Source organism: Lampetra planeri, chromosome 30 (assembly GCF_965212315.1).
Source record: "Lampetra planeri chromosome 30, kcLamPlan1.2.h2, whole genome shotgun sequence".
Classification (NCBI taxonomy): Eukaryota; Metazoa; Chordata; class Hyperoartia; order Petromyzontiformes; family Petromyzontidae; genus Lampetra; species Lampetra planeri.
The window spans coordinates 12,572,685-12,716,863 of NC_136136.1; the positions used below are offsets into that span (position 1 = coordinate 12,572,685).

The 144,179-nt window shown below is 49.0% G+C and overlaps 1 protein-coding gene across 2 annotated transcripts; it reads right to left on the bottom strand.

Moving 5' to 3' along the window:
- Positions 1–3,221: 3,221 nt before the first annotated feature.
- INO80 (INO80 complex ATPase subunit) lies at positions 3,222–99,731 on the bottom strand. 2 transcript variants are annotated; one of them, XM_078608826.1, is made up of 38 exons: positions 99,408–99,731; positions 95,766–95,829; positions 83,724–83,907; positions 79,637–79,758; positions 77,521–77,682; positions 76,949–77,016; positions 75,617–75,760; positions 74,207–74,327; positions 73,020–73,225; positions 72,703–72,756; positions 71,617–71,820; positions 70,124–70,313; positions 68,063–68,130; positions 66,849–67,058; positions 64,631–64,711; positions 60,795–60,890; positions 55,150–55,209; positions 53,232–53,374; positions 52,971–53,055; positions 52,577–52,694; positions 51,938–52,023; positions 49,990–50,154; positions 49,239–49,372; positions 47,127–47,194; positions 43,822–43,915; positions 42,642–42,807; positions 38,847–38,987; positions 30,810–31,026; positions 17,801–17,928; positions 14,928–15,022; positions 14,675–14,747; positions 12,043–12,201; positions 10,948–11,050; positions 10,477–10,571; positions 9,223–9,369; positions 8,168–8,309; positions 5,647–5,913; positions 3,222–4,403 (listed from the first exon to the last, which is right to left on the bottom strand). In XM_078608826.1, the coding sequence occupies exons 3-38, from the start codon at positions 83,873–83,875 to the stop codon at positions 4,165–4,167; spliced, it is 4,803 nt and encodes a 1,600-aa protein (XP_078464952.1). In that variant the 5' UTR covers positions 83,876–83,907; positions 95,766–95,829; positions 99,408–99,731; the 3' UTR covers positions 3,222–4,164. The 2 variants fall into 2 exon arrangements, with proteins under 2 accessions (XP_078464952.1, XP_078464951.1); XM_078608825.1 differs by lacking the exon at positions 95,766–95,829.
- Positions 99,732–144,179: the final 44,448 nt, after the last annotated feature.

A 144,179-nucleotide genomic window follows, 5' to 3' on the forward strand; every position in this document is an offset into this window, starting at 1 on the left:
CACCCCGCTAAGTCGCAGGTGGCTGTGAACCGGCGACGGAATGGCGCCAAATCAAACCCTGCAGCGGTGAACTCCTTAACGCAGGGAAGGGTCTTTTTCAAAGCTGGCACCTCCGCATGTTGTTTTGGCGGGAGGTTCGTCGAGCGAAGCACGCCGTCCCGCGATGGTCGATGTTGTGTCATCTGCGCGTGCGGGCTGCAAAATCGTTGTTTCCTGTGCGTCCGCTGAAATAGTAGGCACGCGCACGCGGGCTGAGCAGCCGGGGATTCCCCCGCATCCGCTAAAATGGCGGCCGCGAGCGCGGGCTGCGTGATCGTGGTTTCCCACGTGCAGGAAATGGCGGCCTCGTGGTCGTCTCCCCGCAGCGGCGGCCCGCCGTCCCTCTACAGCGGCTCCTCCAGCCCCATTTCGGCTGCTAATACGGTGGCCGTTAACAAGTCCACGAGGCGGGCGCTCCGCGATCGACGCATTTTCATGGGCTTTGGCGGCGCGGCGAGGTCGGGCTCCTCTCGCTGTTCCGCCAACTGGGCTCCCACGTACACCATCTCCGAGATTACAACACCCGGGGCTGTCTGGAGAATCAACCCCTCTTCGTCCTCGTCATCCGAAGATGTCTTGGTAAACTGTCTTTTTCTCGTGAATATTTCACAATACTAGGTTACCACTAAATTTCACACTTTCTGACACCAGATGTAGTGGGTTATAAATAGGCGCACACCGAGTCTTGGAGGCAACACGTTTATTTACTAACACAACTCGAACCAGTTGACATAACAGATAACTGCGCAATGCTCCGAAGTTAACTATGTACATTTTGGGTTAACTATGTACATTTCGGGTTAACTACATAGGGTGGTGGCCACCGCTCCTAACCACTGGAACGGGATCACTATATGGTGGGACCAGGACAGCTAACACGCTGCCTGGTCCTCGTGCGCAGAGACTGAAGAATGAATTGAAGGCGGCTGTATTCCCGGTTCGAACAGCCCAGCTCCCTCTTGGGACCGGGCTCCGCCCCTGGCCACGCCCCCTTCTAGATCCTTTGTGGAGGCTCAGTCCCTACCACGTGGCCCTCTCACCCCCTTCTGGGGGTCCCCGTGCCCCCTCGTCTGGTCACATGCTCTCGCGGGTTCACGCAGGCTGTCATGTCCTGACCCGACCTCCGTGATACCCGGACCCTGCCCTCTAGTGAGCCCCGTAATGCAGTACACACACTGGTGCCATAAAACGGCACCCCGCATACAGTACCACTCTTCCCTCCGTACTGTCGCTACACTGTAGTGATACCATTTATGTCGCTACACTTGTAACACTCTCACCCCGGCGTGCACACCCCTCCCAGCACTTTAACAATAGCACACAGGAAGCTCCTCAACCTCAACAGGGCTCATTAGCGTGTCCCATCTGCAGGCCTTTCGCTCTCCCTGGGGGCTGCTCATTTATATAAACACGGCCAGGAAACTGCCCTGCTGCACTCACCCATAAAGCTCCCCACAGATATATTGCACACGTCAAGGTTCTGCGGGTTTTGGAAGGAGACGGGAGACAGCCGATGACGTAGGTTGTTGAACATTTCTCGTCACTACGTCTGGGTGACACGTCTCAACCAGTGGCTCACTACTCCACCAGTCCTCAGTGACAGTGGTGTGTCTGTAAACGGTGTTACTCTGGTCACGAGCGGAAATGAGGTTTACAAACGGATACATTCGTACACGGCCTTGGTGTCAATCCACTGTCCGGTGAGGCCCTCCCCACGCCATGCGGTGTAATATTTGACCATACTTCACCACACTAGTATGGATCCAGGCTACTAGTTTGGAATTGTGGCCTCTGATTGTTTCAATTGGACACTGCAGCTAGAACAAGCACGAGTGCAGTGCTCTTGTTGAGCGGGTAAAAGTTTGTTTTGTGTTACTGGTAAGAGCAAGGAAATTAACCGATGAACAGTTTGCCACACGTATGGAAATGTATCGAGCAATGATCGTCAAGTGTTTAGCTTCTCAACTGAGAAACCAAGACAGCTGCCACAGCTGTCTAGGTTATATTCCATCTTCTGGAGTGGCAGTTGAACCAACGGCGTTAATTTGTCAAATCTACTGCAATCGGTTTACCAGTTCACGCCTCTTGGACAAATAACCAGTTAGCGCTTGACAACCCTACTCGAGTTTTGTCTGCATCCCATTACTCAAAACGCCCTGGGTGGTCAGCTGTGATCCATTACAATACAATAATCAGATAATTATATGTACAAGAAAGCATTGTGTAAGCAAGATTTTAAAAACAATCATTGATTGCCGATTTAAAAAATTTGGTCTATGCTACCAACACACAATGGCCTACTTTTGTAAATGCAGTCAGGTTCTTGAGTGTTCACTTAGCAGAAGTAGTGGTTAGTGGAAATTAGTGGTTGGCAGCAGGAAGAAAATCAACTCGTGGCATCTAGCCACAAGTGGTATCCTAAATCAACCGGTTACCAGAGAAGAGTATTTATAAACATCTATTGTCTGCTGGCCCACAGCTTTCCTTGCAGAGCCAACACATTTCACTGGACACGGTGTGGTCCGGCAATCTTGGGCCTGAACAAACGAAGCAATTGGGGGAATCACCCCCGCAGTGGTTGACTGAATAACAGGCCTTTTTTTCTGCGCAGTTTCACTTCAAGGAATTGATCAGGGGGGACACTGCCCCCATGCCTGCGTTCCGCACGGCGGGAGCGAGCGCAAGGGGCCCCCCCACAGGGGACTCTGAAAGGGGAAGGGGTAGAGCCACAGGTGCGGAGAGTCTCGCTTCACGGACGCGGCTTCCACTCGCGGGAGGGATCCTGCAATGGGCCGAGCATTCCACAGTCATTGTTGTCTATCGAGGCTGGGCATATCTTGCGGGGGCTCTCAAGGTCAATCAACATCAATATGAGCAAGTCAATAACAGTGTTACAGGTCGACTACGGTGATGTACAAGCAGGGAGTGATGTGCCTGTGCAGTGGGTTGTGACTCAGATCAACAGGTGGCTAAGCACACTGCTTGATCGATGACAAAAGCCATGAAGAACAGCTTCACTATGTAGAATGTGGGTAGGGTGGCTTTGTAGGCAGTTGGTTCCAAGATCATGTGACCAAGCACAATGTCTCCTGCGTGTCATCGCCCGACCTAACTGGAGCATCGTAGACGCACCGTCCGAAGTGGCACGTTATTGTGGACAAGTCAGGCACAAAGACTACGAATAATATTAGAGATTTATTTCATACTTTATAAGCAACAGTGGCTCACTGGCAAAGCTTTTTATACAATTGTCCCATTGTTACAAATTGCATTTATATTATATGTAATTACAGCTAAAAAAATAAAGCCCTTCAAAATGTGGGCCTTTCATCAACCCTGTGTCTGCGAGAACGTTATTTTAATAAAGCCTTTTTGCTTTGACGTCCAAGCATGATCCGCGTGTAACTCCGTGTAACGCACACGGACCTTCCCAGCGGCAGACCCAGCACAGAGCCGAGCCGGGGCCGTGTGCAGCGCGCCCCTCTTCCCCGACATCACCAAGCGCGAGTGCACGCACACCAAAACACATGCACACTACTGTGTGTTAACGAAACGGAGCAGCCATAATCAAACCAACGGGTTGTATCTATTTAAAAAGGAACGTACGTGTTGGTCAGTTTGTGTATTGTCAGTTTCTTACAGGAACGTGGGGACTGTCACATTGCCCAACGACCAAACTTGCAGGATGTGTGGGCCGTGCGGTTTGCCACCCAAGATCAAGCAGCCGAGCTTTTGCAAGTGGTGGGGGAAGCAGCGGAGGGGGTCCCCGTTGCACTAGGGTGGGCTTTGGTGCTCACGTGCCACCTTCCCGTCGTCTGGGTGTGAGAGGTGGTCAGCCCCTCTGCGTCGTTACGCACGGGGCCCCCTCTTGCAGTTGTTGCAGAGGGCAGGAGTAAAGTTTGTCGGTCACTTGCCGAACAACGGGATGAGTAGAAGGCGGCGCGTTACCTCTCCCGCTCCAGCCAGCGTACCCCCCCCGCCCCCCCAAAGCTGGGCCAGGTGCAGTCAACACTCATCACAAACCCAACAATGGCACTGCTGCTGCCTAGACCCCCATTGTCGCCACCTGCGTTCTCGTTTTATTGGAACAGTCTTCGTCTGGCACCAAAACGTTTTGTATTTTCTCTACGGGTTGGCAGAGGTGTTGGCAGGATTTTTTCCGTGCCTGCGGCCTCCGTGAGACAAAAACTGCTGCTGCTGCTGCAGAGACTTGCGGATCGTGGGAGGTAGCTTGCCAGCAGCTCGCCCGAGAGCAGCCAGCGAGGAGGGGTTGCTGAAGCCGGTCGTGCCTTGGGAGGATGTGGAGCCACCAAACCCGGTCGCGGAGGTGGGTGGGGGAACCAGAGGGGCCTGCCGGGGGCTTCCTGTCCACGCAAACACAACACACATCCTTTTGTCTCCGCGCCACACGTGCACTTGAGTGCTCCTGCATCGTGGCACAAAGAACAAGTGCACAGCACAGGAACACCGGCCACAATTGTGGTCCAGGGAACACACACTGTCAATGCAACAGTGGTGTTTAGGAAAAATGGGTTTGGACTGAAATGCATTATCTCTTTGCCGGGGTAAACCGGGGAGTTGTGATGCATGTGCAGACGATGTTAGATTTACCTAAACAATAACAAGGCATTTAAAAGTAATTAATGTCAATTAATGTGCCACCCAGGAGGCAAGTTAAGAAGGTGGTGTTCCATTTCATTGGGGGCCGAGTTTGGGCCCCTAACATAGAGGGCAATGTTCTTCATTGCAAGGCCCGCAGGACACTGGCGGCCCACGGTCGCCTTTAGTGCGGCCCCTCACGTGCAGCTCCCAACAATACACCAATGTGAAAGCACCCCATCATCGTACTGTCAAACCCCAATGGTTTCAAATGTGTGGCGGCCCTCAACAATGATGATGTCTTATCGGTATAGGGCGAAGAGACCCACCTTGCCCCAGTACAGACAGGCTGCATATCTCCTCCATATGTCGAAGCTTTTCAGCATTATTTGGGATCTTCTAGGAAGCTAAGCGACTCATAGCAACGAGAACGAAGAGTAGAACCAATGCCTCTCAGTCGGCATGATCTCCACCAGCCTAGTGGCAATCACATTACCTGTACGGCCACCCAGCCACTCGCATACACATACTGCACGAGATAAAGATTCTTAAATGGGATCTCACCGGGTTCATTCAATCATAATAACCACACAAAGTGCAGAAATTAAGAGCATATGTGTCTGTTCATTTATAACTAAACTAATTTTTATATTTTACCAGGTAAGGCCCACTGAGCTATATAGCTCTTTTTCAGATGTGACCTGGCCACAAATGATAGCTCAATAAGGTGGCTTATACACTAAACGCGTGTTTCAACATGTGGAGGGGAAAACTGGAGGACCCGGAAAAAAATCCACACGACCACGGGGAGACACGCAAACTCCAAATAAACAGCAGGTGCCACGACCTGCTGCATACCAGACGAGGGAGTTAACATCTCGCCACCGTGATGCCCTTTATTCTCTGTCAGGTTGACACTTGGACGATGGCGCGGTACCCAAAGACGGACATTTACAGAGGTACCATCGAAACCGCGGGGGGCTGTCGCATTAGATGGGGCGGACGTACCGTTGGTATCCTTGCTCACGCTGTAGCCGTATGCTGCGTAAGCTGCCGCAGAGGCGGCCGCCGCCCCTGCCATGGCCCCTGCCATGGCCGCCGCGCTGCCCGTCGTCGACTTGCGGCCTCGGCCCCGGGTGGGCCCCGCTGTGGCGGCGGCGAAGGCGGCGCCGATGGCAGCGACGGTGGTGGTGGTCGGCGCCTCGCTCTGCCGAGAGCGGCCTCCGCGGCTCCGCGCCAGCCCTCGGCCCTTGGGGAGGCCTCTCCCCGCATTCTCTGCAGCACAAGGGGTTGCCAAAGCACCGCACACGCAACACGTGACTCTCACGAACTACCACAAGTTGAACCAAGACAACCTCAAACTACTTAACAATTACTAAACTGGACGAAAGGAACCCGAGGAAAACATGAATACGTATCTTGATTCACAGGACTAGAGGACAATCTATCAAATAAAGGCAGCTGTCTTTGCAGGCGCAAAATCGTTAAAGGGCATTTGATCCTTTCTATTCGGCGGAATGTCAGATGAGTACATCCTTTTTTATAGTGGGAACAAAGATATTTAGAGCAACAAGCACTCTATTGCAATGTCAATGTCTGCCTACTTGAAAGAATAACCTGGGAGCACTCATCAGCCTTGGCAGCCCTGAGCCAGTGGTGGAAATTCCACATTACCATGGTAGAGGCCGGTTTCTCTACAGGACGACCAATGTTGACTTCCCAACAAATTCGTGCTCATTTTACTTGCCGTGGTGGCGAGATGTTATTTCCCTCGCCTGGTATGTAGGAGGCCGTGGATTCAATCCTGACCCTGACACCTGTATGTTTGGAGTGTGCATGTTCTCCCCGTGGTAGTGTGGATTTTCTCCGGGTCCTCCGTTTTTTCCCTCCACATTTATAAACATGCATTTGGAGTGTTTGGCTGCTATAAATGTCCACGTGATGAGAAGCCACTTTGTTGGGCTATCATTTGTGGCCAGGTCGCTTCTGAAAGAGAGTTATATAGCTCAGTGGGCCTTAAGTTGCCCTCATTTCAAAATATGAGTCTCGGTATTTACCCTGAATCCCGGAGATCATAATTATGCCGGTCTACCTGACTTGCATGTGAAACCGACCAGTCGATAATGTCACTTTTCTATAATTGATTAATGCCCATTTTCTTCTCACGATCGGCTTTGTTCCGCCGTTTTTGTAAAGCAAAAATATACGGCCATGTGTCATTAAGCATGACATATATTCATATTCATTAAAAGTTATTAGCTACTAAAATGTTGTTTTACGGAAGGTATCCAGACATTATTAACCATTATTTGGTAGCAATCCTAAGTCATTAACCTATACAGTCATACCTCAGTATACGACCGCTTTGGAATACGTCGAATTTGGTATACGTCGTGTTTTGACGAGAAAAAAATGTCTTGGGATACGACGTCTTGCTTGGGATACGACGCGCTTGCTAGAACTTTTATGGGTCGGGATGAGTCACCGCGTACAGTACACAATACTGTTACGGCTCTAACAAGCCGTAACAGTATTGTGTGGAATGACCAGACAATTTCACACTTCAGGAACATTCTTAGAAGAAGGCAAAAACAAACTTCAATGGACAGGTTTTTAGTGAAACTCAAACCTGGTGAGCCTCAACCAGGCCCAAGTCAAGAAAAAAGACAGAAAAGAGAAAGAGATAAAACCCCAGAATTTCAGCTTCCTGAAGTGTTTATGGAAGGGGACTCTCCTTCCAAAAAATAACATCTCCTCCTCCTCCCCTTCCTCACCACCATCCTCGTAGGCTCTGAACTCATCTCAGCAAGGTAAAGTGACGTTAAATTATATTTTTATTTCAATTTCTTTTAACCCCATTAATGTATAATATGCCATATAAAATATACTCTGAAACGGATTATTTCCTTTCCCTTTATTTCTTATGAGAAAAATTCGTTTGGTATACGTCTACCTTCTGGAACGAATTAACGACGTATACCGAGGTACCACTGTATATTAAAATGCAGCCAAGAGTAGTGTACAGTGGTAAATCATTTATGTTTCTCCTTCCGTGGCTGCTCCCTTCTGAGTTTCCTGCCCATTGCCACGCTGTAGCCATGTGCTCGGCATAGCAGAAAGACAGTCATGGCGGCCGCACAGGAAAGAGGTGCATGTGGTGCGGGCCGTGCATGCCGCAGTCGGTGTGGTGCAGGCCGTGTGTGACGTAGATGAGGTGGGATTGGCCATGTGTGACGCGGTAGGTCTGGTTACACGGGCCGTGTGTGACGCAGAAGGTGTGGTGGCACGGCCCGTGTGTGACGCAGTGTGGCACGGGCCGTGTGTGACGCAGTGTGGCACGGGCCGTGTGTGACGCAGAAGGTGTGGTGGCACGGGCCGTGTGTGACGCAGTGTGGCACGGGCCGTGTGTGACGCAGAAGGTGTGGTGGCACGGGACGTGTGTGACGCAGTGTGGCACGGGCCGTGTGTGCCGCAGAAGGTGTGGTGGCACGGGACGTGTGTGACGCAGGCGCGGGACTCGCGCGCGCACCGAGAGGCTGGTCCGCCGCCACGCTCCGTGTGGGCGTGCTGCAGTGGCTGGCCGGCGCGCCATCATCCACGATCACCAGCATGTCGTTGCTGCTCTCGTCCGGAGGGATGGAGCCTGGCTGCAGCTCGCTGCCCAGGGACATCTGAACCATACACACGCAAGCACATCACGTCCAGATATCTCCCGTGTAGCCTTTAACAGGCTGTTGGGACAAAAGCCGTTGGCGGGAACCTATTAAGGCCGGCACGGCACACGATCCGATGTTTACACATTGCAGCAGGTAGTAATTTAAGGCTCAGTCGACCTAGGGGAGACCTAGGAACGGTTCAGATATCTGCCACTGATGTTGTCTGTGAACGGGAATCGAACTGGGGGCCACTGAGTGTGTGCGAACTACTGGTATGTTATTGATATTTACCAGAAAAATTACACTGAATGCTTGTTTAATTAATGTAGGGAGTTCAAATTCTGGAAATGTTGCATTAATTTGATATCATTTTAATTTTAAAATAATTTTAAGTTAAAATGGTTGCCCAGACTAAGAATTATTTCCCCATGCTGATGATTAACTGCATTAAATATTAATTCGGGTGAAGTCGCCTCAGGCCAAATGGAGACATTAACTAATTACTGATGGGGTCCACAGATCAGTACTGAACTTACGTGGCTGGGATTGCTGTGCAGTCCTCTATTTAACAACCACAGAATTACTTGCAAAATTATCTTTGCTCATTTACATTTTGGTTACGCAATCGTTAGTGGCCAATGACAAGGACACTCCGCATACAGCGCTGCAACGGCATCTTTAATTCCAATAATTTAGGATTGCAAAGCAAAAAAAAACTATAACGCTCGTCATTTATTCTTGCAGATCGAACGCACGCACGCAGCTCGCGCCAGCCTTCGGTGGTCACGCCGGCCTGGCGCCGCTCACCGGCTGGCTGTGGCTCACCGGGGCTCACCACTCACCGGCTCGCCGTGGCTCACCACTCACCAGCTCGTCATGGCTCACCAGCTCACTGCGGCTCACTATCTCACCACGGCTCACCGCTCACCTCGCTGTAGGGGCTGGGCTGCGCCGAGTCGACGCTCACGTAGCACTCGTCCCACTCGGCTGACGTGTTCGAGTTGTCGGCAGATGGCAGCGAGGGGGGCGCCACCCCGATCTCCAGCCGCATACGCTTGCCATACCCTTCCCCAACCTGCTCTCGCACCACCACCGCCACCAAGCAGGGGCCCACGGGCACGCCGGCAACACGTTACTGAGGTGGTGATGAGGCCCCGCCGTGGCACGTTCGCTGCATTTTGCCGAGGTTCGTAAATCGAATCCGGTAGGCTGCCCACGGTTAATACTGCAGGCGCGTTAACCGTGAAATACCCATCGCCTGCTTCACAGTGGACGTTAATATTCCATTACATCATTCGAAAAAATTGTAGGCCATTATATGCTGACGTCATGCTCCTATGTATGTGAACCATACCATCTTCACAATAGCCTTGTGCCATAAGGATGGCGCAAATACCAAATTTCCTCAATCGTTGTTCCTGCACTATTGCAGTAACAACTGAGTAATGGCTTCTCAGCAATGCAAAATGCACCAACAGAGTGTGAACACAGCATGAATGCACAAAATGCATGCAATATACACACAAGCAACTTAGCACGTACGCTTTACCAGCCACTATTACGATGATTCATGATTTATTAATGGGGTTAGGCCACGTAATGATCTGGTAAAATCTGTGTTCTAAGAACCTCCACCACCCGACACATTAAAAAAACATAAAATGGTTGTGTGGTGTACAAGCGTGCGATGTGCCATTTGTTTTTGTTTCAGTTCACCGGTGAGTTGAAGAACAGTTCTCAAAATCAAATTGAGTAAGTTTGGCCCAAAACTAAAATCAATTAAGGACGGCGCATAAGAAAGGCATCAAGATTGCACAAATCACCGAGGACCACGCTGGGTGGGGCGTTGTGTAGACAGGGCGAGTGGTGAACCTTCTCAACGGCTGCAGATGAAAAAGGCACTAAAACCTGATGTGACTAATATTCTTTGAAGAAATGTTGAACTAGAAACAGACTAAAATATAACACAAAGGAGGGAATACGTCTTTCTAAAACAAACGGAAAATGTTGTTGCTGCTGGGGAGGTGTGTGGCACGGCGTGGTGGGCACGCAATGCCCGCCACGCCATCGAGGCGCGCGCACGGGCACGCACGCACACACACGGGCACGCACGGACACACACGGACACACACGGGCACGCACGGACACACACGGACACACACGGGCACGCACGGACACGCACCTGCTGCTTCTCGGCGTACTTGTCTCGCTTGCGCTTGCGTTCCTTGGCGCGGCTCACCTCCTCCTGCTGCTTCTTTTCTTCTTGACGCATCCGCACTGTACAACCATCACCAACGACAGGTGCTTCCAGGAACCCGCTAGCACTCAAACTGCACTGATAGGGTGGGAGCTTAAACAAGTTTATGTGAATCACCAACCCTCGTATGTTGTTGATGTATGTGTGTTGAACTAATTTTGCACCGTCCAACCATGCTAATCGCAAGTGCGGGGGAAAGAAATTCGTTTTTGCCTCTACAATGTTCCACTCAAGGGCGTGCAAACACAGCCGCCGCTGCCTGTCGCTTAAAATTATTTTCACTAAGATGTGGTTTTGCAAAGCCATTTGCCCATAAAACAGGCGGTGCCCTCAGCCACTGTCAGGGTGAGTGCTGGCAGCAAGAGGCTTCAACAACGCCGTCCCTCTCGCTCTTACGCTTTTTCTCAAGCTCTTCGTCGTCCAGAAGCAGGGAGACCACCTCCTTGGGCTTCAACGCATCCGGTTTGAAGTTGCTGCCCGAGATCACCATCTTCTGGATCTGCACGCGGAGAGGTTCCCCCGTTTCAAGTTAAATGTTTGTGAGCCGGGCGAGAACGCACGAGACGCGGGCAGTGCAGACACGTTCATATATCGATAGTGAATCAAACAAAAGTGTCGTAGTGCAGAGGGTGCTAAGCTCCCCGTGGTGGATAGCAACTGCACATCCCAAGTGTACAGCTGCCATTTATTTGGAGCCAGGGCGCATTGAGACCAACATGGGACACCATGGTAAGAACTTCTGCCAGTAATGACCACAAGTGTGCACGATGGGAAAGAGAATCCCTGGGTACATATAGCAAACTAAACCGTTGTTTTAGACTAGTATAATCAATTGTGTTCATTATGTAGTGGCGAACTATACTTTTTTTATTACCAGTGTTTACACACGCAAAAAGCTATTTCTTCAAGCTGATGTCTCAACAAATGGAATATGAACCAAACACGTTGTGTCTGACAAAGACAACATTCCCCACAAACCTTTCCCAGTGCTCCGAATGGCTGTGCAATCATGTGTGTGAGTCACTCTGGATATTTTATGAAAAGGAACTCATGGCTAGGTCTGATATAAGCTATTAGAAAAATACAAATTTTGTCAGTCCACTGCTGACTGCTGACCTCCCCATGCCATGTCAATTATGGGGGTTGTTTGACCATACTTCATCACTTTCGGTATGGGTTGGTGAAGGAAACAAGGACCAGTTCACATATCGATGGTGATGTTAGCTATGGCCGGGAATCGTGCTCAAGTTGCTGGGTTTAGAGCACATTGCTAACCAATGTGCCATTGCTCCCCCAACTGAGAGTTTCACGGAGGAAAGATTGGAAACGACTGGGTCAACGATGGCCAGACTAAACGTCGCGGAAGCATTCTGGAGTAATGGGCTTTATGCCAGATGGCTTTGGCTGAAAGTGTTCAGCGGCCTGGTACGAGAGCAGCAGAGCGAGCGGGCGCGGGCAATGGGGGTCGGGCGCGATGGGGCGGGCGGATACCTCGCTCTTCTCCTTAGCGCGCTGCAGGATGCGCTCCTCGATAGTGCCCTTGCAGATGAGGCGGTACACCGTCACCTGCTTGGTCTGGCCCAGACGGTGAGCTCGGTCCATCGCCTGCTGGTCCACGGTGGGGTTCCAGTCACTGTCGTAGAAGATCACCTGCGCACGCGGGCAGTCACCCCCGGCCTTATTAGTCGTTCCAATATTCACAAGTTGCTCAACATAAAAGGTAGGGTTGCCACCTGTACAGATTTGACCTGGTCGGTCTGGAAAATGGTATCTGTTCGGGTGGTAGGAATTAATTCGGACTGAGATCTGGTAAGGTTATTGTGTTGATGATAGACCCAGGCTGAACGAGAAATGGGTGGGTTTGGTCTGTGGGAGAGGTGGCAACCCTACCATGAGGAAACAACTATGTCCCCCACATGGGCAACGACTGTCCAATAACGCAGCCCTGACACAATCTGGCTTCTTCAAAAGTCAAGGCATCCAAGTGATAATTCTTCATGGACTTGCAGTGTTTCCAACACCGCACAGCCCAATGCCTTGGAGATAAACTTCTGCTCACTAGGCCCAGGAGACAGCCAGAGATGTTGCGGCGTGAATGGGCTGGGAATCCCCAATGCATGATTTGCTTCTGAACATAATCTCTCATCCACAAGGCCATCCCTACACTATGGGAACCTCATTTGCCAGTAAAAATATGATAATTGGTTCTTTACCCTTCTATCTGGCAACAAAACTGACAACTTTTTACAAGGAGTCATGTTTGCATAGACCGCAATACCTGCAGTCATAATACAAACAAAAGAACATAACTCTGATAATGTGCACTGTCCTTAAAGTTGATTGATCCACACCCGAGACAGCTTTCCTTAGAGCCTAGTCTCATATGGGTTGGACCAGATGACGCCAAAAGGGGCACAACTCAAAGACAATGCACCATCAGAGTATGAGAGCTCGGGGCAAGCATCTACACTATGGGAACCTCATTTGCCAGTAAAAATATGATAATTGGTTCTTTACCCTTCTATCTGGCAACAAAACTGACACCTTTTTACAAGGAGTCATGTTTGCATAGACCGCAATACCTGTAGTCATAATACAAACAAAAGAACATAACTCTGATAATGTGCACTGTCCTTAAAGTTGATTGATCCACACCCGAGACAGCTTTCCTTAGAGCCTAGTCTCATATGGGTTGGACCAGATGACGCCAAAAGGCGCACAACTCAAAGACAATGCACCATCAGAGTATGAGAGCTCGGGCAAGCATCTACACTATGGGAACCTCATTTGCCAGTAAAAATATGATAATTGGTTCTTTACCCTTCTATCTGGCAACAAAACTGACACCTTTTTACAAGGAGTCATGTTTGCATAGACCGCAATACCTGCAGTCATAATACAAACAAAAGAACATAACTCTGATAATGTGCACTGTCCTTAAAGTTGATTGATCCACACCCGAGACAGCTTTCCTTAGAGCCTAGTCTCATATGGGTTGGACCAGATGACGCCAAAAGGCGCACAACTCAAAGACAATGCACCATCAGAGTATGAGAGCTCGGGGCAAGCATCTACACTATGGGAACCTCATTTGCCAGTAAAAATATGATAATTGGTTCTTTACCCTTCTATCTGGCAACAAAACTGACACCTTTTTACAAGGAGTCATGTTTGCATAGACCGCAATACCTGCAGTCATAATACAAACAAAAGAACATAACTCTGATAATGTGCACTGTCCTTAAAGTTGATTGATCCACACCCGAGACAGCTTTCCTTAGAGCCTAGTCTCATATGGGTTGGACCAGATGACGCCAGATAGAAGGGTAAAGAACCAATTATCAAGGCCATCCCTGTTTTGAGGCTGGCCCGACTGGCCCCTTTTTGAGGCATTCCAAAATCAACTAAAATATGTTCTCAATCTACATCTTATAGCCCTCTGAAAGGCAAGTCAATGCCCTTTCCAAAGTCAATAATTGCATTTGCATAAGGATCATAGTTCTACACGGCAACAAATCTAAAATATGACAATAAATGACAATGTATTAATAATGATATTGCTGTGTTTTTTATATACACCAGCCAGTGTGACTCAGCACATTATAACTCATCTCAAACAATCGTAAAGGCACCCCCCCCCAGTGGCAACTGTCCCTCTAGGTGCAATGTGACTCAGCATCTGGCCTGCAAACAGGTATTAGCCTGCCAGTAGCGGGTGGGGGGTGTGCTTTGTGTAATCAAAATTGCGCAATTTTCAGGTAAATATGTTATTTGGCTAATTTAAATCGCGACGCCGCTGGCACACTATGGCCTACTCTTGCACTTGATGTCGAGGGGATCTTTAACATCCACTGTGAAGCAGATGGTGTGTAGTATTATCGTGGTTATTACACCCACAACAATATTCAGGGCGGCTGCTAGATTAAAACCGTGAACCTCTACGACAACCGCCAGGCCATATCACCGCGCCGGTGACGTGGTTAATCTCTACGCCGGAATCGAGAGGAAGACGGCTGGAGAATGCCAAGTTGCTGACGCAGTTCGATTCACGAGAGAGAGAGCGTTGAGGCCCTCCGCGCCGGGAAATCGCTGTGAACCCCCCGAGCGCCGGGGAAGCTCATACCGTGTCTGCGGCCGTCAGATTGATGCCCAGGCCACCCGCCCGCGTGCTCAGCAGAAACACGAAGATGTCCGATCTGCGGGGAGATGCATCGGTCCGTCACGGGGACGCTCTGTCCACTCAGCGCACTGCTCCGCCAATGCGCGAGCGCTTTAACGCGAGTGAAATGGCAACATCAATCCATCCCTAGGGTGCTTCACAAGAAAAAAAACAGCACTTCGTAGGGAGACCGGTAATGACGATATGACGGGGGTACCTGGTCTGGAAGTCGGCCACCATATCCCTGCGCTCGGAGATCTTTGAGGAGCCGTCAAGGCGGATGTACGTGTGGTTGCGGTACACCATGTACTCCTGCACCACGCGGGACGGAACAAGCGGCGCCATCAACAACAACGACTCCGTTCGGCTCAGTCAAAGTCCAGGCCCTCTAGATATTGCAACACCACAGGGTTCGGTGACAGAAAATGCAACAACTCAGAACCCCACTGTTAAAAACTTTTCAGGAGTGTATATTTACGTGAAGCAGGGGTATATCACATATATGTATGGGAAGATCTTTGATCAGCTCGCATTATTTGTGGTAGGCTCGCAATAACCATGTCATGAGGTCAAAGTATGATTAAGGTTGAACTGAGTCAAATGAATGACCCCTGATGGGAACATTTGGTAGGAGATGCCAGTTTAAGTGCTGTGGTTACACTTGGTCCCATCACAAGGGTTTTCACTGGGGACATAGGGGCTGTCCATAAATGACGTCACGCACCTAGGGGGGGGAGGGGGGTCAGACATTTGTGACGATGTGTGACGTGGGGGGGTTTTAGAAATGTGACGTCACGTATAAATGCTCAACTTTAAATAAATATAAACACGTTCTACTTAATTAAATAGAATTGTTATAACACTAATTTTTCATTATTAACTTTTTTATTATTTAAATTTATTAAGGTCACCTTTTATTTATAGTATAGATTATATTATGATGTTAAATATAAGAACCGGAAGTCAAACTACGTCACACTTTTATAGAGAATAATACTTCGTCAGGAAGAGGAAGTGCAAATACAAATTTAATGCAGTCGTTATATTAAAAACGCTTGATAGTTTCAAATAAGAATTTTTAAAACGTAAGTACTATTATTCCTGTCATATCAATCGACATAATTTTAAATCACACACATTTGCTTATTAAATATAAATTTTTAATGTCAGTATGACATTTTTATACTATTATTATGTTACGATAACATTTATAATAATATAGGGAGAAAAGTTTTTGGGTACAAAGATATCAAACAGCCATTTTTGAGCATGGAGGGATAATTCATCATGGAGTACCTACTAAATATACGTCATTCGGCAAGCGTACAATAGCCAACGCATCCTCCATGATTAATTATTCCTCCATGAAATTTTTGTTCTTTGTACCCAGAAAATGGCATCATGCTTCTTTTCGCCATTGTCCTACTATGAACCATGAGTGACTGAATTTAACCATTTAGGATCTTTAATTTAACTACGGAGTTCCCTTATGGACATGAAAAAAAAAATTTAACCGCTCACAATTCAGTATATCATGTGCACGATTGAGTATTTATGCGCAAAAAATAATAAATAGTTTTTTTATTCCTTGAAGGAGCATTTTGCTTCTCCATGGGAGAATGGAGAAGCATACATTTTGTAAATTTTTTGAATGATTGTTATTAAATATTTTGATTCTGATTCTACCAGGGATTTTCATTCTGTGGAATTAATATGTGATTGTTGTTATTGTACTCTCCATTTTGCTTCGTTCTACTACAAGGTTTCAAGTATGTTTTTATGGTTATAATTACTTTTATATTGTTTAATTATAAGAGAATTTCAATATAATATTCTGAACATCTGCAGTTTTAGCTAGATGATTAATATTTTCAAGTGAATTTTATGCTAAATTTAAGCTTTCCAACACCTCATTTGAATACGTGTTTTCTCCTACAACATCAGAGTGCAGTGCCACATTAAATATGCGCTACAATGATAACAGTTTAAAGTGATTTGAAGCATGTTTTATTTTCAAAATGGAAATATAGTTTTAGGGGGGGGGACAGAGCTTTGTGACGTCATCTTTGAGGGGGTCTGACTTTTTGTGACGCTGTGTGACGAGGAAGGGAGGGGGGGTAAAAAATCTGCCAAAATCGCGTGACGTCATTTATGGATGGCCCCTTAACAGACGTTAAGACTGACCCAAATTCAGGGGTGGCATGTGACTGGTTTCCTTATTTAGACCCAGGAGGGCACCATCGATATGCGATGAATATTTTGTGAGGTAGATGTGGGTTACCATACAAGGCGAGTGTCAGAAGCATTTTTGTTTAGCTAAACCACGGCAATCTGCCCTTAAACACTGGCAACCCGATGACGTGGCCACGTAGACGTGGCAAAGTATTCAACATCCATTCCAGAAACTCCCCACAAACGGCCACGGCAGGAATGGAATCACTTACTGCATGTGTAAAATAAGGCCGTGGTAAAGGGTGTGTTAACCGCTGGGCTACCCAGCGTAGACAATTATGATATACAGAATAGCGTCATGTCGTGCGAGTCTGCTTTCACTGCTGCTTTTATTCCCCAGCCATCATCTGACTCGGGGCCTGTGGTCAGCAGAGCAAGGGTTGTGCTCTATCCAAAGAGTGAACGCAAACCACTCATGAACATCATTGTGGAGAATAAAAGTATGAAAATAACTAAGTAGACAATACGCCTCCTGCACATATTCGTCTCTCCACTATAAAAAATGTAAGTATTTTTTGTACAAATCCCGTCAGCTACGAAGCCTTCTGAGAGTTTTTTTTTTTAGCACTGTTCGTTTGATACAAGTCTGGACCGGTTTAGACATTCTGCGTCTCATCATCAGTCAGGCTCACTTAAACCAACACTGACCAATACACAACATAAACATTTGGCGGAACCATAGTGCAGTGCGGTAAGAAGGGTAGGCTTGGCTCGTTAACATGTTTGTGTTGACATCGCCCTCCTTTTCCCCACACATTTGGTTTGTACGATCGCCCCATTACAGGAGCCAGACAGCAATGAGCGAACAAACTGAAGACACTCGAGCGAGTGAGCAAGTGAGCGAGCACGCATCGCTACCTCCAGCAGGTCGATCATGCGAGTCATCTGGGAGTAGATGAGGACGCGGTGGCCCTGCATCTTGAGACGGCACAGCAGGCAATCCAGCGCGTAGAGCTTGCCGCTGTCCGTGATCAGCGTCTCTTTGTCTGCAAAGCACATGTGGACGCGCGCACGGGTCGGTGAGTAACACGAGCGCAGACTGCAGTGAGGGGCTGCCCATTTCCATAGCGGGCACCCATTAAAGCTGTAATGCTCCACACTGAAATGGCACTCGTCTTTGAGATCCTTTCAATGGATTGCACAGCTAAACTACTGCACATCAACTGCAAAAACACTGATGCAAATGGTTCATGGTATCCAAAAAAAATCATATAAATATATTTGTATATAGCCACTAATCCACCAGCTCTCTGTATCCATGTCATATAAGTTCTTACACAAGTGTAAGAAATTTCTCCTGCACCTTTGCTTTTCCTGCCATATGAATGCCCTTCGGAGCGTTCTGACTCTGGTGCAATTTAATGCCCAGATAAAGACCTCCGTACTTCCCGTCTCTTGACACTTGATTACATTTTCTTTAAATAGCCATTGAGCACAGGCCCAAAGGCCCAAGATGTCAAGAGGTCAGCAACAAACAGCAGTTAACACGCTTCAGCTTGTGAAGAGAGGCGATGAGAGGAAATTGTGCAAGTCTAGGCTGTCCAGTTGTTCAGCATTAGCTGAATAGCACCAAGCTGGAAGTCCGAACCTCTGCTATGAACTAATCGCATGACACTTTAATTCTGATGCCCACAGTCCCGATCGGCCTTCAGGTTTGTTAGAGGTTTGTGGTTCAAATCTAGCAGGTGCACCCTGGTTACCACCACCTGGTTACCACGGACGGCTCGCTGTGCTTTACAGTGAACACACCGTAAAGCACAGCGCGCTGTCCGTTTAACAGTGGACAATAAAGATCCCGTGACGACATTTGAGACGAGCAGGCCTTTCATTGTGTGCCGGCGCCAAAGCCCAAATTTGAAATAAACTCACAAAGTTAGTCAACCGGGATTGCAGGTGGGAATTATCTCTTCTTGCTGGCAAGCTAATGCCCACTTCTAGGCCAGTGCCCGACCAATCCTGAGTTGCACAGCAACAGCTGCCACCCGGGGTCCTCTTTGAAATGTGAGATGAGACACAAGGTGCTGTTCAGAGTTGCTGAGGCATTTGATTGCCGTATAAATGTTGTCATAAAAAAAATACAAGGGTAGGGGTCAGGGCATTTGGGAGGGAAAAGGGGAGGGGGGTTCCTACGATGAAAACAAGTAGCTGTTCGTTATGTTATACAATTTATGTTGTCATAAACAAATTACAATTCCGAAAGCGATGTGGTTAGTTCATTTTTCCACGGCATTCACACAGAGCACAGCGCGTGACACTGGCACCCGGGTCTCAGCACCAGGCCTCCACAGCACCTCAACGAACCTTAGTCACGCGAGACCAATCACCTCCACTATACCCCCAGGAAGTTTCCCTGCGTCTACCGCAGGTTAGCAGCCGTGCATCCACCACCCGATGCATGCGTCTACAGATTTCATAATTAAGGTTTGTTTGCGTTAGAGTGCGTAAGTATAAATGTGTTGTTAACCCAACCGATGATGCTGGATTAAATTACCAGCAAAACGTTGTACTAAAATTGTAAATGTTGTGGACTTACTCTCCAACACACTGGTGGGTTGAAGTAGTAACTAATTGGCATGTTTTGTTTCCGTGATAAACCTTACTAACAGGCTGTGTCGGATGGTGGTGGGTTAACGACACATTTATACTTACATTATCTAACCTGAAAAAACCTTTATTATGAATATTGGTCGTGAAAGCCTGTGTCAAACTGTCTACATATTTAATGCCGAACCAGCATCAACATCATCGTCTTCATCATCATCATTAACATGAACCACACTCCATAGGCACCGCTAGGATCAAGACCTCCCCACCACACCGCTACGATGCAACAATCCAAGTAGCCGTAGTGCACGTGCCGATCTCTGCACCGGAGCTGCGCCAGCCTCATGCCAACCCATGTGGCTGGCGCTGGTGATAGAGCTTTTGTCAAATTAGCTCCAAAGTTTGGGCCCAAAACGCCACTCTCATCAGGAATTTTAAAAGCAGTGTGGCTCATGAGCAGGAAACGCACGGAGCGTGGCCGAATTGCCGTGCGATTAATTGCCGAGCGGTAGAAATAATCAGGATATTGCAAGGCGCCTTGCGGGCGTTTCACTACATAAAGGTGCAAGATTAATGCGATTATCACTGTCAATCTACACAAAATATCAATACGAACATTGTAAATGGTGGTGCCCATACGATGGAAATGACCCATATGGTACTCATAGATGTTATTCTAAGGACAAAGGTTTATTATTGTAAATAGGTCTTTAAAAAAACACACACATTACTGTAAATAAAGAAATAAAACAAGCAAAAACAAAAGGGGAGTGCATAATGACTGGAGGGTCGCGGCCGCGGGAGCGAGATTGGGGTCGCAGACGTTTTCGACACAAAACACGGGGACCGGGGGAGACCTCGGCAACAAAACAGCGCGCGGCCAGCGGCACGGCCGCCCCGCGCGTGCTGTACAAACAGGAAGGGGCTATTACTGGGCTCCGGTGCCGTCAGCACTTCCACACGGCCCTTGTTATGTAAAACGCGGCAAGGAGGCCGAGCAATGTTTTCATTTGCGTGGGGCGGGACCCCGAGCGCCCCGGCCTCCATGAGCTCCACTATTGCATCTCACGCAACCCAATCAACACGAACATGGAGCACCATCAACACGGCACCGTCAAGACGGACACGCAGCACCATCAACACAGCACTGTCAACACCAATACGCAGCACCATCAACACGGCAATGCCAACATGGCACTGTCAACACGAATACGCAGCACCATCAACATGGCACCGTCAACACGGACACGCAGCACCATCAACGAAGAAGCGCAGCAACATCACCACGAACACACAGCACCATCAACACGAACACACAGCATTGTCAAAGAAGCATTTTTAATATGTCTAGGCAGTGTAATGTGGTTTTAATCATAAGTTATTATTTAGTTCATTTTGTATTTGTGCCATTCTTACAGAACAAGGTCATCACAAAAGGCCGAAGAGAGAGCCACACGTATCAACAGTTGAGGGGCTTCTTGGCAGTGCTGTATATGTGAAGAGCAGATTATAATGCGCGATGGCTTAGTGGATTGAGTGCTTGTCGCTCAGCTAGTCTGGATGGAGTTCCATCGATTGCCGTTTAATACACTCAGCAGGGACATTGCCTAGTGTACGGTTTACTGTTGAGAAAACGTTATATGTATCTTGAACTTCTTTTGCACCGTACGTAGCCAACCGTGCTAAAAACTAACCCACAAAAAGCAGTTCAAAAGAAATGAGTTTTCAAACTAATGGAATTAGGGCAACATCAATTCTTCTCGTGAAATATCTTTACGAAACAAAACGGCTCTTTTGCATGTTGTTACCGGCCGTGATTAGCTCCTGAATGACAGCGTGGCCATTATCAGGCCCACAAGCTGGCATTGCTTTCTTCCTGTTTTCTGGCCGAGTCCCATGTTCTTGGTGAAGCAGCTCAGGAAAACGGCATTATTCACACACTTCCCCTTGCCGGAGGTTACCATGGAGGCCCGAGGCAGGGTGGGGGTGGTAGGGAAGCAAGCACACACACAATAAAGTGTCGCCCCCATTAATACGTACACAACGCAGAGGACGCGGCACGCGACACACACAGGCAAACAGGGAGCAGGCGCGCGGCAAACGCGCAGTGCCCAACGTTCAATGGAGCACGCAGCGCCGAGTGCACAAAGCAGGACATGATACAAAGCTGCACCAACATAACACGGCACGTTAATACGGCATGCAGCATTGAACGGGGCAGTAGAAGGCATACAGCACCACTCGAGGTTGTAATTCCCAAGAACATTTGACTATGCTCTTATTGTTATTCACGTTTCAAACGTTTGCAATGACCAATGAGGTGCCAGGGTTCAGTCTGAGTCCCAAGTTATACAACGGTTCTCGAGTGCACTGCGGACTGTGTAGCGGTCTCACCAGCGATGACCGATTGCGCTAAGCACCCCGTGCACGGCAACTTCGGCCTGGCATTTGATTTACGGTATTCAGCAATAAGGAACCGAGCTGTATTTGTGCAGAGAGGAGGCAGAAAACCACTTCCATACAGCCGTAGAGGCGGTGTCTCGTGACTGTTGTACGAGACGCACGCAAGCGCCACACGCTATTTCTATGGCGTCTAGTCCCGGGGATTTGTCCTCGAAACGTGACACTTGACCGTCAACAAGACGTTAAGCAATAAACAGCTATTTCACCCAGAAGCAGTGATGCATCCGTGCGGCCCGACTTGCTGCACGAGACGGACTGAAAACAGTGCACAGATTCAGCACTCGTCTCCAACGGTGACCTGTGCCAGTCATTGAAATTCCAAATTACCATGGCAGTTCCAGCCATTGTTGACTTTCCAAAAAGCATTAATACAATTTTCGGCCCAAGAGAGACCATATGCAGAATTGACCGGCAACTTGGTTAGTCAAGATTCTTATTATGAATTATCAAAACAGTACTGTGGGAAAACACGCAAAGTATATTAAATAAATCAAACTTGAAACAATGAAATTGAAACATGCAGGCATTAACAAAAGAGGTCGCACACAGGAAAGCAGGTGGCTCAGGTGCTGTCATGACCGGGATCACAGGCTAAGTTGCAACGTTGGCGCGCGTGTTACGCACCACATGACGCTTCACCCAAACAGTCCCTCTCCCTGGGGGTGACCAACGAGGGCCTTCACACGTTCACAGAGGAAGTCTCATTCTCGGCACTAATTTATAGATTCCGGACAGTGCTAGCTCTCCCACTTGACAACGGCAAGAGCGGCGGTCATAAATAGCGATTGCGATGCACTCATGGCCACGACAAACCTGGCTCAGAGGGAGCGCGCAGAGCGGCCGAGCCACGAGGGCCGGTGCCACCACAATACTCCGTCAACACCACCTGCAGAAACCCCCCCTTCTGCTTTGCAAAATTCTGACGACTCGGTTGGAAAGCCCTAAGGCTTACGGCAGCACAGTTACATTCAGATAACGGTGCTAAATCGATCACCATTCTATGTAAATAATATATACTGTATATACATTTTAACACGGTTCCTAAGCACACTCAAATTCCCAAAGAAAAAAACAGTACAATCAAAGATGTAATAGGTAAGAGTTAACACATATCTTGAATTGACAAAGGGGAAAAGAAACGATGAGGAGAGGGAATTCCAAAGTGCCGCAGTGAAAGTAAAGAAGCAGAAATATACGTGAGGTGACCTGTCGTGTGGTGAGTGGGTGAATGTGTTGTGACTGCAGTGTGATGAGGGGGAGAGTGAGTGGGTGAGTGTGTTGTGATCTACATTGTGGTGGTTGAACTCGGTCGGAGGAATTAACATATGCAGTTCACGGGAACCGTAACGTGGTAGTCGCCATAGAAGAGTGATAAGCAGGTGACGAACCACCGGGTGAGCGAGTGATATACTGCGCTTTACTGTGAATATAACATTACACAGAAAAATGTTCTACTTGCCACTAACAGACACCTAAGTGGGCACCAACCCCAATGAATAAAAAACGACTAGAGGCACAGAACTGCAGGATTCCCACCATACAGGATTGCCACCACTCAGCACCACCAACGCAGCATCAACTAGCGCTCGACATGGCAAGACAAAAATCTGACTTTAGATCAAGATTCACCCGGTTCGATATGGCGACGGGGATCTTTGCGAGTTCGATATCTTTTGATTAATCATTCTTAAATGATCCAAGTTCATTATTTCTTTCGCAAGGGAGACACCAGTGACTCGAGATGTTCAAGCAGCAGTTCGGTAACGTTGCACTTTAAGCCCGCGTCTCATATCGTCGCTCGTAGGCATGCTTTGCGACACCAACACAAGATGCCCCTTGGTTTTGTGAATGACATCACAGAGCTTTGATAATGCCTTTTGCTTTTCCCTGTTTAAACAAAATAAAACTTTCATTCAATGGAATAAATATCCTTCAAACAATGCCAACACATAACACCACCCCACCCCCGCAACTTCCTTTACATGAAAAAGTTTTACACGTGAAGCGTGGCGTTAAAACGCATTTTTTCCCCCAGTCCTAATCACAATTACTTTCCACGTACCCTTCGGGGGGGAAAGGATCGATTGGATTTATAATAACAATGCAACTGACGACACAATTCAATTGCAGGTGACGTAAATTTAACCTGGCCAGTGTCTAATCTGTAGTCGGCTTGAGCAGGCGAGATATGCACGCGACGGTTCCACGTTGCGCACGGCGCGAATGCCAACGCAACCATCTCTCGGGAAGATTCGGATGTGGGCCCTGCCACTGTCCAACGCAGAGGCCACACGTGCCGCACCATTTCGGCGCAGGCATGGAAGCATCCAGGAGCTGTGGCAGCACGATACCGCGACAACTGACAGCGAGCACGCGCGGTGCCAAAACCAGCAGGAACCGCACCCATCACCTGATCGCCACCAGCAACACTCCAAATGTCAAGGCCCGTACAGGAAGGAAGCGTTCAACGCTTCCCGTCAAGGCGTGAGGGGTGGCCGCCGTGTATTCCCCAGCACGTTGACACCGTGACGCTTGCATCACGAGCGGCCCCCGCTGCCGAGGCTTTCCAGACAGGCACGGACTTGCATCGGCGCGGATGACCGAGACACGGACTTTGCCTCAATACGAGGGGGCACGCGCGCACAATCACAACTTCTGCGTCTTACGCAATCCGTTTCAAATGGCTCGAACTTTCTCGATGACAACCGCAACGAGAAGAGTCAAACACATTAAGGAGCTACTCTGGTGATGGTGCCCGGGCACGTGTAAAATCGTCACCCTAGTCATGTGCAGTTGCTTATCCGTTTGATTTTTAGTAAAAGTGAAATCTAAAATTAATTAATTGGTGAGTATTAAACAAATCCTCGAACATACTTCTCTGGCATCCGTCACAAACGGTACTCGTCCTAAATAGTCAATCATTTCCACCATAGGAATATACAATTTACACCACTGGCTCAGGAACTGAAACCCCACCATGCATTATTTAATTTATTTTCCAATCATTTTAAATAATAGCAAAATTGTATTCCAATAATTTTTTTCTCTCGATTATATTAAGATTATCTATAGAGCATTCAGTTTAAAAGGACTATCGAGATAACTAGGAGAAAATAATACAATAATTATTTTACATGGAAAGTAGACACATTTTACTACAATAATGGAAAGTAGACACATTTTACTACAATAATTTCAAAGGTGGAAGAAATTTTGCTCGCTCCAAGTGTTCTTGGAGGAGACGCAAGGCACTTGTTGTATCGTGGCAAGCTGCTACACCGAGCCACGGGCAGAGGGCACCGTGACTGGCGCAAATATGAGAGAGGAGCGGCAGCGAGGAGGAAACAAAACCAGCTGAACAAGAGCCAGAGACACCAAACCAAACAAACGCACAGACAGGGAGTCGGGGTGGGGGGCTCTCTGGAAGAGCTGGCGATAGACAGACAGGGGGGCGCTGGGCTGGGTCCTGCTCCACCAATTTTCTTTGTGAGCCCCCTCGTCCCCCCAAGTTCCCTCTCCTTTGCGGTATATCACCGTCACAGTGGGGCCCCACACACAACAACCCGATGGTCCCAAATCCGAGAGGAGCTGGAGCCGGGCTTGCTCCCCAGTAGAATGCGTCACATCAGTCGTGACGAGAGAGCTGCTCCGAGCAAGTGGAGTGAGCCACTTAGTGGCACCACCGGTGCAAACCGCGCTGCTCCTAATGCAATGCTGCCGAACGATGGCACAAGCCTCGCTTTCCATTTGGGAACAGAGGAGGAAATAAGCAGCGAAGGAGCTCTGAGAGCGTAGCTAAGTGCGCGCTTCACAGGCACTGCGAGCATGAACACTTGATACGCCATTGGTCTGTCGTGCCAGCGGACGATACGCTCGACTTAAGTGGATGGAGCCTTGCGACTAGAGTCATTGCAATTGTCACCGCAATTAAATATCAGTTTGAGGATGAAGAATGTAAAACGAATCACTTGAGCATTTTCAGTCATTGATGCTTCTATCCATGTTGAGGATCCAGGCTACCAGACTGACTATATTCTTACAGCTTTGTGCAGTAATCTTCGACAAATCTCTCTCAGTGTAATATGTTTTCCTGGTTAACAAACTATATAAATTATCATTTTACAATCAAGCTTTTATTTAGTGTATTAACCTAAGCAACAAATCAGAAGCAACAGCAAAAAAAAGTTTTGTTTTGTGACATGAGATTAATCAATGGTGGGAAAAAGGTTAACCTACCAATGTATACTTTTGTATTTATACGGCACTTGTTTTTGTATACTGGCAATATTTTGACACAAATAATTAATCAATCAAGTCAGTAGAGGACTACCTGTATATGGGGCCAAAATTCTTCCAGACTAAGATTAACCACAGCGTTACTAGCAGGCACACGTTTTCTTCTTTTGTTTATGTATGTATGTATGTTGAACTTCTTTCGTACCATACGTAGCCAACCGCGCTAATCAGAGGTGCGAAGGAAGGACAACAAACTAAACACAAAAAGCAGTTCTAAAAAAATGAGTTTTCAATCTAGATTCAAAAATGCATAGCAGCTATGAAAGAGATTCAGTTGCGAGTGATTTAGCCGTTCGGTCGCAACAGTTGCTCTTCTGACTGGGAGGTCGAAGGTCAACATTCGGTCACCGCGTTGATGATATTCGTTGTCGTGGTTTCCCACTGATGGGACTCGGATGCGGCCGAGCACAGCAACGTGCCGGAACACCCTTGGCACCTCACAGCACTGGCAGCTGTGGTCAGCCAGGTGACGAGCGCTCGGTCCAGTTCCCATCGCTACCGAGATTTAGCGGAGCTCACCATGCACTGTAGCAAAGTGGACATTTAAGACTCAGTATGCACCATTTTCTAGACTAAGCCATTGTGTGCGCAACTCGAAAATTGGAACAAATTACCTGCAAACTTAGAAAATTATTCTTGTGGAATTAACCACAATCCTGGCACTGTTATCCAATTTTCCTGTTGTGAAAAAGAAGCGCTGAAAGGAAAGGGAAGTATTTAGAGCATTTTAACGGCGGTGGCGAGACTGGGTTGCTGTGCGTATACAAGCCGCCAAAAGTTGAGATTCAACGGCATCATGGGATTGAACCCATGACGATGTACTTTCCACAGTTTTTTTCCACCATCATATTTGACCAAATTTACCTGACCAAAATAACACATTGATAGACTTCGATCACAATTATCATTGCAAGTCACCAGAAAAACATAGGCGGGTGAGGGAAGGCTTTAATTCCAAAAAAATTGTGCAGGGTTCCCAGTGCACGAGGGTGAGGAGGAGCGGCTGGGAGCGCAGCGGGCACGGGCCCAGGGAGAGGGGCCCAGGAAGCGCTCGCTCGGGGTGAGCGGCGGCGAGCGATGATAGCGGCAACCAATTCTCATCGTTGACACAATGGGAGCGGTACCGTGGTTTCCCCTGCGGCCCGTCCTTGACCCACGCGTGCGGCAGCTCATCCTGCGTTTGGTAAACACACCGGGGCCGCGCAGGCTTCCTGCTCAACATCCTTTCTCACACCGTGCAGCCATAAACAGCACGTACTGAGGCCGTGCTGCTGCACCGCACAGCACAACACGGTACACCAAGCAACACATCCTTTCTCACACCGCGCACACAAACAGCATGTACTGAGGCCGAATGCTGCACTGCAGAGCACAGTACTCTAAACAACTCATCCTGTCTCACTATTAAAGATGCCAAAGCTAGAAGAGTTCACTCGTTTCTTAAATTGGGAAAGGTGTTTTTTTTAATACATATAAGCGTTTGGGAAAAGACAATGGCAGGGAATTCCAAAGTCGAGCAGTGAGATGGAAAAAGCAGAAGAAGTGGTGTCGTGACCTGTAGTGTGGTGGTTGAATGCAGTGTGGAGGTGGAGGTAGACAGAGTCCTCAATCAACATGGGTGGAGGAGTCAATGAGTGAAGTTCACGGCAACAATAACTATGGCAGCTGCGACAGAAGAGTAACAAGAGGTAACTGACCACCACGGAGCAAGTGATGGAGTGAATGCTGGATCAATCAACCGGACTGCATTACACTGCATTTAGACACGTTTGTGTACCTTTTAACCCTTTCCCATTGCGATGACGTACGTGTACGTCATCAGTTTGTCCATAAAAGGCCATGTGGGAGGGTGTGTGGCGCAGTTTGGCGCCAGCTATCGTAGAGTGCCGTCATGTTGCTACGGTTCTCTTCGCCGAGTACAATGTATTAAAAAACAGCGGCGCTACGCCTCTCGAAATAAAAATTAACTCTAACCGCTTGCACTTTCCCAGATTCAGTGGTGAACGGGACCCACCCTGCAACTTCCAGATGTCTCGGAATGGGAGAGAGTTAATACCTTCCCCAAATGGCTAAACATTTGACAAAGTGCATTTGTGTTCATCGTCTACCGAACATGTGATACAAAACAAAATAAATTTGACCTGACGGGTGACACAAAGCCACTCAACGAGGCGTATAACTAGAGGATAAGCAAACATATAAAAAAGTCAAGGAACACAGTGACAGAATGAGCCTTCACACGGAGGTGACGATGCGTAGGTAAGCATGTCACGTTCGCTCATCAAGGCCGTACGCTGCCTGCAATGCCACTGCCACCACGCAGGGACACAATCTGGACACGCAAACTGAATTATTTTTATTTAATTCACATTTTACTTCAACTATTTTCCTTCCTGCTTCGTTTTTTTAAGTTTAATAATTCGTCACTTGTCAATGTGGCATTAGTTTGCTCTGGTTCCTCAAGGTTACAAGTGTTTTGTCCAAAACGTTCAAAATTGTATAGAACAAATTGCCTTTAAACATGATTCATTGTTAAAACATCACACTTCGGCATCTCCCAAAGCATCACACTGCGCATTATCTGCTGCCTAATTTTCAAAACGTTTTACTTCCAGTCACAGAATTTTGCTTTTATTTTCACTGACACAAACTGCAACTACAAAAATGGCAATCTTATGCGTGTGTGTGCAGCACTATATAAATACACTGCTGGATGAAGGCCTCCCTACAACCTTTCGGTCATGGGGGTGTTTAACCATACTTCCCCAAGGTGAGGTCAGTTCGGGTTGGTTCACATATCACTTGCCACCAGTGTTAAGCCAGGGCTGGGAATCGAACTCGGGTCGCCAGGTTCATAGCGCACGGCGCTAAACACTGCTCCACCCCCACCCAGCCAGATGGACAAGTGCTCAATTCATATATAGGTAAAAGACCACTGTCAATTCCGCTCTTCGTGGGAAATCTGGAGGAAATACAATTAAAAAAATATACGTAGCACGGGAAGAGGGGACAATGTTGGCGTTGATGATCAACTCGGAGGTGTCGGGCTCCTGCATAGTGGCGCAGCTGCTTCCCGTGTCCTGACCGAGCTACGCGGGGCGGCACTTCAGAGAACGAACGCCCTCGCTGGCAAGAAGCACACTTCATCATCGCCGCTAACCATTTCACTTTCAGATTGTTCACTTTCGTTATTTTTTTATTAAAATTCAGATTAACACGTAGGCTTCAAATGTTTACCTCAAATCAGGTGTGTCGGTTAGCAGAAAAGTGACGTTGAGCAATGCAGACAGGTTGCCCACAAACAGTTAAGGTGAACGACGTGAACGTCTCTGCACTTCCACGAGCTTACTCGTAAACGCACCTCCGATTAGCACGGTTGCCTACGTACGGTGCAAAAGAAGTTCAACAAACACATATATACAAAGACAAAGATCCCCATATAGCCTTAATAGACTGTATGGGCAAGTGCTGTTAGCGAGCACCACACATATATATACAAACAAAACGAAATGCACCACCAAGTGCCACAACGGGACTCGGACACCATTGACTTCTCTCGAGCGTCATAAAAGCAGCAGTCTCGGACAACTGGTTTGAAATGCATCGGTGTTTAAATAACAATACACAATAACGTGCATTTAGTCAGTTCTCAAGATATCTTATTCCAAAGTTTCCCAAGGAGTTCCTGATAATACAAATTTGTCCCACATTAAAGTTTACATAATAGCAGCAGACACAGCCAATTAATATCACTAACCAGTGATTAGGGTATTTTTTACAGGCAAAATAAGAATATTGCCAAGCAACTGGGTAATGGCAGTACCGCAACCAGTCTCAGAACTATGGAATGCCAGTTTAAAATGCAAAAACCTTAACCTGCTGACGAATAATTATTTAATTGCTATTTATAAAATCAGTGCTGTGTTGTTTATTGTGAACTGTCACAGTCCTCCAACTGTCTGCGAATTTTAAATAGCTTCGGGCATGTCAGTCATTGGCCCATCAAACTCGACTGCATGTAAAAAGCAGCAATTATTTTGGGTGGGTGCATACTATTCCAATACACAAACTCAGAACGCAGGATTCAGCGCTCTAATACATGCACAGCAAAATTAGGTGAGCCACCAAGCCATATGTAAGTTAAAATACAAAAATTGATACACACTGCCCAAGTCCCGGTGGAAAGATGTTATCCCCCTTGCCTGGTATACAGGATGTCGTGGGTTCGATCCCAACTCTGACGCTTGCGGTATATTTGGAGTTAGCATGTGCTGCCTGTAGTCGCGTGGAATTTTCTCTGGGTTCTCCAGTTTTTCCCTCCACATTTAGAGTCAAAATGTGTTAAAAGGATTTGGCTGCAATAAATTTCCACGTGACAAGTCACTTCATTCAGCTATGATTTGTGGCCGGGTCGCTTCTGAAAAAGAGATAGAGAGTTCAGTGGGCCTTACCTGGTAAAATAAAAATAGTTAAATTTTTGTTTAGTTAAAGTCGAAAAACAACCAAAGGCCTTCAAAGGTTGCTGCCACAGCTCTGTAGCAAACGGGGCGGCATGACCACCTACCGGGAATGCGGATGAAGGACCAGCCGTGGAGTGGCGCGATGGCGTGCAGGCCGGCCAGTGGCGACGGAAAGAAAGAGTCGTGAGGCCTCCGCGCCTGAACCGCCCGGACAGGACTCCCGAAGAGCAACGCCTGCTGTTCCACCGCCCCGCCAGCCTCCAGACGCTCGAACTCCGCGCTCCGGTCCACGCAGTGCCACTGCCGGAACCCAGACACCACCTGCCAAGGCGAGGGATGGTGCAGGTGTCAAGGATCACACATAAGAAGATGGAGCCAACCAACCGGTGACATTCAAACAGCGCTGTGCGCGCAGAGATATGCGCTATATGGTCAGCTTTTATGCGGCACTGACAAAAGTTACATTATAACAGGATGCAAGCAAGATTAACCTTTTAAGACTCAACTTTCCCCAGAGGGGTGGAGCAGTAGTTTGAACATGACGCTATGAACCTGGCGACTTGAATTCGATTTGCGACCATGGCTAATATCAGCAGTGAGTGACGTCCTAACAGTTCTTAGGCCTGAGCAAAAGTGTCAAAGAACGTAAAAATGAAAGTGAAAGGAAAGTATTTACAAAAAACATGAACTATAAAGGAGGTTTTTGTTAATCATATGACCACATCCATCATTTGGCATTGTGGATGGAAGCTCAGAGCCCCTTTGCAACTTGCCAGGCAGGGGGTTATTTATTGGCTCTCAACATTTCTTGCAATTCACCTGTACAGCAGAATACGGCAACGATATCCCGAAGACCAAATAATAATAAATAAATAAATGCTTTTACCAGGTAAGGCCCACTGATTTATATAGCTCTTTTTCAGAAGCGACCTGGCCACAAATTATAGCTCAATGAAGTGGCTTATCATGTGGGAATTTATAGCAGCCAAATACTCAAACGCATGTTTCTAAATGCTTGCATGTTCTCCACAACCATGGGGAGAACATGCAAACTCCAAATATACAACAGGCGCCAGGGGTCGAGATCGAACCCACGACCTCCTGTATACCAGGCGAGGTAGTTAACATCTCGCCACCGTGGTGCCCCGAATGTAGGTGGCTGCATTGTTAAAGCAACCAGCACGGTCCAGGATTTCACATCCCAAGGTTTCCATGGCAAACCGGCTCGGTGATGCACACTGATTGCTAAGTCTTCCTCCAGAGGCCTTCAGCCTCCAATATAATGTTTATTTTTTATTTAATCTAATTACACTATGTAACACAATTTTGTTCCTGGGTAGTAAGTGTTATTTCCTAATTGCTTATGCCAAAAAAGTATAGAAAATGGCTATTATTCCCCACAAACTTAGCTTTTGTGACCAGGACAGTGATATTTTGAAATCTACCTATTTTCATTTAAGTCAGAAAAAAAATATGAATCAAAATGAACGTGTATTTATACTAAAGTAATACAAAAATTACTACAAAAGATTTAGAAGGGAGTAGTTTTTCGAGATTTACGATTATACTGTAAATCACTTTCACGAATCAGCCCCCAAATGTAGTCTCCCATCACGATCTCGTTATACTGTCCTTGGTAGCGGCGTTCAAAGTCGAGCATATCCTGGTGGAAGCGCTTGCCTTGTTCCTCCGAGTACGCTTCCATGTTCTCCTTGAATTAATCAAGATGAGCAGCAAGGAAAAGGGCTTTGAGGGACATCTAACAGCCCATTGTGCCGTAGTTTTTCACCAGTCTCAACCAGCTCCACATAATTTCCGACCTTGTGATTGCCCAGGAAGCTACGAACCACTGCGACAAAGCTGTTCCAAGTCGCTTTCTCCTTACGAGTGAGCTTCTTGGGGAATTCATTGCACTCCAGGATCTTCTTTATCTGTGGTCCGATGAAGCTTAGAAAAAAAGTCTTGAAGGTACTAGCCACGCCCCCTCGAGGAACCTTCCCGATGGTTCCCGAAGCATCCTTCCCGATTCCGCCTGTCACCTTTGGCCCAGATGTTATTCCCTCTTAGGATTGGATGCCGGTTACATAATAGTGCCTGTATCCAGTTACCCTTTGGCACCCACTGGATGGCACTCTCTCATTACATCACTATTTATATTACTGGAAAGTTCTAAAATGGTCTAGAAGTTACTCCAAGTTTACTCAGCACTGAATATATCTGGAATGTTTTGAAAAATAGGTAAATTAAAAAATATCACTGTCCTGGTACCGAAAACAAAGTTTGTGGGGAATAATAGCCATTTTCTGTACTTTTGAGGCATAAGCAATTCGGAAATAACACTGACTACCCAGGAACAATAAATAAATAAATACATGTTACACAGTGTTATGTATGGATTAAGGGAAATATTTAGTATAAGCTTTGTAAATATGACCCTGCAAAAATTAAGCAAGCTAATGATCCAGAGCCCCCACAGATGCACGATCGTACACAACGCTGCCAGCCGTGGGGGACAGATCAGCTTGGCTGGGTATCTCAATGCTGCAGCTGACAAATGTTGCAGGGCGGTATCCAAATAAATTTCGATTTAAAGCTTTCGTGACTGCAGGGATTCATCTTCTTTGTTCTTTCGGTAAAGTCACGTAGAATGAAACATTTCCCTTCTACGTGACTTTACCGAAAGAACCAAGAAGAGGTATCCAAATATTCACGCAAAAACCATGCCGCGGTGAATGATAATGGACCTTCCCTGTTGGGAATCCCAGATCTCTCCTGTGATGAATATTAGGCTTCTCAATGGAACCACACCTCACCCGGTAACGTACAATGGGCTGCCTCGATCGCCAACCTTCCCACGCAAATACTCAGAGAATGGCGATGCAGTTAGCTGGGTGGTGCTTGTTAAATCAAATCACTGTCACAATTATTCTCTGCCCATCATGACACCTGGGGTGGATAAATTAAATACCAATATAAGGGAAGTCAAAAGTTATACCGGACCCCAATGGAAATATGGAATTTCTACCACTGGAAAATGAGTACAGCCCCATCATTCACATATGCAGAAAGACAATTTTACTCTGAACATAAATACACAATTTGTGCATGAAGATCACATGCATTGCACACGAAACAAATCAACTTGTAATTGAGAGCAGAATTACTCAAGTTATGATTTTATGACCCGATGATTAAAGCACTGTGCTGTGAACCCAGCGACCAGAGTTCGACTCCCGGCAACAGGTCTTGGTCCCGCCCTTCACCGCCCTGACCAGTCTAGTGAAGCATGGTCAAACATTCCCACAATACTGAGAATGTAGAGAGTCCATCCAGCAGTGGGTTGACAAAGGGCTCGTATAAATACATGTATTGCTACCCACATGCCAAATTTCAAGTTTGTTGCATGTTGGGAAGTATGCTAAACATTTCGAACAGACACACATTCACAAATTTCCCTTTTATATAGATGAGTGTGGTCTTGAAAGTGTAATCTCTAAAACCTACAACTGCATTTACAACCACTGATTGTGAAGTGCTCTGCAACTACACACCTGCCAGTTTTCTGTGGCAGCTGTGACCCAATATGTTTATGATTGTTAGGCCAACGGTGAAGTCCTTTATTGCCAGACCCAAATTAGTCTGCATTGCAAATACCACACGGTATGCAGGCAGACATTGTTGAAGTGCCAAAGTGCTGCGAGTTACTTTTCAGGAGCCAACTCTTATTTTGAAATTTTGGTCGTTCCATTTAGCACATTTCCCCTCTCCTTCCTGCCATGAATTAGAACGCTCCTATCAGCCATTTCTCTCTCATCCACCGAGACGGGGAAGATCTGTGATGTCACCCGCATGTGGCAGCGTTACGCAGTGTGCCTGCTGACGTCACGCACCCCCCCCCCCCACCCTCCGCGTAGGCCGTGTATTAATCCAAGACGAGAATCCAAGTCTCGGGTGAAGCCGGGTAGTAAAGCTAGTCAACGATAAAAAATGGACTGGATATCATAAAACTCCATCATCAGGGGACTTTGCGAGAAATTCAGAAAATTGCGTCGCGAGCTTTAATCACGCGTCTTATACGGTCTGGACAGGGAAACCAGGGGACCTTGTGTTGTGTGAGGGGCACAATGCAGCACACTGGACGAGTTGGACAAGAAGCTGGTGTGAGCAGAAAATTTACTTCGCCATTTAAATCTAAACTGCTATTATTTCACTGACCACCCATGATGTAATCTATGGCTACACTTAATTTGCTAAGGGCAACAGGAATATTTAAAAATAAATCAATCATCACACAAAGACCTGACATCTATTTTGATGTATACATTGCTGCCTGCTCAAGCCTATCCATCCCATGAATGAGTGGTGTTTCAAGTCACTTTTAATTTGCAAGCATTAAGGTTTGAGATGTGCTTTTCTAAAGTTACATTTCCAGTGAAAAATGGCTCCTTCTTTAAAATATTTTTTGTGTATTTGCTTAAAGGAAATTGATAACCAAACTGAACCCATACCCCCCACTGTGTAACCTCCAGTAAATGCAGCACACGGCAGATGCGAGGGGAAGGCCAGGTCAGGCCATCGCCGAGACGGAATCTCTAAACTGTGGTTGGCGCAGCGGTGGGTTGCGCAGAGCCTACGGGTGGCTCCGCGTGGCCACTCCATAAACACCACCGGCGAGGCATAAACAATCCTGAAACCGAGCGCACTCCACTCCCCTTTTCACAGCCGCTCTTGCGAAACCCGACCCTGCCACAAAGTGACCCGTCCGTGTACCTTGGTACCCCAAACAAAATTACCGCTTCTCTCACTCGGTTGCCCCCGCTAGAATTAGAGAGGTGCCATTACTACGGGTGGCGGTTAAGAAAATAAGCGTCCGCGACAGGTGCAGGAGCCAAGCACCTGCCAGACGGTATGAGCCACGCGCGAGCGAGCGAACGGGCAGAGGTGTGCGGACACCTGCCAGGAGCGGCTGCGACGACAACGCTGCCTGCTAACGTCACGGCCGTGACACCTGCCGACACCGTGAGGTCATGCCCCTGCCCGGTCATGCCCCCGCCCCCCCGCCAAGCATCGAAAACAAACCTGGGAGGGAGACTGTGGTCTTAACACAAGTAATTCCAAAAGACACCTGGGCAGGCAACTGCAACAGCAATCCGTCGTGGAACCCTGGGCTAGCTTACCAGTCAATCTCATTACATTTACATTGTAAAAAACAATATCACCAACTGTAGCTCATCTGTATCTTTGGCTCTGTAGCAGAAACCAAAACCCAACATTGATTATGATGTGTATACATTTTTGTCTTGCTCAAGCCGAAGCAAGCCATGAGAGAAACATAATTTAATGAAGGCTACTCTGAATGGGTTTTGAGAAGGTAAACAGGATGAGAACACAGACAACTCAAACAATAAACAATGACGCTCTTGGAAGCTGCACCACGTTAAGTTTAAATGCAGTGCTGAGAGCGTTCAGTGAGCGTTTAGCCCAACGGCGAGCGAGCTTCGGCTCTTTTAACCTGCCAGCTGCTTTGTGCAATGGTGTTCACGAAACACTCAAAAAAATTATAAAGATTAGCTATCTACGTTGATATCACCAGTCATCTTTCCTGGAAGAAGTGGCCTCAAAACAGGCTCTTCATAATATTAATAGGCGTGTGTGTGTTTATTTTTGAGTGCATCTGATTGATGAAGGTGAAGTCTAAACAGCCGACAATGTAAGCCCGCGTTATCTGGCGAGCTTCCCGCTCCCGCAAATCATAATGTGATAGAATCGCCGGCGTGCACCCGCACTATTGTGACATTAGCACATTACGATTGATTACAACGGCTATGTGGTATGATAACAGTGAGCCACGTACAATTAATACATTTTGTCGACCTTTTGAACTTTTAATTACATAAACATTTAAAATTGACCTATGCAATCATGATCCATTAACAGACCAGGTGCTGCTCATAACATTTGCTGTAGGACTGCATTGATAATGACACGCAAACAGACACAGCCACACACACACTCACGCAAACTTAGCACACGGCCAAGATGACACACAAGGCAGGTGTGACAACCTGTCCCTAATCAAGGCACAGTGCCGGTCTTATTTACCAAGATTAGCATTACCACACACTTGGAGAGTCATGCATCTCCTTTAAAACGTGTTTAAAACTTGGCAGATACTTGGAGAACGGCAGACTTCAGAGCAGCCAATAAAAATTAATTGGGCAAATGTGTATTTACAGACGCAGACAAAGGCATCTTTTACAGGGCAGAGAAAATGCCGAAGCATTTAAATTTATAATTTTATTTGATCAACAAATAATATCAGAAAGCTCCTATTAACACTGCCATGGCACACTATGGGTCACATGGCGAGTACTTGACCAAGGTGTGTGTTGATATAGTTGATGCCCAGGACTGCTTCAGATACAATTCTGCACTGCTGTGCACATCCAAGAACAAAACATGCACCTCTGGCAATGTAGCACATATCCAACATGGACCCCAACAGCGACCCAACTGAATCCCATCCTGGCTTCTCGCTACCACGTAAACTCTGGACCACGGCGAATCGTCGCATTCGGACACCTGTCGCACGGTCGGTGCGCCCCCTTCTTCTACATGAGTGGAGGACAAAAGAGAGGTCCCACCTGCGACTTCGGAGAGGAGCAAATGATGGGAGCGTGCGGTCACCCTGCTGGTGGCCCACGGAGACCATTTAGCGACATCACAAAAGCAATTCATCAGTTCGCAGCCACCAGCGCTGTCGGATGGCGACAGAACCCAGACATTGATTCATAACGTTTTTGCCGTTCCAAAAATCAGTTGCTTATCTCTGTTACAGGCTGCGCGAAAGCAAAAAAATTTAGCCACAACACTGACACCCACGCGACATGTAACACACTCCTCTGTGTAACGTAGGTTCATAAATGCATATGCTAGAGCCAGTAATGCAGACTGCATCGTTTAAAACGTTTCCGATCACAGGCGAGCAACAAACAGCACTCTCAAAGTTGTAATAGATAAGAGTTTAACACATCTCTTAAAATTGAGCATTAGAACTTGGGAAAGAGACGACTAACAATTATATATTTTTAACCAACTAAGGCCCACTGAGCTATTAAAGCTCAGTGGGCCATAAGTGGAGCAGTGCTAGGGAAGATACAAAGAGCAGAAAGAGTGGACTAGCCCCATTGTGTGTGTGTAGACAGAGCAATCGTGCTGGGTTCAATCGTTTAATTCCATCTTACAGTCGATAATGTTGTGGGAGCACGCCATCTGCTGGAAAATGGTTATTAATGACCTCAATACGTAAAGTAGGCCATTGTATGCAAATGTAATAACAAATCATTGGCAATAACAATGTAGGCACAGCAGGCGTTGGCAAAGCCACGAGTCACTCACCCTTTGCCTAAACCGAAGCAGGGGAATTTTAATATGCGTGATGTGCACATTAAGTGTACACACAGCATGACTTGGATGCACGTAGTGGACACAATTTTGAGGATGAGGCAGGCAATGACACAATAAACAACGCAATGAAAAGGAGAGATGAGTATTGAGTATACATTAATGACTACATTGAATTTTGTAAAAAGAATTATACTTTGGACCAACTAATACGCACCTGGGCAGAGCAAAGATTCAACAGCAAACACACAGTGATACGAGCCAGGTGACCGGAGTTTCACTCCCGGCCATGGCTGGTATCAGTGGCGATGTCTGAAACGGACCTGGGCCCTCCCATTTAGTCAACACGTAAAATATGGTCAAAAATACCGACGAGCAAAATGGCAAGGGAAGGCTGTCAACCAGCAGTGGATAAACAAACGAGTGTAAATTATTAACAAAATTAATTATCATGCACAATGCCTTAGGATTGAGAAATAAATTAGGAATGGAGCAACAAAGTCATATCCTGTATTAAATCCTGCAGCAAACAGCATAATTAATCTTAGGAAAATCGCACGTTTCTACGAATGCTGCTCAACCTATTCGAACGCGGCTGCCAATGCATGTATGTATGTACGTTGAACTTCTTTCGCACTGTATGTAGCCGATCGTGCCAATCGGAGGTACACGAATCGACCTTGAGGCCTCCCCGTGGCAGGCCACCTCGAGGCAAGGGTGGAAGTGTCGAGTCTCACCTTGGGGAGGTAACCGAGCAGGAAGGAGGGCACGTCCGAGCGCTGGCATTCGCGCAGCACGGTGGAGGCCGTTCGGCGCGAGCGCACGGCCTGGCGCACGTGGCTCAGCACGTGGCTCGCGTGAGCGGTGAACACCAGCTCCTGTATGGCACAGGCAGAGGACGACAAGTCACCCCCCCATCCAAGTGCTTCTCGAGCTCTCTCGCCTCCTCTCCCCGAGCGACGCTTTCCGAGCCGAGCCGTGCTCTTGCTCCGATGAGCAATGAGGCCCGGGGTGGTCCTGCAAGCAACCGTTAAGTAGGCCCGGACAACCGGCGCCAGGCACGGGCCTGTGCTGTGTATTGCAGTGGCCATTCGTTCAACAGCGGAGGCAGCAAAGATGATTGGATATGGCCTCAATGTGGCGAGATGTTAGATATCTCGCCTGGTATACGGGAGGTCGTGGGTTCGATCCAGACCATGACGCCTGTATATTTGGAGTTTGCATGCTCTCCCTGTGGTCCCGTGGATTTTTCTCCGGATTCTCCGTTTTTTCATTCCACATTTAGAAACATGCGTTTAGAGTATTTGGCTGCTATAAATGTCCACTTGATAAGCCACTTCGTTGGGCTATCATTACTGGGCAGGTCGCTTCTGTAAAAGAGCTATATAGCTCAGTGGGCCTTACCTGGTAAAATAAAAAAGTTATAGTTTTTATAGTTTATACTTTTAGCCACCTAGCTTGCTAGCTTTCTTTACCTAACAGCAGCAAAAAAAACTTAACCCGATTTTAGATGTCTCCAACAACCAGCTATCAACCTACACCACACTCAAAATGGGCAGAGTGAACACTATCCAGTTGAGATGCTATTAAAGACAAGATGGTAGGTAAGAAGGCACCCTGCAACTCATGATAACAAGAAAATCACCAATTATGCTGTGTTGATCGATCACTGGAAATGCACTTCCATAAATAGGATGAGATTCAAATATTCCTTTTCATTCAATGTCCCTTTTGCATTCAATTGCAGTAAACGTGCTGCTACTTCCAAACGCAACATACGAAATAAATCTGCAACTGAATGCAATCTTGTCACCTGGCCCTTATTTGTATTTTTACTTTCAAGAAATAAAAAATCGTTAGCACGGAGACCGTGGCACTGTTCCTCAAGCTGCGTCTCTCCATGTACAGAGCGTGCAAACTGGCCGAGTGAATTCAAGCTGTGGACCAACTGGCCAGCCGGAGGGCAGCCGCCCACAGCCGACAAGCTAAGGACACAACAGAGCTTGCCCCACTAATTCTGCAGAGACTTTGCTTTGGTTTTGCTCAATCTGATTGCATCCATGCACAAGCTGCTCCACTATTCACGCCAAATAGGCATCTGATCCTATTGTAGACAAAGGGCCCAGCTGTCAAATCATTTGGCCCTTATATAACAAAGTAGAGTTAAATTAAACAATAATGCGCTACGTAATTAAAGTAAACGATCACACCAAAGTGCAAACACAATTAGTGACAATAGGTTTTTTTTAAAGCTGAAAATGTTTACAACTACAATCTGTCAAAATATATACTGTATTATAAACGAAATAACTTACATTTTTTTCTCCATTAAAATTAAATACAACTTTCAACGCTCCATAACCTTTGAAAAACACTTTACCAATAGTACAGGCCAGTACTAAATTATAATCGGACTTGATTTGGAGCTTTCGTGACTGCAGGAATTACTCTTTGGTTCTTTCGGTAAAGTCACGTAGAAAGAAAATAATTATTAAATAATAGCATCCGACGTTTCAATTGCAACACAAGCAATCATCATTGGGTACAAATGAAAGAGAAAAGAAACCTAGTAAACTTAGAAATATAATGCAATACAACACAGAGAGTCGGCTAACATAACAGTCAACACCCTACCTGATTGATTACGTTCTTCCAAAGATTGCTAAATTTGAGAGAGAGACAAAACACAGACACGGAGACACAGACAGACACATAAGCAGAGAGAGATAACACAGAGACACACAAAGAGAGACACACACAGAGACATACAGAGAGAGACACACACATAGGCACACAGAGAAACAACGCCTCTGTGTCGAGGCCTTAAATAAATAGAGAGGGGGCAGAGAGAGGGGGGGTAGAAAAATTAGCATGTCAACGAGAGATTTGGAGCTTTCGTGACTGCAGGAAATAATAGAGCAACAACACGAGGACACACAGAGACAGAGAACACACTTAATCAAACAAACTTAGTAAAATTTGGAAATGTAATGCAATGCAACACAGAGAGTCAGTCAACACACAATTAACGCATAGCCTGGTTGATTACGTTCTTTTGTCCCACCCCTCCTCCTGAAGTCACTTCAATGGGACTCACTCTGGTCATACTTTTTACATGCCCTGAAAAAGAGTGCTCACAGCATGTCAAACCTACATCATTTGTAAATCTCCGAGCAGGAATAAATCAGTAACTGGGCTGACACTGGAAACAACTCATTAAGCACTAGAGAATTATGGGTATGAAAATATGCATCTGTATCGATGTAAAATTACAATTATATTTAATCAGCCCAAGTGCCTTTAGGACTGTTATTCGGCCATATTTATTTAAGCAACTATACCAATGTGCAAGCTTGGAATTCTGGACTAGTTTACTTGCTTATTCAAAAGCTGCTGGGTAACATTAATCGGTTGATGAACAAAAAAATAAAACTTTTATGTGAAAAGACAAGACTGTTGTTGATTTGAGGTTCGAAAGCCTGGTTAATCACAAGTGGCGGCCCAGATTCAAACACAGAATCTGAGCAGTGCGGTTCACTGTAACGTGGCATTAGCCTTCGATGGCTAATGCCACGTTTATCAAAGACAACAATAACGACAGAAGAACAAAAATAATATGTGCACAAGTTAATGACGTCAGTGCCAGTTTCTTGAAATCATTCCCATAAAACTACCAGTGCCTGTGACTACAGATCCACACACGGACCTCAAGTGTGCACTTAGGAAGCTCATTGATATGTAGGCATTATTCCGAATACGACGCCCACTGTGATTGCATCAAGCAACCTGTGGTGGCCCTGTCCAGAGCCAGAGCCTCCTCAAAAGGCTTCCTCTATCTATCAGAGGTGGGGGGCCCCCAGGGAGCACTCAGGGGGTGGGGAGGCGCAGTTGGGCCGGCCGTTAATCAGTACGGAGAGTCGGCCGCCACGCGGGTGTCAGCTCACAAGCTTTCTGGAACGCGCCTCCCAATGGTCGGGCCACCCGTGCGTGCGGCTGTGGGAGCTGTGAAGGGGCTTGTATCTGGGGCCATTGCAATAAAGTTCATTGCATGGCTTCCGGTGCAGAGCGATGCCGCTATTCGATGGACAACATTAAATCGGCTGCTGCCGCTTTTAACAATTGCTTCATCTCTTGGAAAAAAACAGGGACTGTGCCGCCTCCAAATTACCACCATCATGACATTCCCTGGGCAAAGTGGAGGCGTGCAGGTTAGGAGTGTCTGTGCTACTTGGGAGCGCAAAGCGCCGGTTACTGTTGTGGTATTGTACTGTATTCGATTATAAATGTAATTACTCACACAAAACATGATCTCCCATGGAATACCTGCTGCAATTTGGCTCATATCACTACACGAAGATATGAATAAGTGCATTACGTAAATAAATGGTTATGAGCAGGCAAATATGGAAAAGAATAAACTATCGATATCAACACAAGTTCAAGAGGCCGTCACGGCTACTGCAATTGCAGCCATCACCCCCTGGGCATTGTTTTAGTGGGCACTGCCACCCATTGACAAACCAGACTCTTACCTGTAACACGGGGCTGCTTTTTACACCGGGCATCGAGGTAACTCTCTGGGGAGAGAGCAGCAGCGCACGCGAATGCAGGTACGGCACGCGAGCCACCTCCTCTGGCCAAGCCTGCTCGTACTGCAGCCGGTACGAGGCCTTCATGGCAAGGAACACGGCCAACCACCTACAGGTAGGCAGGCAGGAGCGCACCGGGAAACACACACACACATCACTACGGTTCACTTGCTGCAAGGCGAAGCAGCAAACAGCATGGAGCCTGAATTGGCCGACAAAATGTCAGTGTTGAGATGGCATTTTAGTAGGACCAGGAGGATACTTGTGCCGAATTCATGGAATGCAAATTCGTTATTTTATGCTGCGGCCTCATTCATGCAAATTGCAACCTCAAAGCACTGTGCACAATGTGCAACATGCGCAGTTTACAAATGGAGGCACGGGAAACCGCAGGCAAGGCAGAGCCAGAACCGGAGACAAACAACTGCCCGAGCCCTGTGGTCTGTGAGTAGGGGGGGCGGTACTTGCCATGCATAATCACAATTGCTTAACGTGTGGGTTCATTTTCTGATTTGGCAAATGTGGACCACGACGCAAGCACACAATGCCAGTCTCATGCTAAAGATGTCAAAGAACCTTGAACGTCAACCATGAAGCAGGCAACGTGTACTCTATGATTAATACACCTGAAGTAGCAGCCAGGGTGGCCGCTGGATTCGAACTTCGAACCATTGCAACAAGCGGCGAATGCGCACTGTCACCGCCTGGATTAACATTGATATCTTTCTAACAGTGTTTGATCTATGGGATTCCACAAGAAAATAAAGGGAGGAAGTGAAACAAAGAAAATGATACTGATAACAAGTCAAACGCTTGAAATTTGTTTTAATTGACAGAAAGCTTAACACAACTGCTACTATAAAAAACGTGAAAATTTAATTTTACTGGTTAAGAATCAAATCCAAGTGTATTTTTTTACATTTCTGGGCTAAACCTCGATATGTTTTGATAATAATGTTTTGGTCATTTCAAAGCTCCAGTCTCATAATTGGTCCGAGAGGCCTTGGTCCGAGAAGCTTTGTACTACAAACAATATATGATAAAGATGAGCTACGCCTGGCACTCGGCCTGCCCCAACTAATCTGTAGTAAGTGCCCGTGGCAATGGGTAGAGGAGGCTTTACCTGACCAGCAGCCCCTGCAGCATGAGGTTAGACAGCTCGGCCGGAGAGGTGTCCACAAAGCGCAAGAAGGAGAAGGAACTGTTGTTGCTGCCGCCTGCACACAGAGGTGATGATATATTTTATTATACAATGCGATTCGTGCAAATTGCATCTCAAATACACTGTAAAATTTGTAACATGCACATATTTTGCAGGGAGGCCTGCGTGGAAAAACCGTAAACAGGCAGCCAGAACAGGAGCCAACAATTTCCCAAGCTCTCTATTCCTATATTGGGAGTTTTGTCTCACTCCATTAATGGGTGATTGTACATTTCCCGCACAACTCCCTGCCACCGGCCAGCACGGTCCAAGAAAAGAATAACAGAACTCCTCAGTCGGATGTACGCATGGTGATAATGTGCAGCATGAACATTGGGGTGCACACTGTATGTGAACATGTATGTCTCTCCACTCGGCACAATGTGCAGCCTATTTTTGGATCATCGTAAATGCATCCTGCGTCACAAGTTTTTTTTGTTCAACCTAACCCTAACTCCAAAGAGACCAGGATGAGTTTAATTTCAAAAGCGATCAGGGGTATCAGTCTGCCAGTGGGAGGGGGGGGGGGGAGTGATAATGATATGTATAACAGCAATTGAGTAGTTTGCATGTAATCTTTGAATTTGGAAAAAAATGTAACCCAAATGCCAGCACACAATGGCCTACTTTTACAAATGACATGGAATAACGGAGAGAAGAGAACCACTGATGCAGTAAACAAAGAGGTGACTGGGTCGTCCATGAGTCGGAGAAATGAAAAGGCGCTACCGAGATCGACGATTCAAGTAGAGGTATCCACCCATCATTACACTGGATTCTCAGCAATGGTGCATTGTGTGCCGATGGTCTTAGTTTGGCCACAAACTGACGTTACAAAACAACAGATTTAAGTTTGATTGTGTGTGCACTTAATCTGGCAAATATTCCAGCTGTTGTTTTGTTTTACATGCGATAAGAAAGTCTACAGCTCGGCATGTGTGAAAGTGCAGCAATCGTAATATTGATAACAAGTCATTTGAACGGATCTCATAAGTAGTTCTACAATATCTCCTTCTGCAGGCCATTCTCTTATAAAAGGTGATGCACAGCTCAGCAAGAATGCCAAATGGAGAATTATTTGTTCATTACATTATGCCGATTGCACAATGGGAATACAATTTGCGAAAAAATAAAATATTGACAAGCTCATGCCAATCCATGCTGTGCTAAGACTTCAATATTGGCCAAATAATAACAGAGTCGAGAGGGTGGGTTTTGGTGGAAAAACATGAAAATCAAGTCTGAAGACCACACAGTATTTCTTACACGAGATGCTTTGAGTGAGCATCTTTTAAATGGTTCGTGCTGTAAAGCAACGAGGCCAATGCATCTTCTGTTTTAACACAGCGACTATCAGCACACTGATTTCCAGTTGCTGTCACACAGCCATGTCCCCTGCTAACACCCATATATATAAGTAGCTGTCCTCTTAACATTTCGGTACATGCCTCTTATGCCAAACTGCAACACAGGCATAACTGATTTAAGCGATTATTACATATGCTAAGCTTGTAGCTACCAACAACGTTGGCTTTACATACTCATTCGTTGATATAACATCGGCATATATGTTTGAATCAATTCTCTTTGGTTCTTTCGGTAAAGTCACGTAGGATTAAAATAAAAGAAATTTAAAAATAAAATACATTTTATACCTACATGACTTTACCGAAATAACCAAAGAGTATGGATCCCTGCAGTCACAAAAACTTCAAATCTAGATTGTTTAAATCAAGTTGAGGTTTTAGGAAATAGCTTGCAAGGCCAGCCTAGTAGATAGATGCTTCTCTTCTCAGGCCATGTTAACGATTAATTGTGTTTGAGCTATGCCTGTACATCCCTGCCAAAGCGTATGCATTATTTTTCCACAACAATTGTGCACACGGATTGCTGTCGGCCCAGTTGCAAGGCCCTGTCTACATTGGTTATCTAGTTTTATAGTGAAAACACAATACAGGCAGGGCTATGGCAATAAAAGCCATAGGCAATGCAGGTGTATTTTCACTGGGTGTTTTAACAGCCATTGCTACCTGGTAGGTTATTAATATGGGCAGTTATATCACCTCCGTGTACATAGCACAATCTGTTTTACAAAAATGTTCCAGACAGTGCTTTATGATCCCTGGCGTGCGCGCGTAAGTTATGGCACACCCACTCGGGAAGGGTGCACGCTGCAAAAGAACACACCTATTCAGAAAACGTGCGGCCTTTGTTCGAACTGAAGACAAATAATCTTTTGTTTGTTTTGCTTTTATCAAGAAGCGAAATCTAATAATAAGAAACGCAGCACTGTAGAGTGGAAGGGCTCAACGCGAACGTGTGTGTGGTTGATCGCGTTAAAACACAAATATCCTGCTGATGAGGGCACTCGCACACAACACTGCCATCGGCCCCTGCTCCCTTTCCCAGCGCGTAAGTCATACACGCCATCTGGAGCTGCCATAACAGGAAGCCCCCGCCTGCCTGCCAGGCCTCTCCTGCTAGTGGGAATGCGCTTTCCAGACGGGGGCCACACTTTGAAGCCACGGGGAGGGCGGCCCGCCGCGGATATCCTGGTTGTAACACGAGCAACGCGAGCGTGCTCCGCTGCACAACAACCCGGGCCCGCCTGCGTCTGCCCCGCGTGCCCACGGAGCGAGTGCTCTCCGAGCCGAGGGCGACACCATATGGCGGCACGGTGCAGGTGGCACCGGTAAGGACGACGGGCCGGCGTGCTGCAGGCGCTCTTCCACCTCCAACCCAGTTTATATATAAGCTCCTAGCTTGGTAGTGTCTCATTCTTCACCTGAAGACGGCTGCTTGCGTTGTAGCCGAAACGTCGTGAGAATTATTTCATTTTATTATGTTTTATTTTTATTATTTTATTACTTCCCTTCTACGTGACTTTACCGAAAGAACCAAGAAGAACAATCATAAGGTAAAATGCTGCTTGAAAAATCTGAAGAACACTGAAATACGTCTATACAATACACAGATAGTAGCTTGTATTCACTTATATATAGAACATTAACTTGTACAAAGGTATAAATAAAGGTGTAGCCCTGCCCATGGCACTGCTGGCAGAAGGGCCTTCACTTCAAGAGAGCCCTGTTTTATCGAACTGGCTACTGGCCTATAGAAAAAACGTGCGTGTTTAACACTAAAAATGATTGCTCCAAGTTACAAAAGGTGTCCGTGCGATCGCTGTCCCCTGGTGGAGGGGGAGATCCGCGAGGTGGGGCGCTTACCTTTGGCGTGGAAGAGCGAGGAGTGGATGTGCTCAGCAGCGAACGGAGACAGGGTGGAAAGCAGCAGTCTGAGGCACAGCACACCAAGCGCCATGGTGTACACAGTGTTACAACAAGGACACACAGCACCAGCAGTGTACGAAATTATTTCCTGCACGCCAAAGCAGACAAACTGATGACAAAATCCTCGAGCAATACCAATTTTACGTTCGTTAGTAAGAGACCAAAGCAAGCCAACCAGGGATGCTAACATCCCTACACTCTCAAGGGTCGATTTCAGAAAATGTTTTTTCTGCCAGTCTTTACTAACAGCATTTACCATTAAAGATAAATAACGATAAAGTTACTCATAATACAGTTTTTTGGGTTAGATCAGGTAAATGTTTTTCCACAAGTATGTGTGGTTAATGCAGACTTGATGCCTTGCAGAAAGAAATCTATTTGGTGCTTCAACATCTTAGCACCTTTTGATACTGGCAAAAATGTCCCATAGATATAAATGTCTCGTTAAACCACCATCACCCGCCAATTAGTAAGGTTTGCCATGGAAACAAAACGTGCCAATTAGTTACTAGTTCAGCACACCGGTGTTGGAGAGCATACCCACAGCATTTACAATTCATATTTACGTGACATTTTTTTAAGAATAATAATACATAATGAATGACAGATTCATGAAATATAACACGTTTTTTTCATAACAAAGAAGAAAGTAAAATCTCAGCTTTTATGGCCGACTGGTCTTTTAAATTAACTCCTGGGGTTACGACTCTGATATACCGGACGTACCAGGTGGAGTCAAGTTTACGTCGTTAGCGCAACGCCAATCAGCAGGAGGTGATTACAGCGTATAGAATGAAACGAACAACTAAAAATCACAAAACAATCAGGCAATAACCGAGCAACTGGTCAAGGACACAAGCGATTTATGCTCAGATGAGCATCGAGACAGCGGTCGTCTCTCCTGAAAGCCCTAAGCCAGTGGTGGCACATCCACATTCTAATGGCAGGCCAAGTCCATCAAAAGGACAACCACCGGTGACTTTCCCACAAAGTGGTTCTCATTGAGCTCAGTTAACCTCTAGATGGGATTGAACTCGTAGCCTTCCGACGTGCTAGCCGCTCGCTCCACCGCCGAGCCACCGGGCCCCGGCAACCAGAGAACCAACCAAACACCACCCCGCACCAGCCCCGGCAACCAGAGAACCAACCAAACACCGCCCCGCACCAGCCACGAGAACCAGAGAACCAACCAAACACCACCCCGCACCAGCCACGAGAACCAGAGAACCAACCAAACACCGCCCGCACCAGCCACGAGAACCAGAGAACCAACCAAACACCACCCCGCACCAGCCACGGCAATCAGAGAACCAACCAAACACCACCCCGCACCAGCCACGGCAACCAGAGAACCAACCAAACACCACCCCGCACCAGCCACGGCAACCAGAGAACCAACCAAACACCACCCCGCACCAGCCACGGCAACCAGAGAACCAACCAAACACCACCCCGCACCAGCCACGGCAACCAGAGAACCAACCAAACACCACCCCGCACCAGCCACGGCAACCAGAGAACCAACCAAACACCACCCCGCACCAGCCACGGCAATCAGAGAACCAACCAAACACCACCCCGCACCAGCCACGGCAACCAGAGAACCAACCAAACACCACCCCGCACCAGCCACAGCAACCAGAGAACCAACCAAACACCACCCCGCACCAGCCACGGCAATCAGAGAACCAACCAAACACCACCCCGCACCAGCCACGGCAACCAGAGAACCAACCAAACACCACCCCGCACCAGCCACGGCAATCAGAGAACCAACCAAACACCACCCCGCACCAGCCACGGCAATCAGAGAACCAACCAAACACCACCCCGCACCAGCCACGAGAACCAGAGAACCAACCAAACACCACCCCGCACCAGCTACGGCAATCAGAGAACCAACCAAATACCACCCCGCACCAGCCACGAGAACCAGAGAACCAACCAAACACCACCCCGCACCAGCCACGAGAACCAACCAAACGCCGCCCCGCAGCAGCCACAGGAGCCTGTCGGCAAACCAGCCGTGCGCAGACAGCGCAAACTCACTTGCGCTTGTAGAGATTGCAGGAGGCAGGGAGGCACTCGCGGTACACTAGCTTGGGCACAGGGTACACCTCCGTCGGAAAGAAAAAGGGCGAGCGAGTCTCCTGGCGCTCAAAAAGGTCCGGGTGGTTGCACACCTGCACAAAGAGCGGCCAGCAGACACACACATGTACCCACGGCTCCACGCCCACGGTATGCCCACCCACCCGCCCGCGGTATGCCCACGCATGCATGCACCTTCCCACCCATGCACCTACAGGAACGGGCACGACATAACAGCCCGCAATGTTAATAGCAAGCTCAACGAATGTCGTATTTTGAAAGCATTCCTAACTCTTTAAAAGTCTAAGAGGAATTTTTATTCCGCCTCAACCATTAAATGCCATCGGACATTACATGCAGGTTTGTAATACCCCACCCCTACACAAAGAAAATGTAATATTATACTCTTCCCTGATGGAAAATGTTGCTGGCAACCATAAATCCCTCTTCATCACCATAAACTCCGCACTATATCGCCATAAATGATCTTGTTCTATCCCATGCCTCAGATAAAAAAACATCCAAAACTGTAAATATGCAGGAAAATCTTTTTATCTCAAGGTTACAATCAGGGACGGTCGGTGAGAACAAGTACCACCTCCACAGCCGCCCCACTACCCCCCAATTAAGAGGCTGCCGTGAGCACGCCATGTTCGTTGGTGTGTCCGTGCACGTGTGTGCGCGTGCGATTGTGCGTGTGTGAGAGCCATGCCTTGCGGAACTGCATGACTAGGTTCATGAGGCTGCTTGTGGTGGTGTGGGCGAGCTGGGTGCCCATGGACGACTGCAGCAGATCCTCAATGGAGATCTTGTTTTTGAGGCCCTGGTATAAGAGCCGTTGCCTCGAATTCAAATGGCAGTAGACCAGCACCTCGATCTGCAATGTAAAAGCACACAGAGGACATGTTATTGCAAAAATGTAGGCAATACAGAAGCCCCAAGTCACCCAATGCCAGACTTGTTTGTGCCCACTACATAGCATTGCAGTGCACTTTTCACAACCACGCAGCATCATTAATGGGTGGCAGCAAGGATTATATTCATGACGTCATGTAAATATCCACTTCTTGTGCATGGTTTAGTGAAGAGCAACTTAAAGCTCTATTATGTCTAAGTTAGAAAGCTGCGTGATGGTTTCAGGTAAGGCTAAATGATTTCTGCTGCCTCGGTTCCAAATGCGTCTTCCGTGGTCGCCGCTACCTCGCCTGGTATGCAGGCCGTGGATTCGATCCCGACCGTGATGCCTGTATATTTGAAGTTTGCAGGTTCTCCCCATGGTAGCGTGAAGATGGGTACAAACTGAGCAATCATTGGAAGGATGTTATTAACCAGGTAAAGTCTTAACTGACTCTGATGTTTCCATCCTACAGGCCTATGTCAGCTGTTATTTACGACTCTCTCTGTCTCTCTTTCGGTATGCCTCTCTCTTAGATCTCTCACATATCCTTTGGATTGCACTCTCATGCTCACATGTCCTTTGGATTGCGCTCTCATGCTCACATGCCCTTTGGATTGCACTCTCATGGTGCTAATCTCTCATTAATACTGCTGTTGTGCGCATATGCGGGCATGATACTCGTATGCGGCGACGGAAGCTCATTCATGCTAATCTCCCTCCCTAATCCCTCTCTCCCTAATCTCCCCCATTAACACAACTAACGTGCTTGCATCCATGGATGTAATTCCTTTCAAGCTCAGACCCCGCTTGCTTGCCCATCGCCACATATATAACCTTGTTGTAACTGCTCTCTCACTGGTTCAGCAGTTCCACTGCTGGATTCTATTTTTTCCACCTGAGGACGACCGCTTGTGTTGCGATCGAAACTTCGTGATTTATTTTATTTTATACCTACGTGACTTTACCAAAAGAACCAAAAAGTATGGATTCCTGCAGTCACGAAAGCTTCAAATCAAGACTTAACTTCTATTTAGCAATCTTTGGAAGAATGTCATCAACCAGGCTATGCGTTGTGTGTTAACCGACTCTGTGGCATTACATTACACTTCCTATTTTACTAAATTCTGCTTTCTCAAACTTCCGATTTTCTTACTCTAAATATTGCCATGCTGCTTGTTTATAGTACATTGTCTCTCCTCCGGCCACTATGGTCCAGAATTCCACAACTATTCTTTGGAGGAGTGTGGTCTGCCTCTGGCCACTGTGCTCCGGAATTCCACACAACTCTCTCATTGTCCTCTGCCCGCCCCCCTCTCTCTCTGCCCCAACCCCTCCCCCCCTCTCTCCATTCAAAGCCTCCACACAGTGGCGCTGTCTTTCTTTTTGTCATTCTTTGGGGGAGCGTGGTCAGCCAGGTGGAGGGTGTTGGCTGTTGTGTTGTCCGGCTTTCTGTTGTGTTGCATTGTGTTTCTAAGTTCACTATGTTTTATATTCTTACCTTGTGTTGCAATGGATTTTCTACGTGACTTCACCGAAAGAACCAAAGAGGAAAAGCATTCCTGTAAACTGTGTCAGTCACATATGTGCTGACCACCCGGCCGACGGTGCCATGTGTAACGAACACTGTGCTGACCACAGCAGGACGCAAACTACTCTGTTCCTTGCGCAGTGTGCAGCGCGCATGCAGGACGTGCACCGTACACACACGGTGAGTGCCGTGTATGCCGGTGCAGTGCATACAGGCGGTCCCGCGGGCGCACACCTTATCGGAGAGCTCATTCTCCACGTCCTTCTTGATGCGCCGCAGCATGAATGGCTTGAGGATCATGTGCAGCCGTGACAATTGGTCTGAGGGAGGCGAGGGCAAAAACACACGTTAACTATTTTGGGACAGACTCCAAAAAATTCTGCTTGTAATATAAATACATTATAATCTGTATGATTTTCAACATCTGTGATGTCACTGGAAAAGCAACTTCCTTGACCTTTCAATTGGTACACAACGCTCGCTGACATACGTTCCACTATTAGGGCAGCGTTCACCTCAAAAGTGCGTCATGGGTAGTACAGAGCCAACACAGCCATTTCCTCACCGTAGCAGACCGAGGATCAACCGTGTCACAGTCACAGCACATATCACATAAACAATGTGGCCTTAAAACACGGATGTTTCAAATATCTGCATACAACCCAGATCTGGATGGAATCCGGACATATTTTCACTATTTGGATACAGCCTTATAAAATTATAAAATCAAACAAGGTATTTGTTTTAGGTTTTGCATTGTCACGTGTGGTCTGGGAGGTGTTGAAGAGAGAGGGGGAGAGACGAGGGAAGAGATGGTGGAAAGGGAGGGTGTAGTGAAAGGGGAAGACGGTGGAGTTGGGGAGCGGAACTCACTCTCGTCGATTACAGACTTGTTCTCGGCGTGGCTCTCGATGTCCTTGGAAAACCACTCGTTGAACTCCTCGTGAGAGTCAAACAGTGTGGGCATGATGAAGTGCAGCAGGGCCCAGAGCTGGCCATCGCAACACGCAGGCAGGCACACACGCAAACACACACACACGTGTAAGCGCGGGATGCAGGCAGCACCCACGTGGCAGCAAACAAACCCAGAGTGGCAGTGTAGCAAGGCAGGTGCCAACGCAGTAACTACGCACGTTCACAAACCACCACACAAACTGCACAAATTTCTGATTAAAATAGTTGTCCGGCATTCTGAAAGAAGCCACCTCTGGTGTGCCTATTTTACAATTATTTTAATCCCCTACGGGTAACAGGAAGCAGAGCTCACCTCCGCCATGGTGTTCTGGATTGGCGTGCCAGTCAACAGCAGCCGGTTCCGGCACTGGAACTGTAGCAGGATCTTCCACCGCACACTGCCGCATGACACGCACACAAGACAACCACCACTGTAATTCACAGCTGTATGCTGTTGACATTACCACAACTACGCAAGGTTTGGAACATGCTGCCTTAATAATAACAGCTTATACAGGCTAGGAGAAGTGTGTGTGTGTGGTGCACAGATGAGATGTGTGTGTGCTATGCTGACCTTGTGCTGCTCTTGAGGGCCTGTGCCTCGTCCAGTACCATGTACTGCCACTTAACGCGTTGGAAGTACTTGACGTCCTGCACCACCAGCTGGTAGCTGGTAATCACCACGTGGAACGGTGCGTCCTGCGTGAACAGGGTTTTCTGCAGGGCGGCACGCGCGCACATGCACACACGGTGGCCGCAGTCATGGAAACTGTATCCACACAATGTCTTCATAGGGATGGGTATAAAGACATCGAATACCCACATTAACAAAAGTGGGTATTGGATGTTGACAATGATCATTGGCTGCACAGTCAATGTTCCTCATGTAACCAAGTACAAAATCAAACATGTTTGTGTAAATTGTGTTCTGTTTTGAAATGCTTGAAGACTCGTGATATTTCTAGTAACAAAGGAGACATGGACTATGATATATATGATGGGGAATATTTTTAATGAACATTTTTCTGAAATTTAATTACAATTATATATATTTGGGCCAAAACGCCCAAAGATCATGGCCTACTCCAGTGAAGTAATTCACGGGTCTCTAACATCCAATTAACAAGAGACCGGGCACTCTAGAAAAGCGCTGCCAACATTCTAGATTTGAAGCTTTCGTGACTGCAATGATTCATACTCTTAGGTTTTTTCGGTAAAGGCACGTAGGGAAAAATAAATAAATAATAAACATCTATCATAAAATTTGATAATAAAAATACTAGAAATAATAATGGAAATTAAATAATAAATCACGATTTTTCGGAGGCAACACAAGTCTCCGTCATCAGGTGGGACCGTCACAGCTAGATTTACTGTACCTTATTTCTAGTATTTTTATTATTTATTATTAAACCTGATTATTTATTTATTTTTACCTACGTGACTTTACCGAAAAAACCTAAGAGTATGCTGCCAACATTCCCAGGCAGCGAAAGGTCCTGATTGGCTTACTGAGCCTAATTGGGATACTTCTTTCACCTCATGACACCAATGATAAGAGTTTTTAAAAATCTGAATTTAACAAGCAGTTGTACAACATCACTGATATCCTGTATGACACCACTAATGGGATCAAGTGTCAAGAATCTTCATCTATTGATGTTCTAACTTATGTCTGATATTATTATAAGAACATCATCTTTAATAATACTTTGTGACTTGCAATTGGCTATGTTCATTCAAATCAGTGAACATGGGCCAATTTTGACAAGGTAACAACAACGGTGCGATTCCCCGCAACACCGTTGCCCCGTCTCCGTCCCCGCCTCCCAGCGGCTCGCCAACACCGCCGCCAATCGTGGCGTCGTACTATTTGTCCAGCCGTGCCGTCGAGTCACTCACTAACATTTCGACAGAGGAACGCGATAAAGGGTCGGCCTGACGCGGGTCTTGTCGATAAAACGATCAGCAACATCCACACCAAACCCAGCGTGAAACTCAAACATCAACCAAGCCCCCAATCCATCAGAAAGGTCCCTCAGGAAATTGCTCTGCCATTTTCTGACAGCTTCTGCAGTGGCACCAAGGTGGCGAGATGTTAACTACCTCGCCCAGTATATAGGAGGAAGTGGGTTCGATCTAGACATTGCGTGTCCTCCCTGTGGTCGCGTAGATTTTTCTCAAAGTTCTCTGGTTTTTCCTTCCACATTTAGAATCAACGTGCATTTAGAGTATTGGGCAGCTATACATTTCCAAACATTTATGCTATTTTGATGAGCGATAATTTGTGGCCAGGTCGCTTTTGAAAAAAAAGCTATATAAGATCAATAGTTTTTAGTTGAATTTTACCAAATACGTCATGCAGAGATTAGAGTGAGTTTATGATTATCAAGGTTGACACTACGGGCAATTGTTCCCCCTTCACACGTCCTCAACGGGATCAAAGCAAGCCACAGCACAATGCAGAGCTTGAACGGAGGGTGCACCCCTACCTGGCTCCAGAACTTGCGGATCACCTTCCTGTCGTGAGGATTTCCCCAGTAAGGCAGCACCTGTCAGACAAAGGGGGATCAATGTGAGCGGTGACAAATCCCACGCAACTACCAGTCGATTAGACAGCTAGTGCGCATGTTAAGTACCAAACTGTAGTGCAAACGTGAAGCATGTTAATATGTGTACACTTGAGAGTACGAGTGATCATAAATCATGGAGAAGTGCCACATTTGTCTATTGTCCAAATTGTTTTAAATTATTTTCTACTGGTCCCATTATTTCAATGTTTGCTATAATTGTTTAACTTAAAAAAAAAAATGTATACAGGCATTAGAACTACGTGATAGCCCCCCCACCACCACCCCTCAAAATATCCCACGTGGTAACAGCAGGGACTCAATGTGTAAAATACACACATGTTAACTAATTGGAAAGTGAAAACGGTCACTTGGCTGACCGTGCCAACACTCTAAAAAAATCCATAGAGAAGGTACACCGCTCCATCCCATCGTCTCCACCATTAACTCACCCACCGACAAACTGGCACGATTTCTGTCTGAGACCCTGCTTCCATTCACTGGCAAGATCACGTCAGCTGGACTTAACTCAGCTCACTTGGTTTCTCTAATCAAAGACATCTCACTGTCTCCAGATGATTTGCTTCTCAGTTTCGATGTAGTCTGTCTGTTCACCAAGGTACCTGTGCCTGACACCATTGCCAACTTTGGTGAAGCACTGCCTTACCAATACTAACTACACCTGGAATGGTAGGTACATTCACAAACAAGAGGGTACCCCAATGGGTTCGCCCTTATCGCCAGTGGTAACGAATGTTTTCATGGAGAAATTTGAGACAGATGCCATCCAGAAATCCACCCTACGTCCTTCCTTGTGGAAGAGATACGTAGATGACACGTTCGTCATCTGGCCACATGGCAGCCAGCACTAAACCAATTCTTCAACCACATCAATTCCATACACCCAGCCATCAAATTCACCATGGAAGTGAAAAAGGATGGCAAGTTACCATTCCTGAATGTTCTGATCGAGATGAGACCTGATGGCTCGATGGAACATTCTGTCTACAGGAAAGCCACCTACACGGATGCCTATCTAAAGCCTGACTCCCACCACCATCCAGCCCACCTAGCCAGTGAGCTGGAGCACGTACAACAAACGCAATATCCAGGTTCGTTTCAACACAGTACACAAAATCCGTGGTTTGATGCCATCGGTAAAGGATGTGATTCCTTGACATGCAATATCCTGGTATCTCCAAACTAAGTTGTGGCTGCAGCAGCAGTTACATTGGGGAAACGAAACGACATGTCTCGGATCGTGTACGCGAACACAAGGCAGATCTGAAGCACAGTAGGACCAATACCTCTGCCGTTGCTGATCAGTTTTAACGCTGTGGGCACACACGAAATAGATTTTTCCAAGACGAAGGTACTCTGCAAACCCACTGGCTATCATCAGATTTGTTCATGAAGCCATCCAGATATATAAACACAGACAACTTCCGAGAAGATGGGTACAAATTGAGCAATCATTGAAAGGACGTAATTAACCAGGTAAAGTCTTAACCTGCTGTGATGTTTCCATCCTTTCTGCGATTTTAGCCGACTCTGAGTTGCATTATTAGGTTGAGTGTCTTTGTACTTGATGGGCTGGATGTCCTTCTCGCTCAGTCATCGATGCTGCGACATACTAGGCAAGTCACCGATGCTGCGACATACTAAGCTCATGCATTGACATGCTAATTTCTCACAATACAATAGCCACTTCCACAGCCTTCAGGGAGACTATCTCTAGCCCCGCCCTCTGACCCTAAGGCTGCACCCATCTTAGGCCTATATAAAACCTTGTTTCAGTAGCTTTCTCTCTCTCACCTAAAGACGGTCGCTTGTGTTGCGATCGAAACGTCGTGATCTATTAATTTTCTATTTACGTGACTTTACCGAAAAAAAATCACAGAGTATAGATTCCTGCAGTCATTAAAGCTTCAAATCAACTCAAAAAGCCCCTTAAGCCAGAATTATGCATAAGTTATATTACCCAAAACAAAGTACTCATATTTTCACACAATCAGGCAGTAGAAGACCCATCAGGGCCTGCAATTTAGAAAGTTGATTATTACTCTCAAGCTTTGAGAGACTTCAGTTTTCCCATTTACTCCAACAAATTCCTTCCTGTCTTCTTACACTTGTGAACATTTTTGCTATGCTTCAGCCTTGACATGGTCAAAGTATTTCCAGCCACTGGCAGGTTTCTATGAAAACTGCAGCTGTTCACTAAGAACCGTAAATAAAGACGTGGGCTACTGAATAAGTGAAAATAAATGAAAAAGGAAAAAAAATCTGCAAGGTCATCAAAAATTATGTGTAGAGATGTTAATTACCTTGCTTTATTTGTAAGACTGCAATGCTTTTGACACTCAAGGTTTGAAGCACTGTTAGAATGTCTAAGTGCAAAGTGGAGGCTGAAAATAACTAAATGCCACCATAATAATTAACATTGCTGTTTAAACTCAGGAAAAAACATTGCTAATGATGCAGGCAAATGACCTTATTCAGATGAAATACACACGTCTATACATTTGTGTTCACTCATTAATTTCAAGTGTATCTCCTGCAGGGCCACACTGCGAGATGATGACATCCAGGGACAGAGAACGTGCATTTGGATTACCCGGGAGGGTAAAGGGTTGGGTTCAGTGAGCGAGTAAACTTGTAATTAAAAGTACTGGTGGCTTCAAGTGGCAAATATCAAGGGTGCAGCGAGGTATGTTAACCTACATCTGTGTGGAACAGTGAAGGGTGTGTGTGGTTGATTGAAAGTCTGTTGCTAAACCTAACTGGCAAAAACGATTTAAAGCAACATCTCATGTAAACAACCCTTTTTAAATGATGCAGGAAGCAATGCTTTATTGTACTGAGAACAGGGGTGGTGGAGAAATATTTATCGAAAGCCCAGCAAATAATGGATGCAGAGCGCAGATGCTGATAAGAGGTACATAGCGAAGTGGAATGGAGAGATGTTAATGGGCAGATAAACTAATTTGATTTCAGGCCATTTAATCAAACAGCTCTGGAATAAGGAACCATGGATTATGGCCACAGAGCAGGGTTAAGGCAAAGCCATCTTTGACAACAAAAAAACAACGTCAATAACTAAAGCACACAGTGCAAGAGAAAATACTACAAGCAGCACAGGGGTTGACTGCCACGTCCCATCTTTGAACAAATCGAGGTTTGTTGAAATATAAACATTGCTGTAATTTAATTGCAAGCTATTTTAAAATGCTGGATTTGTGATTAAATTCTGGCAAGCCGTGACTTTGAAAAAAGGAACACAAGGACACCTGACAAGTTATTTTGCAGTAGTCGGTCTAACATGGTGTGATTTCACCACTTTGTGGCAATGAGGTCCAATTGGGAATTTCTTCACCTTGTGACGTGGCATTGAAGGCACAATCGGCATTATCAAAAACATGATTCATCGGTCTCCGAGTCAGTCACTGCACTCACTTCAGGAATTTTCATCGTACAGAATCAAGTAACAACACATCATTCTGACCGCAAGGATTCAGAGACCTATGGTGTTGATGATGAGCTATGTCCAACATATTACCTTAGACCTTGGTTGAAAAAACTGACTGCACATTTTCACAATGCTAATCCTAGATAATTTGAAATGCTCTTCCTGTTTCTATTATTTGTCATGAGTTTGGAATAGTTTCGTAAAAAGACAATTTCCCAAAATAAGAATGTATTCGCTTTGGTTTGAAAAAATAATAATAACCCCACTGACAAGACAAGATGATATCTCTATAATTGAATACTAGTGGGAAGTACCCGGCGTTTGCCAGGGCGAAAACTATATTTAAAAACTCCACTAAAAACATAACATATACATACACAAATACAGAAAAAATTAATGTATGGATAAAGTATTTGTGCATACATTTTACGTGTTTAGGAGAATACAAGTGTAACAAACAAAAAAAATGGTAGTCCCTGCTGGCGACATTTACGACACATCGCAGCAGGTTCTCATTTGAAGCTGATTCGACGTAGGGGAGGTGGCACAGGACGGGTTCAGATAATTGTCACCGGTGTTGGCCGTGAGCGGGAATCGAACTCGGGTCGCCGGGTTCGTGGTGCAGCGCACTTACCGCTACATCACCGACACACACACATCAACTTACACACACACATGGACTTAAACACACACAAACATTGACTCTCACACACACATCGACACACACACATACATCATCGACTCACACCCATCGACTTTCACACACACACACCCACTCACACATCGACACACACACGGACTCACACACATGGACTCACACACACATCACGCACACACATATATGGACTCACACGCACACATCGACTTACACACACACATTATTACTTTTATATTTACTAAGTTTTAAAATAATAGTTTTCTATTCTTAGGTTTTTCGGTAAAGTCACGTAGGTAAAAAATTAAAATTAATAAAAGTAAAATAAAAATAAAATAAAAATCACGACGTTTCGGAGGCAACACAAGCTTCCGTCTTCAGGTAGAACCGTCACAGCACGATTGCTGTATCAAGTAAGAGAAATTCCAAGAAAACCGTCCTTGTATGTATATATACTGGTTGAGGGTGGGAGGAGCCAAGGCAGGCCCCTGGATATTATTATTGTGAGGTTGGTGCGGCTGAAGCACGCTGCTAGGAATGAGCCTTTGTTGTGTAGACTGGTTGAACTGGGAGGTTCCAAGAGTTGTTAAGGTGCGGCTGCTGTAAAGGTGCGGCTGCTGTAAATGGGACTGAGCCTTTGTTATGTAAAGGTTGGTGCGGCTGAAACCGCTGCACATTTACATCAGCCGCACTTTAACAACTCTTGGAACTTCTTCTTGGTTCATTCGGTAAAGTCACGTAGAAGGAAAATAATAAAATAATAAAAATAAAACATAATAAAATAATTCTCACGACGTTTCGGCCACAATGCAAGCAGCCATCTTCAGGTGGAGAACAGGTCTGTCGAGAAGGCAGAGTCTGAATTCAGACTCTGCCTTCTCGACAGACCTGTTTGCGTTGTGGCCGAAACGTCGTGAGAATTATTTTATTTTGTTTAATTTTTATTATTTTATTATTTTCCTTCTACGTGACTTTACCGAAAGAACCAAGAAGATGAATCCCTGCAGTCACGAAAGCTTTAAATCGAAACTCTTGGAACCTTTTTTTTCTGCATTTTTTACGAGAATGAGAATTCCCCCCTCCCCCCACCGATCGCGTGTGTGCGTTGCTAGGGGCAACCACCGGTCAGCTTTCTCACGCATGCACAGATGCGCGCTTTGGCGCGCGCTCAGCGTAGTGATATAATTAATAGTACTAAATTGTTCATTTAACTACTTTAAAGTTGACGGATGTGAAATACGAATAGCGCTGGCTCACCACTGGACTTATCGCACGGTATCTGGGTACTTTTTAAAACGGAAACCCCACGTTTTGTGAGTTAAATCCGTCGAAAGTTGAATCCACAGACACACAGACAGACAAAAAATTACATATATAGGGAAGATGGCTGTCAGTAAAAAGACAAACAGGTTCCGAAAGTTGTTGGCATGGCATGCAAGAGATTACCTTGAACTTGGGTGTAAAGCGTGTAAATTCCTGGTGCCAGTTGTTGAGTGTAGAGGCAGGGGAAATGACCAAGAAAGGGCCCCAGATATTTTCTCTCTGCACACACACACAGAAATACCACTTTTACGTGAGCGAGCCGTTCAGGAAAAAACAAGGCTTTGTACTTATGTTAATCCAGTTTTTGCAAGTGGTCGCTGATTCACTCTGACCCCACACATATGAACCCACAACAGACAGATGGTGGAACATGTTTCATCCAATATAATCGTCCAACATCTGGCCCTGTTGGAACAATACCGCTGAGATGGCTGCCCTTCCAAAAATTGCACTTGGGACACGGCCTTCTTGGGACATGCGAAATCACCAGCCAGATCTCTCTGCTCTGCCCACTTGAGTGGAAGAAATTACTGCTTCACTAATGAATCGTGGCTTGAGGAACCTTGCATGGTACAATGAACATCACAGTTATCATAACATTCTTATATTTGCTTTCCCATCACCATACATTTGAAATGACTAAGGGTCACAGCTTGATAGCTTAACTTAGAGTTCCAGGAGAATGAGGATTCCAGCTAGGACCAGTGACCTTGATCTGAATTTCTCAATGATAGGTCCCAGAAATCTACAGCACGGCAGAAGGTTATGTGAGAAAATCGCATTGATACCCTCAATAAAAACTGGTAATGATGTATTTCATAGAATGTAGGAAATTTGAAGCTGTTCAAGATCTTGGGGCCATGCTGGTGGCTGCAGAAGGGAACACGTGCACAAAAGGCAGATTCCCCTATAGCCGTACAGACTTTTGGGGTAAATGCTGTTTATACAAGTACACACAAGAACGAACGCACGGACATAGTAAAGTTGCCGATCCTCTCAACCTCCAGTCCCCATGCCTCTGCTGTATGGCTCTGCTACTGCTCGTAGCACCACACGTCCATTTATCCCTTCTCTGAAAGTGCTCTGTATACATGTGTAGTGACATCGCTGGATGTCATCAGGTTGTGGGTGTAGTACCAGTCCTAGAGGGGCACGGTGTGCGTTGAATAATAGCGCTGGATGGCACCATGCTGTAAGTGCAGTGCCGACCCTACAGAACATGGTGTGTGGGTGCCGACCGAAGGGATAGGTCGCGTGGGGCCAGGGCACTCTGGTTGACCCGGGAGGACACGTGACCGGTTAAGTTGACAGAGGGGCCGCAAGAGGGGGCCGAGGGGGGGGGTCACGTGATTGGAACCCAGGTCCTTCCAGAGCGTTCTGGAAGGTGGACGTGGCCAATGGCGAAGAGGGCCACGCCATAGAGAATATAAGCCGGGTCCCGAGAGGGACCGGGGTTGTTCATCCCGGGAAGAAACCCTTCGTCTACGATATCTATTCTATGAGTCTTCCAGCACGTGGACCCAGGCAGATACTGTTGGTCCCGGGTCCGTAGTAACAGTTACGTGCTAACTAGTGTAGTTAGCTGGGTGGTCACCACCCTATGTTGTTTTCTGTTAAGGGGAAGTTACCCTGTCTGTTGGAACTAAATAAAGTATTGCCTCCAAAGACTACGTCTGCGACTCAGTTGAATCCATTACACGTGTGATTTAGCTGTGCCCTCGGGCCAAACCAAGTGTTTATTAAAATGAACAATACGGTGCATCCCTATTTATCTATTTATTATGTAAAAGGGAAATTTGTGGATATTTGTGTCTGTTCGAAATGTTTAGCATACTACCCAAAATGCGACAAACTTGAAATTTGGCATGTGGGTAGCTCCCATACTGGACACAATGTAAAAAGCATAAAAATTTGAATTTTGTATTTTGGGGGGAGAAATGACCATGAAGTGTATGGTGTCAACCCGCATACAGGACTGGCGAGAATCGATATCTGGTGAGCTTTTGTGGTATCGATTAAACGGGAATAGGTCGATTCTAAAGAAATCTACCTTAGATTCCTTTGCTCGATTTAAAGAATCGATTCTTGGCACGCGAGTGTAAGTTTTTTTTTACACCGCGCGTTGGGTTTTATTTTAATTAATCAGGTAATGATCTATGTTTTATTTTCATTTTTCATTCAATTGCTTAAAATATATATAATTACATGAATTATGAAGAAGGGTTATTGTGTGCAAACGTTACATGTAGCACGTTAAACATTTTCCCCCTAAGTAACATGGCTAAACGGTACAATGCCAATGGGTCTTTTATGTAAAAAATTATTTAGGTAAATTATTATTGCAAGTACTTTTAATTCTTACCTATAAAAGTAATTTTTTGTCTGTCTGTGTACGTAACTTGCGACGCTTTAAACTCACAAACTGGGGTTTATCATTTCTAACTTTAAAGTAGTTAAATTGACAATTTAGTACTATTAATTATTATATTACTACACTGCGCGCGCGCCAAAGCACGCATCTTCGCATGCACGAAACGTCGTGGTTACCATAGCAACGCACACGGGCGATTGGTGGGGGCGGGGAAAAATTATCATTCGCTTTAATGCAAAAAAAAAAGACAACGCTCAAGTAATTCTTCAAAGTATGATGTCCTCTTCTCCCCCTCCCACCCCAATGTGTGCAGTTACTACTATAGTCAGTATATACTGCTGCAGAGTCGGTAGATACGACTATAGAGTTAGTAGATACTACTATAGTCAGTAGAAACTACTATTGAGTCAATAAATACCACTATAGATTCATTAAGTACTACAATAGTCATTAGATACTACTGCAGTCAGTAGTTATTACTGTAGAGCAAGATACTCCTGCAGATAATAGTTTTTTTACCCTTTTATCTGGCAACAAAACTGACACCTTTTTTTACAAGGAGTCATGTTTGCATAGACCACAATGCCTGCAGTCGTAATGCAAACAAAAAACATAACTCTGATAATGTATGGTCCACACCCGAGACAGCTTTCCTTAGAGCCTAGTCTCACATGGTGTTGGACCAGATGACGCCAAAAGGCGCACAACTCAAAGACAATGCACCATCAGAGTTTGAGAGCTCGGGGTAAGCATTTACACCATTGGAACCTCATTTGCCAGAAGCAAAATATGATAATTGTTTTTTTACCCTTTTATCTGGCAACATTGGAACCATTGAGGTTCCAATGGTGTAAATGCTTACCCCGAGCTCTCATACTCTGATGGTGCATTGTCTTTGAGTTGTGCGCCTTTTGGCATCATCTGGTCCAACACCATGTGAGACTAGGCTCTAAGGAAAGCTGTCTCGGGTGTGGACCATACATTATCAGAGTTATGTTTTTTGTTTGCATTATGACTGCAGGTATTGTGGTCTATGCAAACATGACTCCTTGTAAAAAAGGTGTCAGTTTTGTTGCCAGAAAAAGGGTAAAAAAACAATTATCATATTTTTTCTTCTGGCAAATGAGGTTCCAATGGTGTACTCCTGTAGAGTCACTAGATACTACTCACTCTATTGAATGTAGGGTGTTTAGGTATGCATGCCTACGTGGGGGTAAACATCTTTTTTGAGGGTGGCGGAGGGGTCGACAATTTTCGCAAACCTTTTAGATCAACTATTTACCACCAACTTTCTATAACTTTTTTTGTTGACGGACAAATGGACAAACAAACCGCACGCCGACTTTCACAATAGCTTAGTATTTGTGTATGTATATGTTATGTTTTTAAGTTTTGAGAAGTTTGTAAAATATTTTTCCCCCGTGCAACGCAGGGTACTTCCTGCTAGACGCAACAACACGAAACTAACTCTGCACTTGACGTTATGCAAAGGTATGTGCGGATAACTGTGTGTGACGTGATGCAAAGGAATGTGCGGGTCGATTCAATGCATAGCGGCCGATGCAGGGAAGTTTACAAGGGACCGCACCTCTGCCAGATGTGCGAGCAGCGCGATGCTCTGCACTGTTTTCCCCAGGCCCATCTCATCCGCCAGGATACCGTTGATGCCCTGCAGGATAAGTGCCACACAGACACAAGTTAATTGACCGATTTGCAGCACTGATATATTGTACATTGTCACTGCTGGATATTCGATGATTTGATGCCATCGACTTAGTCTTACTATTGGACACCCACTGTCAACAACAAGTGGGGCAACACCGTAGCGAGATGTTAACTACCTCGCCTGGTATACAGGCGGTGTTCGATCCCAAACCCGACGTCTGTATATTTGGAGTTTGCAGTCTCCCCATGCTCGCGTGGATTTTTCTTCGGGTCCTCCGGTTTTTCCCTCCACATTTAGAAACATGCTTTTAGAGTATTTGGCTGCTATCAATTACCACGTGATAAGCCACTTCGTTGGGTAATTATTTGTGTTCTTAGGTTTTTTCGGTAAAGTCACGTAGAAAGTAAAATAAAATAAAAACAAAAATCACGACGTTTCGGAGGCAACACAAGTCTCCGTCATCAGGTGGGACCGTCACAGCCAGATTAGCTGTATCAAGTGAGGCAATGATTCAAGATGTAATCCCTTAAAAGCGAGTTGAGGGGGGAGGGAGAGGGAGGGGGGAGCTATCCGCCAAGCTGTCTCTCCCACCACACAGAAACAGCCACATGAAACTCCGACCAAAACCATCACGTTACCATACATAGCTGGCGTGACCAAAAAGATCTCCAAAATTCTAAACAAACATAAGATCCAAGTCCGATTCAGTACAGTGCATAAAATCCGTGATCTGATTCCATCTGTGAAGGATATCGTTCCTGACTTACAGTATCCTGGAGTCTACAAATTGAGTTGCATTTGTGGTGATTGCTACATTGGAGAAACGAAACGTCATGTTTCTGATCGTGTCCGCGAGCACAAGTCAGATCTGAAACACGGCAGAACTGATTCTTCTGCCGTGGCCGATCATTGCTACAACTCGGTGGGCTCTCATGAAATTGTCTTTTCCGAGACCAAGGTTCTCTGCAAACCTCCCGGCTACCATCAAAGGTTTGTACACGAAGCCATACAAATATACAAACACAGACATAATTTCAACCGTGATGATGGGTACAAACTTAGTAATCATTGGAAAGATGTTATCAACCACGCAAAAAAGACTTAATCACAAATTTTTTGGACCATCTTATCTGACAGGCACTATTTTACTGTACTTTACCGAGTGTTAACATCCCCAGTTATTTTAACAGTACTCTCTTCATTGTTCAGCCAGCATTGGTATGAACATGGGCATTTTCGTTCTTTTGTCTATCATGTGTATCAGACCCCCCACTCCCCCTCTCTCTCCATTGTGTTGGCGTGTGCAGTAATTGGCCGCTTGCGCACAAGCGCTTCCACGTCCGTCGCCCACCCTTTTGGCCTCGCCCCCACCCCCCCCCCTCCCTCCCGATACGTTCCATTCATTGGCTACCATAGTCTGATGAGCTCCCCCTAAGTTTGTACCCATCATCATTTTCGTTCTTTTGTCTATCATGTGTATTAGACCTCCCCCTCCTCCTCTCTGCCCATTGTGTTGGCGGGTGCAGTGGCTGGCCGCTTGCGCACAATCGCTCCATTGTGTTGGCGTGTGCAGTAATTGGCCGCTTGCGCACAAGCGCTTCCACGTCCATCGCCCACCCTTTTGGCCTCGCCCCCCCTCCCTCCCGATACGTTCCTTTCATTGGCTACCTTAGTCTGATGAGCTCCCCCCTCCCTCTCCCTCCCCCCTCAACTCGCTTTTAAGGGATTACATCTTGAATCATTGCCTCACTTGATACAGCTAATCTGGCTGTGACGGTCCCACCTGATGACGGAGACTTGTGTTGCCTCCGAAACGTCGTGATTTTTGTTTTTATTTTATTTTACTTTCTACGTGACTTTACCGAAAAAACCTAAGAAGATGATTCCTTGCAGTCACGAAAGCTTCAAATCTAGAATTATTATTTGTGGCCAACTCGCTTATAAAAAAAGAGCTAAAAAGCTCAGTGGGCTTTACCTGGTAAAATAAAAACAGTTTTTAGTGTCACACACAAGATCAAATTAATTTAGCAAACCTCTGAGCAATAAGCCTGTGTTCCCATCCCCCTTCATTCGATACCTGACTGCAGCAGGGCAACACAACCGGCGAGGGCAGTCGGAAAAAACTCCCATCTGCTCATACCTGCTCGTAGAGGTTGGCCAGCCAGTTCATGCCCTTGAGCTGGTAGGCCTTGAGCTTGCCGCAGAAGAAGGAGGGCTGGGGAATGTCCTCGCCGGCCAAGATTGAGGGGTTCGCGAGGCTGTAACTCTCCCCGAAGCCGGTGCCTGACGCGTCGGCCGCGCGCAGTGCCGCCAGCCGGCTCTCGCTCGCCTCGTCATCAAAGAGCCGCGTCTGCACAAGCAAAAGCGGGCAGGGGGCAATCATCGGCGTTGTCATTCAGAATCAATTCCTCCTATACAATAAGCAAATCACAAAGCACTCACCATAACTATCACTGAATTCATCATGGGACCTCCTCTGACAGTACCAAAATGAGAATAGGTTTTTTCCCCTTTTTTCTGGCAACAAAAAAACACCTTTTGCAAGGAATCATGTCTGAATTAACCACAATACTTGTGGTCAGAATTAAAAAAACACTGTTAAAATATGCATTGTCTTTGAAACTGATTGGTCCACACCAGAAACTTTTTTTTGAGCCTCTGGTCTAACACCGTTTGAGACGAGGCTCAAAAGAAAGCTGTCTCTGGTGTGGACCAATCAGTTTCAAAGACAATGCACATATTATCAGAGTATGTTTTTATTTGCATTCTGACCACAGGTATTGTGGTTAATGCAAATAAGATTCCTTGCAAAAGGTGTTTTTTTGTTGCAAGAAAAAAGGGTAAAAAACCTATTCTGTCACTGAATTGTTGTTGCTAGGCGCAAGCTCGGTGTTTTAGACCTTTGGGCCTGTGTTCTGAAACTGTGCTAAAAACAATGCCCCACACTTGCATGAAAAGAACACTCACTGAGCAGAATATAAAGCTACACTGCACTAAATTCACCTCGAACAAAGAAGCTCTCAGCCTCCCAAACATACAACTGTCAGTGGACAGGAATGTGCAATTACCCCATTGAAAACAGGTCATGAGGAATTAGTACATTTATTTCAGTCACGTGGAAATTGTAATTTGTAAAATTATGCATAAGCATCTAAATAAGGGAACAGTTGTTATGTTCTGGTTATAGTTTTCAACCTTAACATTACCCTTTCGTTGATATTCATACTTCATAAACACAACATATGGAGACTGAATGTTTTCTGCAGATGCTAGGCAGGTCATAGGAGGCATATTCAAAAAGCTTTTGGCTTTTCGAATACGCGCTCTGCATCGCGGTGCTTTGTGAATCCTTACCCTGGCCTGATGGGCCTGGAAAGCTTCTTCAGCATTGCGTAGAGCCCGAGCCTTGTAGAATCCGCTGTCTGTGACGACAATCGTAGGACATCAAGCGGCAGCCAGATGCACCATCAATACAAACATTTGCCCGGACATCCGAGCAGCCAAGTGGTCTGCGCACCCCTCCACCGACAGTTCAAAGTACACGTTACAGAATGTGAGGAAGAGTTAAAACATAATAACTACATGCAAACACAAAATCCCCATGTGACTACAGTTGCTTAAACAGCCTGAACAGAACGTGTAGAAGACATATGAGCAATCTTGAGAGTCAGAAGAACAATGGCAGAGGAGATGGAAGAATTGAAAAGGGCTGATACTCTGTAGGACGCTGCGGTGGGAATACTGTGGTTATGAATGGAGTAGGCAGAGGATTAATGTTTGTATGTAGAACTTCTTTCACCCTCTACGTAGCCAACCATGCTAATCGGAGAATCAAGGATGGAAGAAGATATTTATTAAGTTACAAATAATGGCAGAGATGTGCGGTTGACTTGATGTGGAGGATGTCGAGTGAAGATGGCAAGTGACAAGGGAGAGGGTCACGAAACAGGAGGAACAAAGAAAGCAGGAAAGTTGCTCATGCCTGCTGATCAAGATGTCACAATGGCCAAAGCCGTTGATGCCACCCGCTAATCGGTGGGGCAGTTTGGGCGACTGGGCTTTGGGGGCGTAGGGAAGACGTTTATGGAGCTGAAGAGAAGTGTTGGGTTTCCGGCACCATTCGTGCTCCTGCAAGGGCAGCCTGATATAATTTCAAGTGTTTCTGCCTTGACGTGGTGATGAATTTTGAAACGGGACTTTGATGGCTTTCCGGCCTGCGACTTTTAACTTCGCAGATGGAAGGGGTGAACCAGGGGGCAGACAGACCGGCCTCGGGATTTTTGGCTGGCCATCGAACAAAGACGGTCACGGCATCGCACGCTTTCAAATGCGCGTCTGCGGCCATCTGGAATGCTCTTCCATCCGATATTAGGAAGCCACTGGAGCTAATCAGTTTAAAATCTAGATTGATAACTAATTTCTTTAGAACTGCTTTTTGTTTAACACGTAGGCTTTCGCGACCAATGTTATTCATAATCAACGTTTTTGGGTTTAGATCGCGTTATTTATAAATGTGTCGTAACCCTCCACCACCCGACACGGCCAATCAGTAAAAATGTGTCACGTTGACAAAAGACAAATAGTTTACTGCTTTAGCCCACCGGTGTGTTGAACCCACAACATTTACAATCTGAGTACGACGTTTCGCTGGTAATTGCATCCAGCATCATCGGGCAATTCGCCAGAATGGTGAGGCTCTGCTGTGTCTACATTACAATTCCTTATAAGGGAAACAAACACTAACTGATTACTAATGTAGCATAATCACAATAAAACACATTCCAAATGATTACTAATCTACAACTCGCATCGTAACAATAGCCTGATTACTAATCTAGTATATAATTACAATCACTCCCCCCTTGAATCTTTGCACCTGATGAGTTAATGAGTTAATGATGACGTCACCCTGCTGCTGCTCTATATAAGAACGGGAGACACAGCAGAGCCTCACCATTCTGGCGAATTGCCCGATGATGCTGGATGCAATTACCAGCGAAACGTCGTACTCAGATTGTAAATGTTGTGGCTTCAACACACCGGTGGGCTAAAGCAGTGAACTATTTGTCTTCTGTCAACGTGACACATTTTTACTGATTGGCCGTGTCGGGTGGTGGAGGGTTACGACACATTTATAAATAACGCGATCTAAACCCAAAAACGTTGATTATGGACTGCTTTTTGTGTTCAGTTTCTTGCCCTTCTTCGCACTGCTGGTTAACACGGTTGGCAACGTAAAGTGTGAAAGAAGTTCAACATACGTACATAGAGCATGAGCAGGAAGTTGGGGTAGTGGACATCCCTGGTGGGAGAGAACAGTTAGGGGTGCCGCAGGTAAGCGATGGGCATTGGTGTGCTGGGATCTGTAGGGTTGGTCGACGTTGTGCATTAACCGTTGCACATTGCCACCCTCACCATAATCGTCGCGCGCGGGGTCCAGCGTGACGCCCCCTGGCAACTGGATAGGCCTGCTGGGCGTCGAGTCCTCCAGTTTCCTCAGGATCTCGTCCTGCTCCATGTCCATCGCCGTCTTCCCGCCAACGAAGTGCGCGTACAGCTCCGTCTGCGTTATCAGGAAGTTTAGCTTCCGCTGCTGGCGCTTGGCCTGCGGGATGGGAGCGGGAGGGGAGCGGGACGGGAAGGACGGGAGCGGGACGGGAGCGGGTTGCGCATTATGGCCGTGTGCGATGGCAGCGGCCATGGTGCAACAAATGCCTTCTCTCAAATGCAATCCTTGTATTTAGCTACTTTTCAACAGAATACGTTAGATTGTTGATTATCCAGCAGGTTCGGAGGAGGAAGGCGGTGCTGGATTTTCAAAACGCAGGATAATCACATCATTATTTAGAATGACTTAACTTTGCACATTGTTTCGATATAAAGTTTTCGTGACTGCAGTGATTCATCTTCTTGGTTCTTTCGGTAAAGTCACGTAGAATTGAAATAATAAAAATAAAACATAATAAAATAATTCTCACGATGTTTCGGCCACAACGCACATTGTTGTATGATATTATGATTTTAGTTGTTGTTACATGCTTCATGGTGTTTTACATGTGTTTGTGAAATTGACATGAATTAACCTAGAGACAAAATGCCTTTTCCCACTTAATAAGTTACTGTATTTACTGGAAAGTACTTACCTCTCTGATCTCGAAGACTCTGCATGGGGCGATGTATATACATGCAGTATTTTCATTGTTTAAGTTGTATGTAAGGTAATACGTACTGTATATAATATTTGACAACAAAATAAAGCCGAGCTACTTTTTTGGTCATGCACACGGTGCCGGTCGCCGGATTGGTTACAGCCTTTGTAGCGATTTTGCTGGTTCAGCCCGGGACCACCGGATAATGTTGGAAGCCACATAATAGCGTGTCGGATAACTGATGATCAACTGTATGTCAAATGTAAGTCTGGCCTCGGTCTTCGGAGGTAATTGTATTACAACAACTGAGTCATGGGTTTTCGTTAAATTCCCTGCTACACTGCATAACAATTAAATAATACATGCCTGTAGCAGATTTTCGCAGTGGGATACTCAACTCTGTATGGCATCTATCATTAAGGAAGTCGCTTACACACATCTCATTGACAAAGGTGCTGTGTTCAGGGACGGAAAATATTGATCATGTAGCATGAAAATCAAAACTAAACATTTTTATCCCTAACAATGGATTATATCATCACAGTATACTGTTAAAGCAGGCAAACACTTCAGATCATGGCCATTATTTATCATGTGCTGCCCTCTCAAGAGGGTAGGCATTAGCTTTTGATGCATCGCTTCAAATTGAGTCATCCTATGAAGAGGACTCGTCCCTTGGCCATAGGAATGTGTAATTCCCACCACTAGTGTTAACAGGAGACAAGTGCTGCCACGTTGTTCATTAGAGCAGGAAATCACCTCTCTCATCTCCTCGTCCAGCTTGCGCTGCTCCAGCGCCTCCTTGTGGGCGCGCCGTCGGTGCTCCTTCTCCACCTTCTCGTAGCGCTTCCAGTAGAGCAGCATCTCCTTGGTGAGGCGGCGCGCTCGCGGCAGCGTCTCCTTGCAGTTCTTCTGTGTCTGGATGGCAGCTCGCCGCACCTCACGCATGCACTGGTGCGCCAACTGCTCGCGCCCACCACACGCAGACATCAGCCGTCGTCCCGCAACACCCCTCCAATGAGAAGTGGTTGGTGCCGCAAAAGCGGGCGTTAGCCGCTCGTTGCACTGGTTCGCCGTTCGAATCCGGCGGGCCGCCCCTGATTAAACGAAAGGCCCACTGAGCTACGTAGATCTTTTTCTAAAAGCGATCTGACCACAAATAAGAGCTCAAAGAAGTGGCTTATCACATGGAATTTTATAGCAGCTAAATACTCTACACGCACATTTCTAAATGCATGCCGCTGCTGGTTAATACTGCAGTGCCCGTTTATTAACCATAAAACACTACACACCCTCTGCTTCAGTGTGGACGTTAAAAAGTCCCGTGACATCATTAAAAAAGGAGTCCATTGCATGCCGACGTCATGCTGCAAATTTGCCAAATTTGAAAATTACCTGCAAATGACTGAACTCGTGACAGCCTCCCACTAGAAAAATAGCGCGAATATCAAACATACCCAATTATAATTCAATATTTTCATTCCGGGCAGGGTAGCGACAACTTTTGCAGTTTTGGTGAGAAAAATGTAAAACATTGTAGGCTGGTGTCATGATACCAAATTCAGATTACTCAAGATATGTATACATCCGCTGAAACAGGAAAAATGTACTCTAAGCACCGGGCTTAGTCAATCGCACGGGTACTGTAGATATGCAATTACCAAGCAAAGAGACACACTTCAGATTTAACAAATAAAAAACACATTAAATTGCACCACTATGAATCCAGGCAATAATGGAAGTGATACAACTTAATATGCTTTAAATGCAGAGCTCTGCCATTGGCATGGCAATGCGGAAAAAGGTCACGGCTTCCTAAACGAGACGGCGACGATCCCGACCCACCTTTTTGGCATTGGTGAGAATGTTGTTATGGGCTGACGACTTTTGTTTTGCGGCCTGCAGAAGAAAAGAAAAAACCCAAACAGGACACTTCAATCAATCCACAGCGCATTCACAAAACAGCTTTGACAAACTGTATTCGTGATTATTCATATTTGATGAGCTCTTGTTAAATCTAAAACGTGGACGAATCTGACACCGGCAATCACATGCAACACGGAGCACAGGTCCAGCACATCACACCGAGCCAACTGGAGCCGGAGCCCCTGGGTGCACCGCTGCCACTGCCGCCACCACCGCCACCACCGCCGTTCTCTCACTTTGGGAATATCTTTCTTGGCGACGGTGAGCCACGCGCGGCGCCGCCGCTGGCCCAGCTGCTCCAGGGTGAGGTGCTTGCGGCGCGACGATGTCGTCGCCGTGCCCTCCTGGGAGAAGCGCGCCACCGGCCGCCCATCCCACGGCGCCGGGGAGCCGCGCTGCTGCTGCTCCTCGCGGCGCCGCTTCCTCATTTTCTTCTTCATGGCTACGGGGGGCACAGAAGCCGCGCGTGGTGGGGGTGCGGGTGGCAGTGTTTTTAGAATGTGCGTGAATGCACTGAAATTTTCTAACCGTACGTAACCAACCATACGAATTGGAGGTGCGAAGAAGAATTACACCAACACGATAGGAGAGTAAACCATAATATTATAGCCATGCTGACGTTAGGAAAAAACGCCACTTTTTCAAATTTTCCTGCTGTGGATTTCACACCTGATGATGATTGCTTGTGTTGCAGTCGAAACGTCGTGAGAATTTTAATTGCTTTATATTATTATTATTTTATTATTTCCCTTCTACGTAACTCTACCGAAAAAACCAAGAATATATAACCATCCTGGTACATTGGAACCTCCCATGTTAGGGCCCTCCTGTATAATTGTTTAAAGCAGGAGGTTGGGAGTTAAATCCCGACCGTACCGCTGGTATATTTGAAGTTTTTCCATCCACGTTTAGAAATATGCATTTAAATAATTTACATTATTTTGCTGCTATAAGTTTCCACATGATAAGCTGCTTCATTGAGCTATCATTTGTGACCAGGTCGCTTCAAAAAAAGAGGCTAATAGCTCAGTGGGTTTACCTGGTAAGATGAAAAATTGTTTAGTTTTATTTGTATATTTTAAGTGATTTGTTTACCTTTTCCTATACTTTGCACTCCTATCGTGTCTTTGTATTGTTTGTTATTGTAAGGTTCTGACCTGCCTCTACTGGACATCTGTGAAAAACAGCTTAATAGCTCATCGGATTCCTCCAGGATAAATATTCTGATTATAATACTGCATGTAGCATTCGTCGTGTCTCAGGTAAAAGTGGAATAGAACCACATATTGCACACTTTCACAAAAACAACTGCCTAACAGCAGGACTCATCCGAAGGAGCCTCACAGACTTTGCAAACCGACCTGGGTAAAAAAACTTGCCATATTATAATCATTGTGAGAGCAGACATACAAAGGCGAGGCACCTTTGAGCTTGCGCTCCTCCTTGGGGCGCTTTCGCTTGGGCCCCGAGGAGTGGCGGTGCGCCTCGTGGTAGCGGTCCAGCGAAGACAGCAGCCCCGCGCTGTAGAACTGGTACTGTTGCAGCTGCACACGGCACACATGGGCGTCACAGCAAGCGTCAACCGCACAGCCGCGGCACCGCCCATCTCGCAAATACCACTCGTCGGCCTTCCACTGCACGTCTCGGACAGGGCCGGATTAAGGTTCTTGTAGGCCCTAGGCACTTCTGAATTTGCAGAGCCACGCAGGCCGGCTGCCTTCGTCTCCCCAGCGCTGCTGGTTGCACACCACGACAGGTTGCCGCAGCATTTCCCAATAACTGAAACAATTTAAACGAGGCTCCCTCTAGTGGGGAACGCCAATGCAGCTCCCAATCAGATCGCATAGTTCACTCAAGCGTTCTTCGTTTGAAAAACAGTGGCGGACTTATTTTGAGTGGGATCTGGAGACAAATGTGTGATGCGATCGTATAGGATTATGGTGTGGCATGATGGTGTAATGGGCCACGACGGGCCAGTGAGCCATTGCCGAAGATTCATTGGCAGCCTGCAGACCAAGTTTAATGCTTATTTTGCGAAACCAGGTGAGCACTCCAGAGACCAGGATAAGTCTCATTTGCAAGTGGGGCAGTAGTGTCCCTTGGTTAACGTTTTTTATCTGTTTCACGAAAACTACTGTTAACTGAAATAACTGTTAATCTAATATAGGAATTAATTACATGATATTACAAGACAGCAATTTCCACTGCCAAAACAGAAAACGTAATGTAAACAAAGCCAATGGAGGGTTATACGATCATAAATGGGCATCGCTGATTGTCTGAGGGCAAAACTGGCACCCGCGTGCATAATGGAAACATACCGTTAATCTAAATTTTTACGTTAGTCGAAACCAAGGGGTCCTATGGGAGGCGAAATGTTAATCGAAAAACCATTAACTGATGTCACTGTTAACCGAGGGACTACTCTAATCCCAATTCAGTAATTTGCAGACATTTTTACTTTGAAAAATTTGAAGCAATCACTTTTAAGCAAACACACTTTTCAACAAAGTCTGCTTTTATTGGCTAAATAAAACACTCATTCTATGCCATTGCCCACCAAGTTGCCATAGGCGATTATGGTTACTGCGTTGCTGGTGACAGTTGCCGGCAACAATATTCCTAAAATGTCCCTATTTTATCTCGGCCTTAAGTCAGCACCCACGCCAATGTGCCAGTTTGCTGAGTCAACGCTCCAGTGCCACTGCAGCCCAATCAAAAGCGAGGTGTGCTGCCAGTACAGGTGACTCGGTAAGTCTGGGGCTCCCCCTGTGGGTTGCAGCGGCGGTGTCCACACGGCTGCTGCTGCTTAGGCACGTGGCGTGCAGCGTACCTCCTTGTGCGAGCGGAAGCGGCTCTGATGGAGCTTCCTGAACTTGTGGAGGCGCAGCATGTCGTGCAGCTCCTCCTGCGTGAGGGAGAAGGCGGCCTCCTCCCCGTCGTTCTCCGACTCGGAGGAGTCGCTCAGGAGAATACTCTGAGGGCACGCGCCGTGCACACCACAGCCGGGGCATCGTCACAAACCGCTTTTTATTGGAGGAGGAAACTATCAGCCGAAAATCACACAATTTAAAACGTATTCTGAAAAGCACCCTAAGTACATGCTCAACAGGAGCAGGTATGCCACGTGACATGGTAGCGCTGCTTTTTCAGTACTGAGGACCAATTATAAGGTATGTATTTGCCATGTTTCTTAAAAATACAAACGTTTCAACGTTCGTTATTTCTGCTTGTTCAGCTGGTGGCAATCAGGCTGCTGTTCATGAGTCATTGCCTATAAACAATTGGCAGTTCACGAGCATTGCTTTAAGCATGCTCGACTCTGCTGATGAGACACTGAATGTCAAATTAAGTCCAGCGTTTGCTTGTATTAAACCAACGCTGCCGAAAATACACTACGGGCAGGCTGTGTGGCCGATATGATGTGCAAATAATACTTTAACTTTCATGTGGATAGACAGATATGAGGTGGTGTAGTGTCAGCTTGAGTATAATGTTAATTACCACTGTAAATGGTCTCTCGGTAGGGGCATGCCAGGTGCTAGTTACTTGCCATGAATGCAATGCACAACAAGAATTTCAGGGACGCATTTGTATTCCTGAGCATTGTTACACACCACACACAAATGCCTTGTTGTCGACCAAAATTGTAAATATTGAACAAGAAATAAGTTTCACTTCCAAGCCAAAAGCCAAAGGTTCAGCTCTATGTAATATAACAGTGCTGCATTTATCTACATGTACAATTAAAAGTGAGATCCTGCTTCAACAAGTATTGAGGCGGTGCTCATCACCTGTTACAGCCCCAGCCAGTGGTGGTAATTCCACATTCTTATGGTGGGGGCGAGTCTCTGAATAAGATAACCGCGGTTGAATTTTCCATAAAGTGGTCGTCATTTAGTGACTTCAGAGGAATGGATAAGCTGTAGTCGACCTCTGACGAGGATTTGAACTTGCAACCTTCCGATTGCAAGCCGCACTTTCTAATGCTGAGCCACATGGCTAGTTGTACAATATTACATTCAATACTTTTTTTAAATAAATATATATAATATACCACAAGGCAGTATAAACACCGTAGATTCTGGTTTGAATTCCCCCGAGTAATTAATTAATTTGTTTTAGGAACATAACCATGACCAATGAGGGTCTTGGTAAAAAATACCTTCATCCATTTCCGACTTTTCTTCAGCTTACTGAAGTTGTACAATTGCGCCTTCTCAGCCTTCAGTTCTGTCAAGAGAAACACATTCCGCTGTAGCAAGCCAGAGAAATGCTTGCGATGACAAGCACGAGCTGGTTTAGGCCACAACCCCTGCATCTATTCCTTAAGCTTCTCAAATTTACTGGCTTCCAGTTTAACGCTTCCTGTACAAATTCGCTGTCCTGTTAAAAAGCGCACAAATTTGGGGTGAACCGGCAAATGCAACTCCCAGTCTCATCGCGAGTCCCATCTCTCAACTTCTAATTGACAACCTCGGAGTCTCTCTCGAAGCAGACATGGAAAACATCGCTTCTCTGATACCACTCTGGCCGCCTGGAATTCACTACCTCTTCTCTTACTGCACACTTCGGTGTCGGCATCAACCTTGTGCCAGAATGAGAATACTTTTCAATTTTTTTAATGTGTTCTCCCACACTGCTGAATGTCCTTTAAAAGTTCATTGTGTGCGCGTTACAAATTGGTATTTCTCAATTAATGAAACGTCAACTAGGAACGTGGTGAGGACTCCCTACCTGCTGACAGGAAGCCATTGGCCGGCTGTGCGTAGTGGAACTTGTCCGCCACCCTCTTGCCGTGGCGGTCGCCGCCCTCCTCCTCCTGCTTGATGCAGCCGAGCCGCGTCAAGGCCCCGGCCTCCTCCACTTTCAAGGCAGCTGCTCGGCGAGCCATGCTCCCTGATGCGCAAACAAACAGCACCCGCCCTTTCATTCCACCCGCCACAGCAAACGGCTTCACACGCGGCAACCGACGCAGCGTCATCATCGGCACATTAACCGGAGCAATTGGTAAAGTCTTGCGTCGTCGTGCAACCACTGCCGGAAGGTGCATGCTATAAGACGTGGTGTGATATCGTTAGATATTTCGCTTGTTTATCAAGGAAAGCCGCACCAAGCCTTCAGAAAACATGTTAAGGAGAGTCCTGCCAAGTTTTTGCAGTAGGGGGTGATGTTGCTTTGTGTAATCCCAGTTTGGTAATTTCTCGCTATTTTTTTGTATTGGGATGTTTAGGTCAATACCAGTTACATTGTGTGTTGTTTTCAGCTATGAGAGGAAGCCAGAGAACCCAGATGAAACCCCATGCAGAACAGGGAGATAACATACAAAATCCACAGGGAAAGGCGCCCAAGTCGAGAATCAAACCCAGACCCTTGTTGCCGCGAGGCGCAAGTGTTACCACTGTGCCACCCTGCCACCCTAAACCATATAATTAGACTCATGTGCATTTTTTCCTCGAGGTACATTGATGACATCAATGTAAAAATGGCTCCAGTTGGTGAAGACAGGTACAGGTGTGTTTCGCTTAACGCGTGACACTCCTGTAGGAGCGAGTTTCTAAGCAGTGGAACTGGAACTCTGGGAGAGCGGTAGTACTGTGCTTCAAATTATGTAAAAAAAGGACGAGGTTTAGCGACTGTGATTACGAGCATGGAGGATCGCACAACGGCTTTATTGAGTCTATGTGTCTTGAATAAGCCAAGGAGAAAATAACTGTGCGGTCGAGCGGACCTGCACATAAAAAAAATCAAGCACTCTTTTAATTGTAGGATGTCTCGTAAAGTGCCGATGTCCTCTGGTGAAATGCAATGGTACTGGCAAATGAGGTCTAATGATGTAGATGCTGACCCAGAGCCCTCATTACTTTGATAGTGCATTGTCTTTGAGCTGTACGCCTTTTGGCGTCCTCTGGTCGAGCACCAATTAGGTCGAGGCTCAAAAGAAAGCCGTCCCTTGGTGTGGACCAATCAGTTTCAAGGACAATGCATATATTATTATAGTATGTTTTTTGTTTGCATTTTGACTGCAAGTATTGTGGTTAATGCAGACATTAATCCTTGTAAAAAGGTTTCAGTTTTGTTGCCAGAAACAAGGGGGAAAACCCTATTATTATTGTACCCTTTCAGTTTGTGTGCATGGCTCAATGCAGCGGTTCGTTAAATGCTCATCCAGAAAAAGTGCCCTCAGACTTGCACTTGAATCAATTGATGTGAAAAACCAATGTGATGCAATGGTACATTGACGTCGTAAATTATCACGGTTGCTGAGATCTTGAACCTCACCGTAACTCATGCAGTGCTGGTGCTGTGACCCAGTTTGTCTGACTTTGTAAGCAGACCTATGATGGCCGAACCAGGCCAATCCTTAGTGCTGAGCACACCCCTTGCAATACATGCTGCACATCTTAGCTGGCAACTAACATCACTGATCATCATCACAGCCTTGCTCTTTCACTGAAAAGTGTTGCTTTACTAGCAAGAGGAGGTACGTGCGTTTAAAGTAAAGAGGGAACATAGAAATGGAAGGCATAAGGTAGTAGGCACACGGGAAGGGCCAGCCCCATTTGGTTGAACTGAACTGGGCCCAGCTGGATTCCAATTGGACCCCAGGGAGACCCCAGCGATACCCCAGCAAGGTCCCATCATCGTTCCACCCGAGCTACGACGTGAGATTCATATAAACACGTCGAGCCACCAAGAGGCACCCAAGCTTTGTCAAAGAATGATGTCATCACAGCCAAAGCCAACGAGGCCACTACACCTCGCCAACGCCTTCTCTCCCTCGGCCAGATCGAGCAGCCGAGGGCCCCACCAACACCGAATACTGCTGGAGGGCGGACCGAGGAAGGGGCACCTGTGATCCTGACGGACGGTCGTGCATCCTCAGCCTCGGGGCTTGCCTCCCGCTTGATGTGCAGCAGGCGCTCCGCAAGCCCCGCCTTTGAGTCTTCGCCACTCTCATTGCTGTCATCATCACTGCCAAACACATGCATGCACAAACCCACACACACACAGTGGGGGGGAAGGGAGGGGTGTTAGAACGACGTCCACCCTCTTATAGTGAGATAGATTTTAGAGTCAAGCGCACAGGAACTTGAGCCGCATCATCGGTACAAAACCGGCAAAAGTGTCATTCCCGATATCCAGGTTTCTCAAGAATGTTTATAAAGCTGTTGATGCATTGTAGAATAATTCAACAATGTTATTACCTTATATTATAAATGATCAATGGATATTTAAAAAGTTTCATTCAATTGTTATTCAGGTATATTTAGACTGAGGAATCACCAAACGAATTAGCTATTGAACGCTTGGCTTTATAGATCCTATGACATTATTCATGAAAATAAACAACCGTGCACTGTCATAACTAAATGGCAATGTTGCAAAGTATATAGATGTGGATTATATATAACCTATTCTGAAAAACACTCCCTAAAAAATGTTCAACATTTGTTAAGGAGGTAATTGATATAATTTGGATTGCACAGACCCAGACTCAAATCCACAAGCAGGAGAGGAACTCATCCTCCTGAGTGTCAGCCACCACTGTCTAAATTTCAAGGCTCCCCTCTCTCAGACTCCCCAACAAGGGAACATCATAGCAATCCTTGAGCCACGAAAGCACCTTGGAGCTCACCTGTGTGTCAACGACAAAATCTGTCAATTTTCAAAACACGTTGTGGCTGAATTCACTCACCTCTGTGACCCAATTTCCTTATGCTCCCTTTCCCACCGTCTCTACTCAAAGAAGTATCTGCCTTATTTTCCCATATTTTAATACATTTCTCTTCTATTACCATTCATCTGGAATGGCCTCCATGCCGTAACGTAATGTAAGACCCATGCTGGCAAGATGTTAACTGCCTCGCCCGGTATACAGGTCGTGGGTTTGATCCCAACCCTGACGCCTATATATTTGGAGTTTGTATTATCTCGCCATGGTTGCGTGGATTTTTCACCGGGTCCTCTGGTTTTTCCCTTCACATTTCGAAACATGAATTTAGAGTATTTGGCTGCTATAAATATCCACAAGCTACTTCAATGAGCTATCATTTGTGACCAAGTTGACTTACCTGGTACAATAAAAATAGTTTATTTTATAGTTTAATTCGTTATCTTGCTTGTGGAACTACCCAATTAGTGAGGTGCATTTTAAAGATTACGCAATGTACAGTAATGCAGTATACATTTCAGATCATTACAGGCTATTATGAGTCTCAAGCGTGCAAAGTGTTCATCACACGTTGGCAATAGTGATGACAACAGCTATGGAAACCAAACTAGATCTTCTCAAACAAAACCCATCAGAGCTCCACAATTCTGAAAAAGCACATGGCTCAAATGGAAAAAAATGTCCATTAAAATAAGTCACCTTAAACATAAGAGACCTGAGCCTTTGGATTCAAACACTGTAGAAAAGTGAGCATCGCACTGCATTTTCACAGAGCCGAGTGCAACAGTAAATATAAAGTTTACCGATTGAAGTTGAAGGAGAAAATGTGTGCTCAAGCAGAAGTGGTCAACTCTGCACAAGTGGGTCTCCGGGTGAAGAGATTATTAGGCATGAAAAAGCATCATGAACACTGCCAAGACTTAACATGTGCATGCGCCATCATTCTCCAGAGTGCACCACTCTGCGTCACTCAAAGCCACACTCAAACAATTACGCACAGATTGTAAAAAGAACGAGGCAAGAAATAAACATGCACAGAGCAAGAAAGTAGAAAATGTCTTCTAAAGGAGACAATCATATTAACGAGTTATCACCTGGTTAAAAATGGACAATTATGTAGAGTAAATATGTTATAACTTAACAACCAGAAAAGTAGAAATAACTTCATGCGACTTGGTTGTAATTGGCCAATCTCCAACATTTCACTTCATTGAGCTTTATCATATAACAGGGCCACATGAAGGATCGTAAGCAGGTCACCCTAAATTGGAACACAGAAAGTCCCCAAGTTACGAACGCCCGACTTACAAACAACCGCGCTTTCGAATGAGCGTCCATAAAATATTAACCATACAATGTGCGAACACCAGCTCGCATTTGTGAACCGAACAGCAGAACAATTTTGTTCAGCGAAGCGATCGTCCGCGTTATGTAACGAGTCTCAGCATCCCGCTGTGTTTGTGTGAGTGCGCACGTGTGTGAAATTGAGTGTGTGTGAGAAACATTTAGGCTGGCCTGCCTACGATCCATCCTGGGTTTAACCAGGCTGGATTGTGTGAGGAGCTCACAAGTCCTTGAAAGATCTGGGCAAAGTCCCATCAGTGAGCTCCTCCGGCAGGCAAGGCTGCGTTGGCTGGGTCATGTAGCCCGCATGCCCAGCCACCGCATGCCTAAACAGCTTTTGTTCGGCCGGATCGAGGGGGCTAAACAGGTGCGGCACGGGCTAGAGAAGAGATGGAGTGATGTGGTACAGGAGGACGTGGAGCTGAGTGGACTTGCCGATGACTGGTACCAGCGGTGTCAAGATCGGCCTCAGTGGAGGAGGCTCGTGAAGGACGCTACTGGGCAGTTGGAGGCAGTCGCCCTCCAACAACAACGGAGGGCGGAGGAGCAACGCTCACAACAACGAGCGGAGCGCCGGGTGGCTAAAGCACAGCAAGTTGGTACAGTAGGGGGCACAGGTGGTGCATCAGCCAGTCATCTCGGTCATCTCGGTCAGTCGACCCGTGGCACCTGGGTCTGCCCCGTGACCTCCTGCCAGCGGGCGTTCGACACTTCACGTGGCCTCAAGGTGCACATGGCCTGGCACAAGCGTCGTGGTGACGTCACCTCCACTTAGTGGCGAATGGCGGTTGTTGTGCGTGTGTGAAAGTGAGTGTGCGTATCTGTGCGCGCGTGTGTGCATACGTGCGCTCGCCCCCGTGTGTTTGTGTGGGGAACGGAAGTGCAATGGTTAATGCGCTGTGCTACCAACCCGAAAAGCAAGCCAAGCATCAGGACTCAATGTAAGTGGGAAAAAAACTGCTTTTTTTTTCTTTGCATGTTACTTAATATTACGTTTATTGACTATGCAATATTTATTATTTATGAGTTTAACAAAGCTTCCCTTTTTTGTTGAACCGTAACACGTGTTATAACACTGACTGTATGGGCATTTAAATACAGTACATTAATGTGTTCCAACTTGTGATCTGTTCGACACGAACGGGTCTTCGGAACCAAACCCGTTCGTAAGTCGGGGGACTACCCGTATTGAAAAAAAAATGAAGACAGCACAAGAACAAACACCCCATGTTCTTACAAAGCACCGAATAGAGATCTAAACAAATGTTTGCGCAATCAGCAGCGATATTTTAGCACCGATTAATTACCCATACAAGCACTGATAAGGTTTTGCACACACCAACTTGCACAAAGCTCGTACACCGGCAAAGCTTATGACTAACAAGAGCCACACACCTTCTGGCTTACCCGCTTAACCGTGCTGCACACATTATTCGAATTAACATGAACATCCCCTTGCAGTGTCTACCTCAAAAACAGCATCTCCAAGGTGTTTATGCACCTTTAAACTATTTATTTCCCACTTCACCCCCTCACACGTGAAACACATTGCACTGAATAGCTCAGTTAGCAGATGGAGCACGATTACTGGTACACTTTTAGGCATCACACCTGCCATGAGCGAACAGTGGTTAAATTTTGACTTAAAGCTTTCGTGACTGCAAGAATTCATATTCTTGGGTCTTTCGGTAAAGTCACGTAGATAGGTTCAAAGAAAATAACAAAAATTAACCAAAAACTACGACCGCTTGTGTTGCGATCGAAACGTCGTAGTTTTTAGTTATTTTTGTTATTTTCTTTTAACCTATCTACGTGACTTTACCGAGAAACCCAAGAATATGGTAGTTAAATTGCCGCTTCGGGCGTCAGGCGAGCTATTTTGAAGTTCGACGCCCCCCTGTGAGAGAGCGTGTTTCCTCACCTGACGGGGAAAGTGCGGTTGAGCACGGCTGACACCTGGTGCAGAAAGGGCTCCAGGCGCAGACAGCGCTCCAGGTGCTGGAGCTGCAGGGGGCTGGCGAGGGCCGGTGGGCCGCCCCCGGGTGCTGCGTCTGCTCCGGCCTCCGTGGCCATGGGAACCTAGCGGCTTGCAGCCAACGGGGAGCCTGCACAATGGCCACGAGGAGAGGAGGAGAGGCGACCGAGTGCTTTCGCTGTCATAGTGGCTAGACGTCTGTGGAAAAGAGCTTTATAGCTAATTGGATTCCTCAAGTGCAAATAAATATTTTTATTCTGTATTGCGCAGAACCACAATCATCTGTGGCCGTGTAAACCCACGAACTGCATTCATCGCAAGTCAGGGTTTACTTACAAACCCGTTCACTCGATAAATAATACTAATTCACGAGAACTGCAGAGGAATTAGCATTCCTCTCAAATTTCATTACTCGATATACAGCAATGGAATTGTTCAGTTCGGCCTCCTGAAATGAAGATATCAAGCAATACCAGGATGGGTATTGCACAGAGGTAACTAAGAAATACACAAGAGAATTGGTCATCATTTGGATTTTTTTTATTAGAAAAGCTTACGAATAATATAATGCTAATAATTTCAGAGAAGGTGGTGTGAGTGTTGTGTGTGCAGTGAGTTAATGCTATTAATAGCAATGTTCAACACTGCGGGACAGCGTGAATGTGCATTTTTGCAAACCTTGCCAGTCTTCTTCATGAGAAGAGTGTTTTAAATTTACATTATCGTTCTCCAATTAAACCAAGTGTGTTCTTCCATTCCCGGACAGAGCGGAAAGCATTTTTCTCTTTGGAACAATTCAACAGCAAGGCAGCCGCTCATACAAGCCAGCAACCCAACAATGCCTAGCAAGCCTTTGCCTGAAATCCTCTCAGGTTCTACCTTATCACAACTTCAAGACATCCTTTATCTGTAGACATGGGCACATGGTTCACGCTTGTTTGCCTTTAAAAGAACAAACCCTAGTTTAATCAAGGCAAAATCATTTCTTGCACGTGGTCTTATCACATATTGCTAATGAGAAGGACACAACCCAGCTGTCCGCAAGACTACCATACCTCAGCTGGAGTAGATACCTGCACTTGGGATTAGGTGAGCGCAGCGGTGTAAGTTTGTCTGGGCACGCACAACAGGGACTGCAAATAGCCCAAGCCACTGCTGCTGTGGCTACTGCATGATTATTTATTATAGTGGACACGGAATTCCACTGCTCCCTTTCAAAAAGCAAATGAACACTTGAAAAACATAGATCCAACATCAAAAGCAGGTTTTTATATCATACAACACAGCAAGTGCTGTTGCATTTAGTTGTGTCGTTATATCAACTTGGAATATATGACAGAGCACATATATACAGGAAACATTTTATTAATGTGGAAACGAAATAAAGGTTACACTTACACCGAACGAACAATTTGCGCCCCTCTACAGTCGACACTATGAATACTGATTTATCTCAATCAGCCGTAACAATACTAGGACAAAACTATGTTGCATTTTAGTGCCTGCTTTTCAAAATAACAGGACACGTGCACCAACAAAAAATTATTGCATATCATTGTTACATTCACGTGTGCCTGAAGATATTTCAGAGAGCAAAGCAGAGAGGAAGGTCTTCAGCCAGAACTTGAAAAGAGGCAGGGAGTCAGAAATGCGGAGGGCCAGTGGGAGGAAATTCCAGACAATGGAAGCAGCAGAGAAGGAACGACCTCCCTTTGAGTAAAGATTGGCTAAAGGCTTTGATTGCTGGAGCAAAGGGCAGATGGAGGGGAGTAGATTGAGATGTAGGCAGGAACATTCTTTGAGGATATTTAAGAAAGTTTTTTTTTATTAAAGATGAATGACAACTAGTGGAGGGACCTGGGGATTGTGGCGATGCCGCCACATCTGTAGTAGGTAAGAGGTCCGGTCTTCTCAATTTGGAGTTTGGGGTGAGATATTTGGGGAGTCAAGAGATGACAAAGGCATGTGCATGGGTCAATGGAGTAGATAGGACAAGTGGCAGACACAGGAGATGTTGGTCAGAAATAGGTAGGGGAGACTGCAGAGATCAGATTACAAGGGAGATGAATGAGAGCTCAGGGCTGATGCTAAATACAAGTTATGGCCATTCTTTGTCAGCCTAAGGCCAGACTGTTTACACGTGATGGTAGTCACCTTATGATGAAGGTTCCCATATGATTATCAAGATTGTTTTAATAAGTAAACTTACAGCCCTTTGTCAATCCACTGGTGGATAAAGGGAGGTCTAATCAGGATACCATCTTGACCATTTCCCTTTCCAATGACATGTGTACGTCATAAGTTTTTCTTCCGAATCCGTTCCAATAAAATAACTTAATCAGTACCGAGGCTCCCACAAGGTCATGTGTGGCAGAGTTTGGCATCAGCTATCATGGAGTGCGGTCATGTCGCTACAGTTCTCTGCGGTGAGTACAATGTCTTTAAAAAACAAAGGTGCTACGCCTCTCTAGAATAACGCCAACTGCTTGCACGTTCTGCGATTCAGCGGTGAACGGGGCCCACCCTGCAACAATATAGACATCTCACAATGAGAAAGGGTGAATACTGAAATGATTCACATTAGAGGCCGGATGAGTCATGACTCATAGCAGAGCCTACTTCACGTAATGGGATTGAAAAGATTACCTTGGGTAGAAAGCACAATGCCAGGCATCTAGCAGGTAGAATATACATGTGTCTGAGATGATGCCAGTACAGCATCAATAAATCAATGCCTTACAAGAGGAGTTCTACTCATAGTCTGGTCCAAGTTAGGTGTTCCACGAATGATAACAGGTAAGCTCCACTTCACAACATTATTATTATTTTACAAATGGTGTTGGGGGAAACGAATGTACAAAGGTTTTGGTATCTACATAAATTACCATAAACATCACCAACAAAAAGTAAAACATTATCCAGGGATCAAAGGTAAAATCCAAAGTTATTGCAGTTGGACACAAATTCACAGACTAGAATTTTAGATCATGTGGGAATTACATGAAAGCCATCATCTACCCAAGCAAGGAACAGTGGGGAAGCTATGTAGATAAGCAGGTTGCAAAACATCTGCTCTTAATGTCTACAAAGTTTCAGTCCATTCTGGCTCCAGCTACCAGCTCGGCCACCATTTGTTTTTTACGAGTGTGGAGTTCCTCCTTCACAACAACGCTCCAGTTCACATGCCACAATTTGTCCAGGCTGCTATCACAGAAGTGTGCCTTTAGAGGAACTGAACCATCCAGCATGCAGCCCAGAGTTTGGCCCCATCGACTTTCACTATTGCTACTGTGCCGTTGTATACATAACAATGATAGCGCACGGCCCTTGGTCAAGGCACTTGCTGGACGAAGATCTTCCAGGGCAGTGCCGGTGGTGGAGGATGTTGGCCGCACTTTGCCACGCAAGTCAGTGGATGAATGGTAAAAGTGCGGAACCCGGGAATGATTCAGTAATCGCTCGCCACTCATGATAGCCGTGGCCGGAATTCGAACTCTGGCATCCTGGTTCAGACTACAAGTGCGTAATATCTGTGCCACCGCTCCTCCCCACTTTATCAGTCGGTGAAAAAAATATGTCATCCTCACTTAATGCCAATGTAAACATACAGAGCCACTCAAGACACGGCACAAAAAGCACCACCACCACAACTTATGTAATGCGAGGGTAAATGGGGTTGCTGCTGGACTCTGGCCCAATCACACGACCCAAGGTATTGGGGGCGGAGCCCGGTATGGGGGGCGTGTGAGAGGGGCCGCCGTTCACCTCGGCTCCAATGGGAAGCGAGGTGAATGGAGGTGGAGCCAGCAGGGCAGTATGAGAAGGCCGGATCTGACGATCCGGAAGGGAGGAGTCACGGTCACGTGGGAGAGAGGTTATAGAGGGGAGCCCGGAAGAGATCGAGGCCAGTTGATGGAGTGAAGAAGCGGGACCACGTTGGGTGGCCGCCGCGCCATCAGCCAAGGAGCGGACGGAGGAGCGGACGGAGGAGCGTGCGGGGCACGCGAGAGGAGCGTGCGAGGCACGCGAGAGGAGACGCTGGTCCCTTGTCAGGACCAGCGGGGTGTGAGGATGAGTGGAGGAGCTGAGGAAGAAGCGCGTGCGCGGGGCGCGCGAGACGACGCTGGTCCGTGGAAGAGGCCAGTGGGGGGTGCGGAGAAGAACCTAAATAAAAGACAAGCGGAGACCAGCAGTGCCTGACGGAGTCTTTTATTACACTGGAGTCAGAAGTGGAACGAGATGTCGAAACATCTCAAGAAAAAGAATATACCTGCACCATCTTCAGAAGATGAAGAGGACCTTCCACCGGCGGTGGGGGTCCCGACCATGGTAGGGGGGGGGCACCGAGGACGGCTAGCGACACGTGGCAGTCCAGCTTGATTCGTTGCAGGCCGTTCTGCTGGATTTTGTCATTCTGGTGGCGCCAGCGACGATGCCGGATCGGCCACGGGGCGGGCCTTCGAGCGGGGAGCCTTCGGGTGGGGCCAAGCCGTCCACCATTGGGGCCTCTGCGATGCTTCCGACCCTCTCCGACACGCGGCAGGACGCCGCCATCTTGGGTGTGGTCTCGGACGAATGGCGGGAAGCCGCCATCTTGTCGCCACCGCGGCGGGAAGCCGCCGCCATCTTGAACATCGGGGCGAAGAGGCGGCCATGCGCTGCCATCTCGGAGGCGCCGCGTGGTGTGCATCCTGCTGCTGAGCAGCTGTTTTGCGGGAAGGAGCCGCAAGGAGAGGGCGCCGACGCTGCTGCTGCCGGGGCGGGAGTACCTCCGTCCTGGCTCGTGTGCGAGACACCGGAGCAGTCGCTAGAGGACGCCGCGCTCACCGTCCGAGTTCTTCGAGGCGTCTCAAGTCACCACCCTGCCGTCCTCTGCTCGCTGCAGCCCCGGGCGAGTCGTGACAATATGCACCCGGCCCTAACACACACCTCACCCATCTTGCTTGTGCCGGGGTGCGATTGTTTGTATGTCTCGAGCGTGCGGAGCGCGGGTCGGGGTGTGTGTGTGTGAGGATGGACGGGCTGTCTGTTTGTGTTGCTCTGTGTCAAATAGTGGTTATGCATTGCGGCATGGGGATGTTATCTTGATGGCGAGGTTAATTATTAATTCGGTTGCGTCGAGTGTCCCGCGCTGTTGCTGTTACCATCCCGTGGGTTGCCGTGTGCGACGTGGTTATTTTGATGATTTTTTTTTTGCTGCTTGTAATCGCGATATGCTGACTGCATGTACTGTATAGACTTTCTGTACGGATACGGAGTGCGGTGCATTGTTTTGACCATTGGGTTCGGGATTGTTATTAGTTGTGCGTACCTGTTCGGAAATTGGTCAATTCGGAGGGGACCCTAAATTTTGGTTGTATGGGTGTTACCGGTTGTGCTAACCGGATGTGGACTTGAAGGGGGAGTGGAGCGCCTGTTCGTCACTCCTGCTCTACCAGTTGCTCTCTGAAGTTGGACTTGAGCCAGGCGGATAGAACAGCAACACGGACACGCTCTAAGACACCGCATTCCTGGTTTATGCCCGTCGGCCGTTCTTGCGTGTCAGTTACCGTTGTTGTGTATTGCTTTCCGTTCCTTAATTCTTCTTGCTTGTTGGACGGAAGACGGACCGGTGTTCCGTACCGGATCCAGATCCCTTCCCTTTCGTTAATTGTGTTTGTCGTTGTACTCTTCGTTGTGTCTGGGGTGATTCCTGATTGTGATGCCGTCGCTTGCATTATTTTATCCTATTGCAGCCGGGACGGCTGGATTTTTCATCAGGGGGGGGTGGGTCATGTAATGCGAGCGTAAATGGGGTTGCTGCTGGACTCTGGCCCAATCACACGACCCGGGGTATTGGGGGCGGAGCCCGGTATGGGGGGCGTGTGAGAGGGGCCGCCGTTCACCTCAGCTCCAATGGGAAGCGAGGTGAATGGAGGTGGAGCCAGCAGGGCAGTATGGGAAGGCCGGATCTGACGATCCGGAAGGGAGGAGTCAGGGTCACGTGGGAGAGAGGTTATAGAGGGGAGCCCGGAAGAGATCGAGGCCAGTTGATGGAGTGAATAAGCGGGACCACGTTGGGTGGCCGCCGCGCCATCAGCCACGTGGCTGATGGGGCTTCGGCACACCGTCGGCCAGCGGTGTGCGGAGTGGGCGAAGGAGCGGACGGAGGAGCGTGCGGGGCACGCGAGAGGAGCATGCGTGGCACACGAGAGGAGCGTGTGTGGCACGTGGGAGGAGCGCGCGGGGCACGCGAGAGGAGCGCGCGGGGCACGCGAGAGGAGCGCGCGGGGCACGCGAGAGGAGCGCGCGGGGCACGCGGGAGAAGCGCGCGTGGCACGCGGGAGGAGCGTGCGGGGCACGCGAGAGGAGACGCTGGTCCCTTGTCAGGACCAGCGGGGTGTGAGGACGAGTGGAGGAGCTGAGGAGGAAGCGCGTGCGCGGGGCGCGCGCGAGACGACGCTGGTCCGTGGAAGAGGCCAGTGGGGGGTGCGGAGAAGAACCTAAATAAAAGACAAGCGGAGACCAGCAGTGCCTGACGGAGTCTTTTATTACACTTATATGCCATGTCTTGTTTGGCTCTAGGCCGAGCACTCACTCTCATTCACACCCAGTTACTGTTGCACAAACATTAACCTCAAGCCAAACCCTTAGTTTATCCGTGAGACAGCTGGCAAAATTCAGCATCTCCTTCATTAAGATCTGCATTTCCATAATGACATGGTGAAAATAGGCACGTAAATTTAAAAAAGAACACAAACTAGAAAACGCATATTTTTTTAATATCTTCTTTAAGCGCATTACTGGAGGAAAAGAAAATTAACTAAATCACCAGACAAACACACTTGTCAAAGCCACAGCTATATGCCACATACATTACACATGAGCTGTGTAGGTGGGATTCCTACTGACAATGATAACTTTGCAATACAATGCACCTAATTAGAGAAGTAAAATTAGATATTCTGATCCAAATCTGTGAGTCTGCCAAACATGTTTAACATTTTCTAATGCAATATGGCATGTTACCAATTGTCTTGCCTCACGGCAGATGGGGAGCGTACGTTCACAGGAAGTTCCTGTTTTTTGATGCTAATGTTGGTCACGTGACCAGGAAGTGACGATGTTAGATTTCCACTGTACCACACGGGCGTCAGCCATTACACAGATAAGTCAAGATGGCGGCACGCATCGCATCTCAGTGAGACCACAGCCGCACTTGTCCATTGTGGGAGCTTAAGAAGCATTATCTGTAAGTTGTTTATATTCCTATAATATTGGAAATGCTGTTGTAATGTTGGAATGACCGTTATAGCAATGTAAATGCCTTTATGGTGCCGTTAAGTTGTTGTAGTAAATACGAGGCCTAGTTAGTAACAAAGCCTGTGACTTTCCTTATTGTGGATGTTACTTGTGATTTAGTAGGTCGAGTCAGACTTGTGCCTATGTTGCGATCCTGAGAGTGATGACGAAGTATCTCATCCACAGTTTAGTGTTAAGTGTAATGCTGTACATTTGGGGTGCAGTGTATTCACACTATGTGCCTGTATGCAACGCACCAGCTTGTGCCTTTGTCTAGTTGTTCAGGGGTAATGTGGGGGCCTGGTCCTTCCAGGATCTATTGTTATCTGAGACAATGTTCTGATGCTGTGGTGTTCATTGTGTGGGTGTTTCCGAATTATAACAGATGCTGTATCTGTGTTTTCTCACCAGTTTTACCTGTTACAATCAATAAATGACGATCGGAGTTGGACGGTCATCCTGGCTCCGAGGGTTTATTGAACACATGGTTATCTACTCGACTAGCGGTGCAACGCAGCGTACGGCGAGGCCGAGATACCAATACAGAAGTGCAATTATCTGTCTGCAAATAGCAGATGTTGAGCCCATGCATATATCGGATAAAGATATTGAGCCCTTGTGTCTATTGGGTTAGAATGTTGAACCCATGCCTTTGTAGGCAGAGGTGGGTGATTAAAGTGGTCTTTCTCAAACCACTGTAGGTTTACTGACCTTTGCTATGCATATGCAAGTTAAGCCACAACAAGTTACACGTACCTGATGGTTACTAACCACAGATCGCCGCACCACGGGGCTTATAACAACTGGAGTTTGAGAAACAGTGGCTTGTAGGGTCAACGTCTATGTCCGTGATGGGGTATTAAGCCGGGATTCTTGACATCCTCGATTCAAATAGTGGGCATTCACGAAAGACTACAGAGGGGCTCTTTCACGGGTAATGCGTTTGTTTCAGCATCATCATTAATGATAATAAAACACACACATGTCACAGTTACTTCAGTCAAGCCTAGCTCTGAAGGCTAATTGAGCAGATAGGCAGAGAACTACTCAACCATGTGCACATCTCAAGATGCCACAGTCCATTGGATAAGCTAAGCCCTGAGGAATATCAGCCTCTCTCCCAAGTGGTCCCACCGTCACAAGGGGTTTGGCAATGGAAAAAGCTCTGCAATGCGCTTAAATATCAGCAATGCAATCACTCTATTATTAAAGTATATTCTATCAAACTCTTCAGAATAATACATAAAACACACTGCTTTTGCTCACAGAATAATGTTTTTGAGGCACATGCCTTGAGCGTAATGCAAAAGCAAGCCTGGTACTGATGGTCATGAAATCTAGCTTTCAAATTCATAAAAAGTGGAGAGTTTTATATTGGTAATGTGCTTATATGTTCATATACAGAAAAAAATATGTTCTGCACGGGCATTTATATGTATTTGGTAATGCAGCATTAGTGATGCCAGAAATATATTCAATGGATTTTTTTCATCGGGTGAAAACCTATTTCCTGTCATATTGGCAGGAAAAAAAATCGAATTTAGGATATGACATTAACTCCTAATGCCCACTGTCATGAATATCGTCACTGGATCTTTATCGTCTATTCATTGCAATGCTTTAGTCAATTCTCTACTGAACGTTCTGCAAAATATGCAACGTGGATGTGGGAGCTAAACATTAACAGTGTGATCCAGCCGTGCTCAAATCCTGTTAAATGAGGTTTAACCTGTTCCAAGACTTAAACCTGGGAGAAAATGTAAGGCTGTAATTGAAGAAAAAAACCCTACTGCAACACTGCCTTTGTATAATTATATCTGTAAATAAAAAACACGGTTTAATTTCAGTTGAAAACCAATGCACAATACGACTGGTAGAGCAGCAGGCAGCCTTTTTGCACTGTACCAAGTCTTGCCTGCAGCAGTTTCAACACGACATTCCTTCCGGGTGGATACAGATCAGACCCCACACTGCTCCACTGCAGGAACGTGCTTGCACACTGCGTTTTTTAGCATGCGCCACAACCGCTGACTGGGAATAGGCGACCGTGACGAGGCTTGCGAGACCACAAGGCCTGAGCGACGGAAGGAGAAGGCTTAGGGCGAGCGCTGCTGCACAGCCCACGCTTGCTGCGTTTTGTTAACAATGCATTTGGCTGCCGCGCGCAAGGCATGAGCGCACGCCCCGTGCATTGACAAAGTCATCATCGTGGCTAAAATGAATACAAATATTCATTTGCACCATTAAGTAAAAAATGCGAGCACAAAAAAATACTTAGCGACGTACTGAGGAAGCGATACTGTACGCAATATAAACATTTCCGCATTGAGTTTCATTTCAGACCCTCCCTGTTCGTGTTCTTTAGGTTCCAGTCGAGTAGTTCATTTGGCAATTTAGCAACAACAAAACAAGTGTGGCTTTTATTTGTCATGTCCCTTGCTATTGCAGCGACTCCAAAAGCTAAATATGACTCAGTCGGTGCTATTGTAATTGTTTTATATTTTCCCTCTTCAATATCTCTGTCGCATTTCCACATGAGGAGCCATGCACACATTTAGCTTATTTAGCTAATGCACAAGACATTGGTCACATAGGTCTCCTCAGTTTCATATTTAATGACAATTCCAATACCGGTTCAGATATAATATTGCGTAAGCAAATTTGGGATTTAAAGAGACAGCATACAATAACTTATATGTGGGAATGTTAAAGGGTTGTATGTTTGATTTATATTAGCCTGAAGGTTTAGAATATATGCTGCATAAATGACAAGAAATAAAACGGTGAATGCCACAAACACTACATACTGGCAAGCCTATATAGGAAGCGTTCTCAGGGTGCTTCAAATAGCAAGTGCTTGTTTTTCTAGCCCTCTGAATGCCAAACAAATAATTAGTTATCTGACTATCTGAATTGGAAACTGAAAAGTAAAGGGTTATTTTTTGTATAATTAGGTGAATAGAAGAGACCATGCGACTGGAAAAAGTAAAAGCAGGAAGACAGGTGTTAGAAGAGTGAGATCTGTTGGGAAAGTGAGGGATGCATTACGAGAGTGAAAGATGCAGTGAGATGAGTGGAGGCAAGAAATACAGAGGCCTAAGACAATGTGGGTGAGAGATGCAGTTGCAACGGCAGAAAGCAGGCGGCAAATGGGACCGATGCAGCGAGATGAGAGATAAAGGCCAACCATCTATGTCTGAGATTATCACAGTTGGCTACATAAGGTGTGAAAGAAGTTCAACATACATAAATAAAGAGATGGTAAGGCCCATTGAGCTAGGCAGTTCTTTAACAACAGCAGTGGTGGCAGTTAAGGACATTGCAAGGTGGAACTGTGCAAACTAACGAGAGCAAAAAAGTATTACCATGAAAACCCATGCCAGAATTAAGTGGAAACACGTTAAACGATTAATAGTGCTTAAAACAAATAAAAAGATGTAACTAAAACGTATGCACAGCCTCAGGACATGATGGCATAACAGTTCCAGCATTTGTGATTGTGGCAGAAGCAATCCTGCTTCCTGGTCTTCAAGAAAACTTATTCAAGGTACCAATTACAATTTTAACCATGGCAAATTAAGCATTCATTTATATATTACATGATGAAAGATGGAAGAATTTACTCACAAACAGATAAACAGGACACAATCCTTTGATATATTAAACACTAGTTGCCATGAATCAAATGTATTTTAAAGATGAGGATAAACCATAATCTTTGGTTCTTTCGGTAAAGTCACGTAGGTATGAAATAAAATAAATCACGATGTTTCAGGCGCAACACACGCGTCCGTCATCAGGTGGGAAAGCATGGTCTTCTGCTGAGGAAAGCAAGGCATAGAGGGAGAGAGACACATTCTACAAACATAATGAGGGTACCCCAATGGGTTCTCCATTATCGCCAGTGGTAGCGAATGTTTTCATGGAGAAATTTGAGACAGATGCCATCCAGACATCTACCCTATGTCCTTCTTTGTGGAAGAGATACGTAGATGACACGTTCGTCATCTGGCCACATGGCCTGCCAGCACTGAACCAATTTCTCAACCACATCAATTCCATACAGCCGTCTATCAAATTCACCATGGAAGTGGAAAAGGATGGCAAGCTACCATTCCTGGATGTTTTGATTGAGAAGAGACCTGATGGCTCGTTGGGACATTCGGTCTACAGGAAAGCCACCCACACGGATGCCTATCTAACGCCTGACTCCCACCACCACCATCCAGCCCAGAAGAATTCCCTCATAAAAACACTACACCATAGGGCCCGTTGCATCTCCGACCAACACCAACACCTGAGACCACGTTCATGAACACAAGGCGGATCTGAAACACGGTAGGACCAATACCTCTGCCGTTCCTGATCATTGTTTTAACGCTGTGGGCTCACACGAAACAGATTTTTCCAAGATGGAGGTACTCTGCAAACCTACCGGCTACCTTCAGAAATTTCTACTCTTTGGTTCTTTCGGTAAAGTCATGAAGCCATCCATATATATAAACACAGACACAACTTCAACCGAGAAGATGGGTACAAACTGAGCAATCATTGGAAGGACGTTATTAACCAGGTAAAGTCTTAACTGACTGATGTTTCAATCCTACCTGCCTATGTCAGCTGTTATTTCCGACTGTCTCTCTCTCTCTATGCCTCTCTTAGATCTCTCATGCTCACATGTCCTTTGCATTGCACTCTCATACTCACATGCCCTTTGGATTGCACCCGTTGGGTTGCACTCCCTCGTCGAGGAGGCCGCTCTCCTCCCTTTCTACAGTTACATGCAAATTTCTCACATTAACATCATGCTAATCTCTCACATTAACATAGCCACTTCCGTGCCCTCGTAGAGGAGGCCGCTTTCCTATCTTACAGTTACATTCTAATTTCTCACAATGACATCACTAGCCCCGGCCACTTCTTTATGACCCTTGGGCTACACCTATTTCAAACCTTTTAAAACAGTCTGCCTCAGCAGCAGACCATGCTTTCCCACCTGATGACGGACGCTTGTGTTGCGCCCAAAACGTCGTGATTTATTTAATTTTATACCTATGTGACTGTATCAAAAGAACCAAAGAGTATGGATTCCTGCAGTCACGAAAGCTTTAAATTAGGATAAACCATGCATAAACTACGAAGATCGAGGAGCTTACTTATAGCATTCACAATCGTGGCAGAAGTAATCCTGCCACAAGGCCTGAACAAACATGGCTAGCTAAGTTTATATGTGGAATACAGTACTAAGATTGGTTATGAGGACATATGTAGGGACATGAGAAGAAAAATACAGATACAATTCAATAATGCCATGAGACGAGAGAATATAAATTCAGCGAAGATAAGTTTTAATATGGACACATTTCAGGTATCGAATTAGTAAAAAAAGAAAAGTGAGAAAATGGCGTGAAAATGTATTATTGATATAGAAATCAGTGAGATAAGGTGTGTATTTATATATTCAGACAACATGGGCAATGATGAGATGCATTGGTATGAAATAAAATGCAGATGTGCATTGTAATCACAAGCTATAGAAGAGTGAAACTCAATCCAAACCTCATTAATGCCCATTAACAGAGTTAAAAAAATCTTAAAATGTCAGTCTTTACAGTCAATGGGTGCAAAGACAAACAATCTATTCCTTCACCGTCGCATTCACATGGCATCATAGGTACAGACCCGACCAAACATTAACTTTTGACAACTTGCCATGTAGCTGGTTTGTTCACCAACCATTCGCTGGTCAAATGCGATATGCGTCTGTTGTACTCACACTGTCTTAACTAGATGTCGAAAGCTGTAAGCAATAATTTTATCCTGTTCCCCTCACTATCCGCAATGCTGGGAGAGGTTTATGACCGTAGCTCTTGCTATCGCTATGGCAGCAATGGGTACCAGGCCAAGAACTCAGCAGGAACCCGAGCTAATAATGTTTCAGCTCGAGAAAGCGGAGGATCAATTCACACCAACTACTATTCCCATATTCTATAATGTGGAGACAAATGTGCTCACAGTTCTAGAGTCATTCAATGCTGCAATGACGATTGGTGGTTGCGAGATGCCTATTATCACAATACGATATTTCATTGCATTAACATGTCAATTTTAGAACCATCATATTACCATCATTAAGGGCAAGCATGACAGGGGCAGAATACAAATCTTTCTTTAGACTGGAGGAATCTGGCAGTCCTGCATATATGCCATATTCTCTGTTGGTTCAACAGATGTGTACGGAATTTACACAGGCAACAGATACATTATTTGTGGACCAAGAGGTATCACGGGATTGTCCTGGTGCTCCTACACTATGTGATCCTTAACTATACCAGTGTACATTTAATCTAATAAATATACATATAAGGGAGGCTGATCAATGGGTCGCTCCCTGCTGGCTAACCTCTCTACGTATTCTGCTGACTTGGTGCTTGCTCCTTATTTTGAGTTCGGGTCCCGTCAATTGAACATGCCTACACAGGCATCGTCATTGAGAACCTTATACGAGCATTGGGGTGGTTTAGTTTGGGGAAGTTCCTATATCTGGGCAGTGTGTTCACAGGTGGCTCTGTTTTTCTGGACAGCACGGGTAATGCTCCAACTAAGTTGATATGCAATGTTTCATCGGCTTCATAATGCTGTGTGAAAGCTACCTGGCCTCACGCTCCACACTCAGCTCCAAGTCTTCTTAGCCAAGCTCACCAGCCGCTTGTTATATCTTCGCTCGTGTCATGTGGACCCCCTCGTAGGAACACTTGCACCAACTTCACATTAACAGGTTGAACTGCCTACTATATATCCTCAATGGTTGGATTGCGCTGGGAGCTAACACAGTTGAGATATCTGGACACAGTCCTGCGAGTGGGATTATTTGGCAGGTCAGTATGCACTGGCCATGGAGCCCGAAATCCCAAGCATTGCCAGTTTGATCGGATAGAGGGGGTTAAACCGGCGCTGCAATGGCAAGAGGTGGGTGTACGAGGTGCACAGGACGATCCTGGGGCCGAGTCGACTTGCCGATTACTGACGCCAGTGGTGTCAAGATCGGCCTCTGTGGAGGGTGCTCGTGAAATACGCTACTTCCTGGGCACTTGTTGACCGTAGCCATCCTCAGAGCACGGACACTAATATCGAGTAGAACGTGAGGCAGATACAACACAGCCAGTTGACACTTCGGGGAGTGCAGGTGGTAACATTTACCAGGCAGGTTGTCCCAGTTAACCCATGGTGAACACCCGGGTCTCTCCACAAATCACACGGCTTGAAAGAGCACCTAGCTTGGAAACAAGCGATGTCGGGTCTCTTTACTGCCACTGGCAGTGTCGGATGGCGGCTCGTGTGTACACGTGTGTGCGTGTGCTTGGCAATGACTCGGACGCCTGGGTGTGGATGGCGCAGCACACGGCCTCATGGCTAGGCCCATCTCATGCCCGGTTCAACATCTCCCGGCAGGGCCACGGCGTCCTCCTCCTCCTCGCCGTGGTGACCTCTAGCGCAGCGCGGCCATGGCGGCACAGTGCGCACTGTACATCAGCACGTGTCCCCGGCGGGGCTCGCCTCGCTCGCCTCTTATTCGCTCATTTAAACAGATCACATTATATGGCGATATCGACAGTGGCTCGGCACCAGTATACATCGCCCAAATTAACTCCGACCGAGCACAACATATCCCAAGTCGGGTATTTCAGTCGCTAGTCTGGCTGTACATATCGAGTGTACACGTGGGATTCGCTCACAAAATAAATTTTATATTGGGTCTGACGCAGCCCAAGGCGAGTTAATGAGCCCGTATGGATGGGGTTCGAACCACCAGTATCCGCAAAGCCGCGCCTGTAACCCAAACCAATTCCCTCCTCAACCCGGCCAGTTTACCCAGCAGAAATCCTACATTAAACGTCCAACGGTTGAATTTCGTTTTTTTAACAAGCCTCGGACCCTTCAATTCTGCTGAAACTATGTACACATTAACAATAACGAGTGCAATTCTCAGCACGGCATCGTAAAATCAACACTGATGGTTTAATGTTTGAGCACCACACGGCCAAGGGTCCGGAGATCCTCCAGCATCGGGACCTCCAACTCAGTCCTGAACCGACCCAGACCCGGTCAACTGAGAGTTCAACAAACGCACCTCACGGGACCCGACCCGGTCTAGACCCGGGGGTAGAAGCGCAGAGACCCAGCGCGGCCCGGCCAGGCGCGACACGACCAGCGTGGCCCAGGCGGACCCGACCCTACCAGGCCAGACCCCGCGCCGGGCGACCCTGGAGGAGCCCAGAGCCCTCCCGCAGCCCGCGAGACGTGAGGCCACGTCGCCTGCCCGTCCGCAGAGCCGCGTGGCCCGCTCACCTCTCGCCGCCCTCCGCCTCCTGCGCGTCGGCCCGTGCTCTCCTCGTCGCCTCTCCTCGTCGCCTCTCCTCCTCGCAATCCTCCTCGCTCCTCTACGCCCGGCGAACGCCGCGGCGCTGCCTGCGTTAGCACGGGGATCACGCGGCTTGAGCGGCTGCGTGCGCGGCTGTGTGCCGCTCGGCGGCAGGAGCAAGGCGCGGCGCCACCGGCTGCTGCTGCGTCTGCGGCTGCTATTGCTATGGCGCGGGCCGGACGCGTTGGCGCCTCCCGCGCGCGCGTCCCTCCTGCCCTCCCTGCGCCGCCGCTTCCCTCCTCCAAGCCGAGCGCCGCCGCCCGCCATTGCGCCTCCACCGCCAGGGCCGGCCCGGCCGCGGCTCGACCAATCGCACGTCGAGCGACGCTCGCCCGCCCCCCGGAGCGCCCCGCCCGCGCCGCACCCGGCCGCGCAGAGCCGCCCCCTCCAGGGCGATCCGCGTCAGGCGAGGACGGGGGGCCCGAGCGCGGCCCTGTTTGCGGGGGGTCGATCCCGAGCGAGCGCTCGACCCGCTCGGCGCTCGATTGCTCTTCCCGCGCCTTCCGGAGATTGCCGAAGGTGACGTCGGGGCGCGGTGGGGCGCGCGGGGCGGGGTGCGCGCCGAGCGCGGGAAACTCGCGTCACGTGACGCCTCGGGCCGCGCGGCGGTTAGGATTACAGCAACAATGGGCAATATCAACGACGTTGTTTGAAAACAACAATAGCAGCAACGACACGTTACGTACGACTAATGTTGTGGGGAATACAATGTAAGCGATGAACATTGAAAAAATATCTATAACGAAAAAATGGATGCCATATGTGATGAGCCCACTTGTGCAAGGCGCCGTTGGGGCAGGGGTTGGTGGATCACGCAGGGAGGAGTGAAACTGCCACATCGGCTGACCCAATACCGCCCCCACACGAAGCCGAAAATACTCAATACTGTAATGGGAATGGCCAAAACACCCCATCATTTTGGAGTGGTTGGTGAAAGTGTGGTGCCATGACCACGGAGCAACTCCGCAGACACGTAGCACTTGTACCCACGTAGTGTCCTGGCGGGGGATTGCCTAGCACATCGGATTTTAATCAGAAGGGCCCCTAGAGGGAAAGTCCCATGGTTTTCCGGTGCCAGGAGATTGGCCGACCCTCGCAGGACAGGTTACATTGCGATGCGTCTAAAATCGGTTTATAATTGTATGGGCGCAGAAAGAAAAGGTTCCCTGGGCCAACCGCAATGAGTTACTCACAACATTGGGGGGAGAACGGAGGGCGGAACATTGAGCAAGAAAGGTACAAGCGCCCTTCCAGACAAAGGGACAATGGGTGGCCGCTGCCGCCCGCAGCCGCCGCGCAGCACTCGAGGGAGGACACGGTAACAGGGGGGGGGCGGTAACGGCAGGTAAGCGCACAATTGGCCGCGCGGTACAATGGCACCCCGGGCCTTTGAAGTTAAGATGTAGTGACATATGACGTCACAACTATGTCGGGACTGTACGAGCGTAGGGAAATAAGACGTCACAACCGTGTCGGCTCGGTATGGGGGCTGTAGGCAGGTGTCACGGGGGTCGGGTCAGGCCGTGGCACTCCGCGTGAACCCAACAGAACACGTGACCAGATAAAGGGGGGCCAAGGGCCCCAGGGGGAAGCTTGGGGGTCACGTGGTTGGGGGCTCAGACCTTCCTGAAGGATCGAGAAGGGGGGCGTGGCCTGGGACGGAGCCGGCCACGCCGGAGCGGTTATAAACGGGGTGTGAACGGGGAGCGGGGCTGTTCTACTCTGGGATGAAGATGCCATAAGAAGTCCTCAAGTCTCAGATCGTCGTTCGTAACCAAGCAGTCGTCCCCTTGCCTTGGTCATGCTATGTAATGCTCCCGAGTGTTAGTGAGAGTAGGAACGGTGGTCACCACCTTATGGATAGTGTTCGTCTTCTTGGTTCTTTCGGTAAAGTCACGTAGAAGGGAAATAATAAAATATAAAAAATAAAACATAATTAAATAATTATCACGACGTTTCGGCCACAACGCAAGCAGCCGTCCTCAGGTGAAGAACAGGTCTGTCGGGAAGACAGCGTCTGAATGAAACACCCCAGGCTTGGAGCATATATTTAAGCTGGGTTGGAGGAGGAAGAGCGCCTTGACAAAATAATTTGCATATCAAGAGGAATTTAGCATATTTATGGGAAATGCAGATATGGGATTAGTCACTACTTGTGAAATGCGTAGGAGGTGGGCGGGGGGTTTCAAAGTCATATTATGCCCGTGCATTATGCAGGATTAGCAGCATCAAAGGGAGGGGATAGGGGTAGCATTAATAAAGGGAAGGAATGTTAATAGTATGTAGCTGCAGTAACTAAACCACCACGTAAAAAACTAAAGTATAAACTACATAGTATCATCAGTATACTAAATATACTCTCCAATAAGCTGAGCTACTAACAGTAAGTAATACATTACAGTTCTATGTCGCAAAAAATATAATATGCTTCCAGCTAAACTTTTTTCTCTTACATCACACGGGTCTACCCCGTAGTATATACTGCCATAGACAAACCCAACATTAAATTACATACTGTATTACTATACACCACCTTCGACTATACATTGTAATATTACACTATTGTAATAATGTTCCAGGAGACCTTGACACCGGGGTTGGAGGCACACGTATTTATTCCGTGTCGGTACAGTACAGCACTGACATACAACACTGGAGGGGGTATCGGCCCCCTCACCCGTCTAACTGGGGATACACTCTCTAGCTACACCTAGCCTACCTCTGGGTCCTCCACTAATGGGCTAGAGGAGGCTAGCTAGCCCGACACTGGTAAGTCGGGCTTACGGTACCCGGAGTCCCAGACCAGCTCTGACAAGAGCACCGGCTCTGGCTCTCGGGACCACGCCACTGGCTCGATCCTGTGCGGCCCTGATAAGGGCGGCGATCCAGGGGAGTTTAGGGCTCTATCTCTGATGATCTTCCGTCTTCACTGGTTTAGCTTAACATCTCCTCTTGAGCCCTCCGGCTCATCCCCTTTTATACCAAACCCCCCGCTCCGAGTCAGCCCCCCCAGGCTGCCCGATGCGGACGTCGCTGGAAGCACCTGCCCGTGCACCGACATAGCCACGCCCACTGTGTTTTTTTCCCATCTGATTCCATTGTATACAGCCCCTCCGTAACACCCCTACATCACCCCCCCCCCCCCCCCCCTGTACAGCTCGCAGCCGTCCCGGCTGCAAAAAACAACAATAAAAGTGTATTTACCCCTTGAACCCGCGTGTGCCTCACAATTTTTTTTAACAATAACAACAACAAGAACACCAACAAGAACTGCAACAGCAAGAAGAGAATTAACCCGGCGCGCCCCCCCTGAATAAATACGAATACCGTAAGAGCACCCTATATACAATTTGTAGGAGAACACACCACACACACAACACACAATGAACACAACATATGTACAATCCAATGTGCAGGAAACACACCACCCACACAACACACAATGAACACAACATATGTACATTTCTCTGGGCCTCACAAAAGTCTGCGCATTTTTGCGCGTGTTCTTGCAGCAGGCCCGTCACACGGGGCAACCCCGGACGGCGGACTGTTGGGTGGCAACCGTCCGTGTCCGAGTGAGTCACTTTCCGTTGCCGCGTGACCCTTGGCATCCCCAGGAGGGCTTGTCGGGCGTGAGCCCGTCACTCCCGGTGCACCTGGGGGCGGGACAGCCGGCAGCACGTTAGGTGAGAGCAGCGGAGACGGACCCTGTGAGTCGGCGGACCCCCCACATGTCTGGCCACGCGTGTGTGAAGTGGGAACTCTGACCGCAACGAAGGGTTTCAATCTGGAGGGGTGCACAAACCACCGCCGCTTCCCCCATTTGATGCGTACACACTGAGGCCGCAAAACCTGAACCACCTCCACAGGGCCTCGCCACGGCCGCACCAGTTTAGAGGAGGTTGCAAGCGGTACCTGTGGACAGTGTAACCATGCCTTGTCACCCGGTTTCCACTGCAGTACGTGCGCCCAACCCAGCCTGAGCCTCTCGTTAGCCTTTTGGCGGAGGTCGGAATTTTGCATAGCAGCCTCCCGTGCCTCTGTTAATTTAGCAATATTGAATTTAACGTGGTCGGCCAATTTAGTTTTACCCCGCGGCGCGGAGATCTGCAGCTGGGTCTGAACAGGTGGGTCAGGTTCGCGGCCGTACATCAAGAAGAAGGGGGAAAATCCCGTTGCCGCATGGGGAGCCATTGTATATGCTGCCAAGACCCCTTGAATTTGAAGGTCCCAATCGGTCTGTGAGTCCGAGACCTGTTGGGACAGCATCGACGTGATGGTTCGATGCAGACGCTCGACCATCCCGTCAGTTTGCGGATGATATGGGGAGGTACGAATTTTTTTTCGTGCCCAGGAGCTCACAGACTTCTTGGAGAAGTTTACCAGAAAATGTTTTGCCCTGGTCGGTCAGCAGCCGCTCCGGAGCACCTTTGTCCAGGACGTATCCCTGGACAAAGGCCTCCGCAATGGCTGCTGCCGACTGGTTGGCAAGGGGCCAGGCCATAGGCCAGCGCGTAAAATATTCCACCCCGGTCAATAGGTATCTGTTGCCCCTGGGGGTAGCGGGGAATGGGCCCAGAATATCAAGCGCGACAAGCTCGTTGACCCTGGAAACCTTGATGGATTGCAAAGGCGGGTTAGACTCCCGTGCTGGTGGTTTACGTTGCGCACACCGAGGACATGATCCCAACAGATCCCCGACATCCCTTGTCATGCCCGGCCAAAAAAAATCTAGCTGGAGCATGGCGAGGGTTTTTTGAGTCCCCAGGTGGAGGAGGCGCTCATGAGCGGCCCACACCACCTTACCCCGCAACCCAGAAGGGACCACCAGCCGGTGTCGATGGGATCTCCCGTCCCAATGCATTAACAGACCCTGGACCATCTCCCATGAGTCGACATCACCCCTCCCCTGCCCGGCACTTCCGACGCGACGACGCAACGCGAGGAGGGAGGTATCCTCCATCTGGAGGCGCCCCCATTCAGCAACAGGCAACCCCAAGAGGGAATCTTTTCCCTCTTGTGCAATTGAATCCGTCATCGACGTTGCGTCAGCGGCGGCCGCCAAGACCGGAACGGACATTTCACTCGGAGGCCTGCAACGTCCCGACCCCAGGAGGCATGCGCATTTGGAGGTGGTTGGCATCCGTGACAGAGCGTCCGCATTTGTGTTGCGAACGCCCTTACGGTACGTAGTTTCGAAATCGAAGTCCTGGAGAATCTCCAACCATCGAGACAATTGTCCCGATGGTTGTTGAACTCGCAGGGCGTACTGTAGTGCCGCATGATCTGTGCGGACGGTGAAATGCCGACCGTACAGATATGGGCGATACTGTTGGATGAAGTTAACAATTGCCAACAGTTCCCGACGGGTGACACAATATCTTTGCTCCGCTGGAGACAACACCCGACTACCGTACGCGACTACCCGTTCCACGCCGTCAACCACCTGCGAAAGCACGCCCCCAATACCCGTGTTGCTCGCGTCCGTGTCGAGCAAAAAGGGTTTTGAAAAATCAGGGTAACCCAAGGGAGGAGCGTTTACCAGCGCGTCCCGGAGGGATCGGAAGGCAGCCTCCTCCTCCTGTCCCCAGTGGAACCGGACCCCCTTCGATGTCAAAGCGTGTAGGGGCTTTGCAATCGTTGCAAAATCCGCGACAAACCGTCGGTAATACGACGCGAATCCAACAAAACTCCTGACCTCTCCCACAGAGGTGGGAGTCGGCCAGGAGCTGACACACTGCGTTTTGGCGGGATCGGTAGCAATACCTGAGCGTCCGATGATATGTCCCAAATAACGCACGGATTCGCGTAACAAATGACATTTTTGGGGTTTAAATTTCAAATTAGCAGCCCGCATTTTGAGGAAAACCGCCCGCAACCTCTGTAGATGTTCGTCGAACGTTTTGCTAAAGACGATAACGTCATCCAAATAAATCAAGCACGAGTCCCATTGTAACCCAGCCAAAACCAATTCCATCAATCGCTGGAAAGTTGCCGGCGCTGAGTGGAGTTCCATCGGCAACCGGTTGAATTGGAACAGGCCGTGCGGTGTACGGAATGCAGTTTTGGGTTTCGAATCATCGTCCAGAGGAAGCTGCCAGAATCCCGAAAGCAAATCCAATGTGGAGAAGAATCGCGCCCCCGCCAAGGCGTCAAGCGATTCGTCTATCCGTGGGAGCGGGTATGCGTCGGCAACAGAAATTTTGTTGAGGCGACGAAAATCTACGCAAAACCGCAACGAGCCGTCATGTTTTTTAACTAAGACAATCGGCGCTCCCCAAGGGCTGGTAGAAGGAGAAATGATGTCGGCGGCTAACATGTCATCAACGGCCGATTTGACATGGTCCTTTTCGGCGGGAGTTAACCTAAAAGGATTCTGGCGTATTGGCGCGCTGTCACCCGTATCAATATGGTGATGCAGCAGATGCGTACAGCCCAGATCGTATTTGTTCCGACTGAAAAAGTCGGAAAATTCACGCAGCAGTGTTTTAAGCTTTTGACGCTCTATGTCCGACAGGTCCGTCGATCCCGTACAAGGCGCCTCGAGCCACCCCTCATCACTGTCCGTATGTGGTCGCGGCAGAGGGGCAGCGCTCACGTGATTTACGACGGGTTCCTCACAGGGCACCGGCGTTGCGTGAGCAAGCACGGTCCCCTGTGGAAGCACCACCGTCCGCGACCCCACATTGAGGACTGCGATGAAAGGGTCCCCGTCCCCCTTAACGATGGTCTGGGCCGGAATTAAATGAGGTCCGCTAACCCCGACCCTGGACGGGCCCAGCAGAACCGCCTGGTCCCCAATCCCTTTAGCGAAAGGCCGACGTAGTTTAAGAGGCACCAGCATCTGGGCCCCCGGCGGTACGCGTACCGTTCTGTCAACGAGCGCCGGTACCATTGCGAACGCCGTCCGACCCGCAGAGGGAGACGGCAGAAATGCCATACGTCGGCCCGACGGGAGCTCAATACAGCCCTGGTCGATTAAGATACGGATCGGCATTTTGCCCAGGAAGTCCGTCCCCAGCAGGCACGGAACCGCCAGCGAGGAGGAGACAACAATTTGGCCAGATAATTTGATATCTCCGATACAAATTTGCGCTCGAATTTGTCCAATGATGCCCAGTGAGCCCCCGTTAGCAGCATAGAACGGTACATCAACGGGCAGCAAAGGACGGCTCTGAACAGGAAGAATGTTGTAAATCAATTCCGAAATAATGGTCGCCGATGCTCCCGTATCGACCAGGATGCGCACCTCAACCCCATCAATGTGCCCCACAACGGCTGACGACCCCGACGACGCGGCCACAACGCGATGGGCCAACACAGACCACTGGCTGGGTTGGATATTAGTCCCCACAGTGGTACGTGTTGGCGCGACGGTGTGCAATTTCGGCCCCCCGTTCGTTGCGGTGCGTGAGTGTGTGATGGGTGTGTGTGTGGGCCAAACATGAGGGGTGCCGCGACTCGCCGGGTTATGTTGTTGGAGCTTGGGAGGAGGCGCGGCGTCCTGTCGAGGCGTCGCCCCGCGCTGCCGAGGAGAGCGGCATCCCGAGGCGACATGACCCCGGAGGCCGCAATTGTAGCAGCGCGGGAGCGCTGGCGATGACGTTGGCTGGTCAAGGCGGCCCGGTCCGTCCCGAGCCGGCCGTACTCCCGCTCTCCACTGCAGCTGACGGTCGACAGCGCAAATTTCCTCCGCCGGGAGGGTGGCTGCAGCCACAGCACGACCGGTCGCCGCCTTGCTGGCCTTTCGTCGCTGCGAGAGTAAGTTGGCGTGGAGGTGTTGTGCGGCCCGGAGGGAAGACATCTCGGCGTAGTCCTGCGCCACGATGATGATGTCCAATTCGTCAGCCAGCAAGAGTATCTTTTCGGTGACCATGGCGTCCACTCCTTCGTCATCCATTCGCGGGAAGGCCGTTCTTGCTAGCGCCAGGAGACTCGTGCGATACGCCAGGGGCGACTCCTTTGAACCCCGCTGACGATCGTAAAATAGCTGTCTGCAGTCAGACGGTGGTCCGTAGAATGCAGCCAGCAACTGCAGTGCCATTTGCAGCGTGGCGCGCTTGTCTTTCGGCGCCGAGGTGAGAGTGGCGAGGGCATCGCTGTCGAGCAGCGCCGGCAGCGCGCGGAGAGCTTCGGCATCGGTCCACTCCGCCATCTCCTGGTGTGCGAGGAAGCGCCGCTGGAAGCCGCCCCAGTCTCCATCCTCGCCCACAAACTCCGTGAGGGGAGGCAGACGTTGGTGTAATGCAGCGGCCGCAGTGGAAGGTCGCCCCCCGTTGCGCCCGCCACTCGTCTCGGCTTCGGCTTCGGCGCGAACGACGAGTGGCATCGCCGGTCGCACCACTGGTGACGCGCTGGCCGCTGTCGATGACGTTGCAGCCACTGTACGGCCGACGTCGGATTCGAGGCTCAGCCCGGCCACGCCCTCAGCAGCTGCTGCGGCGATGGCGGGAGAATCAAACTCCGGCTCCGTCGAAATGGCGGGAACCCGTGCTGGTTGTTGGCTGTTGTCGCTCCGTGGCGGTCCACCAGCCCCCAGCCGCGTAATTTGTTCGAGCGTGGCGGCAGCAGCGTAGAGCAGCTCCGCCAGTCTCGCGTGAGCCTGCCGCAGTCCATCTGCTGACGGCTCCCCTCCATCCGGACGCTGCTGTGTGGACGTATCCGGCCCCGGCTGCTCGGCGTTGCCTTCAGCCATCTCGGGCTCAGCTTCTGCAGCGTTGTCCTGCTCCCCCGGTACCCTGGCATGAGCTGTCCGTCGCGTGTCCATGTTCGTGGATGATCACTTCTAACACCAGATGTAATAATGTTCCAGGAGACAGCGTCTGAATGAAACACCCCAGGCTTGGAGCATATATTTAAGCTGGGTTGGAGGAGGAAGAGCGCCTTGACAAAATAATTTGCATATCAAGAGGAATTTAGCATATTTATGGGAAATGCAGATATGGGATTAGTCACTACTTGTGAAATGCGTAGGAGGTGGGCGGGGGGTTTCAAAGTCATATTATGCCCGTGCATTATGCAGGATTAGCAGCATCAAAGGGAGGGGATAGGGGTAGCATTAATAAAGGGAAGGAATGTTAATAGTATGTAGCTGCAGTAACTAAACCACCACGTAAAAAACTAAAGTATAAACTACATAGTATCATCAGTATACTAAATATACTCTCCAATAAGCTGAGCTACTAACAGTAAGTAATACATTACAGTTCTATGTCGCAAAAATATAATATGCTTCCAGCTAAACTTTTTTCTCTTACATCACACGGGTCTACCCCGTAGTATATACTGCCATAGACAAACCCAACATTAAATTACATACTGTATTACTATACACCACCTTCGACTATACATTGTAATATTACACTATTGTAATAATGTTCCAGGAGACCTTGACACCGGGGTTGGAGGCACACGTATTTATTCCGTGTCGGTACAGTACAGCACTGACATACAACACTGGAGGGGGTATCGGCCCCCTCACCCGTCTAACTGGGGATACACTCTCTAGCTACACCTAGCCTACCTCTGGGTCCTCCACTAATGGGCTAGAGGAGGCTAGCTAGCCCGACACTGGTAAGTCGGGCTTACGGTACCCGGAGTCCCAGACCAGCTCTGACAAGAGCACCGGCTCTGGCTCTCGGGACCACGCCACTGGCTCGATCCTGTGCGGCCCTGATAAGGGCGGCGATCCAGGGGAGTCCAGGGCTCTATCTCTGATGATCTTCCGTCTTCACTGGTTTAGCTTAACATCTCCTCTTGAGCCCTCCGGCTCATCCCCTTTTATACCAAACCCCCCGCTCCGAGTCAGCCCCCCCAGGCTGCCCGATGCGGACGTCGCTGGGAGCACCTGCCCGTGCACCGACATAGCCACGCCCACTGTGTTTCTTTCCCATCTGATTCCATTGTATACAGCCCCTCCGTAACACCCCTACACTATGTATTATTCTACCCACCCTACTGTATATCACACTGTTGTATATTCACTATACAATTACGATACTATATATTACCTCATACATTGTATTAAACATTACAATTTAATACTATTTATTATTATACAATCTGCTATACACTATACCATTGACCGTCGCATGAAAGATACTAAGAGGAAGCAACGAAATATGTCAATGGGAGAGTGCTGTGGGAGACTTGCAGCGGAGCAAAGAATCCATTCCCTCTGGAGAATACAAGATATATAGTCAATGCCAGTGAGTGGACTGCGGTCTGAAAGTCACCGTAAACGTGAACACATTCAGTTAAGATCCGAAATGGATTATTACGACCTTCCAATGATTGCTGAGCCAGAATCGATCTTCTCGGTTGAAATTGTCTCCGTGTTTGTATATGTGGATCGCCTCATGAACGAATCTTTCATGGTAGCCAGATGGCTTGCAGAGAACCTCTGTCTTGGAGAAGTCAATGTCATGTGGGCCCATTGAATTGTAACAGTGATCTGCCACGGCTGAGGTGTTTGTCCTACCGTGTTTCAGGTCTGCTTTATGTTCACAGATGCGTACTCTTAGTTCTTTCGGTAAAGTCACGTAGGTGTAATGCGAGCAAGGACAGGGTGGGCGCTGCCTCCGCACCACTCACGCGGGCCGGAGTATAGGGGAGGCGGAGCCTGGTCGTCGGGGTGAGTGGGGGCGGAGTCAGGTGACCCTGACTCCGCCCCCACTCACCCCGACGACCAGGCTCCGTGAGGAGGAGGAGGAGTCAGGGTCACGTGAGGAGGAGGATATGGGGTGAGACCCGGAAGGGGATTGAGAGTCGAGAGAGAGTAAAGATAGAAGGAGCCACGCGGGGTGCTGGCGGAGGGGTGGCACGAATTGCCACGTGGTCGGAGTCACGGCACCGTCGGCCAGCGGTGTACGTGGAGCAGCGGAGTGGCTGCAGAGTGTGCGGGAGCACACGGAGCAGCAGAGTGGCTGCAGAGTGTGCGGGAGCACACGGAGCAGCAGGGTGGCTGCAGAGTGTGCGGGAGCACACGGAGCAGCAGGGTGGCTGCAGAGTGTGCGGGGCACACGGGCAGCGGTGTGGCTGCAGAGAGAGCGGAGGACTCGAACAGCGTGCGGAGGGCACGCGACGAAAGAGGTGCGGGTCCGACCGGGGACACGCAGGGTGCGAGACAAGAACCCAATAAAGGACAGACGGAGACCAACATCGCCTAAGAGTCCTTTATTACATTGGAGTCAGAAGTGAGACGGCATGTCGAAACAGCTCAGAAGAAAGAATATACCTGCACCATCTTCTGCACCATCTTCTGAAGACGACGACGATCTTTCTCCGGCGGTGGTGCTACCAACGATGGAAGGCGGGGGCGACGCGTTGGGAGTGCAGGATGTTGCTGGCTCAGCAGGACCGTCTGCATTGGTGGGCGCCGAGGAGGGATGGCGACACGTAGCGGCCCAACTTGAGTCGCTGAAGGCTGTTTTAACGCAGTTATGCACCCTGGTGACGCCCACGACGAGTTCGGGGAGGCCAAGCGGGGAGCATCTGAGTGGGGCCTTGCCGACGCTTCCAGCCCTCTCCAACACGCGGCACGAAGCCGCCATCTTGGGCGTGGTCGGGGAGGAACAGCGGGAAGCCGCCATCTTGCTGCCTCCACCACGGGAAGACGCCATCTTGGGCGTGGTCGGGGACGAACGACGGGGAGCCGCAATTTTGAACACGTTGCAGAATGACGCCATCTTGTCGCCGCCGCAAGTATCACCATCGGCGGATGACGGCAGCGTGGGGACCCGCAGCCATCGTCTAACGACTGTTAAAGAGTTCTCCATTGGCGGAGATTGGAGCGCGTTCGCCTGCCGGTTTCAAGCAGCGGTACGATCAGCAAAATGGACGGATGCGGAAGCCCTGGAGGTCTTGCCAACGCTTCTTGACGATGAGTCCGTCAGGTTTTTCCGTTTCATCAAGGCCGCAAAGAAGACGACGCTACAGGGGATTTTTTAAGAAATGGCGGAGGCGTATGAGCCCCCGGACGATGCACATCGCAGGTTCGTGCAGCGGCAACGGGCACCCGAAGAATCGCCGGTGGCATTCCGGGGCGCTGTGATGGAACTAGCTATGGCCGCGTATCCGGAGACGGAGCCCGACTTGTTGGAACCCCTGATACTGGGTAAAATGTTAGAATTATCCAGAGATTTGGGCATCCCCATGCCGGTGTGCGGCCACGATAAGTTAACGTCCTGAACGGCGGCTAAGTGCCTGGATGCCCAATTCAACCTTCGCCGTTGGAAACAGGTGACGGCTTGGACGGGGAGTCCCACCGTCGAGGGCGGTGCAACAGGGTGGGACCCGAAGAAGGCCGTCTATGTTCGTGACGAGAAGGGTCCTGAGGAGCTGACGGCGGCATCAACCCAGTGGCCAGCTCGGGGGGGAGCGGGGTTGCGCTCCGGGCCGCCGGCGCGGGAGCACCAAGACAGAGGGGGTGCTTCACGGCGAGCCAACTTGGCGTGTTTCCGCTGTGGCCGTAAGGGCCACTTCGCCAGAGAATGTTGGGCTTGCATTCGGCCGCCGCCCCAGCAGGAGGTTTCGGTCACGGACGCGACGCGGCAGGACCACCCACGACAGGCAAGTCGGTATGCATCAGACACCCGGCAAGGCCTGTCATCTCATGCATCACCATCGCCATGCGGGCCGGGTGCCATTACTAACGGGGGGGCGCTTAGTGATCCGCGTCGCTCTCTGACGCAGTGGCGGAAATTGGCGTGATGGGTGGTTGCGGCCGCAACTGGGTCGTCGACCGTGCCGGGTTCGATCCAAGGGATTGACGTACGCATTTTGGTTGACTCAGGTGCATCCGCGACTATTATCTCCGACGTGATATTCCATATCTTGTCCATTCCGCCGGGGCGGGTGCGGCCGGTTTACGACTCTTGCATAGCGGCGAACGGGGGTAGTATGGGCATTGTGGGTCAGGTGGACGCCAGTATATCGGTTGGGGGTGTTTCGGCTTCAGGGACCGTGTTGATTTCCAGGTCCCTCGCGGTGCCCTGTTTGTTGGGGACCGATTTCTTGGCCAAGATGCCCATTCAAATAAGAGTGGATCACAATTGTATTGAATTGCCGGGGGGTCGGCAAATTTCATTCTTGCCGTCACCCTGGGGCCAGTCGGCTCCTGACCGTCAGGTGCAGGCGCTGTCCGAGGTATCGGTGGATATTCTGCCTGGCTCGCAGATGCTTATTCCACTGCGGTATCGCAAACCGGTACCTGGAATCGAGGGTGCGGCGGGTGTTTTGTTATCACCATCCGCTGCTATAACGGGTGGCTTGACGCTGGTCGGGGCACAGACGATTGTTCGGCCGGGTCAACCTCCGTTTTTACAAGTGTTGAATGGAAGCGCGGATAATGTTGTTGTACCGGCCGGAACGGTTTTGGCTCATGCTACGACTGCTTTCACGAGCCATGACGATCAGGGCCGCCGGGGCCTTGTAGGGGGGGTATCGGCCTCCATGTCACAGGACAATCGATGGATTTCCGAGTTGTGCCGGGAAAATGCGTCTTTGACTGGGGACCAGCGGTCCGCGCTTCGCACGCTGTTGGGGAGGTATTCCGACGTCTTTAGTGCAGACGATTTCGATTTGGGTCGCACCTCCTTGCTTTCCCACCACATTGATACGGGTAATGCCGCTCTGATTCGGATGAACCCACATCGGTTGAGTCCGCCGGAGCGGGATCACATTCACGGCGCAGTCGAGGAGATGCTGGCCGCTGACATCATTTCCCCGTCCAACAGTCCGTGGGGCGGGCCGGTGGTCCTTGTGAAAAAAAAGGATGGCAAGTTGCGGTTTTGTGTTGATTTTCGAAAATTAAATAAGGTGTCGGTTGCAGACGCGTACCCCCTACCGCGTATGGATGATTCCCTCGATGCCTTGTCTGGGGCGAATTTTTTTTCTACTCTTGATCTCTCATCGGGATTCTGGCAACTTCCCCTGGACGAGTCCTCGAGGGAAAAGACGGCTTTCCGGACGCCACAGGGATTTACACTATGGGAACCTCATTTGCCTGTAAAAATATGATAATTGTTTTTTTACCCTTCTAAAAAAAAACAATTATCATATTTTTACTGGCAAATGAGGTTCCCATAGTGTAGATGCTTGCCCCGAGCTCTCATACTCTGATGTTGCATTGTCTTTGAGTTGTGCGCCTTTTGGCGTCATCTGGTCCAACCCATGTGAGACTAGGCTCTAAGGAAAGCTGTCTTGGGTGTGGACCAATCAACTTCAAGGACAGTGCACATTATCAGAGTTATGTCTGTTGTTTGTATTATGACTGCAGGTATTGCGGTCTATGCAAACATGACTCCTTGTAAAAAGGTGTCAGTTTTGTTGCCAGATAGAAGGGTAAAAAAACAATTGCCGCAGGGATTGTTTCAGTTTAATTGTCTTCCCATGGGCTTGAACGCCGCCCCCGCGACATTCCAGCGGTTGATGGAGCTCGTGTTAACGGGTCTGCAGTGGGAGATGTGCTTGATATACTTAGATGATGTTATTGTCTTCAGCCGCACGTTTGAGGAACATTTGCGGAGGTTGGACGCGGTGTTTGCCAGAATGCGTTCCGCAATTTGAAATTTAAGCCCAAAAAGTGTCACCTGTTGCAACGATCCGTGCGCTATTTGGGCTACATTGTCAGTTCGGAAGGGGTCTCTACGGACCCGGAGAAGACGGCGTGCGTCCGTAACTGGCCGACTCCGGCCTCAGTGGGGGACGTGCGTCGGTTCGTTGGGTTCGCTTCATATTACCGCAGGTTCGTCCCCAACTTTGCCACGATCGCTAGGCCGTTGCACCTCCTTACGGCTAAAGGCCGCAGATTCAGCTGGGGACCGACGGAAGAGGCGGCGTTTCAAGGCCTGCACGATCGTTTGGCGTCGGCACCGACGTTGGACTATCCAGATTTCACTCGACCTTTTATTCTGGATACTGACGCTAGTGACACCGGGATTGGGGCTGTTCTGTCCCAGTCTAGGGACGGCGTCGAACGGGTGACAGCTTACTGTAGCCGCGTGTTGTCTCCAACAGAGACACGTTACTGCGTTACTCGCCGCAAACTTTTGGCTATTGTACATTTTCTTCGCCAATATCGGCCGTATTTGTACGGCCGTACGTTTATTGTGCGCACGGACCATGCGGCCTTGCAATATGCCCTGAGAGTTGACCAACGGTCTGGTCAATTGGCACGATGGTTGGAAACCCTGCAGGAATTTTCGTTTGAAATTCAGTATCGGAAGGGGTCGCGTCACGCGGACGCACTCTCCAGATTGCCACAGGGGTCCCCTTGCGCTTGCGCTTCGGGCACGAATAGGTGTACGCGGATTCCGCAACCCCCTCGGCCTGTTGTGTCCGCTGTCGAGGTGCCTGAGGCTCCCGTATGCCCGGGACCGGCTGATGGGGTTTTGAACCTGCCGCATTCGGTATGGATTCGCGAGCAATTGCTCGATGAGTCGCTGGGGACCTTGCGGAGTCGGGCTGCGAAGGGCACGGGGGGACCGCTGTCCGGTGGGACGCCGGGAGCCGCTCTCCGGGATAGGTTGCTGATGTGGAGGGAAGGGTTGCACGATCGCTGGCGTCTGGTGGTGCCGTCGTCGTTGCGGTACGAGTTGGTTCGGACTCTGCACTCCGAGACGTTGTTGCATCTCGGGGTGCAGAAAACCTTGTTGACATTGCAGCGGGACTACTTCTGGCACGGCATGATGACTGATGTCGTCGGGCACATTCGGGCGTGTCCCGACTGTGCCCGGCGGAAACCGCCTAAACACCCATATGTGCCGCCAGTGCAGTCCATACAGGTGTCTCGGATTAACGAGTTGGTGGCGTTGGATATTTTGGGGCCCTTCCCACCTCGGGGGAATACATTTTTGCTGGTCGGGGTGGAATATCTTTCCCGCTGGGCGATGGCTTGGCCCTTATCCGACCAGTCGGCGGCGTCTATCACGGACGCGTTCTTGTTCGGATACGTAATGGACAAAGGGGCGCCGGAAAGGTTGCTCATAGACCAAGGGCGAAATTTTTCTTCTAAATTATTGGCTGAGGTGTGTGCTGCACTGGGGACCAAGAAGGTTCGGACGTCTCCCTACTACCCGCAAACGGATGGGATGGTGGAATGGCTTAATCGGACCTTGTCGGCCATGCTCTGTCACGGTTAGCGAAAAGCAGGCTGATTGGGATTTGCATATTCCTGGGGTGCTCTCTGCATACAGGATGACGCCTCATGCGTCGACGGGGTACTCATCTTTTTTTTTATGTACGGCCGCGAGAATGTGCCGCCGGTGGACGTACAGCTGGGTACGGGGGCGAGGGGTCCTGTTAAGCCTCTCCCGGAGTACATTCAGGACGCTGTTCGTCGCGTGGCAGAGGCACGGGAGGGGGCCCAATTGGCTACGGCCAAGACCCAGGCCCGGAACGAACATTGCGCTCGGCGTTCGGATGGGGAATCCCCCTGGCGAGTAGGGGACATGGCCTGGCTGCACTGCCCGCAGGTGCGGGTGGGGACCTCCCCTAAGTTGCACAAACCATGGCAAGGGCCGGTTGTGCTCATTGAGGTTCCTGTCCGCAGTCCGCACGTGTTCGTTTCGGATCGCGGCGCTGGTACGTCCATACGTCTCGATTGAAACCTTACGTGTCCCCGCAGATGGATGCGTCATCTCCTAATGTTGCCTTGCCGGTGTCTGTTGCATCCGACGCGCCACTGACTTTGCCTGTTCAACCTGCAAGCGCGCCTGTCATGCCTTCTACAGACGGACCGGCCGTGACACAGACGGATACAATGATTCCTGCTCCGGGTGGGCCTACCACGGCGACGGGGACACTTGACCCCGCTGCCCCTCCAACCCCGCCACGGACGCATTTGCAGGAGACCCCGGTGACGGGTCTCTCTGGGGAACGGGAATTTGGAATTGACAGGCCTCCAACAGCGGCGGGCAGTTCCGATCCCGCCGCTCCTAAAACCCTGTCGCGGTCTGTGCGGGGGCCGCTCCCCGTTCGGGACGGGCCGGCGACCCGCACGCGTTCCAAGTCCCTTTCCTTTCGTTGGTTGTTGTTGTTATTGTTATTGTTATAATCTCCGTTTGTCTTGTGATGCTGAATGCTGTTTTGTTGCTCGCATTATTTTGTTCTGTTGCAGCCGGGGACGGCTGGGTTTTTCATCAGGGGGGGGGGTCATGTAATGTGAGCAAGGACAGGGTGGGCGCTGCCTCCGCACCACTCACGCGGGCCAGAGTATAGGGGAGGGGGAGTTTGGTCGTCGGGGTGAGTGGGGGCGGAGTCAGGGTCACGTGAGAAGGAGGAGGAGTCAGGGTCACGTGAGGAGGAGGATTTAGGGTGAGACCCGGAAGGGGATCGAGAGTCGAGAGAGAGTAAAGATAGAAGGAGCCACGCGGGGTGCTGTAGGAGGGGTGGCACGAATTGCCACGTGGTCGGAGTCACGGCACCGTCGGCCAGCGGTGTACGTGGAGCAGCGGAGTGGCTGCAGAGTGTGCGGGGCACACGGGCAGCGGTGTGGCTGCAGATAGAGCAGAGGACTCGAACGGCGTGCGGAGGGCATGCGACGGAAGAGGTGCGGGTCCGACCGGGGACACGCGGGGTGCGAGACAAGAACCCAATAAAGGACAGACGGAGACCAACATCGCCTAAGAGTCCTTTATAACAAAGGTAAAAAATGAAATTAAGATTAAAAAAAAAAATCACGACGTTTCGGAGGCAACACAAGCTTCCGTCTTCAGGTGAAACTGTCACAGCAAAAAATCTGTATCACCTTCTACAAACAGAATGAGGGTACCCCTATGGGCTCCCGCTTGTCACCAGTGATAGCCAACATGTTCATGGAAAAGTTTGAATCAGACGCCATCCAGACATCCACCCTGCGTCCTTCCCTGTGGAAGAGGTATGTGGATGACACTTTCGTCATTTGGCCACATGGCCTCCCAGCATTGAACCACTTCTTGGACCACATCAATTCCAGACATCCATCCATCAGATTCACCATGGAAGTGGAGAAAGATGGCAAACTACCATTCTTAGATATTCTGTTTGAGAGGAGACCTGACAGATCCTTGGGACATTCTGTCTACAGGAAAGCCACCCACACAGATTCTTACTTGAAACCGGATTTCTACCACCACCCATCTCAAAAGAGTTATCTCATCAAAACGCTATACCACAGAGCTCATGGCATTTCTGACCAACACCACCTGGCCAGTGAATTAAGACACGTACATCGGGCCCTCAGGATGAACGGATACTCTGAACGCACCATCCGCCAAGCTGTGTCTCCCACCATACAGAAACAGCCACTTGAAACTCCGATCAAAACTGTCACGTAACCATACATAGCAGGCGTGACCAAAAAGATCTCCAAAATTCTAAACAAACATAAGATCATAATCAACGTTTTTGGGTTTAGATCGCGTTATTTATAAATGTGTCGTAACCCTCCACCACCCGACACGGCCAATCAGTAAAAATGTGTCACGTTGACAAAAGACAAATAGTTCACTGCTTTAGCCCACCGGTGTGTTGAAGCCACAACATTTACAATTTGAGTACGACGTTTCGCTGGTAATTGCATCCAGCATCATCGGGCAATTCGCCAGAATGGTGAGGCTCTGCTGTGTCTCCCGTTCTTATATAGAGCAGCAGCAGAGTGACGTTATCATTAACTCATTAACTCATCAGGTGCAAAGATTCAAGGGGGGAGTGATTGTACCTGATGAGTTAATGAGTTAATGATGACGTCACCCTGCTGCTGCTCTATATAAGAACGGGAGACACAGCAGAGCCTCACCATTCTGGCGAATTGCCCGATGATGTTGGATGCAATTACCAGCGAAACGTCGTACTCAAATTGTAAATGTTGTGGCTTCAACACACCGGTGGGCTAAAGCAGTGAACTATTTGTCTTTTGTCAACGTGACACATTTTTACTGATTGGCCGTGTCAGGTGGTGGAGGGTTACGACATTTATAAATAACGCGATCTAAACCCAAAAACGTTGATTATGAATAACATTGGTCGCGAAAGCCTACGTGTTAAACAAACATAAGATCCATGTCCGATTCAGTACAGTACATAAAATCCGTGATCTAATTCCATCTGTGAAGGATGTCATCCCTGACTTGCAATACCCTGGAGTCTATAAACTGAGTTGCAGCTGTGGTGACTGTTACATTGGGGAAACGAAACGTCATTTGTGTCCGCGAACACAAGTCAGATTTGAAACACGGCAAAATTAAGTCTTCCGCCGTTGCCGATCATTGCTACAACACGGTGGGCTCTCATGATATTGTTTCTCCGAGACTAAGGTGCTCTGCAAACCCTCTGGCTACCATCAAAGGTTTGTACACGAAGCCATTCAGATATACAAACACAGACATAATTTCAACCGTGATGATGGGTACAAACTTAGTAATCATTGTGTAATAAAAGACTCGGACGCTTCTCTCTGTCCTGTGTCCTTTATTTGGGTTCGATCTCTTTTCCCTCACGGCACTCCCCTATATACTCTCCACTCTGCAGCCCCAGGCTGCTGTCGCTCACGTAGCCCAAACTCCCTCCTAGCAGCCCCGCCGCTGTCACGTCGTGCAGACCCCTGCTGCCGACTCCTCCCTTGCAGACCCGCTGCTCTCTGCAGCCTCCTCGCTGCTCCTCCTGCCCCGTGGTCGGTCACCGTTGGCCGACGGTGCCGATCCTCATGGCTCGGGTGTGTGGCGACCTCGCCACTCTCTCTCACCCTTCGCCCTGCGTGGCCTCTCACTTTTCCCAGTCCCCAATCACTCCCGACTGCTTCCGGTTACCCCCCTTATAGACCCTTACCCTCTCCCCCACGTGACGTAACTCCTCCCCCCATGACGTCACTTCCGGGAGGTCGTTTACGCCCGCATTACACCACCCTCCCCCGTAGAGAAAATCCAGCTGACCTCGGCTGAACACAACTCTAATAAGCAATGCGAGCGAACACGACCGAATACGAAAAAGGACACAAAACACACGATAATATACGGAAAGAACAAGAACACAACACAATAATTAACGAAATGTGAGGGATTTCGAGCGGGTGAGGGTCGCCGGGCCGTCCCGGACGGTCGGTGGCCCTCCCGCCGAGCGGGAACGTGGCAGGGTTTTAAGAGCGACAGGCTGAAGTTCGTCTGTCGCTATTGGAGGCCTGGCAACGTCCCGGTCCCCTATTTTCGAAGGCGCAGCATCAGAGGCGTCCCGCGATCGTGTCCGCGGCGGGGTAGGAAGGGCTGCGGGCCTCAAAGGTTCCGCAGCCGTGGTAGGCGCACCCCGAGCTGGGTCTGCTTTCCCCTGCCGCGTCACGGCCGGCTCGTCTGTGAAAGGCACGACAGGCGCTCTAGCAAAGTCAGCAGGCACAGGCAAGGGCGAGTCGGCAGCAACAGACCCCGGCAAGGCAACCTCAGGAGATGACGCATCCGGTCGAGGGGCCACGTATGGTTTCAACCGAGATGTATGGACGAACCAACGCCGAGAACCAAACCGAACACGCGCCGACTGTGGGTTGGGAACCTCGATGAGGCGAACCGGCCCTTGCCATGGCTTATGTAATTTAGGAGAGGTACCTGGCCGCACCTGTGGACAATGGAGCCAGGCCAGGTCCCCCGTTTTCCAAGGGCATTCCCCTTTTGAACGTCGCGCACACCGCTCGTTCCGAGCCTGGGCTTTGGCCGTAGCCATGCGAGCCTCCACCCGCGCCTCAGTGACTCGGCGAACGGTGTCCTGAATGTAATCAGGAATAGGCTTGACAGGTCCCCTCGCCTCGGTTCCCAACTGTTCATTAATCGGCGGTACATATGGATGTTTAGGCGGCTTACGGCGGGCACAATCGGGACACGCGCGAACGTGCCCGACGACATCCGTCGTCATGCCGTGCCAATAGTAGTCTCGCTGCAGCGTCAATAGCGTCTTCTGCACCCCCAGATGTAAAAGCGTGTCACAATGCAGAGTCCTAATCAATTCGTACCGCAATGATGCCGGTACAACCAGACGCCAGCGTTCCTGCATCCCTTCCCTCCACATCAGCAAGCCATCACGGAGAGCGGTTTCCGGCACGCCGCCCGCACAGAGTCGCCCACCCCTTGACAGGCCGCTTACGTAACGTTACAAAGGAATCATCCAACATCTGTTCCCGAATCCACACAGACCTTGGGAGATGTAGAATGCCATCAACCGGTCCCCCATCAGCCGACCCCGCATCAGCCGGTCCCGGCTCAAGTGGAGCTTCCGGCACTTCGACTGCCAGCGCGACAGGCGGAGGGGGGTGCTGAATCGGGCCACACCTATGCGTCCCCGACGCACATGCGCAAGGGGATCGCTGCGGCAGCCTGGAAAGTGCGTCCGCATTAGCGTGATGCACTCCCTTTCGATGGTGAATTTGGAAGGAAAATTCTTGCAGCGTGTCCAACCATCGCGCCAGCTGGCCAGATGGTTGGTCCATTTTAAGAGCATACTGCGAGGCCGCATGATCCGTGCGAACAATAAACGAACGACCGTACAGATACGGTCGAAATTGGCGGAGAAAAAAAACAATAGCCAAAAGTTCCCTGCGAGTGACACAGTAGCGGGTTTCAGCGGGAGACAAAACCCGGCTACCATACGCGACCACGCGTTCTACACCATCTTTGGACTGAGATAACACCGCCCCAATACCCGTGTCACTCGCGTCCGTATCCAGAATGAAGGGATGCGCAAAATCCGGATAATCCAACGTCGGTGCCGTAGCCAATAGATCGCGTAGGCCTCGAAACGCCACCTCCTCTGGGGGTCCCCAAGCAAATTTGTGTCCTTTACCCGTCAGGAGATGCAAAGGCCTCGCGATCGTAGCAAAATTTGGAACAAACCTCCGATAATATGAGGCGAACCCCAAAAACCGACGCACATCCCCCACCATGGCAGGGGATGGCCAGTCACGGACGCACGCAGTTTTGTCCGGATCCGTGGCCACCCCGTCCGCACTGACGATGTCCCCCAAATAACGCACGGAGTGTTGCAGCAGGTGACATTTCTTGGGCTTAAATTTCAAATTAGCAGAACGCATCCTGGTGAACACGGCCTCCAAGTGCGATAAATGCTCGTCAAATGTGCGGCTGAAAACGATAATATCGTCCAAATATATAAGACATGTCTCCCACTGCAACCCCGTTAATACCAACTCCATCAACCTCTGAAAAGTGGCAGGGGCCGCATTCAGCCCCATCGGAAGACAGTTAAATTGAAATAACCCCTGCGGCGTACGGAAAGCAGTCTTTTCTCGCGAGGACTCGTCGAGGGGAAGCTGCCAGAAGCCCGAAGAGAGATCTAGCGTTGAAAAGAACTTCGCCCCCGACAAGGCATCGAGAGAGTCGTCCATACGCGGCAGGGGATACGCATCTGCCACCGACACCTTATTTAATTTACGAAAGTCTACACAAAATCGCAATTTGCCATCTTTTTTCTTGACCAAAACAACAGGTGCGCCCCATGGGCTGTTAGACGGAGATATTATGTCCGCAGCCAACATGTCATCCACTGCCCCTCGAACATGCTCTCGCTCAGCCGGACTCATCCGATGCGAGTTCAACCGAATATGGGCAGCGTCCCCTGTGTCAATATGATGGTAAAGCAACGAGATGCGTCCTAAGTCCAAATCGTCGGAACTAAACACATCAGAATAGCTCGATAACAATTTACGAATCGCACAACGCTGTTCCCCGGAAAGAGCTGAATTCTCCCCACACAATTCAGCAATCCAGCGGTCATCCACAGCTCCGGGCCCCGAAACACCTCCAACAACCCCCCGGCCGGACAGATCATCATGAGCTGTAAACGCAGTAGTGGCATGTGCCACAACGGTACCCGCCGGCACACACACGCTTTCGGCACTCGCGTTAAGCACCTGCAAAAACGGCTGCTGGTCTGGCCTAACAATAGTTTGTGCCCCAACCAGCGCCGATCCACCCGTGATGGTGGCGGACGGTGACAACAAAACCCCAATCGCTCCTTGACGACCAGGTACAGGCTTCCGATAACGCAAAGGAATGAGAATCTGTGAGCCAGGTGGAATATCAACAGACACTTCGGACAACGCCTGCACCTGGGCGACAGGAGCAGGTCGCCCCCAGGGCGACGGCAAAAAGGCAATTTTACGGCCTTCCGGTAATTGAATGCAGTTCTCATTAATTCTAATTAAAATGGGCATTTTGGCCAGAAAATCGGTCCCTAATAAACAAGGAACCGCAAGAGACCTCGAAATTAACACAATTCCCGAGGCCGACACTCCCCGGATAGCAATTGTAGCGTACACCTGGCCCACAATGCCCATGCTACCCCCGTTCGCGGCGACGCAGGAAGCGTAAGCCGGACTCACGGCCTCTGGTGGGATGTTCAAGAGATGGAATATTACATCCGAAATAATGGTCGCGGACGCTCCGGAATCTACCAAAATCCGTACGTCCACCCCTTGTATCGACCCAGGTACGGTGGACGAACCGGTAGTGGCCGCGACGACCCGCCGAGCCAACTTACGCCACTGCATTACCGAACGACAAGGCACAGTCAATGGTCTCCCGTTATTAAAAACACCCGGATCGCATGACAACGGTGATGAGTGAGGTGTCAAGCCTTGCCGGGTGTCTGGTGCGCACCGACTTGCCTGTGCTGGCGAATCCTTCCTTGGAGCGGCCGCTGTCGAGGCCTCCTGCTGGGGCGGACCCGGGACGCGGGCCCAGCAGTCCCTGGCATAATGGCCCTTACGCCCGCAGCGGAAGCAGTCGATGTTGTTGCGCCTTGCTGCGGGCGCCCCGTCCCGACGCGGCCGTGTCGGCGGCGCAGCCCGCGGCTCCGGCCACGGAGCAGCGGCAGCCGACAGCTCCTGCGGGCTCCTGTCGTACGGCACATAAACAGCTTTCTTGGGGTCCCAACCAATGGCTCCCCCTTCGACGATGGGCCCACCCGTCCACGCCGTAACCTGCTTCCACCGGCGCAGGTTGAACTGGGCGTCCAGACACTTAGCCGCAGCCAGGGATGTGAGCTTCTCGTGACCGCACACCGGCATGGGAATGCCGAGATCCCGGGACAACTCCAACATCTTCCCCAGGATGAGAGGTTCCAACAGGTCAGGCTCCATCTCCGGGTATGCGGCCATTGCCAGCCCCAGTACCGCGCCCCTATACGCCACCGGAGACTCCTCGGGTGCGCGTTGTCTATGCACAAACCGGCGATGAGCGTCATCTGGCAGCTCGTAAGCATCTGCCATTTCGTCGAACACACCACGCAATGTTTTCTTCTTCGTGGCTTTTATAGAGCGAAAGAATCACACGGACTTATCATCAAGGAGAGTCGGAAGAACTTCTAATGCCTCGGCGTCAGTCCACCTCGCCGAGCGCACTGCTGCCAAAAATCTGCAGGCGAACGCACTCCAATCGCCCCCGATGGAGAATTCCTTGACAGTCGTTAGGTGACGACTGCGACGCCTTGGCGCGTTCCCTCCAGCCGCTGACTCTTCCGGTGGCATGTTCAACATGGCGTCGCAGCGTGGTGTCGACAAGATGGCGGCCTTCCGTCGCGGAGTGCCCAAAATGGCGGCTTCCCGCCTTTCGTCGTGCGCCACGCCCAAGATGGCGTCTTCATGCCGCGTGGTTGATGGCGTCGACATTGAAGACAACCCGGGTTCCTGCGGACCACCAACATCGCCTTCCGACGCCGTCCTCGGCGTAACAAGCGCACACAACTGTGCAAGCACGTTCTTGAGAGTTTCAAGTTGCTCCGCCATCTGACTCCATCTCAAATCCGCGTCCTTTGGTGCAGACTGGTCCGCCGACGCGGCGACATCTTGGACCCCTGGACCCGCACTCGTCCCAGCACGGATCTCCTCCTCTGCCAGATTCGGCTCCACCGCAGGAGGAAGGTCATCATCGTCGGAAGATGAAGCCGATGCCGGAGACGGAATATTCTTTTTTCTCAGTTGTTTAGCCATACCGTTACACTTTGACACCAGTTTAATAAAAGACTCGGACGCTTCTCTCTGTCCTGTGTCCTTTATTTGGGTTCGATCTCTTTTCCCTCACGGTACTCCCCGATATACTCTCCACTCTGCAGCCCCAGGCTGCTGTCGCTCACGTAGCCCAAACTCCCTCCTAGCAGCCCCGCCGCTGTCACGTCGTGCAGACCCCTGCTGCCGACTCCTCCCTTGCAGACCCGCTGCTCTCTGCAGCCTCCTCGCTGCTCCTCCTGCCCCGGGGTCGGTCACCGTTGGCCGACGGTGCCGATCCTCGTGGCTCGGGTGTGTGGCGACCTCGCCACTCTCTCTCACCCTTCGCCCTGCGTGGCCTCTCACTTTTCCCAGTCCCCAATCACTCCCGAATGCTTCCGGTTACCCCCCTTATAGACCCTTACCCTCTCCCCCACGTGACGTAACTCCTCCCCCCATGACGTCACTTCCGGGAGGTCGTTTACGCCCGCATTACACCACCCTCCCCCGTAGAGAAAATCCAGCCGACCTCGGCTGAACACAACTCTAATAAGCAATGCGAGCGAACACGACCGAATACGAAAAAGGACACAGAACACACGATAATATACGGAAAGAACAAGAACACAACACAATAATTAACGAATTGTGAGGGATTTCGAGCGGGTGCGGGTCGCCGGGCCGTCTCGGACGGTCGGTGGCCCTCCCGCCGAGCGGGAACGTGGCAGGGTTTTAAGAGCGACAGGCTGAAGTTCGTCTGTCGCTATTGGAGGCCTGGCAACGTCCCGGTCCCCTATTTTCGAAGGCACAGCATCAGAGGCGTCCCGCGATCGTGTCCGCGGCGGGGTAGGAAGGGCTGCGGGCCTCAAAGGTTCCGCAGCCGTGGTAGGCGCACCCCGAGCTGGGTCTGCTTTCCCCTGCCGCGTCACGGCCGGCTCGTCTGTGAAAGGCACGACAGGCGCTCTAGCAAAGTCAGCAGGCACAGGCAAGGGCGAGTCGGCAGCAACAGACCCCGGCAAGGCAACCTCAGGAGATGACGCATCCGGTCGAGGGGCCACGTATGGTTTCAACCGAGATGTATGGACGAACCAACGCCGAGAACCAAACCGAACACGCGCCGACTGTGGGTTGGGAACCTCGATGAGGCGAACCGGCCCTTGCCATGGCTTATGTAATTTAGGAGAGGTACCTGGCCGCACCTGTGGACAATGGAGCCAGGCCAGGTCCCCCGTTTTCCAAGGGCATTCCCCTTTTGAACGTCGCGCACACCGCTCGTTCCGAGCCTGGGCTTTGGCCGTAGCCATGCGAGCCTCCACCCGCGCCTCAGTGACTCGGCGAACGGTGTCCTGAATGTAATCAGGAAGAGGCTTGACAGGTCCCCTCGCCTCGGTTCCCAACTGTTCATTAATCGGCGGTACATATGGATGTTTAGGCGGCTTACGGCGGGCACAATCGGGACACGCGCGAACGTGCCCGACGACATCCGTCGTCATGCCGTGCCAATAGTAGTCTCGCTGCAGCGTCAATAGCGTCTTCTGCACCCCCAGATGTAAAAGCGTGTCACAATGCAGAGTCCTAATCAATTCGTACCGCAATGATGCCGGTACAACCAGACGCCAGCGTTCCTGCATCCCTTCCCTCCACATCAGCAAGCCATCACGGAGAGCGGTTTCCGGCACGCCGCCCGCACAGAGTCGCCTACCCCTTGACAGGCCGCTTACGTAACGTTACCAAGGAATCATCCAACATCTGTTCCCGAATCCACACAGACCTCGGGAGATGTAGAATGCCATCAACCGGTCCCCCATCAGCCGACCCCGCATCAGCCAGTCCCGGCTCAAGTGGAGCTTCCGGCACTTCGACTGCCAGCGCGACAGGCGGAGGGGGGTGCTGAATCGGGCCACACCTATGCGTCCCCGACGCACATGCGCAAGGGGATCGCTGCGGCAGCCTGGAAAGTGCGTCCGCATTAGCGTGATGCACTCCCTTTCGATGGTGAATTTGGAAAGAAAATTCTTGCAGCGTGTCCAACCATCGCGCCAGCTGGCCAGATGGTTGGTCCATTTTAAGAGCATACTGCAAGGCCGCATGATCCGTGCGAACAATAAACGAACGACCGTACAGATACGGTCGAAATTGGCGGAGAAAAAAAACAATAGCCAAAAGTTCCCTGCGAGTGACACAGTAGCGGGTTTCAGCGGGAGACAAAACCCGGCTACCATACGCGACCACGCATTCTACACCATCTTTGGACTGAGATAACACCGCCCCAATACCCGTGTCACTCGCGTCTGTATCCAGAATGAAGGTATGCGCAAAATACGGATAATCCAACGTCGGTGCCGTAGCCAATAGATCGCGTAGACCTCGAAACGCCACCTCCTCTGGGGGTCCCCAAGCAAATTTGTGTCCTTTACCCGTCAGGAGATGCAAAGGCCTCGCGATCGTAGCAAAATTTGGAACAAACCTCCGATAATATGAGGCGAACCCCAAAAACCGACGCACATCCCCCACCATGGCAGGGGTTGGCCAGTCACGGACGCACGCAGTTTTGTCCGGATCCGTGGCCACCCCGTCCGCACTGACGATGTGCCCCAAATAACGCACGGAGTGTTGCAGCAGGTGACATTTCTTGGGCTTAAATTTCAAATTAGCAGAACGCATCCTGGTGAACACGGCCTCCAAGTGCGATAAATGCTCGTCAAATGTGCGGCTGAAAACGATAATATCGTCCAAATATATAAGACATGTCTCCCACTGCAACCCCGTTAATACCAACTCCATCAACCTCTGAAAAGTGGCAGGGGCCGCATTCAGCCCCATCGGAAGACAGTTAAATTGAAATAACCCCTGCGGCGTACGGAAAGCAGTCTTTTCTCGCGAGGACTCGTCGAGGGGAAGCTGCCAGAAGCCCGAAGAGAGATCTAGCGTTGAAAAGAACTTCGCCCCCGACAAGGCATCGAGAGAGTCGTCCATACGCGGCAGGGGATACGCATCTGCCACCGACACCTTATTTAATTTACGAAAGTCTACACAAAATCGCAATTTGCCATCTTTTTTCTTGACCAAAACAACAGGTGCGCCCCATGGGCTGTTAGACGGAGATATTATGTCCGCAGCCAACATGTCATCCACTGCCCCTCGAACATGCTCTCGCTCAGCCAGACTCATCCGATGCGAGTTCAACCGAATAGGGGCAGCGTCCCCTGTGTCAATATGATGGTAAAGCAACGAGGTGTGTCCTAAGTCCAAATCGTCGGAACTAAACACATCAGAATAGCTCGATAACAATTTACGAATCGCACAACGCTGTTCCCCGGAAAGAGCTGAATTCTCCCCACACAATTCAGCAATCCAGCGGTCATCCACAGCTCCGGGCCCCGAAACACCTCCAACAACCCCCCGGCCGGACAGATCATCATGAGCTGTAAACGCAGTAGTGGCATGTGCCACAACGGTACCCGCCGGCACACACACGCTTTCGGCACTCGCGTTAAGCACCTGCAAAAACGGCTGCTGGTCTGGCCTAACAATAGTTTGTGCCCCAACCAGCGCCGATCCACCCGTGATGGTGGCGGACGGTGACAACAAAACCCCAATCGCTCCTTGACGACCAGGTACAGGCTTCCGATAACGCAAAGGAATGAGAATCTGTGAGCCAGGTGGAATATCAACAGACACTTCGGACAACGCCTGCACCTGGGCGACAGGAGCAGGTCGCCCCCAGGGCGACGGCAAAAAAGGCAATTTTACGGCCTTCCGGTAATTGAATGCAGTTCTCATTAATTCTAATTAAAATGGGCATTTTGGCCAGAAAATCGGTCCCTAATAAACAAGGAACCGCAAGAGACCTCGAAATTAACACAATTCCCGAGGCCGACACTCCCCGGATAGCAATTGTAGCGTACACCTGGCCCACAATGCCCATGCTACCCCCGTTCGCGGCGACGCAGGAAGCGTAAGCCGGACTCACGGCCTCTGGTGGGATGTTCAAGAGATGGAATATTACATCCGAAATAATGGTCGCGGACGCTCCGGAATCTACCAAAATCCGTACGTCCACCCCTTGTATCGACCCAGCTACGGTGGACGAACCGGTAGCGGCCGCGACGACCCGCCGAGCCAACTTACGCCACTGCGTTACCGAACGACAAGGCACAGTCAATGGTCTCCCGTTATTAAAAACACCCGGATCGCATGACAACGGTGATGAGTGAGGTGTCAAGCCTTGCCGGGTGTCTGGTGCGCACCGACTTGCCTGTGCTGGCGAATCCTTCCTTGGAGCGGCCGCTGTCGAGGCCTCCTGCTGGGGCGGACCCGGGACGCGGGCCCAGCAGTCCCTGGCATAATGGCCATTACGCCCGCAGCGGAAGCAGTCGATGTTGTTGCGCCTTGCTGCGGGCGCCCCGTCCCGACGCGGCCGTGTCGACGGCGCAGCCCGCGGCTCCGGCCACGGAGCAGCGGCAGCCGACAGCTCCTGCGGGATCCTGTCGTCCGGCACATAAACAGCTTTCTTGGGGTCCCAACCCACGGCTCCCCCTTCGACGATGGGCCCACCCGTCCACGCCGTAACCTGCTTCCACCGGCGCAGGTTGAACTGGGCGTCCAGACACTTAGCCGCAGCCAGGGATGTGAGCTTCTCGTGACCGCACACCGGCATGGGAATGCCGAGATCCCGGGACAACTCCAACATCTTCCCCAGGATGAGAGGTTCCAACAGGTTAGGCTCCATCTCCGGGTATGCGGCCATTGCCAGCCCCAGTACCGCGCCCCTATACGCCACCGGAGACTCCTCGGGTGTGCGTTGTCGTTGCACAAACCGGCGATGAGCGTCATCTGGCGGCTCGTAAGCGTCTGCCATTTCGTCGAACACACCACGCAATGTTTTCTTCTTCGTGGCTTTTATAGAGCGAAAGAATCTAACGGACTCATCATCAAGGAGAATTGGAAGAACTTCTAATGCCTCGGCGTCAGTCCACCTCGCCGAGCGCACCGCTGCCAAAAATTTGCAGGCGAACGCACTCCAATCGCCCCCGATGGAGAATTCCTTGACAGTCGTTAGGTGACGACTGCGACGCCTTGGCGCGTTCCCTCCAGCCGCTGACTCTTCCGGTGGCATGTTCAACATGGCGTCGCAGCGTGGTGTCGACAAGATGGCGGCCTTCCGTCGCGGAGGGCCCAAAATGGCGGCTTCCCGCCTTTCGTCGTGCGCCATGCCCAAGATGGCGTCTTCATGCCGCGTGGCTGATGGCGTCGACATTGAAGACAACCCGGGCTCCTGCGGACCACCAACATCGCCTTCCGACGCCGTCCTCGGCGTAACAAGCGCACACAACTGTGCAAGCACGTTCTTGAGAGTTTCAAGTTGCTCCGCCATCTGACTCCATCTCAAATCCGCGTCCTTTGGTGCAGACTGGTCCGCCGACGCGGCGACATCTTGGACCCCTGGACCCGCACTCGTCCCAGCATGGATCTCCTCCTCTGCCAGAGTCGGATCCACCGCAGGAGGAAGGTCATCGTCGTCGGATGATGAAGCCGATGCCGGAGACGGAATATTCTTTTTTCTCAGTTGTTTAGCCATACCGTTACACTTTGACACCAGTGTAATAAAAGACTCGGACGCTTCTCTCTGTCCTGTGTCCTTTATTTGGGTTCGATCTCTTTTCCCTCACGGTACTCCCCGATATACTCTCCACTCTGCAGCCCCAGGCTGCTGTCGCTCACGTAGCCCAAACTCCCTCCTAGCAGCCCCGCCGCTGTCACGTCGTGCAGACCCCTGCTGCCGACTCATCCCTTGCAGACCCGCTGCTCTCTGCAGCCTCCTCGCTGCTCCTTCTGCCCCGGGGTCGGTCACCGTTGGCCGACGGTGCCGATCCTCGTGGCTCGGGTGTGTGGCGACCTCGCCACTCTCTCTCACCCTTCGCCCTGCGTGGCCTCTCACTTTTCCCAGTCCCCAATCACTCCCGACTGCTTCCGGTTACCACCCTTATAGACCCTTACCCTCTCCCCCACGTGACGTAACTCCTCCCCCCATGACGTCACTTCCGGGAGGTCGTTTACGCCCGCATTACACCACCCTCCCCCGTAGAGAAAATCCAGCCGACCTCGGCTGAACACAACTCTAATAAGCAATGCGAGCGAACACGACCGAATACGAAAAAGGACACAGAACACACGATAATATACGGAAAGAACAAGAACACAACACAATAATTAACGAAATGTGAGGGATTTCGAGCGGGTGCGGGTCGCCGGGCCGTCCCGGACGGTCGGTGGCCCTCCCGCCGAGCGGGAACGTGGCAGGGTTTTAAGAGCGACAGGCTGAAGTTCGTCTGTCGCTATTGGAGGCCTGGCAACGTCCCGGTCCCCTATTTTCGAAGGCGCAGCATCAGAGGCGTCCCGCAATCTTGTCCGCGGCGGGGTAGGAAGGGCTGCGGGCCTCAAAGGTTCCGCAGCCGTGGTAGGCGCACCCCGAGCTGGGTCTGCTTTCCCCTGCCGCGTCACGGCCGACTCGTCTGTGAAAGGCACGACAGGCGCTCTTGCAAAGTCAGCAGGCACAGGCAAGGGCGAGTCGGCAGCAACAGACCCCGGCAAGGCAACCTCAGGAGATGACGCATCCGGTCGAGGAGCCACGTATGGTTTCAACCGAGATGTATGGACGAACCAACGCCGAGAACCAAACCGAACACGCGCCGACTGTGGGTTGGGAACCTCGATGAGGCGAACCGGCAATTGCCATGGCTTATGTAATTTAGGAGAGGTACCTGGCCGCACCTGTGGACAATGGAGCCAGGCCAGGTCCCCCGTTTTCCAAGGGCATTCCCCTTTTGAACGTCGTGCACACTGCTCGTTCCGAGCCTGGGCTTTTTGGCCGTAGCCATGCGAGCCTCCACCCGCGCCTCAGTGACTCGGCGAACGGTGTCCTCAATGTAATCAGGAAGAGGCTTGACAGGTCCCCTCGCCTCGGTTCCCAACTGTTCATTAATCGGCGGTACATATGGATGTTTAGGCGGCTTACGGCGGGCACAATCGGGACACGCGCGAACGTGCCCGACGACATCCGTCGTCATGCGGTGCCAATAGTAGTCTCGCTGCAGCGTCAATAGCGTCTTCTGCACCCCCAGATGTAAAAGCGTGTCACAATGCAGAGTCCTAATCAATTCGTACCGCAATGATGCCGGTACAACCAGACGCCAGCATTCCTGCATCCCTTCCCTCCACATCAGCAAGCCATCACAGAGAGCGGTATCCGGCATGCCGCCCGCACAGAGTCGCCCACTCCCCTTGACAGGCCGCTTACGTAACGTTACCAAGGAATCATTCAACATCTATTCCCGAATCCACACAGACCTCGGGAGATGTAGAATGCCATCAACCGGTCCCCCATCAGCCGACCCCGCATCAGCCGGCCCCGGCTCAAGTGGAGCTTCCGGCACTTCGACTGCCAGCGCGACAGGCGGAGGGGGGTGCTGAATCGGGCCACACCTATGCGTCCCTGACGCACATGCGCAAGGGGATCGCTGCGGCAGCCTGGAAAGTGCGTCTGCATTAGCGTGACGCACTCCCATCCGATGGTGAATTTGGAAGGAAAATTCTTGCAGCGTGTCCAACCATCGCGCCAGCTGGCCAGATGGTTGGTCCATTTTAAGAGCATACTGCAAGGCCGCATGATCCGTGCGAACAATAAACGAACGACCGTACAGATACGGTCGAAATTGGCGGAGAAAAAAAACAATAGCCAAAAGTTCCCTGCGAGTGACACAGTAGCGGGTTTCAGCGGGAGACAAAACCTGGCTACCATACGCGACCACGCGTTCTACACCATCTTTGGACTGAGATAACACCGCCCCAATACCCGTGTCACTCGCGTCCGTATCCAGAATTAAGGGATGCGCAAAATCCGGATAATCCAACGTCGGTGCCGTAGCCAATAGATCGCGTAGGCCTCGAAACGCCGCCTCCTCTGGGGGTCCCCAAGCAAATTTGTGTCCTTTACCCGTCAGGAGATGCAAAGGCCTCGCGATCGTAGCAAAATTTGGAACAAACCTCCGATAATATGAGGCGAACCCCAAAAACCGACGCACATCCCCCACCGTGGCAGGGGTTGGCCAGTCACGGACGCACGCAGTTTTGTCCGGATCCGTGGCCACCCCGTCCGCACTGACGATGTGCCCCAAATAACGCACGGAGTGTTGCAGCAGGTGACATTTCTTGGGCTTAAATTTCAAATTAGCAGAACGCATCCTGGTGAACACGGCCTCCAAGTGCGATAAATGCTCGTCAAATGTGCGGCTGAAAACGATAATATCGTCCAAATATATAAGACATGTCTCCCACTGCAACCCCGTTAATACCAACTCCATCAACCTCTGAAAAGTGGCAGGGGCCGCATTCAGCCCCATCGGAAGACAGTTAAATTGAAATAACCCCTGCGGCGTACGGAAAGCAGTCTTTTCTCGCGAGGACTCGTCAAGGGGAAGCTGCCAGAAGCCCGAAGAGAGATCTAGCGTTGAAAAGAACTTCGCCCCCGACAAGGCATCGAGAGAGTCGTCCATACGCGGCAGGGGATACGCATCTGCCACCGACACCTTATTTAATTTACGAAAGTCTACACAAAATCGCAATTTGCCATCTTTTTTCTTGACCAAAACAACAGGTGCGCCCCATGGGCTGTTAGACGGAGATATTATGTCCGCAGCCAACATGTCATCCACTGCCCCTCGAACATGCTCTCGCTGGTATCGACAATCAAGGGAATTTCCCTGTCCCCAGACGACCTGCTTGTCAGTTTTGATGTGGTTTCATTATTCACCAAAGTTACTGTGCCTGACACCATCGCAATTATTGAGGGCTTGGTTCATCAAGGACTGAATGCTGAGGTACTCGACCTGGTGAGACACTGCTTAACCAATACATACTTCACCTGGAATGGAACTTTCTACAAACAAACTGAGGGCACCCCAATGGGCTCCCCCCTATCTCCGGTTGTAGCCAACATTTTAATGGAGAAATTTGAGACTTACGCCATCCAGACTGCCACTCTACGCCCGACCTTATGGAAGAGGTAGGTAGATGACACTTTTGTCATCTGGCCACATGGCCGGCCTGCTCTAGACTGATTCCTCGACCACATCAATTCCATACACCCAGCCATCAGATTCACCATGGAAGTCGAAAAAGATGGCAAGCTACCCTTTTTGGATGTCCTAATTAAAAGGAGACCTGATGGTTCAATGAGCCACTCTGTCGACAGGAAAGCCACCTATACGGATGCTTACCTAAAACCGGATTCCCACCACCATCCATCCCAGAAGAATTCCCTCATCAAGAGTCTACACCATATAGCCCAATGCATCTCTGACCAGGAACACATTGCCAGTGAACTCAAGCACGTACGCCAAGCTCTTAAGGCTAATGGTTACTCCGACTACACAATCCGCAAAGCCATCACTCCAACCATCAAGAAGGATCCGGTTGAGGAGCCATTCAAAACCATCACCTTACCTTACATTGCGGGGGTCACAAAAATATATCTAAAATCCTGAATAAACACAAGATCCAGGTCCGATTCAACACAGTACATAAAATCCGTGATCTGGTCCCGTCTGTAAAAGATGTGGTTCCAGACATACAGTACCCTGGTGTCTACAAACTAAGTTGCCTCTGTGGTAGCAGTTACATTGGAGAAACCAAAAGACATGTCTCAGACCGCATCCGTGAACATAAAGCAGACCTGAAACACAGTAGGACAAACACATCAGCCGTGGCAGATCACTGTTACAATTCAGTGGGCTCACATGACATTGACTTTTCCAAGACAGAGGTTCTCTGCAAGCCATCTGGCTACGATGAGGGATTCGTTCATGAGGCGATCCACATATACCAACACAGAGACAATTTCAACCGAGAATATGGATTCTGGCTCAGCAATCATTGGAAGGACGTAATAAACCATTTCGGATCTTAACTGATTGTGGTCACGTTTACGGTGAATTTCAGACCGCAGTCCACTCACTGGCATTGACTACATATATTTTGTATTCTCCGCAGGGAATGGAGTCTTTGTTCCGCTGCAAGTCCCCTGCCACCACTCTCCCATTGACATATTTCGTTGCTTCCTCTTAGTATCTTTCACGCGACGGTCAATGGTATAGTTTATAGCAGATTGTATAATAATAAATAGTATAAAAGTGTAATGTTTAATATAATGTATATATAGTATCGTAATTGTATATTGAATATACAGCAGTGTGGTATACAGTAGGGTGGGTAGAATAATACATAGTGTAATATTACAATGTATAGTCTAAGGTATAGGGTGGTATATAGTAATGCAGTATATAATTTAATTTTGGGTTTGCCTATGGCAGTATATAGTACGGGGTAGATCCGTGTGATGTAAGGAAAAACTTTAGCTGGAGGCATATTATATTTTTTGCAACAGAATTGTAATGTATGACTTACTGTTAGTAGCTCAGCTTATTGGAGAGAATATTTAGTATATTTATGATATTGATGTAGTTTATATTTTAGTTTTTTTACGTGGTGGTTTGGCTGCTGCAGCTCCTTACTATTAAAATTCCTTCCCTTTATTACTGCTAACCCTACCTCCTCCCTTTGTTGCTGCTAATCCTACATAATGCACGGGCATAATATGACTTTGAGACCCCCCCCCCCACCTCCTACGCATTCCACAAGTAGTGACTAATCCCATATCTGCATTTTCCATAAATATGCTAAATTCCTCTGTTGATATGCAAATTCCTTTGTCAATGCGCCCTTCCTCCCCTAACCCAGCTTAAATATAAGCTTGGTGGTGTTCATTCAGACGCTGTCTTTCCAACAGACCTGTTCTTCACCTGAGGACGGCTGCTTGCGTTGTGGCCAAAACGTCGTGATAATTGTATTTTATTATGTTTTATTTTCATTATTTTATTATTTCCCTTCTACGTGACTTTACCAAAAGAACCAAGAAGATGAATCCCTGCAGTCATGAAAGCTTTAAATCGAAAGTTTGGAATTGCCCTCAGGCCGTCGCATTGCGTTCTTTGTTGTTCCCCACTCGTCTGCATACGGTTAACGCGACTGTCCAGGAGCTAGCTACCGTCACGGTTACAATCCCTCCGATGCGCAATTACTTGTCCCCATGCGGTTGTGTAAGCCGCTCAATCGGGAGGCCACCGTGGGAGGGGTTGTGCTGGGACCCTCTAACAGATCGGCCCGGGGGATGACGCTCGTAGGAGCTCAGACGCTGGTCTCGAGTGACCAGCAGCCATTCAATCAGATGCTAAATGTTGGGCTGGACACATCAGTTATACAGGTGGGCACAGTGCTCGCCCACGAGTCGGCCGCGAAGGTAGACGGTAACGTAGTGGGGGGTGTAGGGGTCGTGCCGGACACGGACCAAGGGCTAAATGGCAAGGACAGCTGGGCGGATGCCCTCTGCTCCGAAAATCAAAACTTGTTCGGCGCCCAGAGGTCCGCGCTGCACGCGCTGTTGCTCGAGTTTGGGGACTTTTTCAGCAGGGGTAAATTTGATATTGGTTGCACGACCCTCCTGAGCCATGACATTGACACAGGTAACTCTGTCCCCATTCGGCAAAACCCTTACCACTTGAGTCCTGCTGAAAAGGAACATGTGTGCCAGGCAGTCAACGAGCCCATGGGGTGCTCTGATTGTGCTCGTGAAGAAGCACGACTGGAGTTTACGCTTTTGGGTCGACTTCCGGAAGCTTAACAAAGTATCTGTGGCGGACGCGTACCCCCTGCCTTGTATGGATGAATCGCTGGACGCGCTGGCAGGGGCACGGTTTTTCTCAATGCTCGACCTGCTTTCGGGATTCTGGCAACTGCCCTTGGATGATTGCTCAAAGCCGAAGACTGCTTTTCGCACGCCGCAAGGTTTATTTGAGTTTAACCAGCTTACAATGGGCCTCCACCCGGCCCCGGCGACGTTCCAGAGGCTCATGAAGTTGGTCCTGGCAGGACTCCAATGGGACTCCTGCCTGATATACTTGGATGACGTTATCGTGTTTAGCCCCACATTTGATGAGCACTTGGTCTGGCTACGCGCTGTTTTTCTTAATATGCAAGCGGCTAACCTCAAATTTAAACCTCAGAAATGCCACATGTTGCGGACGTCCGTTCGGTACCTTGGGCACATCGTCAGCGAGTCGGGTATTGCGACAGAACCTGATAAAACTGCGTGCGTGCGCACATGGCCAACCCCCAAGTCGGGGGGTGAGGTGCGTAGCTTTATCGGATTTGCATCCTACTACCGCCGCTTTGCGCCCGGGTTCACCACCATTGCCAAACCCCTCCACACCCTGACGGCGAAGGGCCAAAAATTTCGATGGGGAGCGGAAGAAGAGGCCGCATTCGTTGTGCTCCGCAATGGGCTGGTGGGCGCTCCTCCCCTCAGATACCCTGATTTTTCATTACCATTCATCCTGGACACTGACGCTAGTGTAGTGAGTCCAACTGAGTCGCAGACGTTGTCTTAGGAGCAACACGTTTATTAGCTATTAACACAACATACCCTCAGGTGGTGACCACCCAACTAACCACGATACGGCGGAACTAGACGCAGTTCCACTATCCTGGTCCGGACCACAAGCTGGGTCCTGGACTGCATGGCTGGAGGCTTCTTCAAGCTTGACGGGGATTTCCTGCCTCTCCAACAGTAAGAACCCCGAGCCCCTCTCAGGGCTCCCTCATATCAGGCCGGGCTGGGGCTGGTTTCGCCTCTCGCCCCGCCCACCTTCTCGATCGCTCTCGCCCTTGCCCGAAGGTTCTCGACAGTTCCTCCCGGACCATGTGACCACCCATTGGCCCCCTCCACCGGTGGTCCCCCTCCAGTATCAACCGGTCACATGTCCCCAGGTCAGCCAGAGTATCATGCCCCCAACGTAACCCTAGCTGGCTGACACTCTCTCGCTCTCTCAATTGGAACCCGCACCGCATGCTGTGCGTGGTGCCACTGCACTTAACCAGTGCTCACCCAAGCCCCCACTAAGGCTGGTACTGCACCTCGTGTACACACAACAGTATACATCCCGCCGTGGCCTCGCAGGCCCGGCACCACACAGTGACATTCCCAGCCACTCCACTAGCAACACAGGCATTGGCGCAGTGTTGTCTCAGGTGGTGAACGGGGTGGAGAAGGTTGTAGCATGTGGCAGCAGGGTGCTGTCCCCGGCTGAGCAACGCTACTGCGTGACGCGTCGGGAACTGCTTGCCATAGTTTATTCATACAGCAGTACTGGCCCTATCTGTATGGCAGGCGATTTGAGGTGCGTTCCCATCACGCTTCCCTCCAGTATGCTTTGCGTGTTGAGCAACCATCCGGCCGGCTCTCCCGCTGGTTGGAAATCCTGCAGGACTACTCATTCCGGGTGTCTTACCGGAAAGGTGCATGGCACACTAATGCAGACGCGCTTTCGCGGCTTCCCCCGGGCAACGAATGTGTGTGCCTTTCTGGTTCGGGCTGCTGCAGATTGCCTGCCGCGGCTGTGCATCCTCCGGTTGTCGCGTCGGCGGGGACCTCCACCCCTGATATTCCCGGCGATCCTGGCGCACGACGAATGGAGGCACCTCCAGGCGGAGGACGCCTCTCTGTTGAAATTGCGGCGCCGTGTCAGTGATCCGGGCGACGGATCGAGCCGACGCAGGGTAGCTCCTGTCATTCTCAGGGAAGGTCTTTTAATGTTTTTGGACAGCGGCTTGCAACGCTATCGTAGTACCTACGAGCCTCAGGGGCAGACTAATTTTGGCCATCCATGAGCGGCTGATGCATCTGGGAGTTCACAAAACCCTGGCTACCCTTAAGCTTGATTTTCTTTGGCCCGGAATGGCGGGAGACATCAAGAACGTCCTGATGGGTTGTGTGCAGTGTGCTCGCCGCAAATCGCTGTCCGCCTTTGCAATCTATTTGGGTTTCCCGTATCAACGAGCTTGTCACACTCGATATACTGGGACCTTTCCCCATCACAGCCCGGGGTAATAAATATTTGCTGGTGGGTGTGGAGTATTTCTCCCGTTGGCCTGTGGCTTGGCCGCTCCCCAATCAATCGGCCACCGCCATCACCGAGGCATTTCTGCACAGATACGTGCTAGATAAGGGGGCCCCGGAGCACCTCCTTACTGACCAAGGGAAACATTTTTACTCCAAATGATTGCAAGAGGTGTGCGAGCTCTTGGGCATGAAGGTCTGCACGTCGCCCTATCATCCCCAGACGGATGGGATGGTGGAGCGACTTTACAGGACTCTAACCTCTATGTTGAGTCAGCAGGTCAATGCATCCCAGAAAGACTGTGATCTGCACATTCCAGGGGTACTTGCAGCCTACAGAATGGCTCCGCACGTTTCTACCGGCTACTCGACATTCTTTCTAATGTACGGGAGAGAACCAAACCCCCCCCCCCCATTGACGTCCAGCTAAATACAGCTTCTAGGAAGCCGAGGGTTACCATCTCGGAACCCATGCGTTTTACCCTTCAACGGGTTTCGGAAGCACACGAAGCTTCAAAAGAAAATTTCACCTCACAGCAATTGGCCAACAAACGTCTAAGGGGCCTTCGCATTTTGGGTAAACAGTGGGCCACGGGGGACAGGGCTTGGCTGCACTGTCCTCAAGTGCCCATGGGGACATCCCCCAAGTTGTACAGACCCTGGCGGGAACCGGTTGAGGTGATACGGGCCGACCGGCCACAATGTGTTAAGATCCCGTTCGGCCGTCGGAATTGGTTTGTGCATCCTTCCCGCCTTAAGCCTTTTGTCACTCCCCGTCACATTCCTTCATCTCCAATTCATGAGGGCCGAGTGTCGGGTGTGCCGGGCGATCTGGGGGGCGCGCCTGTTGAGGTTGTTCCACAGGGTGATTCTGCGGTCCCACCCACAGGACCGGAGCGCATGACTCCCTCGACGCCGTCGGCTGCTGCTCCTCCAGACACTCTGCTTGGTGGCTGCTGACCAGCTGTTCTCCGCTGACTCTATTATCTGCTATGGAGGGGCCGTGCCAGTCGGCCAGCATTCAAGTCCCCCCCGGGCCTCCCAGGGAGCTTAGGCCCACCTCGCCTGGAGGTCCGGCCATGCGGACTCGTTCTAAGACTGCTCGCTTTGTATGACTCTCACACACCTTGCTGGTTGCCTACACTGTCGGTCACACAGTCACGCTCACGGGTCATGGAGGTCATTGGCTGAACCTGGGTTTTTATTGTACTGTGCGCACGTGATTTTACAGGGGTGCACCGTGCTGTGAGGGGTAAGCGAGTTAACCGGTTCATGTACATTTGTTGTTATCATTAATTCCCCTCCTTCCATGCGTTCTTCCCTCTCTCCCTCCCTCCCTCGCTCGCGGTATTTGTACGTACATATGTTATTTGCGGTATTTATTGTCGGTCGCCAGTTATTTATTGACGTTGGCTTTTTGGGAGGCATCCCTCTCCATTTTTCCATAGTTGTGTTACAGCCGGGACGGATGTGTGATACACGGGGTGGGGGGGGGGGGGGTGATGTAGTGACATATGACGTCACTACTGTGTCGGGACTGTACGAGCGTAGGGACATATGACGTCACTACCGTGTCGGCTCGGTATGGGTGCTGTAGGTGATTGTCACGGGGGTCGTGTCAAGCCGTGGCACTCCGCGTGAACCCAACAGAACACGTGACCGGATAAAGGGGGGCCAGGGGCCCCAGGGGGAAGCTTGGGGGTCACATGGTTGGGGGTCCGAACCTTCCCGAAGGATCGAGAAGGGGGGCATGGCCTGGGGCAAGCCGGCCACGCCAGAGCGGTTATTAGCGGGTGTAAACGGGGAGCGCGGCTGTTCTACTCCGGGATGAAGATGCCATAAGAAGTCCTCAAGTCTCCGATCGTCGTTCGTGACCAAGCAGCCGTCCTCCTGCCTTGGTCACTCTATGTAATGCTCCCGAGTATTAGTGAGAGTCGGTGGTCACCACCTTATGTATAACCGCCTCTACGGGGAGGGCTTCCACATAACTTTGAGATCCTTCAACAAGCTCCGTGATAAGAAGGCTCAGCTAATCGAGTCTCTCACCTTTCTGAAGAGATGCCGCGACTCTAAGGTAATACCAAACGCATTTACACTAACATCTGCTGCTGTAACTTCTTCTAATGATAAACGAATTCTGTCTAGAACTAGCTTAGCTCTTATCTCAGAGAAAATCAGACTTACGCGCACCGAACTAGATCAGTTAGACAAGACACTCTACAAATCACACTTATCTTTGACTGCAACAATGTCCACATCAGATTGGGAACATGTAGACAATATGACTGCCTCTTCAGCTGCCGCTATGTCGACCAAATGTAAGGACAACTTGATTTCCAAATTTAACCGCCTCTCAAACAAGAAACCGGACCCACACATTGAAAAGCTAGATGTTAACAAAGTCGTAATTAATCGCAGTAACAGTCCTATTTCTGAAGGTCTGAAATCCGTTTTAGCTAAAGGACTAAACTTTGCAGTCACACCTAGACACATACCAGTTAATGATATAATTGCTCGAGTAGATGTAGCTCTTAAGGGCTTGAGTCACATCGCTGCAGACGTAGCAAGATCTGAAATCTCTGCAACCCTCAAAAACGCTAAGATGCCAGTTAGCAACATCAGCAAAGATGAGCGTTTTGAATTAGCTCAATTAAAAAAGAGGGATGACATTGTCATCCTCTCAGCCGACAAAGGCAATGCCACTGTCATCATGGACAAAATAGAATACAACAACAAAATTCAAGAACTACTCAACGATGGCAGCTATACAAAAATAAAAAGAGACCCCACCAACAGCCTCGTCACCAAAACCAACAAAATAATTTCTGCTTCAACCGCATTAATTGATCAGACCAAACAGTTCTCGTTGAAACCTTCTGCAGCCAGGCCACCAAGATTGTACGGCTTGCCAAAGATACATAAAGAAGATACACCTCTTCGTCCCATTGTCTCTACTATCAACTCCCCCACTTACAAACTGGCTCGTTTTTTGTCTGAAATCCTACGGCCTTTCTCTGGAAAAACCACCCCTGCGGTACAAAACTCTACTGACCTGGTATCGACAATCAAGGGGATTTCCCTGTCCCCAGACGACCTGCTTGTCAGTTTTGATGTGGTTTCCTTGTTCACCAAGGTTCCTGTGCCTGACACCATCGCAATCATTGAAGACTTGGTTCATCAAGGACTGAATGCTGGGGTACCCCCCCCTGGTGAGACACTGCTTAACCAATACATACTTCACCTGGAATGGAACCTTCTACAAGCAAATTGAGGGCACCCCAATGGGCTCCCCCCTATCTCCGGTTGTAGCCAACATTTTCATGGAGAAATTTGAGACTGACGCCATCCAGACTGCCAATCTACACCCGACCTTATGGAAGAGGTACGTAGATGACACTTTTGTCATCTGGCCACATGGCCGTCCTGCTCTAGACCATTTTCTCGACCACATCAATTCCATACACCCAGCCATCAGATTCACCATGGAAGTCGAAAAAGATGGCAAGCTACCCTTTTTGGATGTCCTAATTAAAAGGAGACCTGATGGTTCAATGAGCCATTCTGTCTACAGGAAAGCCACCCATACGGATGCCTACCTAAAACCGGATTCCCACCACCATCCATCCCAGAAGAACTCCCTCATCAAGACTCTATACCATAGAGCCCAATGCATCTCCGACCAGGAACACATTGCCAGTGAACTCAAACACGTACGCCAAGCTCTTAAGGCTAATGGTTATTCCGACTACACAATCCGCAAGGCCATCACTCCAACCGTCAAGAAGGATCCTGCTGAGGAGCCTTTCAAAACCATCACCTTACCCTACATTGCTGGGGTCACAAAAAAGATCTCCAAAATCCTGATTAAACACAAGATTCAGGTACGATTCAACACAGTACATAAAATCCGTGATCTGGTTCCGTCTGTAAAAGACGTGGTTCCAGACATACAGTACCCTGGCGTCTACAAACTAAGTTGCCTCTGTGGTAGCAGTTACATTGGAGAAACCAAACGACATGTCTCGGACCGCATCCGTGAACATAAAGCTGACCTGAAACACGGTAGGACAAACACCTCAGCCGTGGCAGATCACTGTTACAATTCAGTGGGTTCACATGACATTGACTTCTCCAAGACAGAGGTTCTCTGCAAGCCATCTGGCTACCATGAGAGATTCGTTCATGAGGCGATCCACATATACAAACACAGAGACAATTTCAACCGAGAAGATGGATTCTGGCTCAGCAATCATTGGAAGGACGTAATAAACCACTTCGGATCTTAACTGATTGTTGTTCACGTTTATGGTGACTTTCAGACCGCAGTCCACTCACTGGCATTAACTGTGTATATTGTGTTCTCCACAGGGAATGCATTATTTGCTCTGCTGCGGATCTCCTGCCACCGTTTTCCCATTCACATGTTTCATTGCTTCTACATACTATTAACATGCCCTCCCTTTGTTAATGCTACCCCTCCCTCCCTTTGGTGCTGCTGATCCTGCATAATGCATGGGTATAATATGACTTTGAAACCCCCCCGCCCACCTCCTACGCATTTCCCATGAATATGCTAAATTCCTCTTGATATGCACATTCTTTTGTTAAGGCTCTCTTCTTCTTCCACCTCCAACTCAGCTTATATATAAGCTCCTAGCTTGGCAGTGTCTCATTCTTCACCTGAAGACGGCTGCTTGCGTTGTAGCCGAAACGTCGTGAGAATTGTTTTATTATGTTTTATTTTTATTATTTTATTACTTCCCTTCTACGTGACTTTACCGAAAGAACCAAGAAGATATAGTGTTAATGTTATGTGTTAATAAAGTGTTGCCTCCAAGTTGAGTGTGCGCCTCAATCGAACCCATTACAAAGGCAATAAAAAGAGTAGCTCCGGACGATTTTGGCCAGTTGTCTTCAACCTCTAGGCCGTCAAGACCCACTCCCTGCCGTCCTGCCTCCTCGAGCCGCTTGCAGCCTCCGTGTGACGCCAGCGAGTGCTGCTACGAGTCATTGATAGGTAAAGTTTCGTCTCATCCTTCTCCCTCCAACTCTCACAGCGTCCGTGCGATGCCGTGAGTCCAGCTTCGAGGTACGAGGTAGGACGCTTGAGTGACTTGGTTCGTTAATAAACTTTAGTACAGAGTATCGGTGCAGTGTGATTTCTGTGTGTGTGGGTAGAACGTCGGCGTGGTGTCTGCGATTTGTGTGTGGTGCGACTGCGCGGGGAGACGGTGTGCACGAGAGAGTGAGCGTGGAGCTGCAGCGTGTGCGCGCATGCTGAGAGGAGATCGCTGCAGGCGTGGGTGCGGTCGTGCCGCGGTGTGCCGCATTTGGGTGAGACACAGTGCACGCGGGAGAGCTTGCGCAGGGCTGCAGCATTGGTGGGGTGTTGGTAATTTGAGTGTGTGTGTGAGGCACGTGTGTATTAAACATAGACGGCCGCCGACATTCGCGTGTCCGTGCCACGCGAATATTAGGGCGGGGGAGGGGCGCGTTAGAACCCGCTCGCCGACGCTCGCGTGTGTTCACACAGACAAATAGCATTGACGGCGAGGCGCGTGCGCAAATTCGCACAGCCCTTTAGCGCTAGCCTTTGTGTGCAAGCGGATTAGGGCTTAACCACCCAGAGGTGCACGCGCATATTCATACCGCTGTTTTTAGCGCTCGCTTGTTAGAAACGAGCACCTGCAATGGCACACGCGTACATGCAGCCGCCTTCATATGAGTGGTGGT

What these genes read in the sequence shown, in the direction of transcription:
- INO80 (XM_078608825.1), bottom strand. Translation starts at nt 83,875, where the DNA reads ATGGCCACGGAGGCCGGAGCAGACGCAGCACCCGGGGGCGGCCCACCG. An exon ending in GCCCTCAAGAGCAGCACAAG is followed by an intron (nt 53,056 to 53,231) that starts GTCAGCATAGCA and finishes GTCATGCGGCAG; the next exon opens with TGTGCGGTGGAAGATCCTGC. An exon ending in GCGCTAAGGAGAAGAGCGAG is followed by an intron (nt 11,051 to 12,042) that starts GTATCCGCCCGC and finishes CTCCGCGTGCAG; the next exon opens with ATCCAGAAGATGGTGATCTC.